At 54.2% G+C, this 118723-nt stretch overlaps 3 protein-coding genes across 6 annotated transcripts; all 3 read right to left on the minus strand.

Annotated features, from left to right (window-relative positions):
- Positions 1–24020: 24020 nt before the first annotated feature.
- Positions 24021–40939, minus strand: CDC6 (cell division cycle 6). Its single transcript, XM_059726966.1, has 12 exons — positions 35533–40939; positions 35260–35438; positions 31823–32081; positions 31544–31739; positions 30451–30626; positions 30024–30130; positions 29547–29686; positions 28810–28910; positions 27270–27334; positions 26167–26378; positions 25688–25828; positions 24021–25205 (listed from the first exon to the last, which is right to left on the minus strand). The coding sequence occupies exons 2-12, from the start codon at positions 35420–35422 to the stop codon at positions 25116–25118; spliced, it is 1650 nt and encodes a 549-aa protein (XP_059582949.1). The 5' UTR covers positions 35423–35438; positions 35533–40939; the 3' UTR covers positions 24021–25115.
- An 84-nt stretch (positions 40940–41023) lies between these two features.
- Positions 41024–70063, minus strand: WIPF2 (WAS/WASL interacting protein family member 2). Of its 4 annotated transcripts, none has more exons than XM_006270783.4 (8): positions 69928–70063; positions 56446–56573; positions 54727–54859; positions 53991–54107; positions 52250–52912; positions 49942–50151; positions 47167–47268; positions 41024–44383 (listed from the first exon to the last, which is right to left on the minus strand). In XM_006270783.4, exons 2-8 carry the CDS (start codon positions 56506–56508, stop codon positions 44343–44345), a joined length of 1329 nt encoding a protein of 442 aa, XP_006270845.1. In that variant the 5' UTR covers positions 56509–56573; positions 69928–70063; the 3' UTR covers positions 41024–44342. The 4 variants fall into 4 exon arrangements, with proteins under 4 accessions (XP_006270845.1, XP_019332477.1, XP_014460223.1 ...); XM_019476932.2 differs by lacking the exon at positions 69928–70063 and adding an exon at positions 69593–69899; XM_014604737.3 differs by lacking the exon at positions 69928–70063 and adding an exon at positions 59400–60796.
- Positions 70064–72370: 2307 nt separating this feature from the next.
- RAPGEFL1 (Rap guanine nucleotide exchange factor like 1) lies at positions 72371–105963 on the minus strand. The gene is made up of 15 exons (XM_059726969.1): positions 105412–105963; positions 93370–93448; positions 91919–92069; positions 90918–91015; positions 90331–90443; positions 89768–89935; positions 88873–88970; positions 85038–85160; positions 84100–84278; positions 81587–81677; positions 80219–80269; positions 79008–79095; positions 78440–78504; positions 75884–75938; positions 72371–75173 (listed from the first exon to the last, which is right to left on the minus strand). Exons 1-15 carry the CDS (start codon positions 105836–105838, stop codon positions 75049–75051), a joined length of 1911 nt encoding a protein of 636 aa, XP_059582952.1. The 5' UTR covers positions 105839–105963; the 3' UTR covers positions 72371–75048.
- Positions 105964–118723: the final 12760 nt, after the last annotated feature.

Consider the following 118723-nt stretch of genomic DNA (forward strand, 5'->3'; position numbering starts at 1 on the left):
GCCTGGGAGGGCCTGGCCTTCAGGAAGCCTGTACTCTGTCCGAGTCTCTGCCCAGCACCTTGCCCAGCTTATTCCAGCCCTGCCCCTCCATGACCCATCCCGCTTAGAGTTGCCCTGGGACAGAGCTAGGACAGGAGCCTTGGATGGGGCAATGCACTCTCTGTCCCCTTCCCTTGCCCTCCTCGCACTGACCCCTGCCCGATCCCCGCAGCACTGCAAGCCACGGCCTAACCATGGCACAGCCCAGCCTGTCCCAGCCCCATGCTCCTGCAGGGGAGTCCCCAACCCCCACCCTGGCCTGCATCTCCAACAGCACTCACCCACCCAGCATGCACCACCAGCCCTTCCCCTCCCCCAGCCCAGAGAGTGACAGATTTATCTTGTCCTGCAAAGAAAAGGCTTCTGGAACCTTTTAACCAGGCAGAGGGGCCCAGGAGGAGGCAGGGGCTGGATCTCACTGGAGTTCCCTCTGCCTGGAACTCGGCCCGCTACCCTACTCAACCCCCATCCTCCCCCCCAGCCCCTCCACTGGCCCCCACCCCCCAGCTTCCTCCTTGTACTCCAGCCATTCCTGTTCAGGGTTTTTTACTCCCTCATCCTTGGAGGATTCCTTGCCATTGAAACTCAGACCCCTTGTTAATTAATTGAGATCGCTGTGAACACAGATGCGCTCAGTAACAGCACCCTCAGCAGACAGCCCCAACCTCAGTGCCCTTTGCACTGGTAAGGAGCATTGTGCCATGTGTGCTGCAAATGCCATCCCTATCCTGCAGCGAAGGGAAACTGAGGCATGGATAGGGGTAAGCAGCTATAAGTTAAGTGCTAAGTGGCTGGGGGGGTGGGGGGAAGGCAAGGCTGGGGCTGGAACTGGAACCCAGGAGTCCTGCCCAAAATATCCATGCCCAAAATGCTGGACCCTGCTCCCTGCCACAGCTCTCCCCAGGAGAGAGATGGGCAGTTATTGCCAGGGTGTAGGGAATGCAGATCAGCTAGGATGAAGTAACAAAACAGTAGCATGAGGGTGCACACATTTGGGTGCTCATATGTGAGTGTGCATATGTGGGTGTGTACATATTGGCACACCTGCAGGATTGTGCATGTTCTGTGTGCCTGGCTGGTGTCCATATGCAGACCTGCTGGCATGAGTGTGCAAGTACAGGTGTGAGGCCATAAGTGTGTACGTGGTAGGTGTGCATAAGTATACATGTGTGTGTGCAGCTGAGCTCAGGCATATGGGCCTGAATGTACATGCCTTGCCCAGTCTGGTCACAGCCAAGGGACCCCTTGGCATATTTGCTGTGTGAATGCATACATTCAGGCATGTGTGCATGTGCATGCAGACCTACATGCATGCAGGGGTAAGCATGCATGTGAGAGAATGTAGGCCTGGGTGTGCACCTGTGGGTGGGTCTGCACCTGTGGGTGGGTCTGCATGAGCATGGACTTGTGTGTATGTAAATACAGGCTGGCATGCACACGCAAGTGCATGCATGCATGTGTGCAGGAGCATGCACCCCCTACTCCCTGGCGAGCTTGAGGGCAGGAGCAGGATGCAAGCACATGCTGGCAAGGCACAGTTTCTCACCCAGTGAGGGGCTCATCCTGGCATTTCCCATGCTGTCAGAAGGCTGCAATGGCCTGGGCCTGTCCCTGGGAAGGGACATGTATAGGCCTGCTACAGTCCCACAGCCACTTGGCAGTGGCACCAGCATGGCCCCCTGGGGAAAGAGCCATCCCCTAAGCAGGCAGATGACCTCAGAAGGCAGAGGCAGAAAGGGCACAGCCCACGCCAACCTCGAATGCAACAGAACATGGTGGGAGCTACTGGGGCTCTAGGGGCACTGGACTGTGATCCACTTGAGGAGTTTGGGAGGCCTTCACCTGGGGCCCAGCCAGGCACTGCAGGGAACAAGGAACCAGGCCTCTGGACTCAATGGACAGCATGGGGCTCTCCACACCCTGATGGCACCAGGGTGGGGGTAGGTCAGACAGCGCCAGAATCTGATGACACCTGGGGTTGCTTTGGAGATGCGGCGACATGGAGCTGTCTCCGGGGGCATGGACACATGCCTGCTGGCCCACAGGAGGCCCAGGACTGCCTTGGAGCTGGTGTTGTGTGGCCAGAGTCTTTGCCTTTGGGATTCTAACACCAGAGGCACCAGGCAGATGCATCAGAAATCAGGAGGATCTTGAAGGGGAGTGGCAGTGGGGGAGAGCACTGTAGAGGTCAATGTAGTTGAAATACCCCTTTTTTCTCCAGGACACATGGTCCTCCCCCTTCCCACCTGCCCCGATTCCCCTCCCCCCCACCCCAGCACTGCAGAGGCTGGAGCCATCAGCATGCGCTCAGCCTGCAGGAATGTCCAAAATCACTCCCAGATGTGAGCCCCAGGCAGGTCCTGTGCCTGCCGCCCCCTTGCCTGAAGCCCACCCGGGGCAGATCTAGTCTCAGCGAGCCCGAGTCCAGTGCTGCAGGACAAGCCAGCCATGTTGCCTACGGGCAGGGATTCAGCTCTCTAGGACCACGTGCCAGGCAGGCTTCTCAAGCACAGCTGGGCAGTTGTTGCTGGAGCTAGGGAGGCCCTCACTCCACTCCTCCACCCTCATATTATCTAAGCAATGCCCCCAGTCCAATCACTGCCCCCAGCACAGAAGCCAGGAGCACCAGGAGCCAGCAGGCTGGCTCTAAGCAGCACAGGCTGGTCCCTCCCTGCCTTCTGCCTTTACCCTGTTTGGGCCCCAGCCCAGGGCGGCCCTTTCTCCCTGTAGCACCCAGCTTTCTCACAGCTGAGAAGGGCTGGGATGCAAACCCAGACCAAGATGGCTCTGAGCTGGCTCTGACAGTCATGCTCACAGGGCAAAGCCAAGCGCCAGCAGGGGGCACAGGCCATGTCCTAGAGCAGCGTTTCTCAACCCGGGGGTTATGACCCAAAAGTGGGTCACAATAATATATGAAAGGGTCACAACCAACCTTTAAAAATGGATCAACAACTTTAAAACGATTCTCCTTGAAAGGAGAAAAACGTGGGAAACCATGGCTTTTCTCTTGCAGGCTGGCAGAGTTCCAGCTAGCAAGGGGCTGCTCGGGGCCCCACGTGCCCTACACACACACTCTGCCCCACACACTGCGGGGCTGGGGCCTAGGGCAGAAGGTCAGGAGTGAGAGGCACTGGGTTGGGTCTGGCCATTGATGTTTTCAAATGTAACCTGGTCCAAAAAAGGTTGAGAACCTCTTTCCTAGAAGACCAAGACACAGACCTCTTGGCCTTCCCCTCCCAGTGGAGACAATGCTTTCAAGAGGCCGGAGATGCTGGCAGCAGGCACCTTCTTTATCAGGGTGTGAAGTGCCCTGTTATCCCATGCTCCCTGCAGACATAGGCTACTCCAACTCCACTTCATCCATCCTGGGTGGCGGAGGGAGGAATGCACAGGGTACCTGTCTTCTAAGAGACCATGGAGAAGGGGATAGGGACAGACACACAGAAAAACAGGCCAGAAGGAAACCACAAGGCAAAGCAACTGATAGCCCCCATCCCAGAGCCCAGGTGCCAGTGCACCACAGTGCTCCACTCCTCTTCCCTTCCTCCCTGCCCCTCCCAGCTAGGTTCCACCAAACACACCTTGGGCACTGTTGCCCCATTCCGCAGCAAAGCAACTTTGTATTGAAGCAGAGAGAGTCAGGGCCTCCCTTGGTGGGGTTGTGCAGGGTCTGTCCACGTCCCAGCCCCCACACATGGCGGAAGCCCAGCCGTGTGGAAACGCTCCCTGTCAGATGGAATCTGGGTGAAGGCAGTGACAGCCCAGCACAGGGAGACAGCTGTGGCAGCCCACGTGTGGCCTTATGTAAGGAGAGTGCAAGAGAGGACAGGTTGCACAGGACGAGGGTGTGGGACAGGATGCCCCCACAAGGCTGCAGTAAATGGGACTGCCAGGGACACAAGGGATGCAGGTGGGAGCCAGGATAAACACAGCAGGGAGGAGAAAATGCATCCAGATCCTCTGAGCCTGAACCAGCCCTGGTTCACAGGGTATACATGCATGTGTGCTCAGTCTAGCGCATGTGCATGTACAGCGGTACCTGGAAACACATGCTCATGTATCGACATGCACACATAGGCCACTCAATCCCATCCTGCAGCCCCTGCCAGTCCAGCCTTGGGATCCCCCCCATGTACCCAGCTCTGTCAAGGCTCCCCCAACCTGAACTGCTACTCCCTGCCACACAGACCCTCAACAAGTCTTGTCATGCTCCTCACTCTGGACCACCAGCCCCCAGCCAGCTCAGCCCTGGGCTCCCAACCCATCCAGGCATCACCGGAAATATTCTAAAGTAGGGGACTGAGGGCCAGGAGGCACTGGGAAGGAGATTTCCCATAGATGCAGTTGTGGGCAATTCCCCCTGCCTGCAACAGCTGTTGCGGGGCCAGGGTGGCTTCACTTCCAAGCTGCTAGGGCTCTCAGGGAAGGCCCTGCTCCCCCTCCCCTTCCCTCCCCAGCAGACTCCGTCAGTGCCAGGCACCCGGAGCCCCCCTGCACTACGCAGGGGGTGATTAACGGCTCCGGCAGGAGGCTCCGTCGCCAGCACGAGTGAATCAATTTGCGCCATCGATTTTTCATCCACTGCGGCAGAAAGCGGGAGCTGAAGGGCCGGCGGGATGACAAACGCGCCTCCCGCCAGCACTGAGCCAGCCTACGCCTCCCCCCCCACCCCGCACCCTCAGGTGCCAGGTCCCACAGCACCCCCTGCACCACAGATGGGGCTCTGCACACTACAGTGGACCCCCAGGGCAAGTGGGCCCCAAAGGTTCACACCCTCAGTGCTGCAGGACCCTCTGTTCCAAGGTTGGGGAGGTTGGAGTATCAGGGGGAGTCACCCTGGGCCAGTGCCAGACCTCACAGCCCTATGGTGGAGCTGTCTTCAGGGAACAAGGGCCCCACTGCCTGGGGAGACAGAGAGAGGACTCCCAAAGAGCGCAGTTCAGCAGCATGCAGTAGGGCAGAAACCCTGGCAATAGACTCCCCAGATCCCCTGCTTCAGGAAATGCCCCAGCCCCTTGCAGGCAGCAAGGAGCTAGGAGAGGCAGGAGGCAGCCCCATGCCTCTGTGTGTGTGCGTGTGCGCGCGCGCATGTGTGTGTCCAAATCAGCCCAATCAGTTCCAAGTTCTATCGACTGAGCAGAGCTCAGTCGTTCAAGTCTGTGTGGTGCTACCAGCAGCAAGCATCTTTCCTCCCAGACTCTTCAGCCTAGGGCTTCAGATACTCCTAAATCCAAGGCAGGCATCCTGTGTGCAAGCCCCAAGCCTGGAGACCTTGGAGTGCAGATGTCCCCATGTCTCGCTTTCCCTAGCCAAAAGGCTGAAGGAACAAGCTAGAATGAAAGCCCAAAAGTAATCTCCTGTCACCATAAATTGTGTAGCCAAGATCCTTGCGTTGGAGGCATTGACTCCCACAGGGGTCAGCCTGCCCACAGTGCAAGGGACAGGCCTTTGCCTTCCAACTACACTGAGTCATTCAAGACTGAGAAGAAGGGAATCTCTCCTGCCAGGTAAGTAAAACCACATGGGCTGAAAACCACCTAGTTGCAGCAGAGACCAGGGGATGGGGATAGGGAGCAGCGTCACCATCAGGGGATGCCAGGGGAGGAGGCCCCTGGAAAATGTTCCTCGGTGCTCTAGCGTGAACCCTCTCCCCAGCAACTGCATCCAGTGCAAAGCCAGAGGATTCAGGAGGGGCAGGGGCTGGCATGGGGAGCCCCCACATCCCCAACAAGCAGCTTCCCTGTCCTGCACCCACAATGGTCTGTCCTGTGGGAGCTGCATGGCAACATTCAGTCACTGCCCCAAGGGCTCAGGGGCTCCATCATGCCAACGCCCTGCCTAGCCACACAAACATCCTCCGCAGCCAGCATCCTCCCAGCCACTCCAGTGCTCCCACCCTGCCTGCCAATACTTTGCCTGCATGTGCCAGTACTAGGCCTGCTCATGTCCATGCCCTGCCCAGTTACCCCCACCATACTTAAATCCATGTCACAGCAGCCCTTGTAATCCAGTCAGTGCCAGCAGCACTGTTTAGCTGGTAGCTGGGCAGTTTCACCAAGGCTGTGCCAAGGGCCACCCTTCCCCTGCCTTTCCTACCTGCTGTCTCAGAGAGGATCCACAGACACCACTTCCCCCACATTGCCACGGTCCCAGTTGTACCAAGGAGCTGTGAGAGAGAGACATGGGGAAGGAAAGACTGTAAGGGCCTCATCTTCTGAGGAAAGGGGTCCCCCTTCCCAACCCCCCCCAAAGTACCAGCCCTGGTGCCCACATTAGGTAGAATAGACATTCCTCCAGCTGTCCAGCACTGCCCAGGGCCCAGCAGAGGTGTGGGAGGGAGTGGGGGGGTGCAGGGTGACCCCAGGGCTGAGATCTACCCCTGCTGCCTCCCGCCCTCCACCATGCACTGGCAGGAGGCAGGGGACACTTGCAGCAAAGAGCCAGCTGCAGTTCAACACTGGCCCAACCTTCCCCAGGGCACTTTTTCCCAGGGCACGTGCAGGGTTTGTGCAGGCCCCACAGAAACAGTGGGTCTTCTTGTGATGTGGGGGCATGCAGGAGGGATGCCTTGCACAAGGGCTGCTTTCATTACAGGAGACAGGCTCTCCTCAGCCATGGTGGGGGTGGGGGCTGCTTCAGTTCAGCCACCCAGGTCCTTGACTCTGCTGGGACCACTGGAATGGGGGGTGGGAGGGGGCAGGGGTGCTCCAGCCCAGGTCAGCAGCTCCCCTCTGTGGCCAGTGCTCAGCACAGCACCCAGCCCTCCCCCTCCACTGCAACAGCTGGGGAGCAGGTTGGGGAGGAGCCATCTGTGGGGCAGCATCCCCCACCCCACCCTTAGGTAATGGCAGGGCAGGAAAGGGTTACGAGTGCCTCAAGCCTGAGGAGCCTCCTGCAAGGGAAGCAGAGGCAGGGATGGGGTGGTGGGGGTCCATGGGGGCGGGAAGTGGGGTGCAAGCCAGGATCCTGGCAACAGCCAGGGTGTACAGCAAGGGGCCTGGCAAGGGGATGGGAAGAGGCTGTAAAATGTGGAGTGGGGCCAGAGCAGGGGAGGGACCTTCTCCCTTCACCACCCCTCTCCTCCAGTCCCCAGGCACCGGGGTCCGTGCTGCCCTTCTGTACCCAGCACAGGCGATGGGGTAGGAGGCTTCCGTCCTCTGCCATTATTTGGACTAATTTAATGCCCCTGCCCAGGCAGCACAGGGTGGGAAGAGATCTCAGCCCCTTGCCTGAGCACACGTCTGGGGGACCAGGCAGCAGTGGGGAAGAAGGCTTAGCCAGCCCTGGGTTCCTGCCCCCTGATGGCCCAGGGCTGCCCCAGACCCAGTGGGAAAGCCCTACACTGGCTCTCTGCCCCAGGCACTGGCCCCCAACACCACAGGAGACGGCTGCCCCCCCCCCCCCCGCCCCCAGCTCAACCCAGGGCAGTGTTTGAACAATTGCGCACTACAGCACAGCCCTGCTCCCTGCCCACAGTACAGATCAGAGCCAGCCCTGCCCCCCACCCCACCGGGGTGTGGGGGGCAGGAAGTCCCCAGCCCTCTGCTCCTGCACCCACCAAGACACAGGAGCACAGATCACAAGGAGGCCCAGCCCAGGCCTGGCCCAGCATTGATACTGCTCCTGGGGCCAGTGTTCAGCCGGTGGCCCCATGGTGGGGGGCAGGGAGGGAGATAACAGGGGTGGGGCTGCTACAGAACCTGCCAGGGTAGGGTGCAAAGTAAAATCCATGGGGCTCAAGGACTCTGCTTGCTTGCAGGGGGATTGCTCCCAGCCAGAAGAGCCCTGAGCTCCCAGCATGGCCCCCTCTGACCATGATGTGCTGGGCAGGGGCGGAGAGGGGTGGCAGGGTGCCTCTGCCTCTTGAGAACACCTAAGATCTAAGCCACCAAGATCCAAGCACTGCCGTACACAGCACCAACCTGCAGTGTTGTGCTATGCTGGCTGGCACCCATGTAGTAATGGCCAGCACTGGGCCTGCTAGCAACGAGCTGCAGGCAGGAAGGGTCTCAGCAGCCTCAGTGCATGGGGAGAGACAGAGGGTAAGCAATGGAGGACAGAGGAGGCAGGAATACACTTGGGGTCCAGCCCGTGCAAAGCTGTCCAGCCACAGTAAGGCCAGGATACCCCCAGAGCCACCCACCCTCCATGGCTCAGGACAGTAGCCATGGGGAGGCAGGGCCAGGAAGGGGGACCTCTTCCCTAATAGACTCCAGGCATCCTAGCTCTCAGTTCCCCCTCTTCCCACCTCTCTAATCTCACTCCCTTCCCAGGCCTGGAATAGGACCCAGGAGTCCTAGCTCCCAGCACCACCCTCTGCTCTGCCTGCTAGATCCCACTTTCTTCCCAGAGCTAGAAAGAAAAACCCAGGTATCTGGGCTCACCACAGCTCCCTTCCCCTCCACTCTGAACCTTGGCCTGTGCTGTCCCCTGGGGCTAGGAAGGCGGCCACCCCCTTAAAGCATTACTCCACAACACCCACCTGGAGGCAGGGCACCCACTCACTATTAACCCATAGTTTCATAGTAGCTAGGGTCAGGAGGGACCTGAACAGATCATCTAGCCTGACCCCCTGCCATGGGCAGGAATTAATGCTGGGTTCACAAGACCCCAGACAGGTGATCATCAAACCTCCTCTTGAATTTGCCCAAGGTAGGGGCGAGGACCACTTCCCTGGGAAGTTGGTTCCAGATTTTGGCCACCCTAACTGTAAAATATTGCCTTCTGATCTCTAACCTAAACCTATTCTCCATCAGCTTATTACCATTGTTCCTTGTCACCCCAGGTGGTGCTGGGGAGAAAAGGGCTCTGCCTATTTGCTGTTGATCCCCCCTGATGAGCTTGTAGGCAGGGAGGCCATGCAGCTTTGGGGACAGGGTAGCACTAACCTGACAGGTGATGGCAGGGGGTGAGGGTGGGGGGTCCTGACTCGTACAGATATGGGTCTGCAGTGCCCAGTGGCTAGCCAGTTCCCTCCCCACCCCCATCTCTGTGACCTTTCCTTGCTGGCCAGGCAAGAGCAGGCAGCAGAGAGCACCCCCAACCTCTGTCAGCCCTGATAAGGATCAGTGAAAGAGCAGGGCAGTCAGCAGGCATTGCAGCCAAGCAAGGGGACCAGGTGGCGGGGGGCTGCACTAGATGTCCTGACAGAGCTGAGGGGTGAGAAGTGCTTGCTGTGCCCCTGGTGCTCCAGCCCCTTCCCCATGCCCAGAGGCTGCAATGGTTTCAGGGCATTCAGGGCATGGGAAAGGTCTTTGCCCAAACTTTACTGGGCATCTGTACAAATGCAAGTCATACAACCTGTTTCCCTGCCCCACCCAGGACCACCATACAGCCCTGTTGGGGGCGAGGGGAGTGGTCTCCTTTTCCCTGGTACCCAGCACATAGCTGCAGACACTGGGGCCTTATCATGTGAGGGTGCCCCAACCAGTCTTAGAGTGCAGATTTAACTGGTACCAGTGCAACGGGAGAAGAAATAGGGAGAGCTGGGGCTGGAGGGGAAAGAGGGATCTTTCCTGGGCACCCTCTATATGTGTTAAAATCCAGGGAAAAGTTCTCTCAAGTTTGTTGAGTCCATCCATAGTGTCCACTGCCATGTCTGGAGGCTAAATTTCCCACAGCACACTGCACACTCCCACTCAGCAGGACTGGGATGGCCAAGAAGCAATGCCAGGGCTGGGCTGTGCTCACTGTGGAGTAGGCGGACCTGGCTCAACATAGCCTACACCCCTGCAATCAGTCCAGTGCTGAGGGAAATGGCAAGGGCTGTGCCAGCCCCCGCCTCCTCCTCCTCCATTGTGGAAGAGGGTGTGGGGGGAGTTAGCACCCATCTCTCCCCTGCACAATGCAAACAGCTTCCCACTCCCCTCCTTCCACAGACCGCACTAGTGCCAGTGAACCCAGGGGTCCGGGGCATGGACCAGGTCGTTTCTCAGGTTCACTCAGCATCACACCCATGAATGAAAAGAAAAAGCCTTGCCAAACCCCAGCCGAGCCCCATCACACACCCTGCCCATGCCCCTGGCATGCAAGCAACCATACAGTAAACAAACTGAGGACAGGGAAGGGAAAAACCAAAGGCTGCTGGGGACAAGCCAGTCACCCCTGCCAAGTGGGAAGCCAGGAAAACACCAGGCATGGGTGAAGAGGCAGTTGAGGAACAGGCTGACTGGCAGGGAACGTCCCCAGTGGGCAGGGGCTAGAGGAATCCCCCACTGCCAGCCCCGGCTGGCCTCTTTTAAGAGGTCACAGTGCAAGAAAGACTCAGACCATGCCTGGTGCCTTGCATCCCATCACTGGAAGGAGGGGACTAGTCACTAGGGACTTGGGGGTCACAGCTGGGCTGGAGGAAGGGCTGAGGCCCTGGTGGTTCTCACCATTCCCCACCTCCGTCACACCCATGTCACTGCGGTAAACACAAGTCTGGGTAGGCACAAGTCTGACGGCCTGTTCCTTCCTGCTGGTGTCAGAGGGCCCATGTTTCTCTGCTGTCACCAGGGAGACGCTGGGGCTGAGTCACAGCTGTAAGTCCTGGGGAGAGTTGTTAGGAGCTCGCCGCAGGCCAGGGCACCTTTCCCTGGGCCCCGGGGTGCATGGCCAGTGAGCAGGGGCGGCTCTGTGCACCCAGACCCAAGATAGACAAGCCCATGGGGCACAGCCTGCTGCCAAGAGCCTGGGCCTGGGATGTAGGGGGCTGTAGGTGGGGCAGAGATGAAGACCAGAGAGTACAAGCCCTAGGAGTCTCCCTCTACGAGCTTGCTCCCCCCACTGCTGCCACACTGTATTGCTGCCATGCCAGGGGCACCAACAGGGCTGCGGAGGAGTCTGCACATGGCTCAGCCCCAGGTCGGAGCAGCAGAGACCCCCTTCGTCCCTCCCCTGCCACGGGGGTGCCAGCCCCACTCTAGGACAGGGCAGCACAGGAGGCCTGCACCAGCCCAGGTTCCCCGATGTGAATGCTCTCCTGCTGAGGCAAGAACAAAGGCCACAGAGTACAAGCCCTAGGAGTCTCCCTCTAGCAGCCTGCTCACCCGCCACTCCCACACTACTGCAGTCCCGCCAGGGCCTGTCACACCTGGTAGCAGGTCACCTGGGGGCCCATGTCCAGAACACATGGAGAGCAGGAGGGGAGACAAAGCACCCCCTCAGTCCTGACCAGCAGCCCCTGCCACCCTGGCTATTTGGAGGTGGCAGGGGGATGCATACAAGGAAGGAACAGCTGTGCCCCTTCCCTGCTATGTGAGAGCAGTCAGAGAGGGGGGTGTGGGGCAGCAGGGCCTGCACACCAGCCCAGGGCTCATCCCAGCCCACTTGCTGATACAGTCACCAAGTAGGGAAGGGGCTGGAAGGGAGCGATCCAAGTGGGGGTGGGGAGGTGATCATGCCTCCTATCAGCAGGGAGAGCACAGCCTGAGCAGTAGGAGCCAGGGGAACCAGGGCTCTGCTCCCATCCTTGCAACCTGAGCCTCAGTTTCTCCAGCTTTCTAAGGGGGCACCACGGTTACAGATGCAGAGTACAGAGCTGCCTGCTGGGCCCTGAGCAGGGAGGATCCCTGTGATGCAAGGCCACAGCACACACTAAGTAGGACAAGGGGGTGGGAGGCTAGGCTAGGCTAGGCTAAGCTAAGCTAGGTTGGGGACTGGGGACCATACAGGGGCTTTTGACTGGAGGCCAAACCCCATAGCCATACCTAGTGGGTTCCTAAGGCTCAAAGCAGTTGTTTTGTTTAACCCTGCTTGTGCTGGGGCCACACAACAGCTGTTGCAGGTAGAGTAGGACCTAGCTGAAAACAAACCATGGTGAGAGACCCAAAGGTACATGGAGCAGGGGGAACCAGGTCCCCATGGGGCTAGCAGGGTCTGCCCAGTGGTTTCTGATCACTTCTGGTACACCGAGTACAGCACCTGGGGGCAGCACCCACTTCCCCTCTGGTGCTGGCTGGGAGCAGGCCAAGCCAGGGGCTCTTGCTGCCAGCACAGAGGGGCTCCAAGCTCCATCTTGCTGGACCACCAATCACAGGAGCCAGACCCCCTCAAAACACAGCAGAGCTCCACCATCAGCCCAAGCCCCTTGAGGAGGAAAGGGAGAAGGTTTCTCTCTACCCAACACCACTGGTCTCTGCACGGGAGGTGAATCCAGAGGGCCCCTGTGCAGTGGTGGGAGCTAGTGCTTTGAGAGCTTGGAGCCACATACTGTTGTCTCCCCCAACAGATCAACCTCATTCCTCCTGGGCTGGGGCTGAGGATCCCTGGCCTTGGTGGGGGGAGGGGGTTCGCAGTTGAGCCCGCCTGCTGCAGCCCAGCACTTCCCTGAGGAGACTGGCAGCCTTGGCTGAACCTGGCTCAGAGCCCCCCGCTTCTCTCCCCCGCCACCACTCCCCCCGTGCCACTCGGCACGTACAACACATGCCAGGGAATGCACGGCCTATAAATAGTCCCAGCGCATGTTATCTGCTTAACTCCAGCTCAGAGCAAGCGCGGAGCTGGCTGGGGGCACCGTGGCGGCCCCTTTCCAGAAGGGAGCACTCCAGCAGGGAACCTCCCACAAACCTTGGAGCCCGGACACCTGGGCTCCACCACCCCCTGCTCTGCCAGTGCTTGCCAGGCAAAACCCAGGCTGGTCGGACCTTGCTCAGCACCTCAGTTTCCACACGAGGAAAATGGGGCCGAGGATTTTGCTGAGGGATCAATGGGGTTTAGGGGACAATTTCACACAGAGGGAATGGATTGCCTGGAGCCCCTCCTCATCCTCCCTTCAAAAAACACACAGGATCCACTTTTCATCCTGCCCACACATCCTGGCTCTGTCTGTGTTTGGAATTGCAGCATCTCACTAGGACTGCAATCACTTCCCTGCATCCATGCACATAGTGGCTGGGTTAGCAGGGGGCTAGGAGTGAGGGATACCAGTAGGGCTCAGGGGACGCCAGTGCTGGGATCGTGGGGGGGCTGTGGGCTGGGAGTGAGGGGTTGAGAGAGAGGAACCTACTCCTGGCAGCACCATGCCAGCTGGGCTGCCTGACTGTGGTCATGTCTCCCCTATACCCTGGGCTCTCTGGAGCCCAGACACCAAAATGCTTCACAAACTGAATGGATCCGGTTGGGGATGCCTGGGGAAATGAAAAAAGAATCGCTGGGCAGGCAGAGGAAGTGACCCACCCCTTGAGGCCACCCAGTGCCAGAGCCAAGGACAGAACCCAGATGTCCGGGTCCCAGCCTCCAGCCTGCTCAAAGCAGTACTGGCGAGCTCCCCTGGATTCAGGGAATGGGATGGAAGGGGGTGGGGGGCATGCACGTGAGAAGGCCCCTCCCCTGCCTTGGGGAGCCTCCCCAGCTCCAGCCTGTCAGTGCTAGGCCTTGCCAGGCTATGGCCAACAGTCTGGCTGGGAGCCAGGGGCAGGCGGACAGAGTGGGCCAGAGAGAAGTAGCTTCCCTGCCAGTCCCCCCCTGCCCCCCTAATCCTCAGTCTCAGCCCCACCCTCCTGATCCCAGCCAACCTAGCCAAAGGTCAGTGGCTCAGAAACCACTGCAGGCAGCAAGCACTGGGCACAATGCCAGGGGCTCCAGGGGGAGAAAAAGCCTGGCACCCCCTCTGCCCCCATGAGTGTGCATGCTCCATTGTGGCCTGCAGGGGGTGCTGGCGGGAGGAGGGGGGTTGGTCTGGGCAGGGCTGGCCCCAACCATGGTGGTTGCTGGGTGAAGGTGCCAGATCCCAGCTGGCTCAGAGCGGTGGGGCCCAGCACAGAGCCAGGCTCTCACTCAATCCCCCCCACCCTGCACCCAGCAGGACTCCCTAGCGCTGAGTGCTGGTGACACCTAGTGGCCAGTGCAATTCAACACGCAGTCTTTCACAACGCTGCCAGTGCCCCTCAACCTTTTTCCCATAGCCCCCGGCCATCCACGCACTGGAACTACCAAAGCCAGAGCTGTGGTCCCCTGGTCTCTCCAGCCAAAGCATCCCGTACCCAACAGCCTTGCCAAGGTGCTAAGCAAAAGGATGCTGCTGTCCTCAGGCATGAAAAGGTGAATAAAAACAGCTTGTGCACTGCCTTTGGGGGGCAGGGGAAGGGGAGGGAGAGCAGGGAAGGGCTGTATCTGGGAGGTCTCCACTTCCCACCCCCGTGGTGGTGTTTGGGGCAGGCAATTTATCCATGCCCTTGGCATGAGTTAGTGGAGATAGGACCCAGGAATCTTACCTCCTACCCCCTGCCAAGCCCACTAGACTCCAGCTCTCCTCCCAGTCATCCTGGCTCTTCTGACCAGTGGCTAGGGAAAGGAAGTACAAGCCAGGACCCCTGAGTTCTCTCCCTGGTTCTACCTCCATTGCACTGCCCACAGGAGTAGGTGACTCAGTTTTGCTTACCTGTAAAATGGGGATTGAAAACAAGACCCTGGCTCAGGGCTGGGGCAGGTAGGAGGGTCCAGCACAGATGCAATGCAGGAGCCTGGGCAGCCCCACAGCACAACCAGCATAGAGAGCGCAAGGGGCAGGGCTGGCAGCCCGGATGCCTGGGTGCTCCTCACATGGCTCTAAGAGGGGAGCACAGTCTGCTACCCAAAGAGGATGAAGACTGGGAGCTCAGGCTCCTGGATCCATTGCTAGCGCTGGCTGCTGTTTGGGCTCCCATTTGGCCTTGCTCATTCACAGCCCCAGGCTCTGGTGTTGCAGCTGAGACTAACATACAAAGCTGTGGGCCCAGGAGCATGAAATGCAGCAGCCACCCCCACCCAGTGCCCCTGTGGGGCACCCCAGCACCAGCCTCCACCCTCACCCCTGCTCTTTTCAGTTTGGCCAGGAGAGTTCGCCCCTGACCCTCACCAACGTTGCCAGCTGAGAGCAGGGCCGTGCAGGTGATGAGGACTGTGGAAATACCCAACACCGTGGGGGGGGCTCGCTGGACACGGAGCACCCTGGCATGGCTATATTTCCCTGCCCAGCACAGAGGCGATAGGGCAGGGAACAGCGCAGCCAGCCATACCCCTTCGTCCCCTTTAAGAGCAGCCCAAGCTTCCCCCACCACCACACTCCTCCCTTGTCCCCGATTCCCGGCCTAAAAGCCAATGTGGTATTTCTCAGCTGTCAGATCCGATTAGCTCCCACAGGCGCCCGATGGGTCAGTGCAGCCAAAGGAACATGAAAGAAGGGGGGGGGGGGCGAGGGGAGGGAAGGGGAGCAGGGGAGGGGGGCAGGAGGGCTCACTCTGGGGGTCAGGAACATGGGATTTACACTACGGCTTCGTGAGGAAAGGAGGGGGGATGGCCAGAGTGGGTACAGAGCAGGGGGCAGGTACTGAAGCTGTAAGCAGCTTTAGCACTGGGGGAGTGGGGGAGCAGCAGAGAAGTGAGGGACAACAGAGTCACCTCCTCTGCATTGGGGAGAGATGGTTCTGCGGTGGGGAAGGAAAGGGAGGTAAATTTGTGGTTTGTCCCATCCTTGCAGTGCTTTCAAGACCCTAGTGGGGCCTCACATAAGTGCGCACACAGAACAACATGGGACATCATCCACCCTTTGAACAGAAGGGAAACTGAGGCACAGATGGGGCCAGGACTTGTCGTGAGCCAGCAGCGGAGCAGGGAACAGAACCCAGGAGTCCTGACCCCCAGTCCAGCATCAGACTCAACCCAGTGGACCCTACCACCCTCGTGCAGCTGGGGCTAGAACCTGGGAGCCCTCTTCCCAGCCCCTCCAGCTGTAACCAGCAGACCCCACTACCTCCCACATCCTGCCTCTTGGCTCTAACCCCTCCTGATGCCTGCAGAGGACACTGCCCTCACTCCCCCTGCCCCAGTAACCAACAATACCCCCCAGCCCTACCCCCCCCCCTCACAAAGGGTTGCTGCTGCTCTCCAGCCACCACCCCCACCCCTGCCCCACCTCCCCTGAACGCTGACGGGACAGGGAACATTCCTGGAAGGGTGACAGGATGTTCCCCCCACCAGGCTGCAGAGTCAGTCACCCTGCTGCATCTCCCAGGCCCCGGGCTGTGCCCACAGCAGGGATGAGGGCCAAAGATGCTGGGAGGTGCCCCCTGCAGAAGAGCAAGTGCCTCTGCGATGCTGCAATTAAAGCCCCTCTCCCCACTGCCCCCTCACCCCCACCCCACGCTCTAATTGATGGAAATCCAGGACTCGCCCATCTGCATGACCTACATTCGCTCCAGTAACTGGCAGAGACACAAGCTAATTGCATGGGGGAGGAGGGGGACATACCAATTATAGCACAGGAGCAAGGGGGCTGCAATGTAGAGACCTCAACTCCCCCAGCTACAAAGGGGACACCCAGGTGTTGCCCAGTATCACTTCCCCATCCTGCTCTCCCTGGAGCCTCCAGTAGGCCTGAGAGGGATGGAAAAGGCCATCCCCGCAGCCCCAGGCATGAAGTGTTGCAAAGGCCCCTACCGACCTTCCCCACACCCTAGGGTTGGTGGCAGAAACAAGATCAAAGGTAACCAAGATCAAAGGTCACACCCAGCTCCAAGAAGCTACCCAGCCCAGCCCTTGCACCACACCAGGATGAAGAGTCCTCCCAGCACACCCCATGGCTGGTGAAGCCCAGCAGGGGGGCACACAGCAGAGGTCAGGAGATTCGCTCAGGACACAGCTGGAGTCTGGATGCTTGGGTCCTACTCCTGGCTCTGCCACTGACCTGGCTGTGTGAGCAGAAACACATCCAGTCTCCTTGCTCCATGCCTGAGATTTCCCAGCTACAGAATTGGGGCAATGACCTTCCCCTCGCTCTATAGAGTGTGCTAGGGTCTGGGACCACTGGAGATAGCAACTGGGTCAGATGGACTGAGGGTGAAGGGCCAGCCTGCCCTCCCCACCCCCAGCTCCCTTCTCAGTCTGCCAGACCTCACCACAAGCAGGCCTCCCTGCCTGTGCCCAGGGACCAAGGTGCCTGTGATGATGCCCATCCATCGCAGACAGTCCCATGCAGCCTGACGGGCCTTGCCCACTGCAGCTTGTCAGAAAGTCAATACCGTTTGAACTGCACAGGCACCGGTACCAGCCAACTGCACACGAGGGACACAGCTGCACAGCTGGAGCAGGGACTCACTCACTCCCAACCAGCTGCCCCTCCTGCTCAGGGCGAGGGGGAGGGGGGGAACCAGCTCCACACCAGACAGAATAGACGAATACAGCAGCAGCCACTCCACATTGAGCCCTGCCCTCAGCACAAGTCCATGGATGCCAGGAAAGGGCCATATCAGCAAGGCCAGCAGCGAGTGAGTGGCAGGATCAGGCTGCACCTGGACAGGGAAGCATTTCCCCAAGATCCTAGGCCCCCATGGAGAGGGGTGGTTCTGGCTTGCCAGCCCTTCCTGGCCATTGTCTAACCTCTAGTCCAGAAACCCCGCGCACCAGGTGAAATGGTCTGCAAACCAGCAGGCAAAGCCAGCCAACCTTTGTCCCAACCACTGTCTGGGAGATGGAGATGGAACCTAGGCATCCCGTCTGCCCCACAGCAAACTGGACCATGTAGCCTGCTAACCTGGACAACCTGCACCAACAGCCCTTGGAAATGCCAGAGGCCGCTCAAAACTCAGCACCCAGCCTGAACCCCATACCAGGCTGGAGAGGCCCTATGCCCTAGCAGAGGTACAGCGCCTGCCAGGTTAAACCCAACCTACCTTGCCCTTCCACCAAAGCCCCAGTTCAGCAACCCCTAGCCACATGTGAGAGGCAACTCTACAGAGGCTCATACAAACCAGCGTGTAACTTCCTGACCTCGAGGCCTTAGGGGCTTCCACTCCCAATACACTCCTATGGCACTTCATGGGTGAAGATGTGGAATTTAATTAGGATTTTCTTCACAAAATACTGAATTTTCCAGCAAATTAAGAAGTCACACTCCTCCCTGTCCACCAACCTCTCCCCTCACCCCCCCAACCAAATCCATGCTTCCCCCTCTCCAGCTCGCCAGATTTTGTTGCAAACGCATCTCCCGGGTCAATGGATTTGCCGGCCTTTGAAATGCAGCCAGCTCTGGGTTGGAGCGCACAGGCTGGCTTCAGTAGCTGCACTGCAACGCAGATCTGCCAAGGATGAGGAGAGGACTCCAGATGCTGGTGAAATTCTGATCAAAGACTTGGAGGCAATCGCCTCATTTAAAAACCAGCAAGCTCATTTTTAATGAAAGCCGCGGGAGGGATTCTCATTCGCTGGCGTCCTCTGGGGACGACAGGCCCCTCTTGTTAAAACATAGCAAACCCCAGCTGGAGGGAGCACGCATGCCAGCTCTGACATCACAGGCCCCAGGGAGCCCTCCCTGCTTTTCATTTCTCTTCTCTCACCCTGCTTGGGTCCTGCAGCCCTCCTGCCTGGCTTGGGGGAGGCCAAAAGAGAAAGGCTTCAAGCACCCAAGGGCTGTTAGTCAGAGCACACTACCCGTGTGGGCAGGGCGTAGCAACTGCCCCAGCACAGAGGTGGTCCAGGCTGACCAGCTGTATCCCCTGGGCTTCAGGAAAGTCCCCCCTAATCTCTGAATCTGGAACCGGGCTCTAGGGCACAGCCAAATCAGAGTCCTGCCCCATTCATTTAGCATTTCCAGGGGTAGGACAAGCTGGCTGCTCTCCCCCCACAGCCTCTCCCACTTTAAAAGAGGAGCCACTTGCAACCACCTCGCCTCCCAGGGGGTTGCCAGAAAAGTCCTCAAGTTTGCAAAGCTCAGTGGGTGCAGTTGGCAGAGGAGCAGGCAGGCCCTGTGCCCCCCACCCTGGTGAGAAATGCAGCCTTCTTGTGGGGGGGGGGGAAAGGGACTCAGAAACCCCCCTTCCAGCTAGCCTTAAAGTGGGGAAAGAGACTGCCTTACCGTACACCCCTCCTTCAGGCAACTTTCTGGGGCTCTGAGGCCCCCGGCAGCCCCAGCAAGCTGCTCTGCCCAGTCACATCTCCTTGCAAGCTGCAGCCTGGGAAAACCCTGAAGGGAGAGGAGCTAAAAAAAAAAATCAAAAGAGGAAAAGCAGCTTTTCTACCCTGCCAGGCTCTCCCCAGTGCCAGGGGCTTGTCCTCCTTTTGCACTGGGTGGGGACCAAGCGAGGGGGAGCTCTTACCTGGTCTGGCGTAGGTTCCTGGGTCAGGGCTTGGGTGGCCGGAGTCTCCTTTGGTGCTGGGGAAGCCCTCTTGGAAAACAGCAGCCAGGATTCCCCTGTTTCTGGGTTAGCCTATGCACTGTCTGCCACTGCAAAAGGAATTCAGCTCCACCAGGTCCTAGCACCCTCCAGCTCTGGCTGCAGGCAGCCGCATCTTGAGATCTTCAGCTTCACCCAGCAACGCAGGGGTGTGGGGAATGGGTGCAAATTTAGGGACAGGCCCCCATAGGCAAAAGCACAGTGCCCCAAAAGACCCAGCAGCAATGGGGCCACGTTCACCCCAGCTGGAACTCAGGGGTCTCTACAGGGGTGAACTCGCTACCACAGGCCTGGGTTAGGGTTGGAGGGGAAAAGCCCTGAGCCCTAGGACAGGTAGGGGAAGGGGCACCCAAACCCACCCACCTTCCTCTGCCCAGGGATTCACAGTAGCCACCATACCCCTCCCCCCCACACACACCTGCCTTACCACCATGCTGCATGTCTCACACAACCAAACTGACTCGAGCACTTCAAACAGGTCCTGGCCTGGTGGCCACTGGCATCAAAGCTAGAACTGCAAACACCCCTTGAGATGCAGTTGTTTGGTCCTGCTTTTCATTGGGATGAAACATTAATAAGTGAAATGCAAGAAGCCAGCTGGCTGGGAGCAGCAACTCCTGGCTGCCTAGAGAAGCTCCATCATACTTAAAAGGCGGAGCCCCTGGACACTTGCTATCAACTTTTTCCCACTTTGTTGGGGCCAGCACCTAGAAGAGATAAAAGAGCAAGAGGATCTGAATCCCCAGGTCATGATACTAAAGGTTGGGGTTGGGAGCTGGAGCCAGGCAGGTTTATACTGGGCCCTAATAGGCTGCTGGTCCCCACTGCGTCACAAGCTGTCCCTGTAAGTACAAATGTGAAGAGATGCTGCACACAGGTACCTTTCGTGGGAAGTAGGGAGAGCCATGGTCTCCAATCATGGGAGACCAAGGGGCTGGAGGCCTCAAGCTGGGTTCAGCAAGGCTGGCAAGGAAAGGTGATCTATGCTAACTCCCTCTGGCTAAATCTGTGGTGCCTGATATTTTCATTCCACAGGCTGGGCTGGTGCCAGGTCAGTCTGGGGACTGGATCTGGTCTGTGGGCCCAATTTGGCATGCAATGCTGGCCCAGCCAGGGCTGGATCCAGGTGCATGGGGCTAGAGTCCAATCAAGCCATGGAGGGCCAGAGCCAATCTAGCTGCATGGAGATCAGAAGTTTGGCTGTGGGGGAGCGGTGACAGTGTTAATTGCTACTGCTTCCCCCCACCAAAAAAAATTCTGGACCTGTTGGGGAGCCACTGGATAACTTGGCTCCACAGCCTGGATCTGGACCATGGCACAAGGATCGAGCACCCTGGCCTAGAGCCCCAAGAGGCTCTATATGGGCCTGTCCCATGCCAGAAGGAGGGACCGGTCTCCCAGGAGCCCCCCATTAGAGAACTGTGCAGCCTCAGGATGTACGCACACCCAGGATGCAAAGCCGTCCCCTCTAAGGTGTAACAGAGCCAAGAGCTTAATAGCTGCACGCCACCACAGGCTAATCTCCTCCAGGGACTGGGGAAGTGGAATTCAGGACATCAGGACAGAAATGTCCCAAACTGGAATCTAGCCAAGGCACTGGAGTTAAGCCCCTACCTCCTGTGTGACCTCTAACAATTACAACTTGAACCAGCTAAAGAGCTACAGGGGCATGAACAGGAGCCCAGCCACTGGCAACAGCCAGCCGGTTCTGCCAGCAACCAGCTTGAGTCCAGGGCTCAAGTAGCAGCTGCAATAACAAGTCCTAGTGCCCACAGATGGCACCTGCTTTCCTGACTATCCAGCAGGGGGCAGTCTTGGCATCCAGAACACCCCCAAGCTCTGGTCCTGCCCTCCGAGGCTGCCCCAGGTCACACAGGATCCAAAATACAGATGTTACTTGCCAGCTGCTTCATGACCAGCCAGTGGCAGGCAGCTGCACCGATGCCCAGTAGGCCAGGATTGAGGGATCGGGGAGGTGGGGGGGTTGGGAGAATTGGCCAGGCCCCCTCATTAGAAACTGCTGATGAGGCTGTTCCAGGCTGTGTGGGAAATGGCTGAGAGATCAAAGCCGCCTAGCATGATTCAGAACCCAATTAGTGCTGTTAAAAGAGGGAACCCCAGTGCCAAGGCAGTCAGCTGCTATGTGAAGCCAGGCAGAGGGCCCCACACATGCACGGCCGACTGTGGGAGCTCAGTCCCTGCTCCACCACCACTGATTGTCTGGAAGAGGGGGCTGGTTCCACAGGCCAAAGCCAAAAAAAAAGAGGCTGGCTGGGGCCATGCCCAAGCATCCGGCCAGACTAATTGCTCTCAGATACCCGTGTTTCGCTGGGTGCTGCACTAGATTAGCTGGGGCAAAGCAGGAGATAGAGTGAAGCCCGTGACACTGAACAGCCCCCAGCCCTCCACTTCTGACAGGGCCTGCCTGGCAAAAAGCAAACACTTGCCCACCACCCAAGGATAGGGTCAGAGCAAAGGGGTGAACCCCATCTAGCAGGCCCCCCACCAGCCAGCACCAAGGCAGAAGCAACAGTGCAAAAAGCCAACATAAAGCAGCTCTCAAACCCCTTTGAGCCATCTCTGCCACCCTATGGCCTAGGCAGGGAGCAAGGGGCAGATGTTGGGACCTAAAGAAATGTGGTCTCTGGTCTTCCCTCCGACAGGAGCTAACAGGTCAGCAAGGTGAATCGCAGCCAGGCTGCTGCAGGCTGGCATAGCTCCTGTTGTCTGCTTCAAGTGACCTGCAGCACAGGTTAGCAAGCAACAGGAGAGTGACAGGCTGGTCACCTGCACCTCAGGGGATGGAGAGAGACCAGACAGTCGCATTTTACCTAGTGTAGGCGTGATGCCTCCTCCACACAAGTAGCCTGTTTTTCAAAGCACCTGTTTCCCCTTGTTGACTCTGGAGGCAGCTGTAACTGCTGAGAGCTGTAGGTCTGATCTCCCAAAGGTGCCAAGATCAAGTGTAACAGCTTACCATCTCCTGAGTGGATCATGGCCTTTGCTTGGAAGGGTTGGCGGGGGAGGAAATCTCTGCTAACACTAACCATGTTTTGAGGCATCTGATCCACGCACCACCACTTCCATGAGCACAACTCAGACTGAGACACTGTGCAGGCACCATCCCATCTTTACAATCTGGAACATGACCATGTGATAAAGACATCTCACTTGGCATCTTTGCTCCTTGAAGCCAAAAGGCAGGCCTGGGGAACAGAGCAGCTGACTTCCATGACAAATCCTTATTTCCTCATAGTCCTGCAGGGGCCAGAAGCAGCAGGGGAAGAACAGAACAAAGCTGATTTTGGATTGTGTAGCAAAACACCTTGTGTCAAAGCCCAGCCACTTTCAGCAGTGGGACAGGATACGGTGATTTTCCGGACCCTGGGCAGGAAAAAAGGGAAACCTTCCAACTTGCCAGAACAGCAAGACAGCTCAAGGGGCTGGGCAGAGGCTACTCTTCTGCCACCACTGCAGAGGCTAAGCCTTATTCCAGTAGCCAGCATCTCTGCAAGTCCGCTAAGATCTTGGCCCCAATATAGACGGTAGCTGCCCACACTGCAGAAACAACCATCTCTCCCAAGGTCTCCAGCGACAGCACAAGGCAACACAGCTCAAGGCTTCCATCTGTTCTCAATCCTGCTTGGAGCCTGGCTCCTATTAGCTGGTGGCTCATCTTCACTACCCGCCTTTTAACCTGTTGATCACCAGCACTTTCCAAGCTGTGTAATTGGCAAGACAGGGGCATAAATTGCAAAGGGCCGAGTATTATCCCAGGGGTTCCCCCAGGTCAACTGTATGGGCAGGGAGTATGGCAAAATGGGGAACCAGGCCTCTTGGGGTTTCTTCCAGCTCTCCTGCCTGGGACAAGTTAAGTCACTTCACATCTGGCCTGGGAGTGCAGATGGGATTCAAGGGCCCAGGGAGGTCTCTTCCAGACTTATGCTCCTTTCCTCATCTGCAAAATAGCTTTAACAGCAGTCTTCTTCATACATGTCTGACAGAAGCTAATGGACAAAGGCAGAGCAATGCAAGCTGTACACCCAGGGCCCTAAATGGACTTGATCGCCAAGGGGTAGGAATACAAGTTCCCCTTTGCAAATTACAATCCCAGATCCCCTGACAGGGGCCAGCAACCCTCAGCCAAGCCTGAGGCCTGAACATCCCCTTCCACTATAAGCAGCAAGGGGCCCCAAGCAGTTCACAGGACAAGCTGCACCATCTTTGCAATACATTTAGAATCAGGGGACAGGGGTGGGGCTCCAGTCAGCCTTGGTGTGGGTTTCACCTTCAGACACTCAACTCCTGGCTTCCCCCCTCCCCTTGCTGCTTCTTTGGAGATCTGCCTAAGCCAAATCTGCCTAGACAATCAGGGAAGCAGCAATTTTAGGTCAAAGCCTGTATTATTTACCATGACCTATGGAAAACTTAGTAGTGTGTTCTTTCAGAAAGTTTAGAGATGACACTGTTCATGTGCAGCTGGATGCTGGGCTCTGCATGGTGATAAGACCTACAATTCGTTTCTTCCTTTTAGATTTCCTATTTATTCAAATAGTAAAGAGCAGCTTCCCACTACTGTAAATACAGCTGGAGCCTGCCACCGCAGTGGAGTTTAAGGAGGGTATAACTGCATCCTTGTTCTGCAAAACAGGTGAAAACAGCCTGCTGTAGGATTAGGAGCCCAATCAAGGACAGCTCTAACTTCAGAGATGAGGGACAAGGATGGGGAAATTTCTTAACAGACAGCACAGAACATGTCTCAAAGACTAGCCACGACATGACACTGCTTCCACACTTGTGGAGGAGACTGACTGAAAAAACATGACAGTGCTTTGTGCAAGGAGGAAGTAATTTCCAAATCAAAAAAGGCTTTTTATTCTAAAACAAGAAGGAGCGTCCCAGCTTCCCCAGCTTTGCACATGTATCACATCTTCCTCAAAACTTTGCAAACTTTCTGGGAGGGCAGCAGAGCCTGTCTGCGTTACAAGGCCGCCCCCTGCTGCCGAGAGGGAAACGCAAGTCATCAGACTGGAACTGGGTCACTGGCTCCTCATGGGTCATAAAAGGACAAGTAGAACCACATTCAAAATCTTAAGTTGAGTCCGATCAAAGATCTGCAATTTGAGGCATAGATGTAGGTGGGGAGGTACTGGGCGGGGGGCAGACTATACATTCAATTTGAGAGCACAGGGATGAGAAGAAACCACTGCTCTTGCAGAGAGCTTAGTGCAACTCTCTGTCACACTATGAACAAGTTAGAAACACACATGTCCACAGCTCACAAAACTGGAGATACACATGGCCCTCAGGGTTTCATACAAAGTCCTGATTGAGCCCCAGAGACATTGAGCTTTACTAAGAGTGACATCTGCTACGCGGAACTAGCCAGACTTCAAAAGGAGCCTGGGGTTGGGAATGAAGCGCCTGCCATCTCATTTCCTCCTGCAGCCTCTTGCGTTGTTAATGGTTTCGTTTCTATGAACAGGCTCTGGCTGTCTGAATGACACCATCCTCCCCCTTTGATCTCTGGCTGCTCAGCAAAGGCAACGTGATGGGCCCCAACACACGTGCTGCTTCTGGGGGGAAGGAACATCACAAAGTCAAAAAAAATATCCTGGATACAGAAAAGAGATGGAGCCACGCACAAGGCTCCAGAGGGGTCCTGGAGCCAGTTTCCAAATCCATTTTCTGGTTCACTAGGAACAGCACTGCGTTTCTGCTCACCTGGGACATCATCCATCCCAGCCAGTGGCACATTTAAAATCATGGGTGCAGCTTTATGACAAGATGCTGCAGTCACATTAATCTATTAAAAGACTCCTCTGTCACAGTCCTGGGCAGCTTCAGCAAAAGTCTTGACTGGGGATAATGGCACTTGTCCAAGATCAGTGTCGTCACCCCCCACCCCCGGCTGTCCATTTCCAAGAGGTGCAAAGGCAGAGGAGTTTATAGCAACCCCCCGGCCAGGATGTTTCCAACTAAAACTCCATCTGTAAGGGCATGTTCCACATCTCTCTCCTCTATCTTCAGGAAAACCTGGAGAAGAGACAAAGTTCCTTACTAAGCACAACTGCCTTGCAAAGGTACCTAGCAGACATAGCCCAACCTACTCATCACACCAACCTCCACTAGCAAGGTTTCTTTCAAGTAGCTACATGCACATAGGAAGGAACTGCACCACCAGAGAGAACCAGTGCTGGCCAGCCAGCCTTCCACTGATGCTCTGACACCAGCCCATCCAGCCCAGCACCCCATAGCCACATTAAGCCTGGCTGCTGCTGAGAGCAAGGCTGGAAAGGCACGTCTTCCAGTAGGAGATGGCACATCCCCATGACAAAACTATGCAAGTGCAAGAGTCTAAAGGTCAGGGCAGTCTTTCACATGCCCCACCCTTCCCCCACTCATGATCCCCCCCAACCCCTTCCCAGGGCCTTTACCCTCTCACTTCTAATCTCCCCACCTCCCCTTCTGGGCTCTGTAAGTATCACAGCTATCAGCTCTGGGGGCAGGTCTGGTACCTTTGACAGCCTAGTTTCCTTGGCTTTCTTCAGACCTAGGATGCCCCTGGACTCCAAGGAAGCAACAAGAGAGATGCATTCAGACTGGTCAATAGCTGCTACCTGCTGCTTCCGGCAAACTTTGCTGTAGGCTTCATGGAGCTGGGATGGGAAACAGAGAGCATGTTACACAGGAGCTGAAGAGGACCAGGCAAGGTCTAGCAAAGCCTTCCCTGCCTTGGATGGCTTTCTGGGCTCACACATCATTCAGATCAGTAGCTAGGCCCAGGTCCCCTCCAGCACGGGTGAACTTCGCTGAAGGCAGCACAAGGCTGGCCCAACCCCAGATCCCCAGGGAGGACACAGCTGCTCCATTCCTATAGTGCCCTTGGCCAAGCCTAAACAGGGTTCCGTGCTATTCACACCCAGGGACTCAAACACCAAACTCACAGCTCAACTAGGTTAGAGACAAGCAGAGACCACCCAGTGCCTCAACTCACCTTCCCCAGCATGACCTCCTTGGCTTTGGACTGCTTGGCTAGCAGCAGCAGGGAGCAGACCAAGATCTTCTGCTGGAGGGGGAAGGAGTCGTTGGCTTCCCCACCTCTGGGGGCCATCCTGTCACCATATACATCTGAGATCACCTGAGAGATGTGCGGGAGCCCAACTCTCTTAGGAACTGGGGAGACCATGGAAGATGTCGGGGATTTGCCTGTAGGACAGACAGTGCTGGGGTCAGCTCAAACAGGCAAGCAAGGCAATTACATGGGCACAGCAAACAGAATAGTGCCAAACCTACTGTGCAACGGCTACCGATTAAAGGCAACCCTGACAAGACATGGCAGTTTACTAGGAAGCCACAGGCGAAAGCGTGATGAAAACATCCTTCCCTCCCCAAAAGGGATGGAAACCCAAGCCCCACACTGCCAGACTCACATGTGAGAACTAGGAAGTGAAACCGATCCAGCCAGCTTCACTGGCAGGGCAGCACTGGGCTGAACGCCAGCAGTATGAAACAGCAGACTTTCAAAGCCAGCCCCATTCAGATGGTCTGAGGCCACAGGAAAGATGGTTCATACTCACCAAGGGCTACTAAACCAGCTGAGGCCCCAAGGCACAAGAAGGTTTAGCTCCCACATTAAGAATGGAACATCCCACATGAGGCAAGGTCCAAAATCCTCAGAGGCACAGACTTAGGGACAGGGCCACGTTTACTCCCTCCTCTCGCACCCCACCATCATCCAGTTACAATCTGCACTTGGAAGCCCAACTGACTGGCTGGCGTCCTCAGCTGAACTCCTGCCTCCAACGCCTTCCCTTCATGCACTGGTATTTTGCACCTATGCCCAAGTACTTGCATCATATTTAAAAGGCAGCCCCAGAGACAAGAGCAGGTGTGACCTTCACATCCAGGGCATCCTGCTCCCAGAAAACTGAAGGGAAGCTTGCCGCATGCCAGCCATTTGTGCACATCCCCAGGGAGTTCCGTTCCAGTAAGGCACAAAATAGGCCACTGGTGAGGAAGGCTACAATTAAGGTCGAGGAGAGCGACAAAAGAGCTGAGAGCAGCGCTTCCTGATTCAGGCAGGCAACAGCTACTTACAGCCAGGCAGCGGTTTGAGGACAGTTTGGCTTCTCACGTCCACCTCCACAATCTCAATGGCTCGCCTACAACACAGAGAGTTAGACAAGTCATTTCAGAGCAAGGGGAAGGAAGCGAGAGTGCCCCCTGTCCCCAGTCCCCCCACCCCCAATCTGCAATGAAATGGAGCAGCTCAGACCAACCAAGCTTTGTTCATGTTGCAAGATCAAGTCCTCTTTGCAACCCATAAGAACCCAAAACCTACCCAGCCATCCCCACCTGCTATGCACACCTATCCAGGCAGCCCCTGGCTATAATGAATGGCTATCTCCACTTCAGGCTTTGCTCCAGCCAGGAGAGCATACTGATTACAGACACTGCCAAGTATTCACTTCACAACAGCGAGGCATCTGTCTACCTTCATGCAGGGATGCTTGTTGCTAGCTACAGCCTTGTCAAAGGCCCCATGGGATTGCTGCCCCCTGCACCCTTAGTGTATATTCAACTGCAGTCACTTGACATGCTAACCCCCTTCCTACTAGGAAGGCTGGGACAACGCCTCGGAGCTCTCTAGGGGCCACAGACTCACAACTATCTAATGACAAGGTCTGTGCTCAGAGAAAGGAGGCATAAAACAGTGTGAACGCAGACTCCGTGAGGTGCAAGCGGTACACATGGCCCATTAGAAGCAGCTCGTTTGCGTCTCTTTAAAACATAGCCCTAACGAGGCTAAGCGTTTTACTCCAGTTACTGTGGGAACAGCATGGGATCGAGGTTGGGAGGGGAGCAGCCTAGGAAAGAGCTTCACAGCAGGTAGGAGCTGGAACCAGGCAAAACTACTGTAGGATGGGGCCAGACATAGGGGAAGGGTGTTGCAGGGGAAGAGCTCCGTCTCTGAGAAACTGGGGAGCTGCCCCCTTTTCCCAACAGTACTCACAGCGTTCACCTCCTATCCAGGGTTTCCACCACCTTGAATTCCAGGCGACATGTAATAGCCAAAGCCCCTTTAAATCAAATGGGCATCCTCTCTGCCCCATCCCCACCTCACGAAGGGCCAGTGGGGAAGCCTCAAACAGCAAGCACCTTTTGGAGTAAACTCGCCTAGCCTTCCACCTCCCTGCAGAGTGGTCACCTAGCAAAGGGAGGATTCCTGACTGGGGATGGAATCACCCTTCCTGTAACAAAACTGAAAGAAGAAACAGGCCAAAAAGGAGGAGACTGGGGAGAATGAAACTCTGAAAGCAAGACTGTTCAGCTCCATAAAGAAGCCTGCTTGAGAGCTGCTAATGGGGCCTTTTTGCAATACAAATGTAATTAACCAATCTATAGTCACAGCGGGAGGGGCTGGCAGCAACCCATTTGTCTCACCCTCCATAGGTAATGGACTGCGAAAGTCTCAGACATTAGCATGGTCAGGAGGCAGGGCTCCTGTAGAGATGCAAGCACCCCCCCCTCCTTTTCCCTGGCAGGAAAGCAGGGGACATAATGGAGCCTTAAGTCTCATTCTCTTGAGCTACATATCCCCAGTTTTGGAGGCAGAAGGGCAAAGAAGGTCATTCACCTGCAGACATCCAGCGCTTTCCGGGCATCTCCAGAGACCGCAGAGACTTTACGCGCGCAGAACTGGATGGCAGCACTGTCCAATACCTGGGCACCAGGCACCTGCCAAGAAGACAGAGCATACAAGGGTTACAGGAGAGGTCTCTGCTGCACAAGCCACAGATGGTCTCAGATAACTGACTTCTTGATGTTCAGTGAGAAAATAACCCATCTGGCTGGGACATATGTGGACTGTCTCCTCCACGCTCCACAGCAGCTGGGAAGGCCTGTCGCCATTTGGCTTGGGAAGAGAGCATATCATTTACCTCACTGTAGCCAAGATCAGCTGCTCTGAAGATGAGGAATCAGGGAAAAGGAGTAATTTGCTCCTCTCAACATCCCAACTGCATGAGCCCTGTCCTCTGCCAGACTGTGGCATCTGGACACTAGGACCAGAAACCAAGGGCTTGGATTGAGATTGGAGTCTGTCACTAAGTGACCTTGTAGCAGAAAAAGCCACCCTGCTGCCCCATCTTGTCCATCAACTGAGAAGCAACAAGCTCAGAGATCGAGCCAAGCCATCCCTCTTGGAAACCAACACTGCAGAAGAGTCTTTGGTCTCCAGGTTACCAGGCCCAGCAGCCAGCTCACTGGGTTCCAGATCTCAATGGAGACTGGTTCAAAGGCTGAGGAAGCTGCAGGTGTCAGTAAGCTTCTTCTCCAGAAGGAGGAAAGACCACCTAGGCCCTGCATGCTCACCTGCTTCAGTCGCTCCTGCAGGATGGAGGTGATCTCATCCTTTGTGTAAGGGAGGAAGTTCAGCAGCTGGGGCTTGCACTTGGGCCGGGCCTGCAGCCTAGTCAGCATGCGGTCAGTGAGATCCAGGGCATTGGCCACTCCTGCAAAATCCAGTAAAGGAGCTGGTAATGGCAGCCTTAAGAAAGAAACCTGGGCTAGCAGGGCATGGGGATGACCCTCTAAAAGGTGGGTTGGGAGATTAAGAGCTTCTGATGATGCTTTATTTTTTAAAGCAGCCATCATCAGGCACTACAGCAGCAGGAATAGAATCTCTGCAGCCAAGAGCCAGCTTCATAGATGTTCTTCCTCCTCCAAGCAGAGAGGACTCCCAGGTAGCCCCTGCAGGAAGCTGGAAAGGCATCATCCCCTTAGGGCTCCTGCAAGCTCAGGATGGTTGAGGCAGGACGTGGCACTGGTGTCTCTCTCTAGGACACTTACCAATGAGGACAAGCCTGGAGTTGGCAAGCCAAGGCCATTCAAACACTGTGTAGAGCACGTCCTGCCTTTTGCTGTCCAGCTGGTCCAGCTCATCAAGCACCAGCAAGCTACGCAGAGGGAGGAGAAAAGCTCCAGTGAGCAGCAATGCTTTACACAGAAGCCCTAGAGACTGAGCTACCTCAGCTGAGCCTGGCAAGGCACAAGCCTGGTAGCAAAATATGAGCCAGGGAGAATGCTGCTGACCTATTCTCCCATCTAGTGGGGAAAAGATCAGCACTGACTTAATTTGTTAATTGGTTGCACTTGCCTGAGAACACTTCTACCATATGGGCTGCTTTTGCTCAGCCTCTAGACATAAAGAGCTGCCCTCGGCACAACAGGAAGATTTCCAGAGCATGTTCTCCAGTGCCCTGGGGCAGGTACTCACATCATAGGTGCCCCCTTTGCTGTCAGCTGCTTCTCCAGCTTCCTCGTGATTTCTTTCCCAGCCATCTTGGCTACTGCCTGCAGGCCCATCTGCTCCGCTATCGCTGGGAACACAGCCTGGGAGCTACTGAGGGACATGCAGTTGAGCACAATGGTTTTGCTCCCCGTGAGCTTGCCCTGCCAAAGAGACACAAAGCCATGCGTCACACATGGTATGACTCGGATCCCACCTTACCCATCCTCGTGATAGAGCAGACCAGCAGACCTATGCTTCATGAGTCTAGTTCACATTGAAGACCTGCTAGCAATGATCCCCCTCTCCCCTCTTCCAGAAATCCCTGCAGCATCATGGCAGATTCAAACTCCCCACAGCTGCATCCCAGTGCCCCTCTCCTCCTATTGTTTCTCACAGCCTCTTCCTCAGACTCCACTCTTCACTGAGCCACCAGCTCCATTTCCCCCATTCCACCAGGGCCGTCCCTAGGGGGGTGCGAACTGGGGTGACCACCCAGACCCATGCTTTGGGGGGCCCCACGGCAGCCAGTGCCATATAGGTCCCACCGTGGCCGTCATGCACTGCGAGCCGCTGGTGCTTCCAGTTCTGGCCACTCGCCACCCCCCCACACCCCTAGGGACAGCTCTGCATTCCGCCATTTACAAGGCATTTATTTACCTGAATCAAAGCCCCAAAAGACAGGGACCCCAGTAAAACTGACTTGCTCTGCACACAGACACACCTCATGTGCAAAAATCACTGCTACCTAGTCACTGGGGCCAAGTGTTTGAGCTGTAACAAACTGCAGAAGTAGCCTTGAGGTAGGGTCAAAGGAAAGTGAGGCTTCTTCACCATTTCCTCTCTTCCCTGTCTGCCCCCAACCACATTTGACACTTAACCTCCAACTTCCAAGAAATATTCTCTCCTGACATCAGATTGCCCAAGAGATTTCACAGCACTGAGATTTGGCTTGTCAAAGCGAGTGAGGAGCACTGGGCCTGCAATAGGCAGGTTTGTTCCAGGTTTAGCTACAGCAAAGACAAATGTGTCAGTAACAAAGCCTTTGAGTCCAACACCTGAAGCACAGGTGTGGCTGTACCTTGAAGTCTTGCAGGATTTTGCTCAGGCAAGCAGTTTTCCCAGTGCCAGGGGCACCAGAGATGTAGAGGCTGCCGGGTTTCTCCCTGCAGACGTGTTCTTTCAGGAACTGCTTGATGAAGTCTGTCTCTTTCTCTCTGGCATGGAGTCTATCGGGGACAGCCGTGTGCAGGACACGTTTCACCTGCTGGTAACAACTACCTAAAGACAGAGACCCACACGTAAGAGGAGGTGCAGGAGCTGCCCTGGGGCCTTCTCTCCACCTCAACTGCAGTAGCACCTACCTTCCTGTTTGAACAGATGTGTGCACACAACTTCCTTCTTTGGAGAGCATTCAGAGCTCCGTGGGGTCTCCTGCCCCTTGCGAATTGGGGACAGAACCAAATTGCTTCTCTTGTCAGGAGATCTTGCTGTCAGCTGCTCACCAAAGAACAAGCGCCGTCCTTTGTGGGAGACAGATGGGGGTCCATTTTCTTTCTTGCTCTGCTTCGTTGGGGAGCAGGGTGCCAACTGGATAATGTTGCACAGGTTGTCGTCGCCTGCATGGCAGAGAAGTACTGAGCTCAGTAGGCAGCTGCAGCGCAGAGCTAGAGGAACAGCTACAGGAAGACCTGCCAACTGGATACCTTGCCATAGGATGAGCTTACGTGGCAGGCTCTCGAGAACAGAAGAGGGTCGCACCTGACCTTTGCCACTGGAAATCCCTCCCCCTCCCCCAGAAGCACTTCTTGAAAATCCTCCCCCCGCCCCACTGCTTCCCTACCTGCTACCTGAACTGTTGCAGCAGAGACATGAGGAGGAGCTGCTGGAGGTTGGGGGGGGAGCAGAGTAGTTCCCTGGGTGGCTGCAGTAGCAACAGCTCTGCCCAGAAGTCGTATGCTGGCCAGGGCCAGGGCCCTCCCACACACACTGTCCTGGTGGGAGTGGACAAAGCTCAGCCCCATGCAGAGTACAGCAGGGGCAGCTCCAGGCTCAGCCAGATGCTATTAGTTGGTGGCCACCCGCCTATGGGCCACATGAAATTGCCTGGCAGGTTAGATGCAGCCTGTGGGCTGTAGTTTGCCCACCCCAGCTCTAGCTGCACTCAAACCCCCCATTCCATCCACTAAAACAGTGAGGCCAACCTGTCTGGCAGGCATGCCACAAGTTAACCCCACATCCTCCGTGAGTGCCCCTCTGATCCCCTTTCCCCATCCAATCTGCTGCTTTTTTCTGACCTACCTTCCCTACCCAATCTACTGCTCTGTTTTCTGCTTCCTTCCCTGTGCTCCCTGCCCTATATGCCGGTGTGCTGTCTTCTCCCAGATCTGGCATGTGCCCATTACTTGTGGCGCAAGTCCCACAAGCTGGCCACCCCTACACTAAAGCAATCCCACTAACCAGAGAAGAAAGGAAAGATCAGGAATGGTAAGTACTATTAAGGCCTAGAGCAACTTTGGCAGTTAGAGAAGCAGAGAAGGGAGTTCACCCCTCTCAGAGGCATTGGCTCAGGCTGTTTGCAGATTTGAGATACTGCTGCATGGGTTATACCAGTTCACATTTCATAGGCTGCTACCATCACCAAAAAAGCAGAATCAAGTATTTAGAGACAACTGCCATATTTACTTGAATCTAAGATGAGGTTTCTTTCCCCATTCAGCATGGGGGGAAAAACCCTTATCTTAGATTTGAGTATGGGCCAAGCAAGTAGCTGCTGCAGCTATGGATGGGGCCAGGGTAGCTCACACAGCAGGCAGAGGGTACAAGGTGTGGAAAGAGGAGCAGAGTGTGCAGGGGAAGGGACATGTGGAGTGAGCTGGTATTCAGGGAAAGGGCACTGGGGAAAGGGAGTGCAGAATAAGGAGGTGCATAGGTAAAGTGGGATGAAATTAAGAAGACTCTCCAATAACTAGATTCTCAACATAGAAAAATTAAAACAAATTTAGTGTTCTACATCAGGAACCTAATAACTAGGGGGGTGGGGGGCACATCTTAAATTCACAGTCATCTTGGATTTGGATAAATATAGTAGTATCCAGGGCTGCTTGGTTGAGATGGTTAAACACCTCAGGGATTCCCAACCTCAGCAGGCCTAGCAGCCAGCCACTAAACAAGGAATGCATTGCAAGCATAATCAGATTTTGCTCGAGCCCAAGACAACAGCATTTCTCTAAGGCAGAAACCAAACTGGAAGGCATCACAGGGGATGTGTTGCCTGCAGGCCATGAGTTAGGGACCCTAAGCAATACCCTCCCAATGAAATAAGCTATGTTTCTATGAAAAAAACCACTGCCAGCCCAATCACACTGGCACTAGAATTTGAGGTGTGGATGATCCCTGGGATGGCAACTTGTGAGGCACTCACCACACAGAAGACTAAGGCATGCGTTTAGCCATCACAGCCCCTGAACAAATGGGGGTGACCCTCACGCCCTCGACTACCAGGGTAAGGCTTGATCCTGTACACAACCATGGACTACAGAGTGGGGCTGGGAGCCTGGGATCCCCCTCACATCCAGCTCCTTCTCTGCCTTCATCCTAGAGGTCAGTGTCATGCAGCACACCCCTTTCAAAGGAAGTTCTGCCTCAGGGCTCCCAAGAAACCGTATTAGGTCTCCCTTTCCCCAAAGTCCCCCTGAAGCAGCCCTAGGCACAGCTTCACAAGGGGTAAGCTTCTGACTTTAAGAAGTTAGTTTTTCTTGATCCCTGGCGATCTGTAGGTTCTCCCTCCTCCCCTCCAGCTCCAAGAGCTCTTTCTTTTTGGTCAACTGTGGGAAGGGAATGTTTTCTCTTTCGGGGGGTAGTGTCAGAGGGCCAATGTCCCAAGTGGCACAGCAAACTGCTCAGCCCCAAACGGAAGCCTTTGTGGTGCCACTGCAGTGCCTGCTGGCCTTCCTCAGACTCTGCCCCGTCCTCTCCATATTTAGAGTCAGGAAGGAATTTTACCCTACGATCGGGCGGGGGGCGGGGGGCGGCAGGCGTTGCCTCTCTCTGTATCGGGGAGCATGGCCCTCTACCTGACTTCTCTTGAGCATATACTGACAGACAACATTTCACAGAAGCAGGACATTGGCTGCCGTGGTTCCCCTGCTTTGCCTGCAGCAGGTTTGGGTGCCAGATCTGTGTTGCGTTAGGGTTGGCAGTAGGTTTATGTCACGTTGTACAGAATGGTTTGGATAGGACTGATCCTGCCTCAGGCAGGGTGTGGAATTAGGTGACCTCTGGAGGTTGTTTCCAGCTGTACTTCTCTAAGACTCCCTGGGACTGCTCCTTTCCTGTCTGCCTCAGAGCCCCATGCTCTTCCCTGGGGCCCAAGCAACAAAACCTGATGGCATATGCAGGGATGGCCCCGGCCCTATTAAACAGCACCATGTCATGGGGCACCCAGCAGGGGGCTGAGCCAGGGTCTCAAAGTCAGAGCAGGCCCCTCAGGAAGCAAGAGATGCAACATAGCTTCTCAGGAGCCCAGAGATAGGACTTCCCCCCAAGCAGGACACAGCACTGCCTGAGGGCAGACCAGGTGCTGGGCATCTCTGTAGCCTCCAGCCAGGCCCAGGCAGGGCAGAAAGGACCCGGGGCCCAGGAGAGCAGGGCTGGAGGAAACCCCCAAGGCTATCCCCACCACTGCCGGGTGCCCATCCTGCCTGCTCTGGAGCACTCCCTGCCCCCAGGCCCGGGGGTCACATCACCCCGCACGGGGGCTCGATCCTGACACGTGGGCCCGATGCGGGTGCTCACCGAGGCGCTTGCGAGGGCTGAGGGGCAGCGCTGGGGCTGGGCCCAGAGTGGCTCCGCTGGGCTCCGGGGCTCGGCAGCTCCCCAGCCCCTTGCTGGGCGTCCGGGCAAGCTTCTTCTTGGGGAAGCCGATGGCGGTCTGAACCTGGGCCCTGGTGCTGGGCATGGCGCTCGCTCCTTACCTGCGAGAGGACGGGAAGGTGAGTGGGGCCGGGACCCCGGTCAGCAGTGCCCGTGCCCGTGCCCCCAGCCCCGCTCCGCTCCGCTCCTGCCCACCCTCGGGTCCGGATCCGGCTTCTCAGCCCTGATCACGCTTAGCCTCCGAGTTCCCGCCACCGCCACCAAACCGGCCCCGCCCCAGTCGCCGCGGCCGCCAATGGCGTTACTCCGCGCCAACAAGGCCACGCCATCTCTGCCAGGGCCCCAGCAGCCAATCAGAGGCGCGTTCCACGCCCCCCCTCGCTGAAGACCGCAGGACGCCAGGCTTGGGCAAGGGCCGCCGGATGGCGGCCGCGATGCATGCCGGGAGGCGTAGGCCTGACAGTTGTTTCCTGAAGCGTAATGTGCCTACGGCGATGCATGCTGGGAGTTAGAGTCCTGGTCTCAGGGCATGCTGGGAGTTGTAGTGGCAACCTACTGTCCACCCTTAGGAAAGGCAGTGCAGGGACCCCCTACTGGGGGTTGAGTGGGCCCCTGCCCAGGAGTGCTGGCTGGCCCTGCAGTCACCAAGGGTAGTGGGGAGGAGGGAAGCACAGAGGGCTGCAAGGGGAGGGAGCAGGGGCACAGCATCCAGCTCAATGTTGCCAGGTCTTAAATATGAAATTATCATACTGGAAGTTCAAAATTATCGTATTTGCTAAAACAAAACTATCATACACTGAAAAAAAGTATGCAAATAAGTCTTCTTATTGTTTACTTTATATTGCTCACTATACTTTGCCGCTGAGTGACTGGATCATCAAAGCTGAAGCATTTATTTTGAGACAAGCACTCATAAGGAAGTGCTGACGGCAAACCCAAAAGTCAGTTAAGACTTCCTGAGAGTCACTTGGGTTTTGCATATGTTGCATCAATTAACTGCCTTAAAAATTATTGTACATTTTAAACAATTTTACTATTATTGATTGTACATAACATCATACACGGGTTGAAATTATTGTACAAATACGATCATTATTCTACACCTGACAGCGCTGATCCAGCTCCTGCCAGCTGTGGTGCTTGCTGCAGCCTAAGCCCTACTGTGCCCAGCTTGGAGGCCTCCAGTCACCTTTAGCTGCCATCCAAGATGTCAGTCAAGAGCGAATTAGAGGGACCAGTTCACCTGACTCCCTGACTGCCCAAATTTTGGAGCTGTAGGGAGCCACTGCAAGGCCACCCAGGGCAAAGCCAAGGTGCCAGGAATGGGCACCAGCTACAGTAGCCCCTGCAAAGCCTTCCCCAGGCCTGGCTGCCAGAGCCACACACCACCTGTGCCCAGTCTAGGTGGGGATGCAAGCGAGAGAAGACATGTCCAGGCACGAGGGTGAATTCTCTCCCTTTCCATGGCTTTCATTGCTATGTGATTCACGCAGGAGCATGACTTCCTGAACCAGGACAGGTGTGGGTGAGGTGCATCCCAGAGAAATGTTAGTCATAGCTCTAGAGTGCCGTGTCAGGAAGTGATTCCTGAATTACCTCTGTGACCAAGCGAGGCCTTAACAGGTACTACAAGGAGCTAATTTTAGGACTCTGAGTTGCCAAAACCTTGGGGCTTCCTCCCAGCCAGCCCCATTAGACACCTCAATACCAAGCCAAGCAGCACTGACCACTCCCCATACTACAAAATGAGGAAAATATTGCAGAGGGCAGGACAGGAAAGGGGCTGGAGTGAAAAAGAGCTGCTGCAATTATATCTTCAGGTAATCATTTAACAGGCCAGACTCTAGAACAGTAGTTTTCAACCTTTTTTCATTCATAGAGGTTTACAAAATTTCAAATGGCAGCGTAGACCCCTTTGAATTGTAAGCATAGGTATTGACATATTTTTGATTGATCATAGTCATCTTTCATGGACCCCTCAGACAGTCTATGGATCCCCACGGGTCTGCAGACCACAGGTTGAAAACCACTGCTTTAGTAGTTACCTTGCAGTAACCTACAGTAGTTGTACCCATGCTAGGCCGTAGCTGTCGCATGCTGAGAGTTAGATGGATCCATGGCTTACCCCTACTAATCATAACCTAAGTCAATAGTCTTAAGGCCAAAATAGAGCTCACCTCTATGCCTGAAGTACCAAAGCTGACACAGCCACCATCTAGATTAAGGCTACAGAGAGAGGCACAGTGACTAGTGCTGTGAACTAGGCTTTTTCAGTAAATAAGCATGCAAAGATCTTCCCTTTTAAAAAACAAGGTCCCCCCCATACTCAAGGCTGTTGGAAGGGTGGTGGCAGGAGGGGCTGGTGTACCTTATATTCAGAAGCTTTCTTTAATTGTACCTCAACAAACCAGAACATTGTAGCAAAGGTAAATATTGACAGATGCCCTCAGATTAGGGAAATTTGAAACCTTCAGCAATTCCTGTTCTTCCCCCACAAATGCAAAGGAAAAATGAAGAACTGATAAAGGAGCCATTAAATCACCCCCCCTCTAAATGACCCAGGGCCAAGATCAGAGTCCTAGCCTGCCCCGTACCACATGAACACCTAATGCAGCAGTCATTGCCCAGAAGGGTGTACAATCTGGAAGGGAAGCAGATGCAGGAACTTCCTTATGGTCACAGAGCAGGCATGGAAGCCAATTCTCTTCCCACAAACTTGGGCAGCCTTTTTCCATTACACTTGAGAACCAGAGCCAACTACACACACAAGTAGCTGTACCTGGAGAAGCTGCCTCTTCCTGAAGCAGGAGAAAAGAAGAAACAAGTAGATTTTTAAGATGTGAAGGCAGCCTAGGCAACTGGAAAAGCTATTTAATGGCGGGTAGGATTCAGCTGGAGTTCTGTAAAACACTTACCTTCCTTGCACAGGTGAGGCCCAGGAAACCCGATTAGCCCTTCCTCAAAGGCCTAGTTATTTGAAAATGGAGAGACATGTAAACCCCAGGAACTGAGTGGTAGTTTAGAATCCTTCGCCCCAGCATAGAACCAAGTCCAGGGTGGAGTGGGGGGACAGGAGACACTTCTCATCTAGCACTTGGCTAGTGCAGAGCAGTTCAATAGCATGTGGTTTCAGGTTTCCCCAGCAATGCAAAGTGCATCCCTCCCCTGCCCCTGCCCAGCATATGAGTAATATTTCAGAACAGGGAAATAAGATGCTTTCCAGTTAGCCTAGAACCATTATAGCTTTTATTGAACCCCTTTCTCTAGGCTCTGCCACCACAAGTCCAAGAGCTGCAGGTAATTCAGACAAAAACCTTCAAGATACCAGAGGCTAACCTAGCTGGCTGGCTAGATTGCTGCTCATCAGTCCCAAAAAGGCAGCAGTAGCACCTGATGGCAAGTCCTTCCTAAATAGGACCAGAAGCATGGTGCATGCAGATTTTCTGCACCATATCCCGAAGAGACTCGGTCTCACAAGCCTTTGATGCCCCTCTGTTTGTAGGGAGCTTTATTGAAAACTGCTAGGCTGCAGCAAGTCTTACACCTTCTACCTGAAGGCAGAGCAGGGTGGCACCACAGACCGTTTCAGAGGGGCATAAAGCTTTCATAAGCAACAGCTTGTTTCGTTAGAAGCTAGGAATGGATTTGCAGAAAGCAGGGATTCTAACTTCCAAAACGACATGGGAACAAGGCATCCATTTCTGAGGGGGGGAAAATCAAGGCATACCATGTTGGGGCCCCCATTTCTGAATATCTAGTAACATGAATGTGTGTCAGAGTTGAGATGGTGTCACAGTGACCATAGTCTTTCTGGATTTTAGGAAGGCCTTTGACACTGTCTCTCACCCCATTCTCGTCTAAAAAAAATCAGGAGATTGTGGTGTTGATGCCTACACAGTCAGATGGGTCGCCAATTGGCTGGAGAGCTGCACCCAGAGGGTGGTGGTGGATGCGTCATTTTTGACCTGGAGGGATGTGGGCAGCGGGGTCCCCCAGAGCTCGGTCCTCGGGCCCGCACTGTTCAACACCTTCATCAGCGACTTGGACGAGGGGGTGAAAAGCACCTTGTTCAAATTTGCGGATGACACGAAGATGTGCGGAGAAGTGTGCACGCTAGAAGGGCCCAGGGATAGGCTGTAATTGGATCTGGACAGGTTTCAGGGGTGGGCAAATGAGAATAAGATGGGATTCAATACTGACAAGTGCAGGGTACTGCACCTAGGGAGAAAGAACCAGCAGCAGACCTACAAGCTAGGGAACTCCCCTCTCGTCAGCACAGAGGCAGAAAAGGATCTTGGAGTCATTATAGACTTCAAGATGAACATGGGTCGAGAGTGTGGGGACGCAGTCAGGAAGGCCAACCGTACTCTGTCATGCATCCACAGATGCATGACGAGTAGGTCCAAGGAGGTGATCCTTCCCCTTTATATGACATTGGTTAGACCACAGTTGGAGTGCTGTATTCAGTTCTGGGCACTGCACTTCAGGAGGGATGTGGACAACATGGAGAGGGTCCAGAGAGGGACCACTCATGATCAGGGGGCAGCAGGGAAGGCCCTACAAGGAGAGGCTACGAGACCTGAACCTGTTCAGCCTCCACAAGAGAAGGCTGAGAGGGGATCTGGTGGCTGCCTATAAACTGGCCAAGGGAGACCAGCAGGCAATGGGAGAGACCTTGTTCCCCCGAGCACTACTGGGAGTAACAAGGAATAATGGCCATAAGTTGATGGAGAGCAGAGTCAGGCTAGACATCAGGAGGCACTACTTCACTGTCAGGGCAGCTAGGATCTGGAACCAACTTCCAAGGGAAGTGGTGCTGGCTCCTACCCTGGGCGTCTTCAAAAGGAGGCTAGATAGATAGACACTTAGCCGGGGTCATTTGACCCCAGCATTCTTTCCTGCCCATGGCAGGGGGTCGGACTTGATGATCTGCTCAGGTCCCTTTCGACATTACCAACTACGAAACTGCAGTCAATTTTGAGAAGCCCTAAGGACTAGCAATTGCCACAGAAGTCAAGGGCAGGGTGTTGGGCTTCTGCATGGCCATACGCGTTTGGAATTGGAGGCCACTGCTGCCATGGTCCAGCTGGGACCTTCCGCTGGATCTTCCATTTCTGTCCCACAGAAAGCAGCAAGACTGGTGGAGCAGTCGCATCATACCGGATGCAAGATCAAACACTCAGAGAGCAAAAAGAGTAAATAGAGACAGATACGTTATTACCCTCTTTTTAGAACTAAGGCAGCGATTCTCAGCCAGGTTCTGAGAGACTCTTAAGGGTACCACACAGTTAGGTGTGGAAACATCTACATGATGCACAGGATAGACTGAGAGATATCAAATAGGAATCCAGAGGCAAAAAACCACTCTGACCTGTTGGGTTGGGGTCTTTCTGAGTTCTCTGCAACGTAAGAATTGCTTTTTGTTTCTTGACCATGGAAAAATAACAAAAGCTAAAAGCTGGCATTTTCTAAGGAGTGCCTCAAGTATAAAAAGGTTGAGAATCACTGCACATGGGAAACTGAAGAGCTCTCACTTCCGCATAAATCAGCAAGTTTTGGAATTGCTGATCTACCAGGCCACAATAATGTGTGAAGGGGAAATCCTGGACAAAGATAAGATTTACAAATCTTGCCCTTAGTTCATCTCTCTAAACCAACACAGAGTCCAAAGCATGACGACAAAGAATTGGGATTATTATTTTTAATAGTGAGGTTTAAAGAACTGCATTGGAGGTGAAACGGGAAGAAGCATACAAAAGAATTAGATCAGAGTTCAAACTACAGTACGAGTCCCTTCAAGGGAGAAGTTAAAAAAAAATAATCATACAATAAATTATAAAAATCCAGCTAACATGCAGACTCCACACACACACACACACACACACACACACAGGTCAGGTCTAGGGCATTTATACAACAGCATGTCAAACACTTCAGCTCTTCCATGCTGTGAATTTGCTGCAGTGGAAGGAAGACTCAGGCAACTGGAATCCTTCAGCCTGGTGGCACTGCAGATGGTCAAGAGGAAGTGGACTTTAAAATAGGACCAAACAAGCAGAAGAAAATAGTGAGGGGACTATGCACACCGATTTCCTTCTGTCAAAGCAGTACAAGGAGGGAAATTGCCTTTGACATGGTAAGGCACAATGAGGGCGAGTGGAAATGGAGAAAACCTCTCTTGTTCAACAATCATTCTTGATCAGAGACCTCAATTGGTCTTTCAAAGATCCATCTCGCTTTTGCCTCCCTGAAGCCCAGATGCATGCCTGTTTGGTGCTGTCCCAGCAGCCATGCAAGACAATAGGAATTTGGGCAGCAGAATGGCAGAATCTTAGTTCTTGGCTGGTCCCAAAGTCTGGATTTCAAACTGATTGCAGCAGGGCCTTGTTAGGTGATGCAGCTCCTCGGTGGACAAGAGCACCTCTGATTGCTGCAGCATCTATGTATGCAAAGACCCTGGTCTGAAGAACCACCATTTCAAGCAATCAAGAAAAAATAAACCCTGCATTACATTTTGCAAAGTTTGTAACAGATTATTTTCTCTCTCACCATTCCTTGGAGAAAGATTATGGTTCAAGGTTGCTTAGGCTCCTTTCCAGGGCCCAGCTGGCCAAGGTATCACACTGGCATGTAGTGGTACATTCTACCTTCTGTCCCTTCCCCACCACTGGCACCCAGTCACCAAGGTGATTTAATACCTCCTTTAAGAGCTCCCAGCATGGTACCGTTAGCAGCATCCTTTAACAAATCACAGTTTGGTAGAGCAGAATGCTCCGCATTGCTATAAAGCTGGCTCAGCCTGCATTCCCCAGTGATGGATAAGCTGCCATGACAACACTAACAGTTGGGGTTTTGTCAACAGCAGCATGATAAAGGACATGCTAACAGGTTTCAGGTGAGCAGTAAGTACCACAATGCACATACAATGAGATTATAAACACCTAACATCAAAGTGCTTTGGCCCAGAATTTGCTACTTGAACAGACGTGCACCTTTATTTTTATTTAAATGTGATATCAAGTTTACTGTTTTGCTTTTTAAATTTTGCCCTCTGAAAAGAATCCCCTCTTCACTTCCAAAAAAAATCAACAAGTTGAGGAAGCCAACATTACAGGGGAAAAAAATATATTGTATATATATTTCTTCCTTTTAAAAATGTATTTAAACAAAAATGCACAGTGCATTTAACTTCTCTTCCCAACCAGCTAAGCTGGGCAGATTTTTTTTTTCCTCCAGAAAAAAAAACAAAACACAACAACAAAAGTTTCCTTTAACTGGGCAGTGTTCCTCAACATGAGTGCTGCCTAGTTCTAACTTAAAAAGGATACATTTCCATCATCATAGAAAAAAAGCGGTTTAAAGGTGAGTATTTTAGTATACTTGCAACAAGCCCACCTTCCTCCTATATTACAAGCTTTTTACAACATAGAAAATAGATTGGTAACTATGATTAATGTAACCCGCGCCCCATTAGAGTAAATATACATAATAAGCAGTCTGGTACCAACAGTTTGACAGAAGTAGTGTATAAGGCAAAACGTCAGCTAGGTATTGTATTATTAGAAACCATTCTGCAGCCTATAAACAGTCAATCAGTTTGGCCAAGCAAGGCCTCATGAGAATTACAGTGAAGATGTCTGCTTATCACTACTCACTGTGGCATGACAAGCAGCTCACCCACACCGCACTCCTCCTCACAGATCCATATATCTAGCCCAACTCCTTTTGTTTCTTAATGCTACCACCAAGATAACCTCCCCAATTAGTGTGATGCCTTTGGTAGGTTGCCCTTACAGCTGAGATGGCCTAAGAGGACACAGAGGGCTCTGCCACCTGCTGTGTCACAGGCTCTCTTTCCAGAGCCACCCCACTGCACTCGCACAGGAACCTGTCAGTATGATTATGCTGACCACTCCTGACATGGCGTGTTCCCTTTGCTGCAGGCTGCTGGCTGTCTCTGAACAAGGAGGTGAGCCAGAGACATCTGCAGCTGTTAACTGTACCAGATCCAAAGAGAAAGATGGACTGGTTTTGTCAAATTAACCATGGCGGGAGAGGGGGCAATCTGGCAACAACATGTGTGTTGTAATCAGACACTGCCTGAGGAACGATGGTGCAGCCCCAGCTAACAGGTCTCAGACAAGAGCAAACACCCAGATTATGCACTGTGCTGCAGCTGCCAGCTCTGAGCTTCTTCATTTCAAGGCTGTGTTCAGCACCTTTCTACAATGGCTTCCTTCGCTTTCTGACAGTCAAAGATTTGCTTTGATGGCCATTGCCCAGTGGCTCCATGGTCTTTTCTGACAGTTTTAATATCAGCCTACACTCCTTTCAATGTATTACATGCAGAAAGCAGCCATTTGTCGGCTTTGAGTAACCAGTTCAGTTTAAACTCCCACCCACCCCAGCTTCTCTTAGCATTAGCTTAACTGGTTAGTATGTAGTGTTCACATCCAATAGTGTTCTTAATATCAAAAACTCTTAGAAGACGTACTCCTTTTCTTTGACCACCTCTACACCCGACTTCCCTCTTCAAAAAGGATCAAATGTTCCTCCCCCAGCCCTGGCAGGAGCAAATGGGTCACTGCTTGTACCGAGCTGGTTTCTGGTCCCAAAACTGCCATGCTGGCTGGCTTACCCTGCTCCGCATTAATTGCTTTGTGAACCAGGGGGAAAAAAAAAAAAGTCTCATTGCATGAATCTTCAGAGCGGAGCAAAAAGCTTCTTTCCAGCATGACACATGGATCTGCAGCTACAAAGTGGAGGATGCAACTCACCCAGATACCACTGCAAAACTGTTTTGTCCAGGTATGAAATGCATAGATGGAGGTGAGAAGGTGGGTTCATCTGAGTGTGTTTTTTTCTTTGCGCTGCTGGGAAAAACAGAGACACTAGGAGCTTCTCATGCAGGTTCCTAAGAGGCAGGGAGGGTGGGGAAATCCATTCAAGGAAAGAAAGAAGGTCCATTTCTCTGCCAAGGAACAACCAGACTCTGCAGCTGGACTTCACCTGGGGATGGGAGGCAGAGGCGGGGCCCCACGGGTAGCTGCAAGACAATAAAAGTTGGCTTAATATGAATCAGGTCCAGGGAACTTGTGGCAAAACTGGTGGTGGGGCCAGCTGGAGCCGAATGGCTGGGAAAATGCTAAACTAGGGTCAGCCGAGTTACCCGACTCAGAGGTCTCCTTGCTGGCTGCCAGGACTCTTTCAAAGGGGGTTGAAGAATTATTTACTTGGAGGTGGACAGGCCTGCTTCCTGGCACAGTTGTTGGCTTCTTTCATCTTGGGAATCAGCCCACTTAGCATATTTTTACTGTTCCCAAAATGCATTAATGTCTGGAGCCTGTGATTTGTTTCCTGTGACTACGGAACCAGCCATTGTAAAGAGGTGAAAGCTACAGTGGTTATGTTTCCAAAGCTACATTAAACATTTTTTTTTTTTTTTAAACCAATAAAAATCAACATCCCAGTCTCCTTGGGAGCCAGGCAAGGGTATGTTAGCTGCTCCAGAACACCAGCTTCCTCTGGGCTGGAGCAGGAGACCAGCAAATGTGCTTCTTCAACCTATGTTAACACGACATCCAAGTGCCTCACAACCCTTCAGGCAATTAGCTCATGAGCAGCTGATCTGCCCAGCACCTTTCTGTTCAGGTCAAGTTCAGTAGTCTTTGGCTCTTAATGTTGGGGGGCACTTCATGCTTTGACCAGATGCACAATTCCAGGCCCTGAGGTGCAGTTACTAAAGCCAATTTGTGCCAGCTCTGGCACCATGGAGGGGCATAAAATAGGTAGGAGTAAACCCCTGAGGATTCTGCTCTGTACAAGTGATTACCCCCTCAGCTGACCCAGCACTGGTCTACTGGTGCTACCATCCCAGCTCCCAGCATGGGTGAGGGTCAGGAGGGCAGTGCACTGCCTTCTGGGGGCTCTAACTTAGATTTTATAGACATTAGGGCTGGAAGGGACCTTGGGAGATCATCAAGTCCAGCGCCCTGCCCCAGGGACAGGAAGTCAGCTGGGGTCATAGGATCCCAGCAAGAAAAACATCCAGGTTTCTCTTGAAGGCGTTCAAAGTAGGCATTTGAACCACCTCCGGCAGCAGGCCATTCCAGACCTTGGGGGCTTGGACAGTAAAGAAGTTCTTCCTTATGTCCAGCCTGAAACAGTCTTGCAGGAGTTTATAACCATTCAACCTTGTCATCCCTTGGGGTGCTCTGGTGAACAAACATTCCCCCAGGTCCTGGTGAACACCCTTTATAAACTTATAGGTGGCCACCAGATCACCCCTGAGCCTGCGCTTTTCCAGGCTGAAAAGTCCCAGGGCTCTCAGCCTCTCATCATAAGGTCTGTTTTCCTGACCTCTGATAGTGCGCGTGGCTCTCCTCTGGACTCTCTCAAGCTTCTCCACATCCTTTTTGAATTGTGGAGCCCAAAACTGGACGCAGTACTCCAGCTGCGGCCTCACCAAGGCCGAGTACAATGGGAGAATGACATCCTGGGATTTGCTTGGGAAGCATCTATGGATGCAAGCCAGCGTTTTGCTCGCTTTACTGGCTGCAGCATCACATTGCAGGCTCACGTTCATCTTGTGGTCAATCCTGACCCCCAAGTCCCTCTTGTCTGTAGTGCTAGTCAACGTAGCACTGCCGAGCCTATAGACATGCTGCAGGTTTTTCCTCCCAAGGTGGAGAACCTTGCATTTTTCAGTGTTAAACACCATCAAGTTCTCATCTGCCCATTTACTGAGCCTGTCAAGGTCAGCCTGGATTACCCCCCTGTCCTCAGATGTGGGTGCTTTACCCCAAAGTTTGGTATCATCGGCAAACTTGGACAGTCCGTTTCTGACTCCAATGTCCACATCATTAATGAAGAGGTTGAACAAACTAGGTCCAAGGACAAAGCCTTGAGGGACCCCAGTGGTCACAGGGCACAATGACGATCGACTTCCGTCAACCACCACCCTCTGGGTCTGACCACGGAGCCAATTCCCCAGCCAGCGGATCGTGGTGGACCCAAGGCCACAGTTGGCCAGTTTTGCCAAAGGGTGATCATGGGATACCAAATCGAAGGCTTTTTTTAAAGTTGAGATATATGACATCAATCTCTTCCCCCTTGTCCAGGTGATAGATCATCTGGTTGTAAAAGGAAATGAGATTGGTCAGGCATGACCTACCCGCAAGAAACCCGTACTGGCTGTCCCTCAGGGTGTTGCCATCAGCCAGTCTGTTAAGAATGGCCTCCTTGATGGACTGGGCCTGCAGAGGCTCCCCATGCAACTACATCAGACAAGAAATGCAAAGCTCACAAAGAGCCACCTACATCCACCTGCCCCCAGGTGAAGGAACAGAAGAGGCAACTGTCTGGTTCTGGGGGTTCTACAGGACTAAGTTAGGTCGATGGCCATCTCACTAGTCAATACCAGCTTTGCAAGAGCTTTACAGCATGGCTGGGAGGCCAGCCTGGCTGAGAACAGGAGAGCTGTACTGAGTCCAGTATCTCTCAAGTGTATTTTACATCCAAAGGACAATATTGCCATGAACTATAAGCCCCACCCCATGGAATGCATCTGACTTTAGCTATCAGGTATGAATGGGGTGTGAGGGGAGGCTAGAAAGGAAAGCAAGTCTGAAAGAAAATTGAGAGCAAAGAAAGGTGAGAGACCAAGCTACCAAATGTGGCATAGGTGGCTCCATGATCACCGATCAGACACGTGGGGTTGCTTTAACTCCCTTCCAAGTTTTCAAAAGCCTGGGCCATCGAGTGGGCTGGGGCTCCTCCACAGGACCTGCAGGGGCCAATGGGGTTTGCAAAAGTGGCTGTGCAACTTACCTCTGTTACTTTTGCTGGGATAAATTCTCTGAAAATGTTTATATTCTTCTGGAGCAGGAAAGTCTTCAACTGGATGAAAGGAATATTTAGATTCAAAGTCATCTGCAAAGACAGGGAAAAAGAAGAGTGAACTCCAGGTTGTTGTGGGAAGATGAAACAAATAGATAGAGTGCAGTCCTCTGGAGGTCTCAGACAAGCTCCATCAGTTGTGGCCAAGACTGCAGAAGTGCTTTGCTCCCACCACAAAAAAAATAAAAATAAAATAAATAAAAATAATAAATAATAATTAAAAAAAAAATCAATGGAGAATTACCCACCACCCTACCACAAGCACAACCAGATCAGCAGAGTCCTTCATAAGATCTGCCCCCTTGCATTTTTCTCTTCAGCTAGAGCAGGAACATGCCACGTAACATTTAACTGGAGTATGAAACGTGAAGGAATGAAGTCTAACGAGTTACGACAAACAAACCCAAAGGGACCTGTCCTTGTGCATTCAGTTGGGATGGCACAGTTCATTCACACGGCTATATTCCCCTTTCAACCTGGCGGTATGGCCCAAGAAAACAGGTACCAGAGGAAAGGGCCCATGCACAGCATGGAACAGGAGAAAATGAGGCAGCAGCCAAACAGTCCCACACAGGAGCACTCCCACTGTGTCCACCTCTTGTGGTACTGCCCACAAAGCTCCTGGCCCACATATAATGGCTGCACTTCCAGAGCAGAGACTAGACTTAACCATGTGAATGCTCTGGTGCCTATAAATGTTGAAAGAGGACCATATTCCTTCCCCAGCCAGAAATGTGGGTTTTCCAGAAAAATTTCCAATGCCCTAAATACAGCGTGATCTGATTTAGCATGTTTACTAAATAGAAGTCAAATAAACAAAACTAAAAAAGTACCCCATGTTAATTTTATGTCCCAATAGCCACAAGTATTTGAACTGAAATATTTGATTAGGAAAAAAATTAAATACAGCACACTTAATGTGGTTTAAACGTTATATTCAAACAAATTCAAAGCTTTATGTGGAAAAAAAAATAATTTTCATTGAAATACTTGTAAAAATGTAAAAACAATACACAATAGCATGTACTTCCCCCTTACATTGTTTGTTTAAATTTAAGGAAAAACAAAGGCACTGAAAACTGATAACACACTAATTTTAGCACACGCAAAGAACTATGCATGATATGCTGTGGTTGTCCACTCATCTACTTCAACAGAGTTTAATTTGCTTCCGCTGAGGTCACTGCAGCACCTCCAGTTTCACTGTCACTATCTGTAGAATCACTTGCACTACTTATTAGTTCCATTCCAGAATCAGATTGAGGAAATCTCATTCAGAACTAGTTGCATCACATTCTCTTTTGCTAAAGGACGGTTTTTAACCAATGAGTCTATGGGCAAGGGCAACTTATCACAATGCATCTTCTTCACTAATTGTGCTTCTGACTGATTCTCCAGAAGCAAGAGATTTTGAGAAATAGAAACAACCTTAGCAGTGCTTTCATTTGGTTTTGATTTGACCTGCACAGCCAGTTAGGTGAATTCACAACTTGATTTTTGGTTTGGATTATTATGCGAGTGTATTTATCAATAAAACATATATATACTCTTGCACAGTTCCTAGGGATAATCACTAGAAAAACATTAATTGCAACTTTGAAACTGCCAAGCTTGCCTAATACTGTATTAGCATCCATTCATTATTACTAATGAATTTTATGAAACAATGAATTTTTAGAAATGGAAAATTTCCCACAGAAAAATAAAGCACTGGAAAATTTTCTGCCCCACATCTCTGTCCCCAGTCTCCCCTCCTACAACCTTGTGCTCCATTCTGCTAGAAGCCATCTGCGTCATGAAGTCCAGGTTCCATTTGATGATTACTTTATCCTCAAGCAACTCCAGCGGAATTAGTCTAGGCCCAAAGCATGGGTCACCATAACTTCCATCAGACCATAGCACATGTGTGTCCTACCAGAGCATGCACAGGACGCATGCCAGCACCTGCACTCCTGTGTGAGGCGCAGCACATCCACTGCTCCACAGAAGTAGGATTTCCAGCAGCTTCACCACTCCATAGCATGTTAGAAAGACATAGATGCCCAGGGAATGGAAGGCTTCCCCTTTACACAGGAATTGTTAAGTGCAGGCAGTTCATTTCAGTCAATGAGCAATTCACCCCACCCCTCCTCAGACTCTGAAAATGACATAATCAACATAACTGCATGGGCACTGTCATTTAGGAGGGTTATGTTCGTAAGCCACCCTGGTAGCAGCTACCCAGGACATGAGGAACATGTTGATAGGATAAGAATTCATTGTTAAGAGGGGGAAGAGGAAGAATGATATTGCCCTGCGGGGGGATGGGGGTTTACCAAAAGAGAGTAGTGGATGGAGGTGGGTAGACAGTGCTCCTCTGATAGCCCTTCCATAACAGAAAGTCTGGAGATGCTGAAGTAGGGACGGATGCCCAGAGAGCATTATAAAATCTCTGGGCCCAGCATACTCAAGGCAGAAATGCCAGCTAAGAGATAAGATAATGCCAGGTATGCCGCTCTACAAGTGCTAGAGATGCCGGGAGAGCCTCAGATCCACACAAGAGGCTTCAGGAGCTGCTGCTCCAAGACGCTCGTGCTTTGTTTACACAGGACCTATAAGAATAGCAACTTCTTCACAGCCCGGCCAGCCCTGCACTGTGGGAGCTCTGGTCTGTAAAAGGGATGCTCAGAATATGAAGCGCGTACCGTGCAGAAGACTTGTACTTACCCAAGAAAGACCTTGCTGTGGAGACGGACTCCCTGTGCCCATTTCTTATCGGTGGAGGGGGTGGGGGTGGCCCAGCTGGTGTCCTCGTAGGTGGGGGTGGGGGTTTTCCTCGGCTCTGAGGATCTAAGGACCCATGCATCCTGAACGGTGGTGGGGGAGGAGGTGCATCTCGACCACCATTCCGGATCATTGGGGGCGGGGGGGGTGGGGCTGCAAAAGAAACCAAGGGGATCAGTACAGACCCACAACAGCCTCCTTTACCAGCCATGAGGATAGCAGGGGGAAGGAGTAGGGGGAAAGACTGGGAGTACTGTGGAGGAAACCTGCTCAAGTGTGCCAGAGAACACTAACACCCCTTGGGAGTCCTCAGGGGCTGTGCCATCACTGCTCAGTCAGGAAAGCTGCCCAGATCCACCCGCACAGTCCATGCACCGAACCCCAGCACAACACCCTTTTCTGCTCTTAACTCAACGCATTAACAGACATCCCCGCTCCTTAGCTTCATGCATTCTCTCCCTCCCCCATCAGCAACAAGGGCAAAGCTACCAGTCTCTGCACACCACATTAGACGTGTCCGCCTACTTTCCAGCAGACAGAGGATTCCCACTTCCAGGTGAACAGCAGCCATAAGCAGACAATACTGGTGGTGGCTGACCCTGTGTGGGCAGGCCTGCTCCCCTAACAGCGCTCTAGTGCTCTGCTCTCTTTACTGTCTCCAGCAATGGTGCTTCCCCAACTACAACCTCCCTTGGCTTGTTTATGCGTCTGCAGCAAGACGGTTTCCCAACCCTCTCGTGGAAGAAACAGCCTGGTAGACAGGGAATGGTGCAAAATGGCAGATGTAACCCCCCCCCTTACATCCCTCTGGGCAGCTCAGAGCCACACTCCATGGTTTCTCCAAGTTGTGACTATTTCAGAGTCAGCATAACTAGGGCCCAAAACCCACACCCCTTGTGTAAGCTGAGCTTCCAGTGCAGCACACAGTAGGTATATGGCTGTGAGAGAATACATGGACCAGGCGCTCAGGAAGCAACTACAAGGAAAATCCTCCCTGGGGCTTGGAGCATTTCTAATGTTTTTAAATCACCCCTGCCCAGCTTCCATGACAAAATGAATTTGCAGCTCATGTTCCTAATTAGGCTAATTACATGCAGAATAATGCAACAGATACTGAGCTGTAACTCAATCGAGGGATTCTGGCAGGGCCGGAAGGATTCCCAGAACTGGCAGATGACCAAGTTGGAGCTGCAGTTTAATGCTGAACCCCAGGCCTGCGTCTTTGGAAGGGAGGATAAATACCAGCATTATGCTTTCCCATATCCAAGGGCTGCACCAACATTAATGTTTGGCTGGCTATGGAGAAGTGGACGAGGGAAGCAGCTAGGACACCAAAGACAGAACAGCAAGTGCTTTAAAATTAAATGTTCGCTCGAGTCCTGATTCCACAGGTTGAAAATTATCCTTGAGAAGTTACAACTGCAGTAACCATCTGGGAAGTCAGTCAAGAACCTCTGTGAGAATACATCCCAGTCTAAAGCAAGGGCCAGGATTGCAGGAGAAAACTGACAGTCTGCAATCAGATACACAGGGCATCTTAGCTCTCTTGATGAACCTGACAGACAGATACCAACCTTTCCATCCCCCACCCCTGCCCCAGCTGTGGCAGGCTCTGAGGTTTCCACTTGGTTTATAGCCTTTATTCCACATCAGATGTAACCTGAATCCTCTGCTGCTGTAGCTAATCAGACACCCGAGGCCACAGTCTGAACTGAACACATCCCACTTGGAGGCTAAAACAGGATCTCGAAGAACGTGCCCAACTCAACACTGCTTTCAGGAGGCATCCGATTGCCCCCCTACTGCTTTACACAACACTCAGTGGTTCTGATCTAATGCTACACACAAGCTCTGACACAGGGCACAGCAGAATGAGAACTAATTAGCTAGGATGCAAGCACAATGTAAATGTAGCTCTGCTTCCCATGTGGGAGCCAGCCTGCGTGGAGCAGCCTGGCACTGGGAATATTTAGGGGTAGGGGCTGAGACCACAAGCAAGATAAGCCATAGGGTTGGAAGTAGGAAGCAGTTAAAGATCAAGAGGTAGTGCTTTAAATCCTACTGCAAGCCAAGCCTCTTACTCTAGCATACTCCAGTCAGTCCTACCAGAGGGTTACCACATCCCCTTCTAAGGACGAGCACCCTAAGGTCAGCATTCAGGAGCTTCTTATCAGCCAGCTGCAAACAGCAACTCCCCATCTGGATACCCAGTGCAAGTCTATTGATGAGAACGCGCTAGAAGGGCTCTTACCTGCTCCTCTGCTTGGAGGGTCTCGGGCTGGTGGAGGGGGTCTATTGCTCTGTAGAGATGGGGAAGCTGAAGTGGGCGGAGGTGGTGCCAGGCCCCTAACAGGACCTGCAGTCTTCCTATGCAAAGAGTTGTGTCTCTGTGGTAGCTCAGGGGCTGACTCATTAGTAGGACTAGAGGGACCATTGGGGACGCCTGGAGGCTGCCGATAGGGGGGTGGCGGAGGAGCCAGAGACTGGTTCTGAGAATTTGGCCCCGTTCGGACGTTGACTGGGGAAGGAGGCGGCTTGATGGGAGGAGGGGCTGGGGGTCCATCTCGGCTCGTGGGGAGCCGCTGTCCTGGTGTTGGTGGCAATGGCTTCTCCCGGTTGTAAGAAGGTGCCTTGCTGCTGTGCATGGGAGGTGGGGCGGGAGGTGCATTAGCTCGGCGTCCTGGTGGCGGGGGTGGAGGGGCAGAGGAGCTGTGTTTCATGCCAGTGCTGCCAGCACTGTTGGGCCGGGAGAGGTCCGGCAAGGAAGGTCTCTGCATCCGTGGAAGCTCTGGAGGGGAAGCCCGGCTGCTGTCAGAATCATCGTGAGGTCGGCTATTGCTGGCAGGCACTGGAGGCCGCGGTGCAGCTGATCTGGAGCCAGGAACTTGCAGGGATGGCTTGCCAGAGGAGCCATCTGCAACAGATAGATACCTGGGTTATATGCAAGCAGGTGAAAGTGCTAAATCCTGGCTGAGGGCTGTGTTCGGGGAAGAGAGGGATGGAATCTAAAGACTCATCTTAGTCCTGAGAGGGTCACTGATGCCACCGCAGGAATCCACCACAAAGCCTAGTATGGCTCACCTGCTCTACTCACTGGAGGATGAGGACAGCATAACAGAATGCGTACAGTGGAGGCAGAGACAGGGCACAGCTCCTGTCCACGTGCCACCTACCTCTAAACCAGGACTTCACAACCCAAGTTCCCCAAAGGTCAAGTTTACCCACAGATGTATGTTGAGAAGTCCCATTCGTCAATTTGCAGGTCCATTTGAAAGGCACTAGACAGACAGTGACAGATCAAGTCTGCCAATATCCTCAGGAAGCAAGTTATTTCTACTCTATAGCTGGGGAAACAAGCCCAGACAGAGGTGGCTTACTTGAGGTTACAGATAGGAGAGGCATCAAAAATGGGCACCGCTTTCCTCCTTGTTCCAACACAGAATCATAAAAATGAGGGTTGGAAGGGACCTCAGGTGGTCATCTTGTCCATCCCCCTGCTCAAATAGGGCCATCCCCAACTAGATCATCCCAGCCAAGGCTTTGTCTAGCCGGGTCTTCAAAACTACCAAGGATGGAGATTCTACAACCTCTCTGGGTAGCCTGTTCCAATGCTTTACTACACGCCTAGTAAGAAAGTTGTTCCTAGTATCTAACCCAAACTTCCCTCACTGCAACTTGAGACCATTGCTCCTCATTCTGTCATGTTGGTGAATCCACAGGGGGGAAAAAGGGGAGACAATACCCCAGCTCCGAGATTACAGCAGCCCCTTTCCAAGAGCCATTTAGCAGCAAGGGCAGGGCAGCACATGTTTTAGCAGTTGCTCCAGAAACAACAAAGTACCAGGCCTAATAAGCTGAGGCTTCCAAGCCAGCACTGAAACAAGCAGTAACAACAGTATGCTGCCCCAGACCCCAAGCCCTGCAGAACATGAGCAACAGAGCCAGACACTTCCCAAAGTAGGACCCTTGCTAGAGAGTAATTTCCTGGATACCTGAGCTGTCCTTGGCTCCTACAGGCCTGAGCTTGGGGACTCCACCTTGAAAGAGGCCTCCCTTTGGCTGGAGCGCTGCCGAACTGGAGCCAGAGCTGCCACCACCGCCTTTGGGTTCTGAAATGAGAGGATTGTATCTCTGCTTCTGCTGCAAATCCCCTGCTAATTCAATCCCCTCCCTAGGGCAGGTTTTTTTTCTGGTGGCCTGTTTCCCCATCACAGCCTGAACTGAAAGTGCCTGTGTGGCAGATGTAACACATGCCTGACTGAGAGATCAGGTAACATCAGGTGTAAAGGAGTTAGAGCTGTGCTGCTCATAGCGACACCCACTGCTGTGCAGAAAGAGAAAGCCTTTTTGCATGCTGTCTTGTGTCTTCAGCACCGACTTAAACAGCTCCAAGGTGCATCTGGACTCAGGGAATGAAACTTGGTGCCACCACAAAGCCCCCCACAGATCTACAAAGAAGTATGTATTTTACTGAACAAGCCCATAAGGCCAACGCTGAATAACTCTTTCTATCATCAGTCTCTATAAAGGGAAGCTGGTAGGAAACCACTTTAGAGTTTGTGGAAGCATACCGGGGGGCTGTAGTCTCAAAAGGAACAGCTTTGCCAGGCACAAGCAGCACCACAGGGACTGAAATTCCCAATGGATGCAGGAGGACTTTGAGGTCATCATCTTCCATGTGAGAACTGGGACCCAAGACAGTGGAGACACCTGGGGTCAGGTACTTACTTTCAAGGACAGGGGCGCTGCGGTCACTGATCTGCGTCACCTTCTTTAGCTTGGCCCCCTTGCAAATATCCTGCAGCAGGGCTCCCCTCCCTCGCTGCTCCTCTCTGCTTAGCTTTGGGGGCTCTGTGTTTGCCTTGAAATGAAAGAAGTGTCAGGAGAGAAACAGGTCAATGCCAATACTCTCTCAGCCCTCCCAATGCATCAAATGGGTTTATGAGAAGTTCCAGTGTAACTCCTACCTCCTCTGCCAGCTAAGTATCCCCAGTACCTGCCATGACCCTCTAGCTGTGCCAACCACACTGTTTCCACACACCCCCAAACTCCCCTTTCCAGCTGGGAAACAGAGTCAGTCCAGTTCTTCTATTCTCATCAAGTAACCCCCAATGTTGCAGCCCCAAAGGGAGGCACAAGGGAGAATCCCAAAATTCCTAATACATCGCTGACACTGACAACCAAAACTAGGCCACAGTCCTCCCTTGCCTTACAGCGCCACATCTCAGCTAGATGAACAAAGGCTTTGTGAGAGTGGGGCCCCTTTGGAGCCACTGAGGAGGGACGAAGGGGATGGGGGGAGGGTCAGAGCCAGACCACAGTAACACAAAGATCACAGGGATCAAATCTAGCTCAGCATCGCAGTCCTCTCTAGGAGCCTTCTATTCCCTGGTACTCAAGTGGGGTTGGCTTTGGGGGAGGCACTGTCTCTTACAAGAGACAGCAGTGCTGATGAGCTGGAGTTTAGTCCCCCGCTAATTGCTCCCAACTGCCTCTCCTCCTCCCCCAGTCCTGAGATGCTTTTAGAATTCAGTGGCAAGAAAGATTTGGCCTCAAGCCAGCAGCTCTGCCAGTGGGACACTTGTAGCACTTAGTCATGCCGTTTACAGCTAACAGGGAGCTCTGCTGACCACGATGGAACATCCAGGGGTATAAGTGAAACGGGGCCAGATCAGGATTGTGCACCCAGGGAGCGACCTAATTAACAGGCTCTTTCATAGTGTATGATACCTTCTGAGCAGCATGTAGGCACTCACTAATCCTCACAGGATTCATCCCCATCACACAGGCAGGGAAACAGCAGCACTGAAGAGCAAGATGACTTAACCATGGTCATAGCAAGGTCCTGCATTCTGAGGAAGGCAGTGAAATAATCTACAGCATCTAAGTCAGGGGTTCACAGATTTCATAGACATTAGGGCTGGAAGGGACCTCGGGAGATCACCAAGTCCAGCCCCCTGCCCCAAAGGCAGGACAGTCAGCTAGGGTCAGAGCATCCCAGCAAGGTAAGCATCCAAATGCTTCTTAAAGGAGTCCAGAGTAGGTGCCTGCACCACCTCTGGAGGGAGCCTATACCAGGCCTTGGGGGCTCAAACAGTAAAGTTTTTCCTTATGTCCAGCCTAAAACAGTCTTGGAGGAGTTTGTGACCCTTGGACCTTGTCATCCCTTGGGGCACTCTGGTGAACAGATGTTCCCCCAGACCCTGATGTACACCCCGATGTACTTATAGGCTGCCACCAGGTCACCCCTGAGCCCGCACTTTTCCAGGCTGAAGAATCCCATGGCTCTCAGCCTCTTTTCATAGTGCCTATTCTCCTGTCCTCCGATTATGTGTGTGGCTCTCCTCTAAACTCTCTCAAGCTTCTCTGGGTGATGTGGCTGTGAAGAAAGCATGCCAAGTGAGAGGAGTAAAGTAGCCAGCAGCCACACAGAGAGAAGCACCTTACCTGGTTAAAGGTGGGAGGTGGAGGGGGGCCAGGTGGGGGTGGAGGGGGCGGCGGTATGGGCATCCTTTCCCCGCTGCCTGCTGGCTTGGGCCTCTTAGGGTACGAGAAAACACTGCCCACTCATATACCTGTAGGGTGGGAGAGAGCTGGTTAGCAGAACATGAAAGACTGGCCACTGCAGCTACATGACAGTGGGAGTACAACAGCAGGCGAGGGAGCTGGCCCAAGTGGGCAGCATTCTCCAGAACACCCCAGCTCGGGGACCAGGCATTGCTGGCATTCCACAGAGGACAGAGACAGCGCCAGAGCCCACACAGCACTTCCAGCCGGACACTGCACAGGCAGCCATCTACAGTGGTCAGCACCACTCTGAAAGGAGAGGGAACCTTGGGCCTGGCCCACACTGCCCAGTTTTGCCAGCCAAACTCGGGTGCTGCAGGCAGAACCTCAAGTGCTCCTGTAAGTCCCTCATAGTGACAGGAACTCCTGCCCCCTGCCAACAGACCAATGCTTGCTTCACATGTCATAGGAGACTTCTGCCGCTGGACCACCTGCACAGAGACGCCTGTGCTTCCCCCTTTACCAGCTGGTGCTTCCCAGGGTGCACTGCTGCCCGAACAGCACAGCTCTTGTAACAAAGCCACCCAAAGGTGTATAACAGACAAGGCCTTGGTGACTGACTTGGATCTCAGAACAACAGCTGTCAGGTTGGAGTGCTTCCTCCTAGCTAGTACAAAGTGTTGATCTTGGAAACAAAGTTCCCTAAGTGGTGACTGGTGCCAGCACATCTAGCCAGCAGCTCCTCCTTGCTCACAGGAATTGGTGGGACCTGCTAACCAGAAGTCTTCCAGCCTGATATTTGGGCCAGTGTTGAAGTCCTGAATGTGGACAGACTGACACAAAAAATAAAGCATACGACTAGCAAAGGCTGGAATGTGTCCAAAATTCACTTAGTTTTTAACTTAGTCATCCCATTCTAGAGAGAAAAACAAACCAGTTACCTCAATCCTACAGCCCATCAATCTGGATTCCTTGTTGGCACCAGGAGCATGGCTGCTGGCACAGGGATTGAACAGTCATAACCCCTTTGGTGTTAAGAAGAAAGAAAAAAAAGCCAACACTATACATCTTTGAGGTGCATTCCTGACCATAAGTGTAGCTAAATTTTCTGTTGCACAAAGGACACAAAGCCAAGATGGAAGGGACCTATAGCTTGTACCCATGACTCATTACTGCAGTCTCCCGTCCTTGACAAATAAGCACCAACATCCAGATTTTCCAAAGCAGTTCCAATCCCATTGAAGCAGCCAACATAAATGACCCCATAAATACCTGAGAATAAGGCCCTACCTCTAAGTTACTTTCAAGCCGAGACACTCAGTTATTTCACAGCCTGAACTCCTCATATACACAAGTTTTTCCCCAATAGTGAATCTAATCAGTTTTAATCCATCCAACTAATGCATGAAATACAGGTGTCCTAAACTAGAGCTTACCCAGCACGCTGTAACAGGCACAAGGACATTCTGTAGCTGCTTGGACTTTGTATAACCTGGTATTTAAGTAAACCTGAACAAACCAGTTTCTATCACAAATTAAACATTTAGATGGAGGAAGTAGACACAGGAACAAGTCTCTGAATCACCAGCAGATCACAAGACAGATACCTGTCTGAGCCATGAATGCAACAATGTAGAATTACAAAAACTAGAACTATCTCAAAACAGCAATGCCTCACGGGACTGGAATGTGATCGATGGGAAGACTGGCATGCAAAGCAAGAGATGTGTGCTCCAGGCAAAGTTAGGTAGAGGAGGAAAACCACACACAGCAGGATAAGAAGAAAAGACACTAGGTCTCCTTAGACAAAGCTGCTTAAACAATATTAGAAAGGAAAGTCTTACACCAGAGACATCGGATAGCAGCAACATTGTGTTACATTTAAAAGGTGCTGCCTTCAGGTCCCTGACCCTACCAGACCAAGGGGGTGTCATGAAGTGTAATGAGACAGCAAAATCCTGCTAATCATAAACCAGAGATTAATTCTAGTGGCTACAAACCTCTCAAAGGCTGAAGAGTAGACACTGCAAAGACAGCTTCTAATAAATCTTTGTTATTTCCAAGATAAACTTGAGTACACATTAGCAATGCAGCAAGTATGTGACATTGGTCAAAACAAAACCTAATCAAATGGATCAGAGGTTTTTCTTTAAAACCACATCCATTTTCTTCCACAATAACTGGTAACATTCAGTCAGAGCAAATGAGCGAGGTCAGATCGAACACTGACTTACTATCTCTAACGTAAAATGAGCAGATTCAGAGAGTCAAAAGTCTCTCCCTGCCCCAGAGTCTAACAGGGAATTTTTGTGGCTTCAAGATCACTTAAAGTAGGTGCCTTATGCTGTTGCGTGAAAGACTCACTTGGACAAGGAGTGAAACTGCCCTTGCACAAATTATAGCCCAAGACAGACAAAGAAGATACTAGGAGAAACAACTCATCTCCAAGTCTCTTTCAAATCACAGTCACTTGTAGTAGTCTGCAAAACTATATAACAAATGTACATACAAAACTACCTCAACCGACACGGTCCTCTTGGCTATCAAGGGTCTTTATTTACACGCAACACAAAGCTGTGTCTACAGCCCAGTTACATTAGCCCTCTTCCAGACTACAACTGTCCTTTGGAGGCAGCTGGCATAGTCTGCTCTCAATTAAGACCTCAAGGCACAGACTATCAGATTCCAACAGATCCACAAATTCTGCTAAATACCTTATCACAAGGACACAAGAAAGGCAGGAAGACCCCGGACTCGCTCAAAAATTATTCCTTTACAAATACTAATTTGCACAAACAGCCAAGAACTGGAGTAAGAGATTACACACAGAGAGATGGGAACTTTCCTCCCAGGGCAGATCAGAAAAAGAAACTCCACAAGGTAACAGTACATACTTATCTGGGAGTCAGCCATGCCGTGGTAGAGGTGTTTGAACAGAACTGTTCTTTCCTCTGGCCTCATTCTTTATGCTTCTATTGCATCCTGTGGCAAAATCCTGCTCTCGTAGATGTGACTGTGCAGCATATTGCCACAGCAGTGATTGTGATGTCACAAGTAAAGCATTATGATTTCATAGCAGGATTGCAGTTTGCCTTCCCCTCCCATCGGAGGGAGCCAAGTCCATGTTGGTATTTCAACAGCTTTAGCAAATCACAGGGTACAGCTGAGAAGCATGTGCCAGGTAAGGAGATTCGCGATTCAGCTAGATGTACTAGGAAGTCTTTGCTTGGCACCAGATTTCCTCTTGAAAAGCATCACATTAGTAAAACTGCACCCCAGAACATTGACTGTTACAGAGCCATCATGATAGATCTAATCTGAAGGCACAACAAGGTTCAGTATCTTGCTGGAAACATTGCAATGCCAGAAAAAAAAAAAAAATCTCCCCAGGTACATGATAATGTTTCTTTTTGGTTCTCCTTACTTTCACTTGCATTTTGAGAGGTGCCAATTGTAAAGGCCCTGTCAGTCCCAAAGACCCCAGCTGAGATGGAAGCAACATTGTGCACACCCAAGAACATACTATTGATCAGTGGAAAAGACAGAGGGAAACCCTGCAAGACAATTTAGTCACAGTGACCATGGGAAGAAAGAGGAAGTCACATAACTCAGATGTGTGTTTTAAAAGGAAGGCCAAGTAGCTTTTTCTTCCTTGTACATGTCTCACGCAAGTCTGGTATGCTGAAATCAGCATTCAAATCAAGGTTTTAGCTAAAAGAATAAAACCAGGAAGAGTCCAAGCTAACATAGCTCAGGGATGAAGGAAAGACAGATTTCTAATATACCCATAGCTTCATTTTACAGTGTGGTCCAGTTCACATTATGGATCAACAAACTTGGCAAAAGGTAATTTTAAAACAAAGTCACTGACCTTGACTAGTCAATAAGATAAGAACAACTATCGCAACATGATGACATCAGCCTGAGAGAAATTAGCCAAAAAGATGCTGAAATAATCTATCAGAGACCACAAAATAAAGCACAGATCTTTTGTTTTGTGAAGACAGTTGTAGCTGATAGAGATTAAGGATGTGCAGACATTTAAACCCCTGAATATACAAGAATTTCTTCTGGTAAGGCTTACAGACCCTTCAATACTCAGCTTGTCCTTATGGAAACTGTGCCCTTTCAAAACACTGCTGTTTAGACAGCTGATTTCTCTCTGCATTTCTTCTCTTTTTTTCTTTATTACCAAGGATTTTTTAATATACAAAACAAGGTATTCAAGTTCAAGTGTTTTGCATGCTCTTGCAGCTTAGCCTCCATTTTGTTGGTTTTTGAATTTTTTTTTTTGGGGGGGGGGGGGGAGGAGGAACGACAACACGACACACATGATTTCAGAGACCCAAATCAGGAGAGCATGCAAAAGGCACTGAAGACATCAAAGCATGATAAACAGAGAAAGCAGAGATGGGAGGATATGCAGTTGAATTTGCCTTTTAAATTAAAAATTGAAAAGCATCTTTTCTGCTTTCTTAACACCACAACCTAGAACACTAAATGAGTGTTTAATGAAGCAAGATACCCATGCTGAAAGCTACCTTTAATGGAGACATTTTAGACTGATTATTCAAAACTTGGTTTGTGTCCCAAGTACAAACAAGAGCAAACTCTAGTTCACCTGCCTACTCGCCTAAAGCAGAAGTGCTCAGTTGCAAATCATTTCTACGGTGCTTAAAAACAAGGCTTTTCTCTACCCTCCACCTAAACCCATTTTTATGTTCAACAGCCCAACTGTGCAAAGAAGAGTCTTTATAAGGCCGAATTGTCATCAAGCCATTGGATTTTAGCAACCAGTTAAGTGTTATCTAGGCAGGTCTACACTCAGATCAAACCCATGCTGGAAGCACAGGCTGTATTTTCCAGACACCTTTAAGTCTTTATTGCTGCAAGCAGACTGTTTTCTATCAAAGAACTGGGACTTTCTGATGCTTTTAAGACCTATGGGACAGGCCACAACGACCTTCAAATGACATGAGCATGTCTCCTTGCCTTCCAGCGGGAACTGGGTACTTTATTTTTATTATTACACTGTTTCCATGGCTATTTTGCATTTGCAAATCAAGATGAAGCATTTCTTCCTCAGGGAGGCAATGGCTTTGAACTGCAGATCAAGCGGAATTTACAATCCTTCTGATGTCTGACTGCAGGATGTAGCTACACAGTACTTTGTTTCTCAACTATTTACAAGTTTAGCCTACTTAAAAAAAAAAAAAAAAAAAATCCTCCCCCTGCCCCCCAATCCTTCCCTTCTCCCTCCCTCCTGCAAAATCTCCCAAATCCTGGACTTAGTGTTACAGTCAGATCCAGCCCTCTGAAGTTCAGTGTTCTTGATTCTCTGCATTTCTGGAGCAGCAACTTAAACCCTGCTGACACTGCTACATAACTAATTGATTCTGAAAAGACCCAGCCATCTCGATGTAAAGTCATCCAAGCTTTTAAAATGGGCTCAGAACTGCTTTGAGAGACTGAACTGCCATCTCAATTTGGGCATCTCAGTGAGACAGTCCAGCTCTGCGTGCAGACAGACAGACACATGTCAGCCCTGCAGGATTCAGGCACGCGCTGTGAATTATTAATGATCCCCGGTCAACGACGATTCATTTTTAACAAAACCTTGAATTCAAGGTTTCTGATACACTGGGGCCAAATTTAACAGCGTTCTATAGAGCAAGACTGCCCCTCCGGACTGCAGCAGGAGCTGTCTGTCATTGGGAGACAGCAGCACCTGGCTCCTTGTCAACAGCTTTCCATCAATCTTAACCAGGCTTTTTTAGCAAAGGAAACATTTAATCAGCATCAAGGAATCCTGGCATGACACTAAGGAAATGAGGACCCAGCAGGCGGGAAGAGCCCCTCCTTCTGGAGCTGACACATTCCCTTTGCCCTCCTCTCCCCAAAAAATCCAGGGAGGAGGAAGAGAGGGGGCTGGGGGAGGGATGGGGTGAATAACATGCCAAGGAAGCTGACAAGATGACTTTTCTTAATGGCCTGCTGCCATAAAAAAAAAAAAGAGAGAAAAAAAATCTATTGATCATTTTGCTGAGACTGGAAAATAGAGATGGAAGCAGGGGCTTTCTAGTCATTAGAGCATGGCCCTATAACTGGGATCACAACAGATCATGCTGCCCAAACCTCAAGCAATACAACACGCTGCACAAGGAGGAGAGGACCCCAGAGTCTTCTGTCTGATTGAAGTTATCAGCCAAAGGGTCAAATAAAAGTGACTTCTTAACAACTATCTATGATCCAATTATGATCTAAGTTAGAGAGAAGATTCAGGCTGGACATCAGGAGACATTACTTTACAGTTAGGGCTGCCAGGCTCTGGAATGGGCTCCCAAGGGAGATGGTGCTCTCTCCTACCTCGGGGGTCTTCAAGAGGAGGCTGGACAGATATTTGTCTGGGATGTTATGACCCCGCACTCGTTCCTGCCCAGGACAGGGGGTCGGACCTGATGATCTGTTTAGGTCCCTTCTGACCTCCTAAGCACTATGAAACTATCCTGCCTCCCCTCCACTCACAGAACTAATAGTCACATGTATTATTCAGAATAAGCTGAATTCACACAATTAAGAAGAGGCCTATTGTCTCACCCGAACGTTCCATGAAGGACAGTGGCACTGAAGACTCAATTTTGTGGAAGAACCCAAGCAGATAGCAGTTACTGAATCCTCCAGGCAGGGAGAGCTTTGAGTACAAGTGAAATTACATTTCAGCTACCGGCCAGTCGGACAGCATTCTGAAACGGGCGCTGAGGGTCCTTGCCACGCCACCATACTGGTTATACAAGTGGGATCAGACTTAAGGCAAGGTTAAGTAATTCTGCGTGGTTAGCATGAACGAGGCAAAAGTATCTGTTCCACAGAGTCTCTATTGCACTCCCCTGACAGCAGGAATGGCTTTCCATACACACAGCTTTTTAGTGCCAGACATGGCTTTTTCTAGAATGCAAAATTAATAGTCTTTTACAGGTGAAGAATCTGAAGTACGGTTTATACTGCTTGCCAAGGCCACACGGGAATTCCCACTCCCTGTCAATGGTCTAACGCCACTGGCCACTTAAAGTTTAAATCACAATTTCCTTGAGTCAAGCTGCAAGTCCACCTATAACACCCAGTGGAAAAATACACATGACAGATAAACTGCATAAAATATTTGGGGATGGAGAGCATAGGGAGCAAGCCAATTGAAGACCAGGGTCATTTGGAAGGGTTATCCAACCCCCCCCCCCCCCCCTCCCAGTTCACTGCTTTTGCTTCCCAAGAAGTAAACCATGGTGCTAAAAAGTTTTATTCCAAACTCCCCATAGTCCCCAAACACCAGGCTGCAGCAGCCTCTGCTGAGGTGGACAGGACAGACACTGGCAGCACAAACAGGGATATTGGAGATCTTTGCACAGGGAAGGCTCTGCCCCCTGGAAGAGGTAACTAGCTGCTGCAGTTTCTCTGCAAGTGCTGGCTACCTCAAGACAACAAGCAGGGAAAGCTCATGCTGTAAGAAAAAGCTGCCAGGAGGCAGGAAGTAGTAGGCCTGTGCGAAGCAGCTAGTATTCGCTTCGGATTCGGCTGATTCGGGGGACGATATGAATCACTGATCTGAAGTGATTCGGACAAATCAGGCCCATCCCCTGCCCCTCTCCCAGCCCAGCAATGGCTGCCCCGCCTGCCCCAGCTCCCGGCACTTGGGGGGAAAAAAAGCCCTGGCTCAGCAGGTGCTGCCAGGCGGGGGGCGATCCCCACTGCAGTGGGGGGCTCTGCAACAGCCCCCAAACCCCTCTCCCCCACTCCCCTCACAGGTGCTCCACAAAGGCCAGCTCTGGCTCTTTAAGGGAAAAAAAAGACTGAAGAAACCCTGGGACTCACTGCTCCTGCCAGCAGGGAGCAATCCCCACTGCCCCATGCCATGTGTGGGGCTCTTCAGGAGCCTCTGAAGTCCCAAGGCTGCACCAGGAGCTGCAAGTCCAGGGGCTTTTCTCCGCTTTTTTTTTCTTAAAGGGCCAGAGCCCCAGTAGGCAGGGCAGCCATAGCAGGGACCGGAGGGGGAGTTGAGGAGGCTCATGCAGAGCCCTCCATGCAGCATGGGGGGCAGTGGGGATCACCACCCACACGGGGACTGCCCAAATCATCGAAGCTCTCCGAATCTTTGCCGAAGATTTGGAGAGCTTTGAATCTATTCAGACCTTTAAATTGGTCCCCTGATTCGATTCTGATTTGGAGATTCAGCCACCAAATCAGGCCAAATCTCCTCCGAATCAAATCACCACCCAAAACTTTGCACAGACCTAGCAGGAAAGCCTCCACTGCCCCCCAGCCCCACACTGAAGAGAACAAGCCTAACAAGTTCGGTTTACAACCGGGGAGAGGGAAATAAAAGAAAAAAAATAGAAGAGAAAGACTTGATGAAAAGCCACAAGCACGAGACGCAATGGCAGGGCTCATCATGCCTTAGGATGCCAGATGGAAAACACTTTGTCTGAAAAGACCAGCAAACTGAAAGCACGTTTTCACACATTCAACCGTGGCTCCATCTATAGCAGCCTCTGTTGGAAAGTGTGCTGGGACCTGCTGGGGCTGTCTGCTCCCAACTGCTCCCCCCTCCTTCTCCTCCTCTGTTACTGCCCTTCAGCCACTCCACGTTCCAGGCCCAACCTTCTCTCTCCAAGCTGGTTTGAATTAGCTTCTCCACAAACAAATCCTGCAGAGCATTCCCGATTCTTCAGTGCCATCCAAATCTGGGAGCCGCCGGCCACGTTCCTGCCAGCCTCATTTCATTATTTGTCAGGAGAGGCACCCGTCTGAATGGAGCTGCTCCCCAGCTGGAGCTGCCAGGCATTATGGCAATACTGGCAGTATTGGCCCTGCTGGACTGCATGGAAGTAAAAGCCAAAAGCTGCTCCATGCACCCAGTTCTACATCCTACTGAGGCAGAGAAATGTTCACTCTGTTCTTTCGGTAGATCCAACTCCTTGGCCGTAATAACCAGCAGCGCTCGCTTTTTTTATGAGAACAGAGGGCTGCATTCGGCTTCCCTTCCTGCACTTTTGCACAGCAGCTGTCAGCACTCCAAAGTCAAGGGAAGATAGGCCTAACCCCTCCAACACCACTGGCTCCTCTGCAGGTACTGCATTTCCATAGCCTGCTCCCACCTCCGGCAGGCACTCCAAAGTATCCTCTAATTTCTGACTTGCCCCAAAGTCTCTTCCTCTTGCCATCTTTCCCATCTGTGTATGGACCTGCTGGTTCTATAATGAGTTTTTCTAACAATGCTTCTAAGTCTGGTGGCTTCAACATCTCCCTTACCTTTCTTCCAGAGGTCCTAACTGCCAGCATGTTCTCTCTCATTCCTTCCGTTACCCTGGCTTCCAGGAGATCAAATGCTGATATTTAAGCGTAGCCTTGTGTGGCTGCACTGGTCCCTTCCAGTCTCGGCAAAGTTGGGTCCTCTGTCATTCCATGCAAGCCGAACCAAGTATTATTATAAGGGGCTTCCTAAACACAGGCCAAGCAGAAAGACAGGCTGATCTCTAATCCAGATGTCACAAGGCAGGTGAGAGACCTGGAGGGCAAGTCATTTTTGTGCCATTTTAAAGAGGTGCCAATGCCTGCTCTAAACACAGTGCAAGAACTGCTTAGCCAGACTCCTTCAGGATCCAGTTACCCTGAGCTGAGCCAGAGCTGCAACGACCACACAGAAAGGGGTGTTCAGTGAGGAAACAGCATGCTGGATAGATTTTTAAAGACCTAATTAGCTAAAAAACATGTCCTCCTCTAAGCCGCTCTGCAGCAAGAGAGTAATTAAAAGTAAATTTACAAGAGTGATGACAGCTTCCTCAGCACTTTGAGTTATTTTGGGATGTTTATGCACATGCCTGATGTTTGTGTGGTGCTTCCGAGCTATAAAAGCATTATATTTAGGCCTGATTTTAGTCTGAAAGATCAATGTATTGCAACAGACTTCCCGTTTGTACCACTGAGAGATTGCAATGCCCTTATCTGGGCAAAGCACTGTCTTCCTCACCACTGCTTGCGAGATGAGGAAAGAGATGCAGGATGACAGCCGCATTTTCTGGCAGAGGCAGGCGATAATCCAAAAGGACCCCTGGATTGTCCACTAGGTTGAGATTTAATCCTGTAGTCCTTACTCAGGCAAGGCTCCTACTGAAACCCATAGGAGTCTAAAGATTAAAGGATCAGGTCCCAGGGCCTTCCCTGCAGTTGTTGTCTGTTACATATCTGTAAAGAAAGGCCTTGCATTGAGACTGGGAGTGAAAGTCAGGCCCTGTCAGAATTAGTTTGCTTCCCGATCAAATCCATAGTCAGCTGCTAATGCCAAAACCGCCTGTCCTGTCAAGGTGAAAGACATTTACTTGAGATTTGGTCTTGTAATTCAGTGTGATCGAAAGGTGGAAAGGGTCTGAAGACACATTGGTAACACCTACCCTGGCTGCTGGTGCACCAGTACTATTGGACACATGCACCCTGCCCACTCATTGTAGTGGCCCATACAGCTATAGCACAATGGGCACCCAGAGCACCCACGTCAGCAAGACTAACCAAGGTCAGTACTGCCCTCATCGTGTCAATGCGTATGGGAGCAGCAGCTGATAACCAGTGCCCTTGCCTGGAGAACTCACTGCTGCCATCGCAACCCAAAAGGGGATGTCAGGGTGTCACACTGGGTGTCAGAGGACTAGTGCTAAACTCATCAGATGCAGGAGACCTGATGTTTTGGAGGTGCCATGTGTTCACAAACCACATGGGAGCGAATTGGAATGGCAGAAGCTAGGTACATACCCAGTTACTGACACAGGACAGCCTAGGCAGAGACCCAGCCTCACTCAGAGTGAAACGCCCAGTTCCTACACCAAGCCACAGGGGTGTGGGCACACCTGCAAAGTCCAAACCCTTGCTGCTCTGGGCCAGGGCTCTTTTCCTCAGCAGAAGGTGCCTGGCTGGTAAGGCAGGGCCCTCTCGTGTTTGAGAGCAGGCCAGCACTGGGTGTAACCAAACACTGCTTACGTTCCTGCCAGAGCACTGTACAAGCAGGTTGTACTCAGTGAGGGCTCAACAGCTGAGCAAGCCAGGGCTGAATTCAACATGTGAGCTGGCAGGGAGAAGGCCGACCCAGGGAAGCTCCCTCACATCAAACCCTTTCTTTACACTGGACCAGCAGGAGTCAGCACTACACCTCTTGCCTAGGAGCTGGAAGTCACTGTATTGCCCTCGAGTTAAATGCAGGAAGTGGCATCACATGCCAAGCCACAAGGATGCTCCCAGCTCCTTTGACTGAGCCAGCAGCTTCTAGGGCAAGCATGCTCCATCCACGAGACAACTCTCCATACACACACACATCCTTGCACATTCACCATGAGATTATTTTGGCCTCACATGACCAGCAGTAAGAGATCCTGCTACTGGAACGCTGAGCTGCATCCTGCAGTGCCTTGGGCCACAACCCCAACCTCCGAGGTGACTGTTGCTGTGGTACCCAAGCACTAGCTCTGCTGATACAGGAGGGAGACCACAAGAGGTGAAAAAAGGCTGCAGTGAAGAGGTAGGGAAAATGACTCCCTCTTGCTGATCCTGACCGTCCACACTCCTTAAAACAAGACAACGTGTCTCTACATCATTCCTGGTCCCACCACCGTCGGTGTGTGACCTCGGGTGAGGCACTGCCCCTTGTGCCTCCATTTCCCCATCTGTAACACAGCATGATGAAGCCAGCTAATTTGTACAAAACACTTAAGACCCAAGAAAACTGCATGTTACCACCATGCACCAGAGTAGTGCCAGCTGACGGGCACAGGGAGCCAGTGCTATTCTGTAACTACTGAGACAAAACCAAGACAGGTTGCTCTTGTCAACTTGCTTCTCCACCAGGTGAGATCCGTCTTTGACAGCAAAAAACCTAGTTATTTGGAAAGGTGATGCTTCCCTTCCCTCTGAAAGAGAGACAAAGCCTGCCAGAAGCTCAAAAACCATGACAGCATCACTGGAGAGTAAAGCCAGGGAGGGCAAGAGACCTGCCTGGGAACACATCCCATCACCTTGGCACTTACCGCAAGAGGATCCTCACACATTGCTTTGTGGATAATGCGTGAAGGCCCACTTCAGCGAGAACAGAAAAATCAATGGCCGAGCTTTATTTCTGGCTCTAAAACCCTGCAGCCAAGCACAGTGGGAGTATTCAAAAGTCACGTGCTTCTGCTACCCGATGGCAAAACAAGGACCTACTTACATTTATGAAAGCAAGTAAAAACCCAAATTCAGTTAGAGGGGAGGGAGAGAATAGCTCAAAGCAGCTTGCCTTGACTTTGATGTACAACGGCCTAGCTGCAAACAAGTCACCTTCTCTGCTGAGAGGGGGCGATTTCTTTACAGAGGAGCCTTACTCCTCTCTCCTCTGCCAAATGCTAGACACTGGCACAGGCCTGCCACATCACAGCCACTTGGCACAAGGAGTGGCTGGGTCTGCGCGGTCACACTGGTTGAGAAGGTGGCTAACAAAGGCTGCCTCTGGCCAAAGGCACAGCTCAACTCCATTACATTTGTCTGCATTTCCACACCTTAAACAGCAAAGGACAAAACACCCCAGGTTTGTATTTAAGGAATCAAGCCCGTCAGCTGCATCACCCCGACTCTCTCCAGAGCCACTGCCTGACGGCCCCTGCGCAGAGCCAAGCTGACAGCTTCCATTAAACTTCACACACCGAGTGAAAGAGGTCACTTTCCTTCAAGGGCCTGTGGAGCCAGTGGTGCCACAACACCTATGGGATATGGCAGACATGATAAGCCAGGATGATAGACAAAAAGTCAATGCAGGGCTCTCGCCTGCAAGAGCTTTGCACGCAAGGGCCTGGCGAGAGCAGGTCTGAGGCCAGGTGGGGTGGCCTTAGAGGTGCCCGTCAAAACGCTCCCTTGAGTCTGCCCCTGTCAGAAGGGAGCCACGTCTGTGCCCCTCACGCCCGGCTGCCCTGTGGTCCCACAGGCTGCCAAGCTCGTGGGGACTCCAGAGAAGCTCCCACAGCTAGAAGCACCTTACCCCACGCCAGCTTCGGCCCTGCCAGCACCACTGTCCACCCACCTGGGTGCTGTGCTGCGGGTCTCCGCCAGCCCCACGGCCTGCTCCGGCCTGGGGCTCAGCCCGACCGACTCAGTCCTCGGCCCGAAGGGAGCATCCCCGAGGCAGCCGGGCCCGGGACAGCACCGGCGAGGGGGAAAGAGAGGGGACGGTCACTGGCAACAGATGGGCCGTGGCTGCGGGTGGAGCAGCGACCCCCCGCCCGGGGCACCGCGGGCAGAGCGGGCCGGGCCCTGCTGCCGCACGGGGGCGCCGCGGGAGGGGGTGGAGGACACGGGGGATCACAGGGGGGTGGGGGTGGAGAAGCCCCGGCTACCCCCGGCCCGGCCGCTCCTCACCCGCCACCGCCGCACGCTCCGCACCGGCTCCGCCTCCCGCCGCCAACCCGGAAACGAGCACGCCCCGCCCGGGCCACCAGGCGCCGCGGCCAAACAAAATGGCAGCACCGGCGCCCTCTGCGCATGAGCGCCGCTGCGCCCCGCCCCCCTCCGCCGCCGCTGCGGCCGTGACGGACCGGGGCGCTCAACGGGCTAACGCAGGAGAGCTTCCGGTCTCCATACTGGGAGGGGCAGGGAGACGCGCCGGCGGCCATATTGGGGGTGTCAGGCGATATGGCGGCCATCTTGAGGAGATGACATGGGGAGCTCGCAGCGCGGCAGGCATGATGGGAAGGTCAGACCGCAAGACCTTGACCCTCCCAACATGGGAGCCTGAAGTGTGGTAGCCATATTGGGAAGGTCAGGCCTCAAAGCCTCGGACATGGTGGCTATGGTGAGCAAGTTAGACTGCCGGAGCCTACCCTGCTGAAAGTGGCAGGTAGGTCTGAGTGGGGAAATATCGGAAGATTGTGATAAGGACAACCGAGTGTAAGAGGCAAACAAACGAGCCGGCGCCATGTTGGGGAGGTCACGGGGGGAGACGGTGCAGCCATGTTGGGATGGTCACAGAAAGGGGCAGTCGGGGGGGGGGGGGGAGGGTGCCATGTTAGGAAGGTCAAACACAAAGTACAGAGGTGGCAGCCATGTGGGGAAGGTCACGTGGCCGGGGCAATCCGTGTAGCCAGGCTGAACAGATCGCTTTTATTGGCTCCGCGGGGCAGCCAAATGGCGATCACGTGGAAGTGCCGTTAGCTTCAGCCCCATTGCGGCGATCTTACACAAACTATAGTCTGAGGCAGGAGAACGGGGGTCCATGTTGGGAAGGTCACTTTGACTCCTTTCAGCTGCCGTAGCGAGGGGCGCGCAAACATGGCAACGTCCGGCTATTTTCAGAGGGTCACGCGGAAGGACGGCTGCCACAGCCATATTGGGGCGGTCATGTGGCCGGGGGGGGGGGGGGTTGAGGTGGTCGGCCGCCATGTTGAGAAGGTCACGCAGGAGGCTGGTCTTTGTCGCCATGTTGGGGAGGTCTCTTCAAAGTACTATCTCACCCGGCCATGATGGGAAGGTCACTCATCCCCTGCCTACAATGGAGGGTTTCCCTAGGTCCCTGCCTAGCAGTGGCAGTGGCCTCGACTGCTGGGCTGGCAGCAGGAGCCCCAGCAGAGCAGGCCCCAGGCCTCTGGGCTGCACCACTGTACAGCCACTGCTACTGTGGCATCCGTGCCCGCAGGCCACACACCTGGCAGGGCCTTGAGCTCCTTCCTGGGGTGCGCGGGCCCCAGCGCACTGTGGCTGGCATGGCCAGGCATGCATGTAAGGTCTACAAGAGAAGCCCAGAAGTGCCCGGCTGGAACTCGTGGTGCTAGAAGCGTGCAGCGCTGCTGCCCGTGGCTTCCTGAACTCCCCTGCGCCAGGGCCACTGCTCCAGCGCTTCTCAGTTGGCAAGAACCGGGTGAAAGCAGGGAGCTGGCAAAGAGCACCTTACATGGGAGGGCTCCTCCTCTCACTTGATCCCAACGGTCCAGTTGGCCTAACGGGAAAAATCTCCTTTCCTTGCCTCTCGCATTGTTTCTGGACAGCCATAGCTACAACATTGAGCTTGTGCTGCCATAACATGAAAGCAGCAAGATGGCAGTTGCTGAGGCTGTATTAAATCCAGGAGGGCTGAGAACTGCTGGTCTAGCTACATGCATGTGCAGGTATCCTACCTTCTGGGGCACGGGGCAGTTCCCAGGTTGCCACCACTGGAACTGCAAAGAGCACAGCAGAGCTAAGGCCACTTAGACAACCTCCCCCTCTTGTGAAATGCACCGAGGGCAGTGGGATAAAAAGGGACTCGCACTTTAAAAGCAGGTCTTGAAAGATCTTTTCTTCCCTCTCCCCATCCAGACCCCTGGAAATGCTAAGCCACACAAAGCCCAGTTCATTCCCCACTGGGCAGGCTGAGCAGACTGCAGTGGTCAGGGGTGAAGATGAGGAATTCCAGCTAGGCCCATCACCCTTGCCAGGTTCTGCTGGAGCCTGTGCTGTCATGTAGCACTTAGCACACCAGAGTCCTGAACCAGCATAGGTGCTCTATGATGCCACTGCACTGCCAAGAGCAAGCGGTTCCCTAAGCATCCTCCCCCAACCCCTCCTCCCCCACTTCCTCTGCACCACTCTTCTGGTGACAGGAGGAACAGATGAATTGCCCCAGGCTGAGACTGGAGCCTGCAACTCCCACTGGGCTTTGCATGACAATCAGGCTCTGGCATGACAATTGGGCTCTTGCGCCACAGCCTGGCACTTGTCCTCAACCCAGAAGTACCTAGGCTAAGAGCTCCTTGCTCGGCCTTTCCGATACCCCACAGCCAGGCCAGGCCGGCAAGTCCCTGTGATTCATTTGCTGGATACAACTGAGTGGATAGCACTTCCTTTTATTTCCAGTTCCTCTTGGACCCCTTCCTCCACTTTAAGTGCTTCTTAGCAAGATAATAACAATGAAGGGCAATGACATAGACCCCAGGATGAGCTGGGCCCAGAGGGCAGGGGACAGCTTACATTCCACGCTACGGGGACATGCCCCCGCTCAGTAGAAAAGTCACTGTACAAAGCTCCATATGGTACAAGGTTCTGTCTTTTTTTTTTTCTTTAAAAAATAAATTTACAGTTAGAGAGCATTTTGGTACAAAATATATACATTCTCGTGTAAGGTCTGGGAGAACCGGGGGGGAGGAACAGGGGGAGGGAAAGAGAGAGAGAGACCCTTAGCAGTGAAGGAAACAAGACCCTGAATATATATATATATATAGAGAGAGAGAGAGAGAGAGAGAGAGATGTAGAAAGAGACAGAGAGAGAAAGCAGGGGACAATCTCTGAGCAGACAGACAGAGAGAGCAGCTGTGAAGGCAAACAAAGATGCTCAGCAGAGACACAGGGTGGTTGCAGAGCCGGAAAAAATTATAGGAACAAGATGGAAGTGCAGGAAATCCTCCTTGAGACCCTCCAGCCCTGTGGTGACCTCCCAGCCAGGCAACCCCTGGTGCTGCCTCCTGTGAGGAGGAGGGAGACAGAGGTTTCCCCTTGGATCAGTCTCTGCAGCCCCCCAGGGGTTTTTAGCTGTAAACACAGCCCCTGCCCTCTCTTTGGAGCCACACCAGGAGAAGGGAGGGGGGAGGAGGGGAGAGGCGGCAACTGGCTTCACTGAGTGGATGGAGCCAGTTGCTGCTGTGGCAGTGGTGGGGACAGGGACCTAGGGATAAGAGGAACAGGGAGGGGGTATCAGGGAAAAAGCCGGGTCTCAAGGCAACGGGCTCAGACACCTGGGGCCTAAGAGCAGGAATTGGCTTTAGTTCCTTTAAAAGACATCCCAAGTGCCAGCCCTCTGAGACTCATAGCATTGGGTACAGGGCCCTGGGAGACCCTGCTCCTGGGTGGTCAGTGCAGGGAGACCAGCCTTCTCTGTCTGCCCCCATCCTGGGGTCACAGAGCAGTGGGAGGTAAATCAGGACGATCAGCTCCCTCCCCCCAGGTCTCTGGCCACTGTCTCTTCACCTCTGGTAGGCAGTGGTTGAGCCTTGGCTGGTCTGATCCTTAGCTTCGGCCTCCATCAAGAGGCTCCACACTGCGCCCCCACTCCATGGCCCTCATCCTGGGCTCTGTGGCACCACTCCATGGGTTCTGGGAAGAAGCTCCCCCCACCCCACTGCTCCTGCTGGCTGTAGCGTAGCCAGCCCCAGCATGCAGCTACCAGGCACCCCCAGTTCTAACACTGGCTTAAGAATCAGGAGCTATTCAAATCCACCTCTGCCAGGACCTCCCGGGGTGGGGGACACAGCCCCCAGCTTCCTTTCTTGACCAGGAGAGAGAATCTTCCCCCTGCCTCTTTCTTGTTTCAGTGAAAGCTGAGGCTCCTGCAATCATGCGACTCCAGGGGCTCAGGCTTTTCAGACAAAACACCAGTCAGCCCTGCTGTGCAGCTCAAGGGCTACAGCAGTGTCCAGAGCCATGGGACTGTCCAAATGGCTGAGATTTGTGCTGGGGAAACCCATCTCCTCTGGGCAGGAAGCTCAGATCAGAAGAGTCCATGGGGCTGAGCTGCTGAGACAGAAATTGGCTGGCACAAAGTAGAAGGTCACAGTTCTGTGGGGCAGGAGCAAGGAGCAGGAAGGGGGAGAACACACTGCAAAGAGAAGCCCAAGGTGTGGGGCAGGACGAGCCCCACCCCCAGCAGCTGCCTCAGGACAAGAAGGCTGGAGGGAGCTGGGCTTGTCTCACAAGCAGTGGGGGCTCCTGCTCCCAGCTATGTGGGTCTCATGTTCCCTTCCCCCGTGGTGACTCAACAGAACACGTGAAGGGATCTCCACAGCAGAAGCAAGAATGCACAGTTGTGCAGCCCAAGGGTGGGGAGGTCTGTACCTGCAGCCAGAGCCACATGGGGGGGCATGCTCTACTTCTCCCCCCAGAGGCCCACAGATGCCACCCATCTCAGGAGGGTCCCCCTTCTCCTTGCAAACACCTGGCATTTCCTCAGAGCTCCTGAGACAAGAGGGGTTGGGGGTCCCATGACCTTTAAGAGGCTGGGTGGCAGCACAAGGTCCCAGGGGAGGGGTGAGGGAGGGAAACAGAGCCAGGAAGAAGGGCACCATGCACAACTGTGGGAAAGAGAAGAGATAAATAAAGGGAGGGAGAACAGGGGCTGGGGGGGGGGGGGGGAAGGGGTACAGTGCCCCCTCCACCCCCTGGGGCAGGGGAAGAGGCCAGAATACAAGCACCCCCCAACTACGTGCTGTCCCCAGCTCCCGCCCACTCATTGGCACCACTCACAGGGGGCAGCCTCTCGTGCCCACGCCAGCGTGACACGGTACTGCACCCCTGCAGAGACCAGGCACCACCCCCACCCCTCCCAACAGGGGAGGGGCACGCACCTACAGTTCAACAGATCCCGTAAACCCAGGCGGGCCGCGCCAGGCCAAGGATGCCGCAGCACCATGCCTGCTCCAGCCCCTGGCACCAAGGGGCACATGGCCAAAGTGCTTCAGTGTGGCAGGGCAGGGCTGTGCCAGCGCCCCCCACTGGGGCAGCAGGACCCCATGGCTCTCACTGGCTGCTCGGCTCCAGCTTGTAGGAGAGCTCGAAGAGCAAGTTCTGATTGTCGATCACCTGGAATTGGCGCACGTAGGCCTTGGTCTGCAGCTGGCTGGGCGACGACTCCATCTCCAGGCCTGTGGGGGAAGAAGGGTTCAGGATCCAGGGGAACAGACCCCAAGAGTTCAGGAACCCAGAGCCACCAGCAGCCCCCTGCAGCTGGGAACAGAAGTTGCTGGCTGACTCTGCCCCAGAAATCAGCCCTGCCAGCTGGGGAGGGCTCCCTGAGAATGGGACCAATCAAGCTGGTCTGGGTGATGTCACCTGCAAAGAGTCACCACTCAGGGGCAAGTGTTTTGCCAGCTTCTGGTTGGTCTTTTGCCTCTAACCCTGTTGCCCCAGAGCTGTCCTGTTAGCTGCAGCCTGTCTGACAGCTTGGACAGCACACGGCAGGTTTAACCAGTGTAATACCATCAGTTTTGAACATCGATGAGGGTTACCCCACTGCCGGGGTAGACAGATGGTCAACCAGCCACCAGACATCACCAGGTAGACACTATTACAACATCTCACCACTAGGAAGCAGCAGACTAGTTTGTTTGCCTTGCAAACACTGCTCCTCAAGGATAAACTGTGGACATGCAACACCTACACAGATGGACCTTATCCAGGTATAGTTTTACCCTTAATTTTTCCTGAAGTAACTGTGCACCATATGTGACTGAGTTACCCTGGGGAAGGGCTATATCTCATATGCCTGCTCCTGTTTTACACCAGAGCCAAGTCCAGTTAAATGGGTGTGAATGTCCCCTGAGTTAGTCTCTAGGCAGGGGATGCTCATACTCACAGAGGGGCCGGCTCCGGTATTTCCTGATTGTCCTCACTTTCTCAGCTATTGAGTGCTGTGGGGGTGGGAAACAAATAAGTAATTATTGCGGTGGGCTCCAATACAAGCCTTACCTGGGCTATCCTGCCAGAGCCAAGCAGGATCCACACTGACCAGATGTGTGGGCCCCTGACAGGTGACTGCAGAATCCAGAGCTCCCACCCCAGTTGCTGTAAGCACAGAGCCCTGCAGTTCCTGGCATTGTCCACAGGCCATCAGGCCCCATGAGGGCAGATAACAACCCCTTTCAGCCATGACCAGCTGGGAAAACCCGTTGTCCTGGCCACAACAGAGTATCTGGGGGAAGGGCTGCCATGTACACTGGGCCTGTGCCCTGCCTGGCACAGCAGATCAGGCTGGCATGACTGCACCCCAGATGTTCAACAACATCTGCTCAGCATCTTCCCTAACCAACACATGCAGCTACACGCCAGCAGACGGCACCACACGCCCTACTAGGGACACACACCTGCATGGTGGATGGAGGGTATTTGAAGAAGCCCCTGTGAACCAGGAGGGCTGGTTTGTTATGGCAGAACCCACAATTCCTTTCCATGGCCTGGTGTGGAGTGGCATCATAGTGCCACTGACAGGAAATCCCTGTATCCTTTAGAGAGAGACACCCAGCCCCTGGAGCTGAGTTAGCAGGATTTGGGCACCACCCTGGGGTGTATACAGGTGGAAGGGGGTCAGTAGTCCAATATCCCACTCAGACACCTCTGTAAGCCGAGAAGTAAAGGCAGACCCTAAGGCCCTTCCAAGTTCCTCCCCCCTCCCCAACCCATATACCAGGGACTATGAAGCAGGCTGGGGGCAACCATGACTTTGGGGTGGGGGCAAGAACAGCTCAGTGGCTGGAAACTCTGTTGTACCTGCCATGCCAACCAGAGAGCAGAGGCAAGCAGGGGAACCAGGTGGGAGGCAGGGTCCCACTCACTCCAGGCCAGGCCATGGCAGGCAGGGATGGTTTTTGCCCTCAACTCCATGCACAAAGCTGAGAGCCTGGGGGGAGAGGGGGAAGAAACTTTGGGGTGCAGGGGGGATGCCAGCTGGAAGGTCCATGCCAAGGACTGGTCCCATGGTGCAGGGAGCCCTGAGCACTGGCCAGGCAGGACAGTGATCCCCAGCACATGCTTTGCACCGGAGGACACCATGGTGCAAGGGGCAGGAGCAGCTCTCAGAGCTGTACTTCACCAGCCTGGGCAGGTATGGCCAGGCTCCAGCATCAGCCCCTGCCCCCACCATGACTGGCTGAGCCCTGTCCAGGCATGCAGTGCCATCTGGCATGAGATGAGGGGGCATTTTTCCACATATTGCATTCAGCTGGCCTAGACCGCCCCCACTGCCTGCACTGTGAGTGGGGGCAGAGCCTCCCTCAGTCTCCCCTCCACACACACAGCAGAAGGAGGGAATTCAGCTTTCAGGAGCACTGCCCTCAATCTGGAGCCACTCGTTTTATGCCAGCAAGGAGCTTGGTCCAAGATGTAGGACGTGAGGATGGCCACCCCGCGGGGAGAGAAAGTGGGACAGAGTGATTGGGGGCAGAAGGTCCCAGGGGCCCACGCTAGGCTGCCTACCCCTCCTCCCCACCAGGCAGGCTCTAGCATGAGTGCTGAGCTCCTGGCGTGGCTGCCTGTTGCGCAGTGTGCCACCTGCCTGCCACGGCCCCCTGCTGCCAGTTGCTATGGAGAGCAAGTGGCGTTACCACAGAGACGCTTGCTCCCCAAAGCTACATGCAACCCCCTCACTTGGCTCCTTGCACCTGTACCATGGCCCCACTAAGCCATAGGGGCCCAGAGAGCACTCCCAGGGTGATGCAGGGAAGAGGCTGTGACCCTTGGGTCAGCTCTCAAAGGCAGAGCTCAGCGCCCCATGCATCTGGGGTCACAGCAGCTCCCCCAGTCAGGCCCCAAACCCTCAAGCCCAGCCTTGGAGCAGCCAGAGCTGAGGGCAGCTGCATACACAGAGCCAGGCTAGAGTCCAGCACTGGGGCTCCAGGTCAAAGCAGGGCCAGAAATGGCTGGGGTGAAGGTAACTCAGACCTTATCCTATAGCCAGGTTCCTGACCTTCAGGCTGCCCCAAGACCCCAGGCCCAGTCACTGGCCAACTCAGCTACTGACCTGCCATGTGACCTTGGGCAATGCCCCTCTTCTCTCTGTGCCTCAGCTTCCGTTTGTGCAGTCTGCCAGCTGTCTGGGATAGGGGCGGTCTCTCACCCCAGGATCAAGCAACACCCAAGATGTCAGCTGGCGGCCTCTAGATGCTACCATAACAGACATAATACAGCAGAAGATCCTTGCCCAGGAAGAGCCAAGACTAGAATCCAGGTGTCCTGGCACCTATGCTCTGAACAGGAGATTGCAGGGTTGCTGGAGGGGGAGAGTAAAACCTAGGCTACTGGATAAATCCCTTACAGAGAAGAGACCAGCTGAAGACAGTCATGCCAGGAGTCTGGTTCGTTTGAGGGCCATGGATGGACCTCAGGGCAGGTAGTGCCAAGGCTTGGAAGGACTCACCAGTTTTTCAATATTGACTAGTCCGTCCAGGAGGGTCTTGCTGCCTTCATGCAAAAATGTCAGGTCTGGGAAGCAAAGGAACAGGGGGAGATGAGCAGAGGAGGGAAATACACCCCTCATGCCAGGCTGCCCCAGGCCAGTGGCTGACACTCGCACCCCACCCACTGCACTGGGGCACAGGGTAACACCCAGAAGCCGTACTGCAAACAGGGCAGGATCCAGACCCAGGCAGGTGCTCACATATTGCAGGATGCATGGACATCCACTGCAGCACTTGAACTCAGCCCTAGGGGTGACAGGAATACTTGTGCATCCTCAGCACTGAAATGCAACTGCTTCTGGGGAGCAGCGTGGCAGCTGACTAAGAGTATGGTGCAGACTGGAAATATCCCATTGTTCAGTCGCACACCTGGGAAGAAGTCTCAACATGGCCCCTGCTTTAATCAGTAGGCTGTACACCCCTGGGGGACCAAGATTTAGTCACCAGGGCCCTCAGCTGTGGGGACCACTGCCACCTGGGAGAAGGAGCTCATCAGGGGAGGGGCGGAAGTCGCTGTGCAGTGCTCACCTTTTAGGATGAGGGGGACGAAGGGGATGATGGGTGGCTTCATCTTGGTGAGGACCTCCCGATATGTTTTGTGGTTCCGGCAGGGGTCCTGCATGGAAGGGGGAGCATAGGTCAGGGAGGGTCCAGACCAGGTAAGCCCCTCATGAGACCATCCATGGGGCTGGGCTTTGCACTGCAGAGGGAGCTGGGTCTGGGCCACTGAGTCAGGTACCCCCATGCAAGCCCCTTGTGCAACACACCACCCTGGTGTGAAGCATTACTCATGTTGGCCTGGCCCTCTGTGGGGCTGGCTGAGTGTGATGAACATGCTGCACTGGGCCAGTGGCTCAGGCCCACAGCACCAAGCTGATCTAACTCTCCACGTGATGGGAACTCTGAGATGCACCCACATGGAGCCGCTGGGCAGATGGATGACCTGGACCCCACATATGGCAAACCTCAGGGCTTGGGGATAGATCCCATTTGAGGACTGTGAATCTAAAGCCTATGGTGAGGGAGCAGGTGGGAGAGACATGTAAGAACTGAATGCAAAGTTCAGGGTGATGAGGTAACCTGTGGCACTCCCACCCCTGCAGAGACAGGCCAAGCTGGGATGGACATGAGGGGGGAGCGGTGCTAGGCTAGGGCTGAGAGCAGTTCAGCCAGACAGTAGAGTAGCACCTGTGGGGGCAGCTGCAGCAGGGCTCACGTGGCACAAGCCCCTGCCAGAGAGCTGGCAAGCTGGTCACTGTGTCTGTACTTACCGTCCCCTTCCTGCCCGCTACCAAGGGGAGGCAGGGTGCAGGGCTACAGGTTGCATCAACCAGCAGGGGGGAGGGAAGGGAGGAGTGAGAGGGCTGACCTGCCAGCTTCTGCCCCCACCACAGCCTTGGGGGCTGATGATTAACCCGAGCAGAGATACCTACTGGGAAATGCCCAGGTGGTGACAGACCCCGGAGCAAGACAGGGGGTGCCAGGCCACCCGTCCAGAGTAGACTATGCCAGATTCCAGCAGAGCAGCAAAGAAGGGACATCTCTCCGCCATCCCAGAGCCCCCTTCCTGCCCTGCACGCATGTCATGGGTCTGGAGGGACCTGGCTGCTGAGATGGACCCCACAGAGTTCCCCTACCAGCACATATGGCACAAGGTGGCCAGCAGCAGCCCAAGGTGGAGCCAGCTGTACACTCCCCCAACCCCAACTCAACACCCTGAACCCAGGGCTGGGTCCTACCGTGAGATTCTCAAACTTCCGGAACAAGTTCTTGAATTTGCCAGGGAGCTTCTGGAAAGACAAATGAGCCATGAGTCCCTCCCCAGCCATGCCACTGATGCATCCCCTTCAGCTGGGGATCCTGCATGCAATCCACGTGTGACTCAGGGCCCTGTGCCCCATACTCGTGCCAACTCATGGGCGTGCCTTTTATGCTTCTGCTTGGTTCATAATGGTTGGCTCTATTTTATTATTATATTTGTATTTCTGTTATTTTTGCCTAAATTTATTTATATTATGGTTGTATGTTTTCATGTTGTTTCCAGGAGCAATGATTTCAGTCAGAATCCTTAATAAAACTGAACTGAATCTGCTTCTGCCTGGGAGAACTGCATGTCTCAGAAGGCCCTTGCTCAAATCCATGAGAGCAGCCAGGGGGCTCAGACCTGGCAGCACAGGCCACAGCAGGGCCTCTGGTGCCCAGGAAGGAGGAAGGGGTGGCAGGTGCTGGGGCTCAGGAGTGTTCTGCTCATCCCCTTGCACAGCTGCCTGGCATTGCTCATGCATGGATCTCTCCTGTGCTGGGGGTGCCTGAGGGGCTCTGCCCTCTCTCTGGTGGGAGGGGCCCCTTTGATGATTTCCTCTGGTTGTTATTTAGGCACGGGAAGAAGACGACAAAGAGCAATCAAGGGGTATAAGGTGGGAGCTGCAGGCTTTTTAGATGTGCAAGGAACCATCTCCTCCAGCACTGGGGCAGAGTGCGATGGCAAAGGCATCACACATGCAAGCGAATCTGCAGGGGTGAATTCTAGGAGGCAGAAGAGGGTGAGCTTAGGCCAAGCTCTGGGGTTCAAGCCAGGTCTTTGGGTAAGGGCAGCTGGCAAAGGCTTGGGGGAAGTGGCTGAGACCTCGATTTTAACCACATGTGGAATACAGCAGCACAGTGCCCCCTCAATTGACAGGCAGGTGCCCTGGGGCTAGAGATTCTGAGGGGACAGCACCCCTTATAGCACTAGGACTAGCAACGACAGTGAGAGGGCAGTACTCCCTATTACAGTGATTCTCAACCAGCATGCCAGGGCACCGTAGGGTGCCATAAGAGCTTCTGAAGGGTGTTGTGAGCTGTGAAAAGATAAGTGCAGGCTCATCCCTGCCTAGCCCCACTGCAAAGAGGCAAGCACTGTAATAAATCAGTTAGATATTGATACTGGGTGCTGCTTAATTCACTAGTTATGGAGGAGACCTTGAGTCAAAGGAAGGGTGCCTCAAATCTTAAAAGGTTGAGAACCACTGCCCTACTGTGTGTGTGCACATCTTGGAAACCCTGACACTCCCCAACCCTAGTCCTAAGAACAGCCCAGCCCAGCCCAGCCCAGCCCCTTCCCTTACCTCCCAGGTGAGGCGCAGCCTGCTGACAGCCGCGTTGTTCAGCCCAATTACCACAGCATAGAACGACAGCATGTCCTGGTTCTGCTTGCATCTGTGGACACAGAGCAAGGGGCTCAGCATGTGGTCATGAAAGGGTTAGACAGAGCCCCAGGGTGGTTATGTGACTGGCTGGCTGGCAGCCTCCAAGCCATGGTCTGCACTGAGCCAGATCCAGGGCACCAGTTCTATCAGGCTCTGGGAAAGTGGGGTAACCCCTCCCTGTCCCAAAGCACTTGACCTGACATCAAACAAGGGCCCCCCGGTCCCTCCTCCCGCAGCATCAGTTCAGCCCAGCGCACAAGCTCATGCCTGACCTGGTGTGCAGAGACAGCTCCCTTGCTGTTACCAGAGCCACTGAAGGTGTCATGATCGCAAGCTGTCAGCATGTGTTAGAGACAATAGTGGGCACCTGGCATCATGCAGCCAAGGCTCCACCAGGGCGGGGGTTGGGCTTGGCAGGGAGGTGTTGGGGGGGGGGGGGGTGTTGTTCCCACTATAGGGACCCAGGAAACAGAGGAGGTCAGCGATAGTGGGCAGTCCCAGAACCAGGCCCCCTGCACATCTCAGGGGCTTGGAGCACTGCAGTACAAACCAGATTAGCTCAGGGCTTGGGGAAGGGGCTGTGGAGTTGGGCACTGGGAACCCTGCCTCTGGGGCCTGCTTTCTTAGGAAAGGGCTGAGTTTCTAGTGGCTGGTCATACCCAGCAGCCCACACCCAGTCACCAAGCCCAAGGGTTTGGGCTCTGAGTCCCATTCCCTGAGGCCCCATCAACCAAGGAAGCTCATGCTGTGCTTGGTATCAAAGCAACTGCACCAGGCTCATGGAATGAGCCACAAAGTCACCACTTCCCAACCTAGATGTGGCTTGTGGGTGGCCACAAACAGGACATGAGTCAGGGGCTGACAGCAGCCCCAGAGGTGGGAGGAGCCTCCAGCTTCACCTGCCCACCCCAGGGCCAGAGAAGCCATGGCCAGGTGGCCCACCAAATTCGTGGATGACACCGAGCTGTGGGGAGTAGCAGATATGCTGGAGGGTAGGGCTAGGATTCATAGTGACCTTGACAAATTGGAGGACTGGGCCAAAAGAAATCTCATGAGGTTCAACAAGGACAAGTGCAAAGTCCTGCACTTAGGATGGAAGAATCCCATGCACCGGTACAGGCTTGGGACCAACTGGCTAAGCAGCAGCTCTGCAGAAAAGGACCTAGGGGTTACAGTGGACAATAAGATGGACATGAGTCAACAGAAAGCTAACAGCAAGAAGGATAATGGCATACTGGGCTACATTAGTAGGAGAGCTGTCAGCAGATTGAGGGAAGGAATTATTCCCCTCTATTCAGCACTGGTTTGGCCACATCTGGAGTAGTGTCCAGTTTTGGGCTCCCCACTATAGAAGTGTTGTGGACAAGTTGGATAGAGTCCAGGGCAGGACAAAGAAAATGGGTTGGGGGGGGGGGGGGGCACATGACTTATGAGGGATTTGATAGCAGCCTTTAACTACCTGAAGATGGGTTCCAAAGAGGATGGAGCTAGGCTGTTCTCAGTGGTGGCAAATGATAGAACAAGGAGAAATGGTCTCAAGTTACAGTAAGGGAGGTTTAGGTTGGATATCAGGAAAAACTCTTTTACTAGGAGGTTGGTGAAGCATTGGAATGGGTTACCTAGAGAGGTTGTGGAATCTCCATTCTTGGAGGTTTTGAAGGCCTGGCTCAACAAAGCTTTGGCTGGAATGATCCAGTTGGGAATGGTCCTGCTTTGAGCAGGGTGCTGGACTAGATCAGCGCTTCTCAACCTTTTGCACCTTATGCCCCACCTACGTAAGGTCAAAAAATCCTGGTCCCACTGCTCAATGGGGGGGGGGGGGGGGGAGGGGCAAGCAATCAACGTGTGCAAAAGTGAAACCGGAAGTCCCAAGTCCCACCTAGAGGACTTTCACGTTCCACCAGTGGGAGGTGTCCCACCGGTTGAGAAACCCTGAACTACATGACCTCCTGAGGTCCCTTCCAACCCTCATTTTCTATGATTCTATGACAGGGAGTGCCCAGGAAGAGGACTGATGACACCTTTGGGAATAGGACCAGCTTGGGAGCAGGTACCCTCTCCTGGGAGGGGTACAAGGCTTGTACAGGTGAACAAGGGATGGAGGGGGATAGGTGCGGGTGGATATCTATATTGCGAGAACAGGCATGGGGGTGTGGATAGAGAGAGGCAGGGAAGGAGGGCAGGTACATATGGGAGTCAGCACATGGATCAGAGCACTCTGTTGCCAGCTCCTGAGGAACAGGGCCCATCCTGCTAGTGCCTTTCTAACCGGCTAACATGAGGGAAAGCACCAGTGTCCACAGCCACCAGCACCTCCCATACCTGCCTCTGGGTTCCAGAGACGCAGCCCCATGCATACCCCACTGCTGCCCCCCATGCAGGGCCCTCTGGGAGCTGGCAGAGGGGAAAATGCCAGGTGGGGTGGTGCTCACATGGCTGCAATCTTGACAAACTTCTTGAGCAGGTGGGCACGCTTGCCCAGGGCTTCACAGAGCAGGATCTCAGTAGCTACCCAGTGCTGTACCTCGCTGCAGCGCTGCAGCATCAGCTCCAGGTTGGCTGTCTCCCGCCGTCCCCGCTCCCCATGGAAGACGTAGTCCACAAACTCCAACTGTGCACACAGGGGACAGAGACATGGTCAGCACCCACTGCACTGGGGCACCTGCCCCCACTTCCGCAGCCCTCTCCTCACTGCCAAAGACCAGCCCTGCCCCCCGTCCCACCCCACCCACTTATGGAGCATGTCAGGTGGGGAAGAATCCCTAGATCATTTCATCAGCCCTCATGGCTGCCATGGACTGGGCCTTTTCAGCTGGAGGCCCGAAGGCATCTCCCACCAAGCTGGATCTGAAGCCCTCAAGAGATGGGGGAGCTGTCCCTGCCCCATAAGCTGCTCCCCCAAGCCAGCCATTCTTGCTAGATTCTAACCAGAACACATCTGGATCCAGCCTCACACCATTGGTGCTCAGTCTTTCACTGTAAGGAGAAAAGTCTGTTCATACTCCATCTTTTCTATCAAGCGGTTTATAGAGGATGGAGGTATTCATGCATGCCCTGTTTCTCCTTTTCACTCAATACAAGGATCCCACAAGGAGGCTGTTTGCATTCAAAGAAAAGCCCATCCCCCTGCCCCAGCTCCACCAACATGCCTCCACCTGCCTAGAAGCTACTAGCAACCCCGCAACACATGGATCTCTTGGCTGGGGAGAATCATGAAAGCCTCACTTAGGTCTGTGCCCTCCCGCCTTTTAAGGTGGAGGCCTGCCAAACTCATGGCACACATAGGCCAACCAGTCCTGCCTGGGCAAGAAGAAGGTAGTGCCAGCAACCAGGAGCAGGAAGGCTGCCGAACTTTGTGGGCTGCCCTCACCTCATGGATGCAACGGAAGAGCTCCCAGTGAAAGGCTGTCAGGTGGTTGGCAATGTCTTCGGCCTCCACACGGTGGATCTCCGTGTCTCCCGGCGACACCTGGATCTCTTCGGGTAGTGGGACCTATGGGAGGGAACTGCCATGAGGCCATGACCTGCAGGCAGTCACCCTGCCTGCCCAGCATCCCCCCCACTCTGGCCACACAATGACAAGTCAGCAGTGGGGTCAGGCACCTAAAGGCTGCTGAATCTCTAGCCCACTGTGCTCAGGGTGCAGTTGAAGACAGGGCTTTTGTCTCCCCTTCACAGTGAACTAGAACCAGGATGAAACAACAGGAGGTGTAAAGAAGGCAGAGCTGCTCAACAGCTACTTGGCCTCAGTCTTTGCAAAAAACTTAAGTTGCAACCAGATAGCTAATAAGGATTATTTAGATAAGGAGTGGAGGTGGGAGGATGGGGGCAGGAGAACCACATTCCAAGGGTTGAGAGACTGAGAGGCTGTCAGAGAGCTTTGGATGGGTCTGTATGAATTCAAGTCAGGACAGTCTGATGATGAACTTCACCCCAGGGTACTAAAGGAACTGCCTGAGAAGATTTTTAAGACCTTGCAAATATTTATGAAGTTGTGGGAGAATGATGGGGTAGTAAATAACTGGAAAAGGCCATTATAATATTCCTCTTTAAAAAAGGCAAAAAGGAGAACCTAGGAAATTACGGTCAGGTCAGCCTCACCTCAATACCTGGGAAGTTACTGGAGCATATCATAAGGAAGTCCATCTCCAAATATCAGGAGAAGGAAAGGCTGATCAGAAGGAGCCAGCATGAATTTACTAAGGACAAATCATGCCAAACAAACCTGATCTCAATCTTCAACAAAATAATTAGTTGGGTGAATGAAGGGAATGCAGTGACATATTGCATCTGGACTTCAGTAAAGCCTTAGACAAAATCCTACATGACCTCTTCTCATAAACAAATTTGAGAAATGTAGACTAGATAAAACTATTATAAGGTGGATAGACAACTGGCTTAATATCTGCAAGCAAAGGGTAATTATAAACGGATCCACGTCACAGGTTTCCCATGGAGTCTCACAGGGGTCTGTCCTGGGCCCAGTGCTGTCCAATGTGTTTATTAAGGATTTGGGTGGTGGCATAGAAAGCTTCTTGTGCAAGTTTGCAGACAACACAAAACTGGGAAGAATTCTGAACACGCTGGAGGAAAGGAGCACAATTCAGAAGGGATAGATTGGAAAACTGGGCTAGAGCCAAGAGGATGAAATTCAATGCTGAAAAATGCAAGGTGCAACACCTCAGGAAGAATAATCAGAAACACAAATACAAGGGTGGCATCTGGCTGGATGGCAGCACTACAGAGAAGGATCTAAGTCTTGGTGGGTCGCAGACTCAATATGAGTCTCAGTGTGATACAGCTGCGCAAAAGATGAATATGTTTCTGGCCTATATCAATAGCATAATCAAGTGCAAGACATGAGAGGTGATAGTACCTCTTTACTGGGTACTGGTTAGGCCTCATCTAGAGCTGCCATAAAGAAGAGGGAGAACACGTTTTCCATTGCTGTAGAGAGCAAGACAAGGACCAATGGCTTGAGGCTGCAGCAGAGTAGGTTTAGACTGGCTATCAGGAAGAACCATCATCATTGTTAGACAGTGAAGCAGTGGAACAGATTGCCTAGGGAAGTTGTGGAATCTGTCACTGAAGGTTTTCAAGAAGAGGTTGGATAAGCACTGGTCGGAGATGATCTAGGCATATCTATGCCTGGAGGGCTCTTACAGGTGGACTGCTGGGAGATAATGAGAAGAGCTCTGCCACCTAAAGCAAATGGATATTGCTCAAAAGCAGGAGAACAAAGCAGATCTTCACACCCGACTTATGAAAGAAAATTAAAGAAGCTGGGGATAAGTTAGTGGAGGGGATACAGAAAGGGAAGTTCTGGCTGTCCAGTCAGAGGGTGTGATGGGGGAAGTTGTGCTTGCTGTCCCCAAATTACAAAGCAGAATGGAGTGTTTGTTTTTCTTCCCCCCAAGGTTCTGGGCTTTGCTGGTTGCCACCTGGGGCCAGGAAGGAATTTTTTCCCTTTCTGTGTGATATTGGTATCTGGGGGGTTTTCTGCCTTCCCCAGAAGGTTGCAGCCAAGGCTGAGGACTTAGATTGGGGTGTACCAATACTTCTACTGGGACTGAAATCCAGAAGTTCCCGACTAGAAGGTCTTGCTGGGGTCAGACCAATTACCGTATTTGTGATCAGGAAAGAATTTCACCCCATGGCCAGGTGGCTATGGACGGTGAGGGTTTTGCCTTCCTCCGTAGTGAGGGCATGTCTTCTTCCCTGGACTCTCAAGTATATTTTAACAACTCATGCAGCTGCAGGACACTGACTAGATTCATCCCCCTGCTTTACCTGTGGCAGGTTAGGGTGCTTTTGGTGTCTTTGGGCAATATGACTTGTCATTGTGTGACAGTTTGTGTAGTTTTAGGACTCAGGTAGACAAGGACTTGCTTGGGATGATTTAGATGAGGATGATCCTGCCTTGAGCAGGGGTTGAATTAGATGTCCTCTGAAGGTCCCTTCTAGCCCTACAATTCTGTGATTTTAACACCCAGCCCCCAGAGCTGGCAGGAAACCCTGTGTGGGTGGGAGGAAGACAGGATAGATGGGGGTAAGCAGGCAATGCTGCTCTTCTGCCTGCCCATCAGGGAGGACAACCCTGGCCTGTCCCAGACAAGTGTCTGCTGGAAGAGGAGCACGGGGAAGGGAAACGAGGAGGATTTGGGCAGCCGGTGCCCCCAGCCCCATGGGAACTGAGAGTCTTCAGGGTGGTGCCCAGTTGAGGCTGTCTCATGTGGTCAGGTCCCAGACAGGGGAAATGGCTCTCAGATAGGAGAAGTGGCTGCAACTCCAGTGGCTGGGGGGAGTAGTAGATATGCTGGAAGGGAGGGCTAGGATTCAGAGAGACCTCGACAAATTGAAGGATTGGGCCAAAAGAAATCTCATGAGGTTCAACAAGGACAAGTGCAAAGTCCTGCACTTAGGACAGAACAATCCTATGCACCGGTACAGACTTGGGACCAACTGGCTAAGCAACAGCTCTGCAGAAAAGGACCTGGGGCTTACAGTGGACAATAAACTGGATATGAGTCAGCAGTGTGCCCTTGTTGCCAAGAAGGCTAACAGCATACTGGGCTGCATTAGTAGGAGTGCTCCCAGAAGATCAAGGAAAGTAATTATTCCCCTCTATTCAGATATGGTCTCATCAGTGCAGGAGTACCATGTCCAGTTTTGGGCCTCCCACTATAGAAAAGATGTGGACAAGTTGGAGTGAGTCTAACAGTGGGCAACAAAAATGGTTCAGGGGCTGAGACACATGACTTTTGAGAAGAGGCTGAGGGAACTGGGGTTATTTAGTCTGCAGAAAAGAAGACTGCTGGGGGATTTGATAACAGCTTTTAACTACCCAAAGGGTGGTTCCAAAGAGGATGGAGATAGACTATTCTCAGTGGTGACAGAACAAGGAGCAGTGGTCTCAAGTTGCAGCAAGGGAGGTTTAGGTTGGATACTAGGCAAAACTCTCTAGGAGTGTGGTGAAGCACTGGAATAGGTTACCTAGAGGGGTGGTGGAATCTCCATCCTTGGCAGTTTTTAAGGCCCAGCTCAACAAATCCCTGGCTAGAATGATCTAGTTGGGACTGGTCCTGCTTTGGACTAGATGACCTCCTAAGGTCCCTTCCAACCCTCATTTTCTATGATTCTATGATGTTGATCAGGCTGGCCCCCCAAGGAGCACCCTGAGCAAGCGTGTGAAGCCTGGTTCTCACCAGAGACTCGAAGGTTTCTTTAGTGCAGGCAAAGAGGTGACTGTTGATGCCGAGGGTGGTGAAGACACACTCCTCACTAGGCTGCAGCACGGCTTTCTCTGGGGTAAGACGGCAAAAGAGGGGTTACATTCACTCTAGCAGCAAGGCACTGGCTCCAGTTCAGCCCCCCAGCTTGTTGCCCCCCACCTCCACCAGCTGTATGGGGAGGGGAAGCTCTATAACCAGGGGCCCAGGTACTCCATGGCCTAGCTGCCCACAAGCAGGACAGCAGGTTTATGTGACTCTTCCCTCCCCCCTGGGATACACCCAGCTCCCTGCACCCTGCCAGCCCCAGAAGGGCACCAGACAGCCTTGGCCTAGTTTCAGGTTTGCAGAGTATCTAGGCAGACCCTGGGCAGGATGTTCCTCTGGCTGGGTTTGCACTGAAGGGGACAGGCAAGAGCCATGATGCCTAGGAGTCTTCAGGGGGCTGCCCACAGGGACTACCCCACCTGCCCCCAATGCTTCAACAGAAGCTGGTTCCCCAGCACCAGCTCTGGACAGCCCCTGCACATGTTCCCATCCAGTGCCTACCCTGGGGCATGCAAGTTGGTTGGCAAGAGGTAGTAGCTGTCTGGAGCCCAGAGAACAATGCAGAGCACCCAGGCTCTTGCAAATTCCCTCAGGCCAGGGACTCCAGACCACAAGTCTACAGCTACAACAGTGAGGCTGGTTTGGGCATTCAGGCAGAGTTGCTGTGCTAGCACCTCCTTGAAATGCCTGAATGTCACCCTCCCCAACCCCAGCAGGATCTGTGAGCTGCCCTGGACACCTCAGGTGTAAACCAGCCCCTGGGGATACCCAAGGCCAATGCACATGTGGTCCCCGTACTCCCTGCTTCCAACACCTCACTCACCTCCAGAGGATGCCACAGCTACCAGGATCAGGGCTTCCTCTCGGGTGCCCTGCTCCTCTGAATACTGAAGCTTCTCCGTCACTGAGGACAGGATGTCCTGAACCGAGGCAGACAGGCGGCTCCGGATGGTGACGTAGGAGTGGTCAGGCATGTACACCCGGCAGAAGACTGCAAGGAGAAAAGGGGGCCTGAGGAGGGCTGGGGACAGTAGAATCCCTGCACCCCAGAATGAAGGCAGGCCTGTGTGTCACGCTCCCGTCTGCTCAGCTGGCAGCTCGCCCAGCACCCTGGGCCTGCGCCCAGCTGTGCATGGAAATCAGCACAATGGCAACGTGCACGGGTGGCAGAGACGTCCCTCCATGGACACCAGCCACCCTCCATCAGGGAACAGGAGTTATATGCTTGTGCCTGTTGCCAAGAACAGGACAAAGCCCAGAAGTCCTGCCTTGTTTCCCTCTGCATCTTAGGGGGCAGGGGGACCCAAACTCAGGTTCCACACTGTGCTACTCCATATCACCTGTTGGTAAAATGCTGCCCCCATCCCTTCCCCATCCCACACTCACTCTCATCAGAGCCCCGAAAGGCCACCCGGGTCTGGAGGCAGGAGTCGATGCGACGAAAGTGCCTGAATAGCGGTTTCACCTGCTTGTTTGGGGGCTGTGTCTCCTCCGTCACCCTGCAACCAAGGGGACATGGGATTAAGGAAACAGGCAGAGCTGGGAGGAGCACAGGGCTCTGCTGGGGATGGGCCTGGAGGGCACCTTTGGCTTGGGTGTGGGCGATATCCTTGTAGGGGGTGCCTGCAGAGGTGAGAGATGAAGCCCTCGTGGCAGAGGGGGGTCTCATGAAGCCCCCTAGCCTGTGTCATTTTAGTTGCAATCTAGGACAGCCCAACAGTAAATCCTCGGTCTGTCAGAGCCCATTCAGGGGGGGCCTTTGGCAGGGATGGTTCTTCAGCAACCGAGGCAGGAGGGTGACCCTGTCCTGGCAACCAGCAGATCCCCTCCTGCATGACCCAGGGCCAGATGTAGCCTCCTGCAGGTGAGATAAATGGCACCCAGCACAACCAGCCAGATCCCTAGCTGTGTATGGTCCTTGAATAATGCTGGCTCAGGTTCCATTAACCCCAGAGAGGCCACACATCACTCACTTGAGCTCCACCGTCTCCACCAGCTGGTGCAATTTCAGGATCTCATCTTCCAGCTCATGGTAGAGGGAGGCATCTTTCATGATCAGTAGGTAAAGATCCTGAGGGGGGAGGACAAATGCATGGTGGCTCAGGGCTGCCTGGCCAGCCAGCCCCCCATTGCTTCAAGCCCCACCTCTACCCTGGCCTGTGACTATCCCAAGTCAGGGTGGGGGAATGACATCACCGTCCAGCCCTGCACTGGGGTAATGGGCCACCCCTGCTCAGTGCTGTGATTATGGGGGATGTTGTCCAAGCACATCAGAAGCCCCATATTCATGCTAGGGGATAAAGGGGATTGTCAGAAGTGCCCAATGCTCATGTCACAACAGGGGAAAATTTCCCAGAGATGGTGGTCTGGGGGAGAGGGGGAGGGGAGTCCCCACAGGCCAGGGCCCCGGGCACAGCAGTGAGGGGCTGGAAAAGGAAATCCATTTGGAAGAATCAGGCCACACCGTCAGCTGTGGGGAAGTCAGTGGGAGCCTGCAAGAGGCAACGGAGCAGTGTCTCAAGTGAAGCTAACTAGCCTGGCTGAGCCTCTACACTCCCACCCCCATGTCCACACACATGTGCTCACTCCCATGCACAGACAGACACACAAATATACATAACCTCAGGCATGGACGCACCTGTGTACATACCCCCATGCAGACACGCACACAAACACCCCATGTATACACCCCCATGTCTGCAGTTACAGAGCCACGCACATATGCCTATCCACATATGCATAAACACCCACATGTACACACCTATGTGAGCACATGCACACGCACACATGCACCTCTGCACTGAGCAAAAAGCAGGGATGAAGCAGATGCTCTCCCCTCCCCACCCCCACCCCCAGCTTAACTCCAGTGCAAAACAGACACAGGCCCAGGCTGATCAGGGCTGCAAGCCCCATGTCCCTCCCAAAGGTGAGTCTGGGGGAGCAATGCAAGCACCCTCCCCTGTCCCCTACACACCTTGATGACCTTGCCAGCGCTCTCATCCTCCTGCAGGATGCCCTTGAACGTCTCCAGGAAGTGCAGGAGGACGGTCAGGACAGCCTGTTTCCTCGGAAGCACCTCACCCTCTTCCCAGCAGGGTGCAGGGCTCCCTGACGCCATCAGGAAGGTGAGCACCAGGTTAAGGGAAAGCAGATGGAGGAACAAGGGTTGCAGGAGGTCATGGGGATCTGACAACATCCCACAGGCAAATGGGAAATGGGCATCCAGGTCTTCCCAGCTGGTACAGAGAGGGTAGATCCATGATGATGGGATGACCCCGGGGCTCAATGCCCAGCTTTGCCATGGGACAAATTGTCCTGATTCCCATTCCCTGCTGCTTCCTTGGCCTACCTAACTGGGGATTTCCATGGGATAGGATGCACTCCCTGCAGTGCTAAGGGAGCCTGCCGATGAGGCTGCTCCACACTGAAGCACCAATGGCCTCTGGGAGGGAACAGCATTACCTTCAACTGAGACCCTCCTCCATTCTACTCCCTCCTCTGCCGGGGGTAGTTTGTGCCAGGAGAGGGTGTGAGGTTATAAGCGAGAGGCACTGTGGGGCACGAGGCACTAGTATCTGCTCAAGGAGCAGGGGGCATTTCTCAAGTCAGGAATCATTTGATTGTTGTTGGCTGCAGGTAGCAAAGTCCACCCTGGGTTATCAGAGTTGCGCCCCTGCCCTGTGCCAGGCCCTGGCATGGGGCGTGTTCCTTTGTGGCATGCCTGTGCTCCCTAGTAGGGCTCAGTCCTGATCATGCTGGGATGTACTGTGCAGCCTGCACCCAGCTGGACCAGCCCGCTCAAAGCCCGGAGGGGGCCCTGCCTTCCTACTGCATTGTATTCAATTTTTCCTCCGGCTAGGAGCAAGCCACTGCTGACAGCCCAGGGCTTGCACAGAACCCCCTGGTAACAACCTAGTGTGCACAGAGCAGCCCCACCCTAACAGAGCAATGCTCCTAGCTTGCTCTCAGCTAAAGCCCACAGGCTCATTCTGGATCTACCAGCATACAGAGCATAGTGCCCAGCTGGAGACCCTACAATAACAAACCAGCATCTATCTGCACATCCATGAGGCAAATAAGACGGGCATTACAGTATTCCAGGTGTCAGGGTTATCTACAGCGCCAGGGAAAGGACAGGGAAGGGATGGGGGAGGTGTTTGAACTGAACATTACAAACTTTTTAGGGGTGGGGGGGGACAACACCTCCTGGTGCAAACACATGGCCATGCAAAGGTGCACAAGGGACAGGATCCAGGTCTCTAGTGTGCAAGGCAACATGGCGTCTTTGGGGTAAAGCAGAGACCCAAGATGGGGTGGGAAGTTCTATTTCTAGTGGACTGATTACAAGGCCAATCAGAAACACCTTTGCCCCCCACCCTGTCACCTGACTCTTGCCAGGCCCCTGGCATCATCCCCAAAGGATATTGGTGGTGCAGCTGCTGCAGGAATCGGTCGGTGGGCTGGAAGAGCGAGTGAGTGAGGATGATGTCATCCAGCAGCACCTCTAGGAGAGAGACAGGGGGGTCGGGTCAGGCTGGTGGCACACAGGGTGGTGAGGGGGGCAGGCACTCACTGCCTGGAGCGGCCTGGCTGCCCCGACCTGTTTGGTGCACAGAGTGACTCGCGCAAGGGCACATGCCGCTGAGCACCCAAACACAGCAATTATTGCATGAGTCACGGAGAATGAACGGCGCCACCCCCGTCCCCGCCAACTGCTATGGATTGGAGACATGTGCGCACATGCGTGTGCACACAAGTTGTGTGCAGAGGCTCTGTTTGCCACATTCCTGTGCCTAGGTTATTGACTTGCAGACCTCAGGCAGTACCATGGGGCAGAGCTGTTCATCTGGGTGCACCCTGGCCCTGGGGCTTAGCCCTGCTCACCAGCACTGATGGGGCTGGGAGAAGCATCCCCTCCACCCCCAACTTTGCTAAAGCCCATCTCCAAGCACTCCCTGGCGCAATTCCCCACCACAGGGAAGGTGAGGCAGGGTACAGCAAGGAAGGTCTTGCAACCACAGAAGGAATCCAGGAGTCCTGGCTTGGTGGCAGCAGCTCCAATCTGCAGCAGGAGGACCTGGAGGGCAGTGGGTACATCCCCAATACACCCATGCCTCCACTCCCTGCCTACAGGCCTCCAACCCATCCCAGAGGGGTCACTCTGGCAGGTACCCAGCCTTCAGACAGCAGCTGCAGACAGCAGGAAGCATCAGTGACACATCCCAGGCACGTCCCAGCCTGAGGAATGCTGGGACTCAAGTCCCCTGCCTGGTGTTTACAGGGCACACAGAGCGGACTCTGCTCCCTGACACAGCGGGGCCTGACCCTGACCCTGAATCCCTGCCTTCCCTCTCGCTCCCTCCTGCTCTGCCATGGGGCTGATCCGGGCACTTCTCTATGGAGGTGGGGGTAGTTGATGCCAGATGCGCCCTCCTCCCCTGCCCCCAGCCCCAGCCATGCCTCAGCCACATCTGGATCCAAGCATCACCCAGGGATCCCTGCAGATTAGGGGCCACTCCTGCAGCACCCCAGCTTCCAGCAAACTTCACTGACCCCTATTCCTATATAGAAACACCTAAAGCTCTTGGTGGACACTGCTTACCCTACTCCAGCACTTGTCCATCCCTTCCTTGCATGGAAATGCAGCCACCTCTGGGGTGGAACACAACCTCTGCTTAAGCCCTCATGCTTACAATACATTCTGTGGACTCTGGCAGGCACTCCACCCAGGCAGCATGGAGGGGGGGTTGCCTCAGTGGGGAGTGTGTGTGTGTGTGTGTGTGTGTGTGTGTGTGTGTGTGTGTGTGTGTGTGTGTGTGTGTGTGTGTGTTGGGGGGGAGAATCCTCAGGTTCCTGTCAAGATTAGCCAAGTCCTTTCTCTCAAAGGCAAATCCCATTGGCTTTGCCTCAGTGTCTGCAACTATAATCCCTGCTCGTGCTCCCGGCAGCAGCAGCACCAGACATCAAAAGCCAGCAGGACAGGAGTGTGGATGCCTGCCAGACAGGCACAGAGTCTGAGCAGGGTAATGACTTCAAAGAGGGGTGAGTGGAAGGTGGGGGACTGGGAGAGCCAATTCTACACCCCTGTAATTAGTGAGAGACATGGATACATTTACCCATGTGATGAGGTTTCACTCCGAGCTAGAAACCCCAAATAATAAATAGCCACAAACAGGGAGAGATCACGTCTGATCCCCACTCCCAAGCTGAAATGCCTCCACCCCTGGGGTGGAGCACAGCATCCAGATTTAACAGCAAGGTGCATGGTGTGGTACAAGGCTGGAAAGAAAAAACAAAAATAAAAAACAAAAACCCCAACAACAACCCTACGCAGGGGCCACTGATCCTCTCCCACACAGGAGCCAAAATGTGGTCACTTCTAGGGTGGAGCATGATTGTTGTCTCCCAGCGCACGGGACAGGATGTGAAGGCAAACATTGCCCCTGCTTGAGGCAGCAGGGAGGGACATGGGGCTAACTGAGGCAGGAAAACCCTGTTGGAGCAGCACAACTAGCAACCTGGCACTATTATCATTGTCTGTAATAAGCAGGGCTTAGCCAAAACCAGGATCCTCTCCTGCTGAGTCACACAGGGTCAGTCCCTGCCCTGCTGAGCTACTAAGGCAGAGGCTGGGAGGGGAAACTGAGGCAGGGGGGAAGGATCTCCCCATCCTCGCTCAAAAGATCAGTGGGGGGTGCTGGGAAAAGAACCCAGGAGTCCTAGCTCCTAGTTCTGATCCCTGAGCTGTGCTGCTACAGCCAATCAAATGGAGTCTCAGGGCCTCAACCCACCAGACTGTGCCACCTCTGGTGGCAGGATGGAGGATGGGAGTCACCTCCAAGGAGGATTATTCTGCACTGGTCCGGTCCTGTAGGGAGCAGACCAGGAAAGCCAAGGCTGCAACTGAACTCCAGCTAGCTTTGAGCATCAAGGACAATAAAAAGTCCTTTTTCAGATATGTGGGGAGCCGGAGGAAAAGCAGGGGCAATGTTGGACCCCTGCTGAACCAGATGGGGCAACTGACAACTGACGCCCAGGAAAAAGCCAAACTATTAAATAGGTACTTTGCGTCGGTCTTTCATCAGCCCCATGGGACGCCCGTGCCCGCTACAGGCCCGGGAAGTCCGGGTGAGGGTGATCCCCTGCCCTCCATTAATGCTGACTTTGTGAAGGAACATCTTGAGAAGCTGGATACCTTCAAGTCAGCCGGCCCTGACAATCTTCACCCCAGGGTACTCAAGGAGCTGGCGAACATCGTAACCCAGCCTCTAGCGCGGATCTTTGAAAACTCTTGGCGCTCTGGTGTAGTGCCCAAAGACTGGAAGAAGGCCAATGTGGTGCCTATCTTCAAGAAAGGGAGGAAAGTGGATCTGGCTAACTATAGGCCCATCAGCCTGACTTCTATCCCGGGGAAGATCTTAGAAAAGTTTATTAAGGAGGCCATCCTTAATGGACTGGCCGACGCCAACATCTTAAGGGATAGCCAGCACGGGTTTGTTGCGGGTAGGTCTTGCTTGACCAATCTCATTTCCTTCTACGACCAGGTGACCTATCACCTGGACAAGGGAGATGAGATTGATGTCATATATCTTGACTTCAAAAAAGCCTTCGATCTGGTGTCCCATGATCGTCTCTTGGAGAAACTGGCCAATTGTCGCCTTGGGTCCCCCACGATCCACTGGCTAGAAAATTGGCTCCGGGGTCAGACCCAGAGGGTAGTAATTGATGGAAGTCACTCATTGTGGTGTCCTGTGACCAGTGGGGTCCCCCAGGGCTCTGTCCTTGGACCCATACTGTTCAACATCTTCATTAATGATGTGGACACTGGAGTCAGAAGCGGACTGGCCAAGTTTGCCGATGACACCAAACTTTGGGGCAAAGCATCCACACCAGAAGACAGGCGGATGATCCAAGCTGACCTGGACAGGCTCAGCAAGTGGGCGGATGAGAATCTGATGGTGTTCAACGCCGATAAATGCAAGGTTCTCCACCTTGGGAAAAAAAACCCACAGCATCCTTATAGGCTCGGCAGTGCTATGTTGGTTAGCACTATGGAAGAGAGAGACTTGGGGGTCATCATTGACCACAAGATGAACATGAGCCTGCAGTGCAATGCTGCGGCTAGTAAAGCGACCAAAACGCTGGCTTGCATCCATAGATGCTTCTCAAGCAAATCCCGGGACGTCATTCTCCCCCTGTACTCGGCCTTAGTGAGGCCGCAGCTGGAGTACTGCGTCCAGTTTTGGGCTCCACAATTCAAAAAGGATGTGGAGAAGCTTGAGAGAGTCCAGAGAAGAGCCACGCACATGATCAGAGGTCAGGGAAGCAGACCCTACAATGACAGGCTGAGAGCCCTGGGGCTCTTTAGCCTGGAAAAGCGCAGGCTCAGGGGTGATCTGATGGCCACCTACAAGTTTATCAGGGGTGACCACCAGTATCTAGGGGAACGTTTGTTCACCAGAGCGCCCCAAGGGATGACGAAGACGAATGGTCACAAACTACTACAAGATCGTTTCAGGCTGGACATAAGGAAGAATTTCTTTACTGTCCAAGCCCCCAAGGTCTGGAACAGCCTGCCACCGGAGGTTGTTCAAGCGCCTTCATTGAACACCTTCAAGATGAAACTGGATGCTTATCTTGCTGGGATCCTATGACCCCAGCTGACGTCCTGCCCTTTGGGCGGGGGGCTGGACTCAATGATCTTCCGAGGTCCCTTCCAGCCCTAATGTCTATGAAATCTATGAAATCTATGAAACCTCAGTTGGCATCATTGATGACTGCCTCCTGCAGCAGCCAGCATGGAGAGAGGTATGCAGGCAGGGCTGTAGTGCCTGGGCGACAGCTGTGCAAAGCTTGGTATGACGCTTACTAACTAAGCAAAGAGGAGCTGGAAAAATTTGCCCTTTCTGTCATAGAGATGGGAGACAGCAGGCACCCAGCAGTCATGGCACAGATCAGGGGGAAACTCACTGCCAGGCTGCACAGCTGCCCAGCCAAGCTGGCACATGGCCTGTCACTGAGGCTAGCTCTCATTCATGGGCATAGGGACTTGGCCAGGAGAGACAAAAGGCATAGCCAGGCCTGACACTGCCAGGCAGGCAAAGAAACAGGCAGAGGCCCTGAGCAACCCAGCAGGGGCACAGAGCCCAGGGACCCACCTGCTGGCAGGCTGCTGAGTGAGTGGAAGAATAAACTAACTCAAGGAACCCAGCTTGGGGCCTGGGACAGGCACAGAGAAGATGGTACCATAAAGTCCAAGAGCCAAGAACAAGTCCTGGGTGCCTTGACATCACCGGAACCCAGGTGTCCTGAGATCCACTCTGTTGCTACCACCGTCTCCCTGGACCGCACTCCCTTCCCGGAGCTGGGTATGGAACCCAGGAGTCCTGAGAACCAGCCCCTTCTACCTCCCTATGTGCGTTTTTAGCTGCCAGGTATATGTTCCCTTGGCACATATGACCAGGGGGTGGACCTGGGGAAGGGTGCCAGCTGCCCAGCCCTCGAGTCTGCAGCCTGTTTGTTTACACAGTGGGTGCAACGTGAGCGGGGCAGGTTTCCCCCACACCTCCCTCAGACATGCAACACAGCCTGCCCATGTGTCACACCCTAGCCCAGAAAGGCAGCAGGGCAGAGCCCTTGCCTGGGGTCACGCCAACAGGTATGCTCATGCATGCCCCATGCAAGGCAGGCTGGGTGCTGCGGCTGCCTGCCTGTCCTGCCAGAGCTATGCTGAGCCCTGATGCAGCTTATTCAAAAGCATTTCTTGCAGCTCCTCCCACAGCCCTGGCCCCCACATCCTAGCATGAGTTTTCACAGTGTTTCTATCCTGGTAGGAGCTCTTGGGAGAGCAGGGTGATAGACCAAGCGCTGGGGCACCTCTCACGCTTCCCTGAGCTGTCCGGAAGGAGTCAGAACCAGCAGAGTCCTCAATGTTGCTGGTAGATCAGGGAGGTCACCTGCTGCTTTGAGCATAAGCCTTTAGGAGTCTTCAGGTCTGATGGCCCCAGCTCCCCAGAGCCAGCAAGAAGCTCCAACATGCCAGCAACGAGCTCCATCTTCAACCTACCAGCTGGGCACACCAGTGCCCTAGAAAGCTTTCCCCAGTGTCCCAGAAGAACAAGTCCCCCACCCACTGCCCCAATCTCATGCCAGGGCCACAAGCCTAGAGCACAGCACAGCACAGCCCCCCTCACCTCTCCATCCAGGGGTCTCTGGGCCAAAGCCAGAGCCTGTAGCTCCTGGCAGAGAGGGGGTCAGATCCCCAAGCAGCACAAGGGAGACAGGCCAACACCTCCTTTGCAGCAGCTAAGCCAGGCCACCCAAGCAGCACAATGCCCGCCCTCCCCGCCAGGCTCCTATGGCAGGAGGATTCATAGCAGCCATAGCCTCCACCAGAGCTTGGGCTTATTAATCCTAGAACAAGTCTGTGCCAGTTCACTGAGCCAGGCCCATCTGCACAGACTGCCCTGGCAACCATGCTCTCTGCTAGCCAACAACTCCCTTCATGGGTACCAGTGCAGTGGGGGAGGGCCCAGCACAGGCTTCTGCTCCTACCCAAGCCATCTGGAATGAGCCAGGGCAAGACCCACAGCAATGGGTCATACCCAGGAAAAACTGTGGTCTGGCCTGCAGGCCATCACAAGCAAGTCCCACATTTGCTAAAACAGGGAACCACTGAGGTTCCTGTACCCCACTGCCCCCCCACCCCTTCCTGGATGAGAATGTGACTACTAGGCATGTTACAGTAACACATGGCAGAGCCCCACAGTCCTGCTGTAGAGGCACTGCGGATGTGAGCAACAGCCTACCCCAAAGAACTCATGGCTGGAGCAAGGGAAGAGGAAACTGAGGCACAAGGTGGAAGGGAAATGGGTGTCGCTCATGCACTAAGTTACACAGCCAAGAATAGAGCTCAGGAGTGCCAAACTCCACTCTAGTCCCTCCCTTCCCCTCCCCTCCCCCACCCTGGGCTGCACTGTTACTACTGTTAGAGCCATGGTCTAATACAGGGGTAAGCAAAATGTGGCCTGGCAGGCCACATTTTGCTATCTGGCCCACAGGGCCCCTAAAAAATTTCAAAAATTAATATTTATCTGCCCCTGGCTGCCTGTCATGCGGCCCTCGATGGCTTGCCAAAACTCAGTAAGTGGCCCTCCATCCGAAGTAATTGCCCACCCCCATCTAGCACCTCCTGGGGGGGTCCCTGTTGCACTGGGTCTGACCAGCTGTCCCTCAACCAAGAAGCCTGTCCTGTCTTTGAGAGCAGCCAGTTCCACCTGGTCCATGGGAAGGGTCCCCCTTTCAATGCCTGTTTCAGCCTATGGCATTTGCCGATACAAGGCCTGCCTGGCTCTCACTAAGGATCATGCAGTGCAGAGAGCTCTTAGCTGCTTCCCTGCTACCCACCACACCATGCAGCCAGGATCCCTCACCAAGGGATGTGCCCACTGGGGCCAGAAAGGGGTTAAAGCATGGCCTCTGGGTGGGCTGCTCAGGGGGCAGCTGGATCAGGCCCCTACTAATCTCCAGCCTGTGCCCAAAGCCCAGGTCATGGTGGAAGCAGGCCGGCTCTGCAGCACCTGGAGCCCTTCCCACTCCTGCCCCAGTTGGCTCCGGAGGTCCCTGGTGGAGCTAGCATACGCCAACACAGCCAAGGAGGGGCAATTCTGCCTCCTCCTTTTGGCTGTGTGCATCTCAGCGCTGCAGCAGCTGATCGGTCCCCAAGCACTCCTGGAAGATAGCCAGGCCCAGACGGCGCCTGGAAACGCTGCTTTTTTGGGGGCATTGTCATGTAATTGCCAGGCTGAGAGAGTGTAATAACCTGCTTAATGGGCCTTGCTGGAGCAGTTACCCACGCTCCCACAGCTCCCCTATATCGACCCAAAGGGGTCGCAGGCACCGGTGCCCAGAAACACATACTAATGCACCCTGCCAGGCAGGGGCACGCAGACCCAAGCAGCAGCATTCCCACACCCAGGCTCCAGAATGCAGCCCTGTCTCTGCAATGCTTCCCAACCGGGCAACCCACTCAGTCTGGGGCCCATCAGGCTGGGAGCCTTGTACATACATGCGTGCTGCCTTAAGCACACGTTCCCATTGAAATTGCCAGGGAGAGGGGACACTGGAGCAGGGAGAGGAGATGTGACCTACCCAAGGACACAGGAAGTCCAGGCCAGAGCCAGGAACAGATCATGGCTGCCCTGAATCCCCCCTCCCCACAGTACCAGCCCCTCTCTCGCAGGGAGCCTTGGCCCTGGATTCTTGCCATGGGAAGGACAGGAGCAGGGCAGGTCCATGCTCAGAAACAGCTGCAAAGCTCAAGACCTAATGCAGGGCCATGAGCTGATGCCCACTCCAATGTGCCCCAGTGCTGGAGACAGTGCAGAACATAGTGGGAGGTGGCTGAGATGAGCTGGCCCTGGTGAAGGGCAGAAAGCGGCTCTCAAACACAGCCAGGCTGGGGGAAGGGGGTCAGCTCCAAAGCCACCATCTCTCCCTTGAGCGTCAGATGGGAGACAGGCTAAGGAACCGTGTGACATTGCCACTACGTCATGCGCCAGCATCCTGCTATCAACCAAGCGCCCCCTGCACATCACCCTCACTGGGATCTCAGCAAGCTGCAGAGTTAATCCCTCCTGTACCCCTCGAAAAAGAGCAGTAGCAATGAGCCAGCAAGACATCAGCCAACACACCTGACCCTGCCACCCCAAGGGATTGGTACCAAGCATAGTCAATGCATTCAATCAGCCCAAGTAAGTCCCAGGGTGCTGTCACCTCCTGGCTGCAGAGAGGTGAGGGGGAGGTGTCCCAGGTATCAATCCTGCTCCCACAGCACTGGGCCTGGTCCCAGTCTCACAGCTGGAGCAGGTGATTAGGTACCAAGCCCTGACATGAAACAGACATGCAGCACCCAGCAGGGAGTCATTTTGTCGGTGACAGCTCAAGCTAGGACTCCTAGGTTCTGTTCCCGGCTCTCTAGAGGAGGGCAGCAGTGGTTATAGCAGGGGTGGGGATGGCACACAGGATTCCTGGGCTCTGGTATTAGCTCTGTCACTCACTGCACAGCCAGAGGAACTGCCCCCTCCCCCACCACTGTGTCACCCCCCCTCTCCCCCCCTTTCTAATAAAAAGAAAGGGGAGGGGGTGGCAAGCCCAGCTCACAGGGGCTTCCAGGTGGCAGCATGGGAGGCTTCAGCTCCCAGGGTGGAGAGCACTGCAGCTGGGCACAGCGTTGCTCCAACGCAGATGCAGGGCCGGTACCAAGCCCAGGATCAAAGTGCTGCCCAGCTGTACCCCTCCATGGGTTGGAGCATAGGCGAGCCCTTGCACAATACAGCCAGGGTCTGCTGCCAGGGCAGGAGAGGGCTTGGGCTTGAGGGTAGAAGAGAGGAAATCCCTCTCTTCACTAGATGTGGCCCCACCCTCCCTCCCATCCTTGTTGAGAAGATAAGGGTGTGATTATACCTTGCCTGCCCCACACTGGTAAGACAGCATGGTCAGTGGGTAGTGCAGGGACCTGGCAGCCAGGACTCCTGGGTTCCATCCCCAGCTTGGCCACCAAGGCATTGTGTAAGACTGTGTCCTTCTCTGTGCCTCAGTTTCCCACCTGCCTATAAAACTCCATGAATTATCTTAAAGCCTCACAGGTCTGCTGCAATAAGAGCAAAGGGATAGTTCCCCCTCCCCCTGAAATGCAGCTGTCTCTGGGGTGGAACACAGCATCCCATCAAACAACCACACAGCCACTGGATGGGGAAAAAATCAGCCCAAAAGCACTGCCAACCCACAAGCCTGCAATGTCTGCATTTGCTCTGGGGAGGGTCAATTGAAACTCTGAGGCTGAATTCAACAAACGCCCCCCTCAAGCTGCCAGCTCTGAGAATCACCAGGCTGGCAGTGCCCAAGCCCCAGAAGACAAGGCTCCAGGGGCATCAGCACATCTCCTCACTGCTGGGCACAGCTGGCTCAGCCTGCAGCCTTCCTACCTGGCCAGGCAGAGCACTCTAATGCTGGCAGTCCAGCTAGGCCAACTCAGTCAGGAATCCCTGCTGTGTGCTAGTACTTGGTCTAGGATCCAAACCACCAGTGTCTCTCTACACCAGCCTCTCCCTCATCTCTGGCTGTGAGGAGAGGCTCTAGCAGGTACCTAATCCTTCCCCTGACAGCCAGGGCAGGATTGAACCCAAAAGGACCTTCTCTCTCCCACCACCAGCCCCAGAGCTTCCTTCTCCTCCTCCCCTGCACATCTCTGCATCTCCTTAGTTCAGAGTCCAGACTCAGAGGTGGGTTTGGCCCCATTTTCACAGCAAGGGGGAAACCCCAGCCCCACTGCTCTCAATGGGAGTTTCCCATTGGCTTCACCAAGGTCTGAGGTCTCCTCCCCTCACTGCAAGTCTAAACCTTCAGCCTCCATATATGAAGCACTGCCCCTGGGAGAGTACAACAGGATGACAGCTGTGGAAGACCCCATGGCACCAGCACAGGGCTGGACATAAAGTCCCATGAGAGGGGCCAGTGACACAGGGGCTCCAGTATACACGTGGGCATGCAGACCCCAACTCCATCTGGGTGGCTCAGCCCTTGAGAGCCCAGGGCCCTTTCTAGCACACACATCACCATGGAATCCACTGCCAGCAGCCAGGGGCTTTGGGTGGGGATAAGAGGCAGGAGGAGAGGAGGGGCTGCACGTGGGGACTGAGGAGCACCAGCAGCTCCAGGGAGAGGAAAGCTTGCCCAGCTCCTGCCTGCATCGTGCCTGGCGCCAGCCCAGATTCACATGCTAAATCCACCCATGGTCCCTCTCCACGACGGGGGAGGCTGCCGTGTGCCTGTTCAGCACTGTGGCATTGCTCATCCAGACACCCTCCGCCCCTTCCAACACTACACACCACATGCAGTGCAGGGGTGGGGGGAAAGGGGAAGCCCAGGTCAGCCTGAGGAATTTGCTACTGGTTTCTCAGGTTCTCGGGCAAAGGAGTCAGAGGTGAGGGGCCTCTCAGACTCCAGCCCAGGCCAAGGTAAGGCTGAAGGATGCACTGCCTGCACTCACCTTCCACTTGGCTAATTTTAGCACTGGGGAGAGGTAACAGAGGAACAGCCGGTCAGGCAGCCTGGGCTCTGTGCAGCTCCCCATGGAGCGGCACCCAGGCATGGCCCTGTCCCATGCTTCACTTCCCCAAAGCCCCAGCCTGTACCACCCAGGATTGGCTTTTTCCTGCACCATCCAGGAAAAAGCCAATCCCCAGCCCAGAAGCCAAGAAGCCCTGCCTGCACCCCTAGCCTGCTCAGCACCCAAGGGGGAGAGGAAGCTCAAACAAGGCTGGGGTCCTGCTCCTGTAACCAAGCCCCCCCTTCTTTGCCCCTACACAACATCCTGTGCCACCCCACTCTGCCCAGGTTACGCTGGTGCCCACTCCCTGCCACACTCCTGCAAGCCCCTCCTCCCTCACCATCCCTGGCTTTGGGAGGCTTCCTGCTCCAAGGCACTGCCCGCCCCCAGTCCTGACCTTTCCCCTAGCAGCATGACCCTCGCTCCCCCCTCCCTGACCCCACAATGTCCATCTCCTTTGGCCTCCCCCTACAGAGCTGGCCACCCACAGCACACCACCCCAACCCCCTACAATTCACATGCACCTTGGCCTTCCCCCAGGGAACCAGAGCCCAGGTCCTCACATTGCCATGGGAGCCCCAGCCCCACACCACACCCAGCATCATGCCCCCCCCCCCCAACATGCCTGGCACCCTGCCCCTGTGCTGCAGGAGGTTCCCCCTGCCCCTGGCCCCCTGTACCCACGTCACTGTAGGCCCACTCAGTCTTAGTGCCCTGATCCCCCACTAGGTGCAGTCCCCCAACTCCTGGCAGTCTGCCCCCAGCAGGCTGTTATCCTACCCTCTCCTATATGCAATGCCCTCCACCCCCTCTGACATCCCCCAGATGCACCCCTGTCCCTGGATGTCCTTCTAGATGAACCCGTGCCCCGGCCCTCCCAGATGCACCCCATCCCTGTTTTCCCTGATATCCCCCCAGATGCACCCAGGTGCCCCCCCAGCTGCACTGCTGCTCCTGTGTCCCCAATGCTTTCCCAGATGTACCCCATCTCTCTAATGGCTCCCAGATGCACCTCCTGCCCCCGTGCCCCCACAACGTCCCCCTGGATGCACCCCTGCCCCTGTCCCCCTCCAATGCCCTGACAGCTGCACCCCAACCCCCTCTTCTCTGATGCTCCCCCTTGATGACAAGACATATTATGTCTCCCCCTCCCTCATGACTCCCAGGCACACCCCTGCCCCTGCCCCCACAGTATCCCCCTGGATGCATCCCCTGCCTGTGGCCACGATGCCCTCCCAGCTGCACCCCCCCGGATGCCCCTTGATGCCCTCCCAGGCACACCCCGTCCCTGTGCTCACCCCTGTCCTCCCAGCTGCTCCCTGCCTCCCCGATGCCCCCAGCCGCAGTCCTGCCCCTACCTGCGCCGCAGCCGTGGCCGTGGCCGTGGGGGGCGGCACGGGCCGCCAGGCGCTGCAGCAGCGCGGCCAGCAGGCGCTCGGGGGTGTCGGGCGGGCCGGGCGGCCAGCAGCAGGTGGCGGCGGGGGCCGGGCTCAGCGGGTGCGGCTCCCCGCCGCCGCCGCCGCCAACGCCGCCGCCGCCGCCCGGGGACAGCTCCTCGGAGGAGAAGGACGAGGGCGAACGGAGCGCGGCGTCTGGGGGCCGCAGCTCGAGCCAGCGCCCGTCGGCCGCCTCCATGGCGGGCTGCTCGGGGGGCTCCTTCAGGAAGGCGGGCAGCAGGATGCGGGACACGCTCTGGCGCCGCTGCAGCGGCCCCCCGGCCCCGGGGCCGGCCCGCGCCGCCAGGTGCGAGCCCTGCTTCTTCAGGAACCGCTCCAGCGGCTTCATGCCCGGCCTGGCCCCGCCGCGGGGGCGGCCTCAGGGGGCCATGGCGCGGCGCGGGACCTCCCGCCCGGGGACCCCGTCCAGCGCGTGCGGCCGCGAGCGCAAGCTCCTGCTGCCACCGCCGCTGCCGCCAACGAAGGTGAGGCGCGGAAAGCCACGCCTCCGCGCCTGGCCACGCCCCCGCGCCTTAGCCACGCCCACGCCTGCAGGTACCCCCGCCCCGGCTCAGGGGAAGGTGAGGGGCTGCAGGCCGCGCCCCTCCCTTGCTTGGCCACGCCCCTTCGTTCAGGTACCCCCTCCCCCGGGCTCAAGGGAAGGTGAGGGGCTGCCGGCCACGCCCCCCACTTGTAGGTGCTGCCCCCTGCTGGGCCTGATGGAGAAGGTGAGGGGTTGCAGGCCACGCCCCGCACTTGCAAGTGCCCCCTACTGCCCCCTCGCCGCGTCTGATGGGTATCTGTTGGGGGGGAGGCCGAGGGGCATGGGGGGAGCTGGGCAGAGGGGAGCCCCCCCCCCCCCACACACAGGTGTTTTCTGCATGGTGGATGCAGGACCCAGCTGCAGGAAGGATCTTGGTGCTTGCAAGGGGGTGGGGGCGAGGCCTGTAGCCAGGCAGCATGACTGGTGCAGTGCCCTTATCCAAGTCAGAGGAGCAGGGGCGCTCATGTCCTAGGGGCTTGAGCCCCATGCCACACAGATGGGGCTCAAGCCTTGCCAAACCTTCTTCTTCCCTTCTGAACCTTCATGGCTTCATGTTAGAGTGAAGACTCCCCACCTCCCCTACCATGCCTGATGTCAGCCAAGTGCCCATCCCGGCTCCTGGAGTCCTGGGATGATGGGTGGGGATTGGGGTTTCATTTCCAGCCCTGGTGAGTGGACAATGCAGCATGAAAAGGTGCAGAAGCTACAAGGAGGGTCTGGTTCCTCCTCCTCCTCTGAGCCCCTGACTGCTGGTTGGGATCAGGGCCCCACAGTGCCCAGCTGCAGACCTCCCCCCATCCCCTTGCAAGCCACAATCCTTCCTGCAGCTGGATCCTGCCCCCCTCCCATGCAGAAAAAACCTGTATGTGGGGTGGGAGGGAGCACACCTTGGATCAAATCTCATGACTTGTGGGGCCTGGCACGTGGGTACGCTGTCACAGTTTGCATTGTGCCCCCTTGGTTTCAGAGTTACTGAGGTTGCTCTCACTGTCCCTTGAGCAGAAGGGGAACCTGAGGCAGGGAGACAAGAAGGAACCAGCCCCTGGTTGCGGGCTGGGTAGGGAACCCAGGAGTCCTGACTCCTAGCTTCCTGAAACCACTGGACAGCACCATGTTAACTATCCTAATTAAGACTTAAAATGGGATGATTTTGATGAAGGAATGAAGACGTCCTCATAGGATGAATGTAGATCATGTATATGTAGAGAGAGAGCGTGTTTGTGTCTGGGCACGCGTGCCTGTGAGCTGTGGAGCATACAGATCCCTTAGCAAATCCACTTAAGGCATTTGGGAGCTACCACAATATTTGTGATTATTAACAACAATTAATGATTATTAATTATGATTATTAATTGTTCTAATACTGCTACTACTAATGGTGAATAAGTCTTGGAGGGGGGTGCCAGAGCCTTGGCATTTTGATCTCTCAGGACTGCTGGGTTTTCCTCCCAACTCTGCTACTGCTTTGGCTTATACCACTCACCCCCAGCCCTACCCTCTCAGTGCCTCAGTTTCCCCTGCTGTACAGTGGCCTCTTTTGTGCCTTGATAACCTTGCTGGGAAGGGACTGGGCTACCCTGGACTGGCGCCAGGACTGCGCTGCCCCTCCAGGAGCAGCACACCAGGGTCAGCCTCCTGTGCACACTGCCAGCACTATCCATGCTGCCTCTCCTACAGACCTTAACTCAACCATGCCTTAACCCCAACTGGCATTAACTCAACTATGGGCTGCTCTGTGATAACTTTCAAGCAATAGATTAAATCAGGCAGGCACGCTGTTTCAGTGCGAGACCCCGGGGCCCCTTCCTGCGGCCTGCACTGGCAGCTTGTCGTAATGCTGCCGGAGACTGAGGATTTATCACAAATGCATGTTAGAACCTGTTTTTAATGTATTATTAAAGCAGGCAGCTGGGGGCTAATTATAGCCTCATCAATATTAACAAGGTCTTTACAAGGGGCACCTTCCCTGTTTGGACTGTATAAGGTCCCTCTAATAGTCCGTATTTTCCTGCATTTCACCTCTTACATGCTTTGCTGAGCAGGAGTGGATTTGAGCCTTTGCTTTGCTGAATCACAGCCCTGATCTGTATCCTCCTCATAAACCAAAACGAGGCACCTTCTTAGGCATATGTGGCATGAAGAGCAATCACCGGCACAGATGGAAAAACCCACTGATGGGTTGCAGTGTCTGGGCAGCAAGACATTAACACCAAACACAGGGTCTTGCCCCCTGCCCTATCTTCTCAGAAATTAACTTAGTGATGGAGGGGAGGAGTCCCCAGGAGGTTCCCATGGGGAGAAGGACCTGATGGGGATTGCTTAGGTGACAGGAGCTTTTGGGGGGTGCAAGCCTTGAGGAAATTCATTCCATTCTGATGAACACCAAACTGGTCAGTTTTGCAGCATGGTTTTTGGGTTCTGTGGTTCTCTACTTTTGGGGTTGCTCGTAACTACTGACGCCCTGCTGTATTTCAGAGAGGGTGGAGGCGTATGGGGACAAATGGGTAGACAGTTGCCTTAGTATACAGCAGTTACGTTCAGAGTCCTAGGACAGCACTGACATGCTCAACCCTTGCCCCCCACTTCCCCACCCCCTCAAACTTTCTGAATTGAAATGTACTTGCACACAGTAAAATCTTACTGACTATACGGGCTTGCAAAACCCACAGAGACACAATTCCCCCCACCCCACCCCAATCTCCCACAACCCCCCACATACTACGTTTAATTTCCAACTCCCTTTGCCAGTGCCTTGATGAACAGGAAGGCCGTGGCCCTTGGAGCGCCATGCCACTTGTGGAAAAGACAAGGCAGTGCTCAAATCGCCAGGCAGCACAGGGATGCTGAAATGGTCTGTCTGAAGGCAAGTGTGCGCCCTTCAGGGATGGGATCCCAGGGCTAGGCTCTGGTCATGGTTTCAGCCCAGTGGGTCTGCCATTAGCCCAAGAAGCTGGTATTATGCACCACACCTTCCTAGTGAGATGGGCCTGGAGCTTAAACCTGCTCCTGCCCCTCCTTGTGCTGCTGCTAGAGAACAGCACATCATGTCTCTGAGCAGGTCCAGGCAGTCTCTGGCTCTGGTGCCGCCTCTGCTTGGCTGGGTTTTCCCTCTCTCTGGCGAGCTGAGTCGGATGGAGGGCCGCGTGCCAGCAGGCGGGAGCAGCGTGCAGTGGAAGGGAACTGGAATATCAGGGTAGCTGAAAGCAGCCCTGCAAGCCGAGACAGGCAAGGAAGGGCCCTACCTGTTTATACCAGCAAGAAGCCAAGCCCAGTTTTGTGTGGGAGGCAGGTAAATCTGGATCAAAAACAAGGCATTTTCCCAAGGCAGGATGGAGAGCTCCCACAGGCTTGCCCTGCCCTGGGGGTGGGGGCTGTGTCCCATCCTGCTGGGTTTGGAGCCTGGAAAATACAAGAGGGGACAAAAAGTGGGGATTGAACCCTGGGTCAGCCAGGAGCACTGTGCCCTTTCCCTTGGCATGGGGGTGTGGAGAGGTGGGGGGATGCTCCCCCGTGGGAGGCAGGATCAGGGGCATCTGCCCAGCTAAGTCTCTGAAACAGAAATTTGCCACAGCCTTAGCATTTCCTCCCCCTGTCTCCTGGGGGGCTCCCTTCCTTCAGCAGCCCTGAACCAACTCCACTTCCCCCAGCCCAGCCAGTGCTGCTCCCATCTGGGCACTCTGACCCTGGGGGAGCACAGCCCTAGGGCCCAGCCCCGCTGCGGCAGCCCCCCCTCTCCCCCCCCCCCAAACCTTGCACCATCCTAGTGTGAGGCAGGCAAGAACTGGGAGGGGACCGAGATGGAAAGTGGCATGAAAAAAAGGGGGGGGGGGGGGAGGGTCCTTTCGTACAGCCGTCACCATGGAAACGCTGGGACTTATAACACTCGTGGAGCGCAGGGGCCAATTGCAATCCTCCCCCAGCTCTGCTGATGGCCTTCAATCCCACCCCCTGCTCGCCTACATCCAGCCCCCATGAACCCCCGCTACACACACCCTCCAGCTGCTCAGGCACTGCCCCCCAGCCCCAACCTCCTGCTCTTGCAGCTGCCCCAAGCTGTCAGCTCTTCCACCCCCTGTGGCAGGCTGCAGGCCTCTGGACAAGCCCTGCCAGCTGGTTCTTGTGACCTGAGCCAGGCCACAGGGCAGAGGCCAATGACCTCCTGCAGGCCCGGATCCTGCTCTCCGCACTCAAGGGATTTTAATAGCAGTGTTGCACCAGGTGCCTGAATCTATGGGCCAAGGCTGGAGGGTGATCACAGGCTTTTCCAACCCCACCATGCATGGGCAGCTCATCCCAGGCCCCAGAGACAGAAGCGAAGACCCCAAAGTACTGCTGGGGACCATGGAGTGGGAGGCATTGGGGTGGGCTGGGGGTGACATTTACCATCTCCAACAGAGTCCTCCTTGCACCGGTCAGATCTGCAGAGAGCAATGTCACCTGCTTTGCTCCATGTTATTGGGGGTCACATAGCCCCTGGTCCCTCCAGACCTTGGGCAGGAGCTGCTCTGAGCAGAATCTATGGGTCGGGGCAGGATCATGCAGCCAGGACCCAAAGCCCTGCCCCAGGGCACCAGCGGCAGGGGGCGGGGGACAGGGGTCTGCTGTCTAGGCTTTAATCTGAGTATTCTGCAAAAAGCACTCCTCCATCCTCAAGGGAAAGGGCCTGGGCCATGAGAATTGGCTTCAGCCGTTCTGAGTGTGTTCCCCGGCCTCTGACCAGCTTCTGTGCTACAGCCTCTGGAAAAGCTGAGACATTGAACCTGACAATGTGGTGGAGGTGACACAGCCTGGATGCAGCCTGTGTCTGTGGGGCTGCAAACCCAAACATCCCAGCCCACTGCTCCCCCTGCCTGTGACCCCAGGCTCCTGCCCCATCCCCTGCCAGCCATCCTCATTCCTGCTGCTCCTGCGGGCCACTCCAAATTGCCACCAAACCATGCACTGCGCTATGAGTCCATGTGGCTAATCCCCTGCCCATAGAGGAGGTGAGGCAACTCCCACAGGGGAGATGATGTGGCACTGAACCCCCACCCCCAGAATCAAGCCATATGGGGTCATTACATAAGGAGCAGAGCTGGGGGGAAGCAGTAGAAACAGGGTGGGCCTGAGATGGGGAGACCCAGCATGGCCTCCAGCCCTTGGCCAGGACACTGCCTGGACCACCCACCCTGGACGCCCTTCTGGAGCTAACGAATATACTGTCTTGTCTCACCGTCAAATATAATATGCACCTTATTTTTGAAAGTCAGAATGAAGAAAAAAAATATTTTATCAGATTTATGGCTGCACTGAGAAGGGATAGTTTCATAGTTGGTAGGGTCAGAAGGGACCTGAGCAGATCATCAAATCCAACCTCCTGCTATGGGCAGGAAAGAGTACTGGGGTCAAACAATCCCGGATAGGTGATTGTCTAGCCTCCTTTTGAAGACCCCCAGGGTAGGAGCAAGCACCACTTCCCTTGGAAGTTGGTTCCAGATCCTAGCCGCCCTGACTGTGAAGTAGTGCCTCCTGATGTCCAGCCTGAACCTATTGCCTATGGCTGTTATTCCTAGTTATTCCTGGTAGTGCTCAGGGGAACAGGGTCTCTCCCGTTCCCCACTGGTCCCCCTTGGTAAGTTTATAGACAGCCCCCAGATCCTCTCTCAGTCTTCTCTTGTTGGAGGCTGAACAGGTTCAGGTCCCATAGCCTCTCCTCGTAAAGTCTGCCCTGCTGTCCCCTGATCATGCAAGTAGCCCTCCTTTGGACCCTCTCGATGCTGTCCATATCCCTCCTGAAGTGCAGCGCCCAGAACTGAATGCAGTACTCCAACTGCAGCCTGACCAATGTCTCATAGAAGGGGAGGATCACTTCCTTGGACCTGCTCATGATGCATCTGTGGATGCATGACAAGGTGAAGCTTGATCATCAGCTGACTCACTCTCTTTTTTTTTTTATTAGACTGTGAAATACGAGGAGAACCAGAAGCAGTTAGCAGACAGAAGAATTGCCCTAAGAAAGGTTAGTTTGATTAGTGGAACACCAAGTACATTATAAAGGGTTGTCCATTAATACCTGTGGAGTGGAGAACAATGAGCCATTAAGTCAACTGGGTTCCTCCATTGCCTGACTAGTAATGTTATAGCTGCTGCACTGTGGAACAGGAATCAGAGCAGGGTGTGTCTATCCCAGGCAGAAAATCAGCTTCCCTGGTTAACCCATGCACCCCAATTTTGGGGAGCTGATGGGCCGGGGGGGGAGGGGGGGAGGTGAGTCTATGCAGGAAAATATGGTATGCTAATGACTGTCATTCTGTCTGCTCCCTTTCCTCTACCCCAGGGGCCACCTCTGGGGAGGAGAGGGAAATAGCAGCAGGCCATATTACTAACCCTGAGAGCCCTAATCAAGCTCCGTATAGATCAGGAGTCTGAGCAGATCAGCACCCATCAGCCCACTGCATGGAGCCAACATCTTTCTCTGGAGCAGCTGGCACCAGTCCTGAAACAGTCCCATAGCACGCAGAGGAGAGCCAGCCCTGTAGATCGGTGTCACATGGACCCCAAAGTGGGCGAGCCCCACTGGCCCTGGCCCTTTGCTAGGAGCACCCAGATACCAAGGCCTCCCAGTCAGGCACTGATGGTCAGGATGGCATTTAATTGTAATTGTCCAGGTGAGTGCAGGTAGAGCCAGCCTGCAATTACCTAGTGACAAACAGCAATTGAAAGGGCCAGGCAGATACCTCACACTCCCCTCAGGTCCCTGGGGCATCATCAGCCTGGGGTTGGAATGAGTAAAATCCAGAAGCCACTGGAGAATCACAGATTCATAGAACTACAGGGAAGCAGGGCTGGAGGGACCTCTGGAGGTCATGTAGTCCAACCCCCTGCCTGAGGCAGGATCATCCCTATACAAACTATCCCAAGCAAATCCTTGTCTAACCTATTACAAAGGCAACCCTGCCACACAACCACAAGGCACAGCACCCTAACCCGCCACAGGTAAAGCAGGTGGACAATGGCGGCCAATATCCTGCTGCTGGAAGGTTGTTAAAATACACTAGAGAGATCCAAGGAAGAGTGCTCTAGATGGACAGGGGCAACCACAAGGCAACAGGCTCTGAGCAGGGCCTGGAGACCAGGTGCTGCACACATCCTCTGCCATGAATGGTGGCTCCTAGTCTCAGACATCAAGGCTCTGAGCTGTGGAGAGAGCCTGACTCATCTGATTTCCATGCAAACAAGAGTCAGGCTCCCCTCCAGCCCAGCTAGCTGCTGCTTACCCTGTATGAGGGGTAACATGGTGTGTCCCAGAGCCACGATCCCTTGGAGACCCAAGAATCATAGAAAAGCAGGGCTGGAAGGGACCTCAGAAGATCTTCTAGTCCAACCCCTTGAATTTGGGCAAGCAGCCAAGGAGGCCGCTAGGCAAGGCAGCTGCAGGGGATCTCAAACCCTGGACCTGGGGCTTGGGAAGCCAGCAGGCTTCACCATCAGGGTCTGTTGGGTGCCCTCATGTTCCACCACAAGCTGGAGCTCAGCTATCGTGGGACAAATGTGCCAAAGGCTCTCTCACAACCAACTGACAGGTCCACCCCAGGTAGGACATGAACCTACAACCCCCGGCTCCAGAGGCCAAGGCAGAGGAGTCACTCCAAGAAATGCAGCCAAGTTTGGCCACCCTGAATTGCAAATCTGCAATGAGAGAGGTGGGGGAGTGGCAGGAGACACAAGGCCCTCCCCACAGGGGCTGCCCTTCCTCTGCACAGGCCAAGAGTAACCTGGGAGAAGAAGGCTTAGCTCCATGGGGCCTGTCTACTCCACCCCCAGCTTCAGGACCACACAGACACTGCTCCCCCCACTCCAGGAAATGGTTCCTTGTTCTAACTCCTGCCTCCACTCATCAACCCCATGCCGCACCCTGCAGAGAGGGGGTGCTGCTCCCTCAGGGCCTGGTGGGAGAAGGGGGGGAGGGGTCCAGCTGGAAATCAGGTACCACAGCTCCAGATGTGTATGAAACAGAGGTGCCCATGGGACTTGAGTCTCCAGGTGTGTATGCAGGCACCCTCTGAGGGTGGGGAGGGACATGGGGATTCCATCTCTGCTCACTGGTGTGCTGTGTCAAGCGCAAAGTGTTGGTACAGTCGTTACCCCCGCCCTGTGCTGGGTCCTCGGTGCTGGCCACATCCCAGGTATCAGGGGCTGCCCCAAGCAGGGGTTGCAGCTGCCACATGTGATCTGTCCCTCACTGCTCCGGCACTGTCTGTGGTGGGGGCAGGGAGGAGCAGGGCAAGGTTCTTTGGGGGTCATTCCCCAGCTTCCCCTGGCCCCCTTCCTCTGGGGAGCGACAGCAAAGGCTGCTATTTTAAGGCTGCCTTTGGCCCGTCTCTGGCATGGAGCTCATTAAATGTTCATGAGCACAGCTGAGCAGCCGGGGAAGCAGGTGGGGAGAGCTGCAGAGCACCAGCAGCAGGGACCACGCAGGGACTGGGGCGAAGGCATTCACTGCACAGGGCTGAGACCAAGGGGGACAAAGGATGGTGGGTGAGGTGAGTACTAGGACCCAGGACTCCTGGTTTCCATCCCCAGCCCTGGGAAGGGAGTGGGAAGTGGTGGGAGGGAGGACAAAGCCAGGACACCTGGGTTCTTTTCCCTGGGCTCTGTGTGACCCTTGCCCCTCTGTACCTCTGCCAGAACTGGGCCCCTGCAGCTCCCCAGGGCATGGCCATAGCCTGACCCCTGCCCAGCCCCTGGCAGCAGGCTATGGACACTAGACAAGGTCTCTGTGATGCAACTGGAGCCCCAGCTCCTGCCTGAACCCAGGGACAACTTCCCCATCAAATATTAACCTGGGCTCTGCTCGAGGGAATATGTGGTCCTGTCAGCACCAGCCCACAGCTGCAGGGAGGGGCAGGAACAACCCCCCTAAGAGCAGGGGCCTCCTCATCCTGACCCCCTTTCTCCCTGTGCAAGGGAGGGAAGCTCAGTCTCTTGTCCCACTGAGCATGTTCCTCACATCATATATTGCAGCAGGCAGGATGCAGACCAGGGAGCCAGGACTCCTGAGTCCAGCTCCTGGTTCAGCACCTAACTCCCTGTCTGACCTTGAGCAGGTCATTTACTGCCCCAGTGGTCACAGATGACCACTGACCCAACAGCATGGGAGGATGGGGTTGACTGCCTGAGGGCACAGGTGCCAACAGCTCTCTACAGGAAGGGGTCACAGCAGAAGGAGACAGACTTTATGCAGGGCTTCCAAGCCCCTGCACCCTGTTCCAGCACCCTGTTCACAGAGACCCCAGACCCCCTGCTGCTCCTGCCCACCACCCTGCCAATCCAGTTTCTCTCACACAGGAATTCCCCCCTTCAAAAAGGAGAAATCAACATGGCACCTGCAGGTGGAGTGAAAGCCTGACTGGGGTACGGTCCATGGAGATGCCATCACAAAGAGATTGTGGTCTTCCCAGAACCTGTATCCTGGGCACAGCCTGGACCCAGGTAGGTGGAGGGGAGCCCAACCTGCCAATGCCATGATGGGGGAGGGGCCTGGGTGGACAAAACAGTTGGCAGCCAAACTGTGAGCTTGGAATAAATGCCTGCAGGAGCTGGGCACTGTCCAGCCCCAATGCCAGGATGGAAACAGCCCAGGGTGTCTATGCTCATTTCAACTGGGCTTGAACTGGGACCCTCAGCAGCAAATACACCAGGGGACAGCAGTAGTAGGCTGTTACCTTCGAGGAAGGTCCCCTTCCCACCCCTGCAGCACTCCCCATCAGCAGCATCTCAGCCATAGACCTAGCTTCAGGGACACAGAAAACAGTTTGCTGCAAGAAACACCAAGGGGAGTCAGGACACTTGGGTCCATTCATCACATTCTCTCAGGCTTTCCAGGAGGCTGTGGCCAAGTCTCTCCCCAGCTCTGTGCCTCAGTTTCCCCTTCAGTGAAATGGCACTGATGGCCCCTGCCCCAGAGGCTCACACAAAGCTAAATGGGAGTGAAAAGCACATGGGATCTCTGGGGATGGGGTTCACTTAGCCAGACCTGGGCCCTGAGACCCTCCCCACCCCCATAATAACAGAAACCCCTGTTTTTTTCTGGTCTTTCTTGAAAGAGCACCCTGGGCAGCAAAACAGCAAGTGAGGCAGCCCTCAGCCCTGAGACACGCAAGGTTAATGCTTCATGGCTATTGCTCACCAGACTGTGCCCCTGTTTTGTGGGCATCTGGCAATAGGGGACCTTCCCCCAGAGCTGAGCTGCAAGATGCAGTGCAGGTTGTGGTGGAGGGAGAGATGCACCAGGACCTATCTATCTGTCTGTCTCTCACCTTCCCAGCTGTGTTCAGATCATGCTTCCCTGCACACTGGCAAGCAGGCACCTTCAGGGCAGAACATGGCAGCTGTTGATTCCAGAGTCTCGTCCCCGTCCCCCCGCACTGTCAGCAAAATGCAACCACCTCTGGGGAGGACAGGACAGGTGTTTATGCAGCAGTGAACACCCCCCCGCCCCAGCCCTGAAAGGCAGCCACCTCTGGAGCAGAGCATGGCAGCTGATTCACAGCCATGCAATGCAGTTGGGACAGGAAGCGAAGAACGTTTCTGCCAATATGGGAGGTGCATGGAGAGAGGAGCAAGGGGGGCTGCTGCACCTGCTCTTGTTGGCGGCAAGGGCAGCTCAAGAACAGCTTGCAGTGGCAAGGAACAAGGGGCAGAGTGCAGGGCATTTACTGGCTGGGGTGACGCTGGCTCTGGGAGCCAGCACAGCCCCTTGCACACCCATGGCCTGCGCTGACCTGTGGAACTCCCTGCAGCAGGATGGTGTGGGAGCCTGGTGCTGGCTGCTGTCCTGGGGGGCCAAAGGCCCTTCTAGACCCTCTCAGGCCCTTCACCTTCTAGCCCAGGGCTGGCCAAGACTGACATAATGCCTGGCCCCAACTCCCCCAAGTGGGACCTGGCCATGGCCTTCGACCCCGTGTAGTAGCAGAGTCCTCCGAGTCCACTCCATGCTGTTCGGACCCAATGATGGGGCTGGTGGAGGGGAGGGGGAGCTGCGGGCATGGCTCGCTCTTTGGGGCTGGGCTCTAAACCTGGCTGGAGGTGCAGAGGTGTGGGAGGGAGGCAGGGGGTGCGAATCGCATCAGCTCACTGGTGCTGTTATGTGTGTTGCCATGTTAAGCCGGTTGCCTGGCAACCCCCTCTCTGGGACATGGCAGACGGGGAAATGAGCGGAAGGCAGAGCTCTTTTCCCCTCCATTGCAGGCTGCCTGGGGCGAGGGGACAGTGGTGTGTTGAGGGGGGGGGGGTTACTTTTCCCCAGGGCATACCTGGCCCCGCTGGGCCCTGGCTCCACCACCTCCTCCCAGCCAAGCCTGCAGAGGCCCCTGCTGTAGGGCTGGAGTCAGGTGCTGGGGTGGGGATGTCCTTCCTGGGCTCACTGTTGCCCCAGAGTCCTCCTCTCACTGAAATGTAGCTCCTAAATCCCCTCCCCCAAGCCAGTGCTCCTAAACCCTTCCCTGTCTGGTTCCCCCCATTCCCTCCCCACTCTACTACCCCACAGTGTTTCTCCCCCTAACCCCAGCCTGGCATCTCACCACCCAGGGGCAGTGTGCTGGGGTCTCCCCCCACCCCTTGCTGCAAAGCCCAGGCTCCTTCCCTCTCCCATAGGGACCCCAGGCCCCACCAGGTGCCCTCCTGAAGCCCAGCCCAGCCCCCTGCCACACTCACCACCTGGCTTCCCTCTTGCCTGCTCCCTCCTTGGAGCCTGGTCCAGACTGAGACTAAACGTCCTTGGGCTCAGTCTAAACTTCCCCCAAGCTGGGGCAGAGCAGGGGAGTAGGTCCCCCCACCCCCTGCTAGAGGCAGCCTGTGACAATCCCCCTCTTGTCTTTCTAACCAGATCCCCTAACACAGAGGAGAGAGGGATGGTGAACACCTGGTGGGGACTTGGGACAGGCAGGGGAGTTCTAGCAGAGACGGGGAGGAAGGGGAAGGGTCTGGCTCTGGTGGGATTGGAGGGGGAACATCATTGGGGTAACAACATTGGGACTTCTTTAGGGAAGCAGAATGGCTCCCCCAGCCTGAGTGAAGAGGTGTCGGGTCTCTCTGTTTGCTCAGCCCCCCAGCACAGGGCAAGCTAGGGAGGGGGCTTCAGGCGCTTGCTCCCCCACTCCCGGCCCATGCCAGCCCTGCCCACAGATGGACCAGCAAGCGCCGGCTGGCGTGCAGATGGTGTATGGGAGTTTGGGCAGGATGTCAGCGCTGCTCAGCTGGGAAATGGTGGTTGCAGGCCCCTTCCCGGCTTCATGCCCAAAGTGGGAGAGTGCAGGTTGGGCAAGGAAGCGACGTGGGGCACAGGGACTGGGGGAGGGGAAAGGGCTGGTGCCAGAAGTCACTGGAGAGGCTGGGATATTGCATTAGGGCCTAGAGCTGGACAAAGGCTCACCCCCAGACACAGCAGAGAAGATGGATGAGAGAACCAGCTCCTGCCTGGATCTAGTCCCCCTGAATGGATCCTGTGCTCAGGCCTGACTTTGCCCCTGCTCCTGCCCTGCAGAAATCACCATGAGTGGAGAAGGGATCCCACAACCACCCTGCCTTCTCAGTACTAGTGGGCTCCTGAAGTGTCAGCTGATGGGAGGGGGGGCCAAGAGATGCACCCATGCACACAAGCCAGGGCTGAGACTCACCAAACTCAGGTCATAACTGAGCAGGCCTGCAGTG

This window comes from Alligator mississippiensis, chromosome 4 (genome assembly GCF_030867095.1).
Source record: "Alligator mississippiensis isolate rAllMis1 chromosome 4, rAllMis1, whole genome shotgun sequence".
NCBI lineage: Eukaryota > Metazoa > Chordata > Crocodylia > Alligatoridae > Alligator > Alligator mississippiensis.

What these genes read in the sequence shown, in the direction of transcription:
- RAPGEFL1 (XM_059726969.1), bottom strand. Translation starts at nt 105,838, where the DNA reads ATGAAGCCGCTGGAGCGGTTCCTGAAGAAGCAGGGCTCGCACCTGGCG. An exon ending in AAGAAACCTTCGAGTCTCTG is followed by an intron (nt 85,161 to 88,872) that starts GTGAGAACCAGG and finishes TCCCTCCCATAG; the next exon opens with GTCCCACTACCCGAAGAGAT. An exon ending in GGAAGTTTGAGAATCTCACG is followed by an intron (nt 79,096 to 80,218) that starts GTAGGACCCAGC and finishes CCTTCCATGCAG; the next exon opens with GACCCCTGCCGGAACCACAA.
- CDC6 (XM_059726966.1), bottom strand. Translation starts at nt 35,422, where the DNA reads ATGCCCAGCACCAGGGCCCAGGTTCAGACCGCCATCGGCTTCCCCAAG. An exon ending in CAGCCCTCGCAAGCGCCTCG is followed by an intron (nt 32,082 to 35,259) that starts GTGAGCACCCGC and finishes TCTGCCATGCAG; the next exon opens with GCGACGACAACCTGTGCAAC. An exon ending in AAAGCGCTGGATGTCTGCAG is followed by an intron (nt 27,335 to 28,809) that starts GTGAATGACCTT and finishes TCTGTGTTGTAG; the next exon opens with GCGAGCCATTGAGATTGTGG.
- WIPF2 (XM_006270783.4), bottom strand. Translation starts at nt 56,508, where the DNA reads ATGCCCATACCGCCGCCCCCTCCACCCCCACCTGGCCCCCCTCCACCT. An exon ending in CACCTCCCACCTTTAACCAG is followed by an intron (nt 54,860 to 56,445) that starts GTAAGGTGCTTC and finishes TTTCATTTCAAG; the next exon opens with GCAAACACAGAGCCCCCAAA. An exon ending in TCCCAGCAAAAGTAACAGAG is followed by an intron (nt 44,384 to 47,166) that starts GTAAGTTGCACA and finishes ATTGTCTTGCAG; the next exon opens with CTACCCGTGGGGCCCCGCCT.